Source organism: Canis lupus, chromosome 4 (genome assembly GCF_011100685.1).
Source record: "Canis lupus familiaris isolate Mischka breed German Shepherd chromosome 4, alternate assembly UU_Cfam_GSD_1.0, whole genome shotgun sequence".
NCBI classification, from domain to species: domain Eukaryota; kingdom Metazoa; phylum Chordata; class Mammalia; order Carnivora; family Canidae; genus Canis; species Canis lupus.
In genome coordinates this window covers 60,714,896-60,845,273 of record NC_049225.1, presented here as the reverse complement: position 1 = coordinate 60,845,273, position 130,378 = coordinate 60,714,896, and the positions used below count along the sequence as shown (strand labels likewise).

The window sequence follows — 130,378 nt, the reverse complement described above, 5'->3', positions numbered from 1 at the left end:
GCTGGGATGATGCTACTCAGGGGAGGCATCCGCTCCACACACATACCTAGAGGGGGGCCAGCAGCATCTCCACCTTCCTTGTGTGGCCAGCACCTCATTCTGTATCTGTTGCAAAGGAGGCCTGTGTCATCACTGACTGAATGCATGGACACCAGTCAGCTCTCACCTGTTCCCTGCTTTATCCTGTCCTGTGGTATCCCAGACTTATGCAATCCCATAAGACTCCTGGCGGCCCACCTGGGCCCTGCCCACCTCCCTGAGCCTTCTTCCTTCTCCCCAACTCATTTCCAAGACACCAGCCTTTTCCTGGTTCTCAAACACACCAAGTTTTTTCTTGCCTCAGGGTTTTGGCACCTGCTCTCCCCTTTACCCGGAATGCCCTTCTTCCAGCTCCTTCCACAGCTGCCTGCTTCTCATCACTCATACCTCACCTCAAATCTCACCTCCTCAGCAAGGCCATCCCTGACTGACCTGTCTAACCCAGTGTACACACACACCCCACCCCAAAACTATCATATTTTTTTTTCCTTAGCCCTTATCAACCTAAAAATATTTTCTTTTTTTTATTTGCTTCTTTTTTTTCTGATTCTCTTATCAAAAAGGAAACTTTATGAAAGTGGGAACAATGTCGACAACCCCCAGCCCATAGTAGGTACTCAATAAATAGCTATGGGATGAATAGATAGATGACCTAACACCCCCCCCCCCAAAGAACCCATAAATTGCCCCCATAGCCACAACAGGCAAAGGAGAGACTGAACACTGTGTGAGGCCGGGAGAGGAACAATCACTTCCTCCTGGATGAGGAAGTACATGTAGTAATCAGGGCAGGCTCCCTGAAGGAGGTGGTGTTTCAACTTCACCTCGAAGCACAGGAAGAGCTTTTTTGGCTGATGAAAAGTGGCGTGGCCACCTGCCCGCAGAAAGAACAGCTTGGGCAGAGACTGAGGTGGGAGGGCTCAGGGAACACAACATACAGCTGCCGGGTGGAGACTCAGTACCTGCCCTGTCTCTGCCCAGCCCAGGGCTTCAGGCACAGGCAGCCCTTGCTGTAGGTGGGACAGAGTCTGGCCAGGCTCCCGCAGCTGAATAGCTGAGGTCACTGCCTTCCCCCAGAGCAGGCCTCGCCACACCCTTAGCCAAGATGACACAGCCCAGCTCTCTGAAGCAAGACAAGGCATTAGTGGGGGACAGGTGGGTCTGAGGGCCTCCCCTCCTTTCCTCACCCCATGGGCAGCTCTGAGGCCTGCCTGGCTCCTCTCTGCTGGTCTGTAAAGAGTCAATTGTGATTATTGCACAAACCTCCATGGTAAGCTGTTTCAGGTCCAAGTTCCGGTCTATTCGTAAGTGCTGTTTTAGAAGGAGCCACAGCTCTGTTGGCCAGCCTCATCCACAGTTCTATTCCCAGAGCTAAGGGCAGGGAGCTCTTCAACAAGATGCGTTCTTCATTCACCACGAATGATCAAGCACCTGCAAGGTGCCAAGTATGGCACTCTACACTGAGGCTTCAGAAGTGACACATGGCAGCAAAGGTCTCTACCCTACTAAAGGTAGGATTCTATTTGAGAGTAACATAATCTACAAACTGGATTCAGCAGTCTCACTGTGTGACCACAGCAAGCCCCTTATTTTCTGGGCTGCCTGCAAAGTAGAAAGGAATAGACTAGATCACCTAGTTCAGAGTTTTGAACTAAAATTTGAATGTTCTAGGGGTCTGTGGTGCCTCCTGGCTCAGCAAACAATGATATGTTTCTCTTAAGGAAGATTTAATTAGTCTAAGTAGGTCTGGGTGTTTGTTTGTTTCCTTTTTTTATTTTTTTTTATTTTTTTATTTTTTTACTGTTTTCTGTTTGGGATTCCATTTAAAAGTTTGTGTGTGAAAGAAAATTGTGAAAACACTGACCTTGGCCAAGGTATGGGCCCGAGTGGAAGAAGGTAGAAACTAGACATGCCTCTGTGTTGGGGACATAGCTGTAGGTGGTGGAAGGCCACTCTGGGAAAGAGAAGCGATGACTGAGGAAAGGCAGCAATGGGGTGCTAGCCAGAGACAGAGGGCAGCCTGTTCGAGATCCAGCAAGGTGAGTTAGAGACAGGCACTCCCCATGTCCTGGGCACAGAGAACCTTATGCCTGAGAGCTGGCAGTGGCCAGAGAACTTTCCAGCAGTTCTGAGAGACAAGATTTATGCCAGAACTGAAGTCCAAGGTGGAGACCCAGTTGGTTTCTGAAGAGAACCATGACCCACACAAAAGTCGGAGTCATGACTGCAGCAAGCTGGCTTAATCAGGCTCCGTGTCCAGGAGTTTGCATCCCCGCTGAGGTTTGTCCGCAGTCACCTGGGCCGCAAAGGTGGCTTCAGAAAACACGGTTCCTTTGACCAGATCCTCTGAGCAGTGCTGTTTGGAGGACCTGATCTGTGCAAGGCAAACTGAACTAGATTTCAAATCCAGATGGATTTTCTAAACCTGCAATCGACAATGAGTTGTTTCTTGAGTGCTTGGTGAAAGGGAAGAGGTAACTTTTTCTTAACTGACTTCTCCCTCATGATCTCAGGAATTAGCGCCAGCCCATCTGGGAGGACTGGAATGGCTTTTTCGGTCTCTAGCTCAGCACCCCTGGAGCCGTCTTCATGACAATGTGAATGTTCTGTTGACAGAACACCAAAGCAACAGATCAGTCCAGGCCAAAACTAATAAAAAATTACAACTGTGAGAGCACTTTGCTCACTTTACACACAGATTTTTTTTTTTGTTCCTAATGATATCGAGGAGAACCACCTGCCCCAACCTCCGCTCCCTCTATCACATCACCCAGTGCTATTCTTTAGGACACTTTACTTTCTGCTGAATGATAGTCTAGTTGTTCATCCATTTTGTAATGTCTTTGCTACTAGAGTATAAGCTCCACAAGACAGGGAATGGGTGTCTTATTTGGGACTTTATCTCCACGGCCTAAAACCTGATACACGCTCAGGAAATAGCTATCATATGATTGAATGAGGCAGATCTCTATGTTCTGGGTGATGACAATGATGTATTTTGAGTGACAAAAAGTTGTGAGTACACCTGAGAGCACTATCATCAGAATGATAATAGAAATTTATCCTGGGAATGGGCTTCAGAAGAAATGAGGAAGGGGCATTCAGTTATTGTTTCTATTGCTATAGTTTGAATTGAAAAGCAGTGAGATAACATCTCGCTATGGTCAAATATACAAAGATATAAAATTTGGTAACAAGCTGTTATCTGAAGAAAGAGGCCCCCTCAAATGTTAGAGGAGCCCCTGTTGACAGGACTATCGTGGAGGGCAAGTTCAACAACATCTGCGCAAACAAACAAATGCATGTACCCTAAGGATTTCACTACTTCGTTTCAGGAGAAATTATCTTACATGTATAATCACAGACATGCGAAATAATATATTTATAAAGTTATTTGTAGCAGCATTTTTGAGAACAGCAAAATGTTGAAAGTTGTCCAAATTGCCACCATTAGAGGACCAGTGACATAAACTATGACCCCATCTCACAATGGAGAACTTTGCAGCTGTAAAATGGAATGAAGATCTTTATATAAGCATATGGAAAGTTTTCCAAGATAAGCACTTGAATGAGAAAAGTAAAATACAAAGCAGAGAATATAGTGTGTTATAATGTATTTTTTAATGGGGAGTAAGTATATCATTGGATGGTTTGTACATGCACAAAATATTCCTAGAAAAATATATAAGAAAGTAATAAAATGTGTTGTCTGTGGATAAGGGAAATGGAGGCAGAGAGGGAGAGATGATTTATATGCCTACCATTCCCTATTTAATTTTTGATTTGGGAACCATGAGAATGCATTTTCTGTTCATATATGTCGCTAAAAGAACATTTTTTGAATAAAAATGAGTTCTTTAAACACGTGTGGACCCTATCGAAAATCATTTCAGGAGGTTGGAGCAGCAGAAGCATTGTCTCTGAAAACAGAATAGTACCAGGAAAAGATGTTGGTCCCAGGTCAACTCTAACATTGACATTGACGCTGACATCAAAGCTGATGTTAACTTTGGAGAAGTCATTCCCTTTCCAGGGCTTCAGTGCCCCCTTTTGTTGGAAAATGAGGGTGAACTAGGAGACCTTATTAAGGTCCCTTACTGTTCCGAAATTCTGGGATCTAATCTATGACATTTTACTTAATTTGATTTAAACCGCATGTTCTATAAAATATGTCCTGTTAAGGCATTGTGAGCTCGGTGTGTTGTTTTACTCTGCTTCATTTGTTTACTTTTTAAAAAATTGCCACTTAATCTTTTTAGTAAGAGTTTCTTTTGAGAAACACTCACCTTGTCTCTGCTGAGTGTCACCTGGGCCATGAAGGTGACTATGGCCCAGGCTGTGGTGGAAAAGACAGGCCAGATCCTGAGTGCAAGATGGCCTAAAAAGAGACAGAGAGCAAGGAGCACCAAGAAACAAGTTCACTAGGATGGGAGCAGCCTCTTAGATGCGTGCTAAACACCTGGGCTCAGTTTACCCAGCTGGATGTTCCAAGACCCCAAATGCAGCTCCCTTCTTCACACTTCCACATGCCTGAGAACTGAATTGCTCTGAGTAATCAGATTTGAGATGAGGTCAGACACATGGGTTTCATTTTTCCAAAGTGGACTTTTCTAATTCCAGTAACAACATTCTAGTTTTCTGCTGGGCCAGTGTCCTGCCCACCCCCACTATCCCCAGACCATGTGTTCCATCCTTAGATCCAGGTATCCAGGTATCCAGGTTGGCTGGCCCAACACTGGAATCCTCCCTCCCTGCCACAGTGATCATCAGACCCAGGGCTTTTGTGCAAAGCACCGAGCATGAGATGCTCTCTTTGCTGTGGGAACCAAACCTGGGGAGGGGACATGCAATGTGGAGCTGCCGGTCACCACACTCAGACTGCATGAAGCTAGGGAATGGAGGGGAGCAGATGGTGACATCTTAGAGGGACTGTTAACTCATTCTGGAACTGGCTTGGTTTTTGAGTCACGTGAACCCGTACCTCCCTCTCTTCCTTCCTCCCTTCCTTCCTTTGTAATTACTCAAGTTTCACCTTCCATTTCTTGCCGTCAGAAGGCAAGACCTGCACCCAAATGCCAACTCCAGCAGTCTGAGAGTGGCTGCGTGAACAATATTGAGAAGAACCTAGAGGCTCTATTGAGGCTCATGACTCATGAGCAATGTATGCCCGAGACAGAAAAGGAGATGTTTAAGATGGTGCGCCCCTTCGACTAGGGTGAAAGAACCCCTGACTCAGTCCTCTGCCTCACTCTGGACAGGGTAGTGTTTCATATTTTTCCAAGGTGTGGTGTTTCAGGTGGGAATACGGGAAGGAATGTGTCAATGTGTGCCCCAGAGCGATATACATCTGCATTTGCTTCAAGCTGTAGCAGGTGTTCTTGCCCTCAAAGAACGGTGCTTGGTGCCGCAAGTAAATTAGTGTGTAGAAGCTGTCCTCAAAGAATTTACACCGTGAAGGGAAAATCTGCTTCTGCCACATGCTTTGGGCTCCACTCACCTGACCTCAAACAGTTTGCCAATTTGTATATGGTTGGAATGAGTGAGGATGCTCAAAACACAAGGGATTATGGAAGTTGCATTTTACAAATTTACAAAACAGAGGCTGGATGTCAGTCCTAGGGACCAAAGTAATGAAGGATTCCTCATTGATTAGTTCTAAACAGTTTGCATGGCTCCCCCGACTTGGGTAACCTGATCTGGTTAACTGAGATTCTTCCTGACAGAACTTTTATTAATCTGACCCCATCGTGCAGCCCCGGTGGCCCAGCGGTTTAGCGCCGCCTTCGGCCTGGAGAGTGATCCTGGAGATCCAGGATCGAGTCTCACGTCGGGCTCCCCGCACAGAGCCTGCTTCTCCCTCTGCCTGTGCCTCTGCCTCTCTCTCTCTCTGTTTGTCATGAATAAATAAATAAAATCTTTAAAATAATAATAATAATTCTGGCCCCATTTGACATCCTCGGGAAACAAACATGGCATAAAAATGGGATGCTTTTCTGACATTAACTATGGACTATTAACTCAAAACATTTTAAAAATCAAAACACATACAAACATATTACTACTTTTTTGAGGCCGTCAAGTTGTGAAGATGTCATTTATATATACTAAAATGTCTTTTGTAGTTACCTAGTTTCTTGAGTTTGGACAAATGTATTCAATTGTGTTACCACTAACCCCATCAAGATATGGAACAGTTCCCCTGCCAAAAAAAAATAACAACAATTAAAATTTAACAGGGTGCCTAGGTAGCTCAGTTGGTTAAGGATCTGACTCATGATTTCAGCTCAGGCCATGATCTCAGGGTCTGGAGATCAAACCCCATCCACATCAGGCTCTGTGCCTGCTTGGGATTTGCAATCTCTCCCTCTGTCCCTCCCTCCAATTCCCCATCCCCACTTGTGCACACACATAGGTCCGCATGCTCTCTCTCTTTTCTCTCTCTCTCTAAAAAGAGAAAAAAATCAAAATTGACAAAAGAATAATCCCATCACTTCAAACGATTCCCTGTGTCCCCTGATAACCACTCCCCCAATCCCAATGCCTGGCAGTCACAAATCTATTTTTTGAACTTACAGTTGTTCAACCTGTCACAGCTATGGATTTACACAGTATGTAGCCTTTTGCGTCTGACCCCCTTCAATTAGCATAATGCACTGCCGATTCACCGAGGTTAGCAATCCATCCCTCTTTATTACTGCACAGTATCCCACAGCCATGGGTACACCACACTTTTGTTTATCCATTTACCAGTTGAAGGACATCAGGTGCTCCTGTTTGGGGCAACTATGAATAAAGTCACTATCAACATTTGCGGACAGGTTTTTGTGTACACAGGTTTTCCTTTCTTCTATAAATCCCTAGGAGTGGAACTGCTGGGTCATTTGACAAGTGTATATTTGTTTATAAGAAACTGGCAAAGCATTTTCCAAAACGGCTGTTCTGTTTTACATTTCCCCAGCAATGTGCCCGCCTTCATTTTCTAGTGGATGACTGTCCTTTTTTTGTTTTGCTACATTGTCATGTCTCCGCAAGGCTTAAAGAACTTCCTGTCTGTGGCAGGGGCAAAGTAGCCTATAGATATCACTCAATCATACCTGTGGCGGGATCCCTGGGTGGCGCAGCGGTTTAGCGCCTGCCTTTGGCCCAGGGCACGATCCTGGAGACCCGGGATCAAATCCCACATCGGGCTCCCAGTGCATGGAGCCTGCTTCTCCCTCTGCCTCTCTCTCTCTCTCTCTCTCTCTCTCTGTGACTATCATAAATAAACAAAAATTTAAAAAAAATCATACCTGTGGCATCCTAGCTCCAGAGTGGTTTTTAAAAAATTAAAAAAAAATACATAAATGTAGAACCTAAATGTTGAAAGGATATCAAAGGTTACTGGTTCAACATCTCTGAATAGGGTTTAGAGATTTTTTTGGTTGGAGGCAGGGTTTTTTTTTCCCCTGCTTTATTGAGATATAGTTGACAAATTAAAATTGTATAAATTTAAGGTGTACACGGTGATGTTTTGGCATATGTATGCATTGTGAAATGTTTGTCACAATCAAGCTACTTAACACATCATCACTTCACATAATTACCTCTTTTTTCTCTTTGTAAGAACAATTATAATCCACTCTCTTAGTGAATTTCAAGTATACAATACAGGACTGCCAACTATAGTCACCAAGCTGTACATTAGATCTCCTGAATTCACTCATCCTGAAAATCTGGAACTCTGTACCCTTTGACCAACATTTGCCCATTCCCCACACCTTCAGCCCTGCTAACCACCATTCTCTCTGCTTCTCCAAGTTCAGCTCACTCCACATATCAGTGGCATCGTGTAGTATTTGCTTTTTTGTGTTTGACTTATTTCACTTGGCATAATGTCCTTCAGGTTCATCCACATTGTTACAAATGGCAGGTTTTCTTTGTGTTCGCTGCAGCATCATTCACATCTGCTAAGATATGGAAATAGCCTGAGTGTCTGCCAACACATGAGTGAATAAAGCAAATGTGATATATATATATATATGGAGAGGTAATTGCATACACATACATATTTGGCCTTAAAAAAGAAGGAAATATTGAGATTTGAGTAGGGCTGTTTTGATCTGATCATAATCAACTGTCACTCAGTAAGACCCTGCTCACAGACCTAGTTACTGCCCGTGTGAAACTGGGTATGTTACTTAACTGCTTTAAACCTCAGGTTCCTCATCCCCACAATGTTTTTGTGAGGATCAAGAGGAAAATGTATGGGGAAGAGGTCTGGAATCAGAAAGCAATTAAGCATTGAGTATTACAAAAACAGGTCTTGCTAGTGAGTCTAGCTCTTCATGGGCAACCTTACCAAAGCCCAAATGTTCTTAAAACTTGAAGTACAAATCATGTGATTTTTAAATGCAAAAATTAAAAGAACCTTCAAGATCTTCCACCAGGTCATAGCTTTTAATGACAGTCTTAGTGAGGAAGCAGAGGCCCTGAAAGGCCAAAGTCACACAAAGTTCTTATTGCAAAGCTAGCTAGAGAATTTAATACTTCTGATCCTATGCCCACTGTTCTTATTATTCTGCACAACCTTCTAAGGGATGGTTTGAACAGTAATCAGACACAATCAGTTTTTAGGCCAGTCCCCACCACGATGGAATTAACACCCAAATTAAATTAACCCCCAACCACTCCCTATCACATATCCCTGTCCAACTGCATAGCACCGATTCCCACCTTCATTCATTTGTTTTACTGTCTCTTTGCCCATTGGATTGGAAGTTAAACTCTGCCAGGTTAGGCACCTCTATCCACTATATTGCCTGGTACATGCTAGGCCTTCAATAAATGTTTCTTGAGTGATGATTTGGAATATCGACTTTAATCAAATTATTCATTTGATTAAATAAGTTTGGCTAAATAACACAGATCTTCTTTGACAAATTTTTAAGCCACTTGTTTGGGTGCCTTGTGAGTGTCACAGGGCAAATCAAAGCATCAGAACCACTCAGGCAACCAGATGCAAGGGGCCCAAATCCCATTCCCATGCTGTAATCACCCAGTCCTGCTCCGTCTTGCTCCTTTGAGGGACACGTTGTCTAAACAGCATCAAGTGTTAACTTGTTAAATCAGTTACACCCAAAAGGATTGAGATTATTTAACAATGCAATAAGATGAGGTCATATCAAGAATTCTGAAGAGAGGCAGAGTTTTCAAAGACTCCTGTTCCATGCCAGGGAGCTATTGTTTAGGAAATGATTTTTGGAAAACGAAGAATTAACTCAGTCAACTAATCTCTTTCATGGGAATTCATTGTTCTTAATTCTCTAACTTGAAATTCTTTAGACCCATTCCATAATCATTTTATTAGTCTCACATTTTTTTTTTTAAAGCAGTCTCCACACCCAGCTTGGAGCCTAATGCAGGGCTTAAATTCATGAACCTGAGATCAAGATCTGAGCTGAGATCAAGAGTCGGACACTTAACTGACTAAGCCAGCTAGGTATTCCAGTCTCACTTTTTAGAAAAAAAAAATATATGCTAAGCAAATGCCTCTAAATTTAATTTAACCTTTAGCCACTGTAACCCATCTGTGTGGAGAAGAAACCCAAAATTGCCAACCATCTTTGTTTTCAATAAAGATTGGTGCCATTTGCCATCACTGAATCTATACTATACTCCAGGAGGTCAGGGATCTGATAGACTTTGTTCACGGGTCTATTTCCAGAGCCTGGGGCAGTGCTCAGCTCATAGAAGTGTATAAAGTTGGAATAATTTTCTCAGTTTGAAACCCTCTCATGGCTTCTTCAGGGAGAGATCAGCTCCCAAATCTGTCCCAGAAGAGACCTGTGTGGCTTTTACGTCAATGATCTCAGGCATGTTCCATGTGAACTCTGTGTGTTTAGCTGGGCTTTCCACTCCAGCTAATTTATGGTCCTTTTCTGAGAGCCTGACTACATCCAAGCACTGAAATAACTACGTGCCAGGAACCACTACAGAAACAAAGGGAAACCTTACAAGGAGGGAGGTAGGGTGACTCGGTGAGGATCATCAGATTAAGACTCATACATTAAGACTCAGGATGCAACACAGTTCTGGTCACTCCCACACCACTTAACTGGCATGTGAGCTTGCCAAATCATGTCCTCACTTGAGACCTCATTCAAAAACTGGGCAGAGGGAGGGGGTGTTTTTTAGAGCTTAGGTTTTCTCATCCCAAAAATCTCCACTCTGTGGCCTAAAGTTTATTTACCCTAAACCCAAAGTTGAGCCTATCTACACTTCTGTTACTCCTCCAGATGTCCATAAGAAAGTTCTGAGAATGCTGTTGCACCTGCCTTTGCCTGGGGAGACAGTCATGCCTGCCCACTTAAGAACAGAGAAGGTGACTGGCTTAATATACTTCCTGCAGCTCTTAGGGACAAGGCTGGTTTCTTTTGGCCTCACTAGATAATAAAAACTTGTGCATGCATGCTAGGAGCTGCATGATGGAAGGTTCGAGATAACCAGCTGAGTTTTATGAAAAACAGGCAGATACCCAGCTTTACTCTTTTTCCATGGAAACACAAATAATTTTCAAAAATATTACCTAGATAACAGTGCTATCTGATCTCATAAAGCCTTTTGATATCTAGTCTTCAAAGATGACCCCAAGGAACCATGCCTCCCAGTTTTCATGCCCTCCCACATCAAATTGAGGCCATACCTGTATAACCAATAGAATAGAATGCAGGGGGAGTGACACTGTATGACTTCTGAACCTTGATCATAAGAAGTCTTGCAGGTCCCATTTTAGTCTCTTAGAATGTCAGTTCTTGGAATGCTCACCCTTGGATCCCAGTCACATGCTGCAAAAAGCTCAAGCTAAGTGGAGAGACCATGACTCGGCATTCCAGTTGACCATGGCCCCAGTTGAGCTCCCAGGTAACAGCCAGCATTGACCACCAGCCCTACAAGGGAGCCATCTTGGAGGTCTGGCCCCTTCAAGTCTTTGGATTACTCAGCCCCAGCCACCATTTATCTGATTGTAACCAAATAAGAGAGACCCAGGTAAAAGCTGCCCAGATGACTCCTGCTAACCCACCAGACCAAATGAGACAATTGTTCTAGGTCACCGCATTTTGGAGTGGCTTGTTATGCAACAATAGATAACTAGAACACCATCTCAAATTCCTTTATAAGTTTCTGAACCTCAGCTGCTCTCACAAGTCACTTATACTCACTACGCAAGACTTTGCCCTTTCTTAGCAGAGGTTCATAAACAGCTGGTTTTGTTTTAAGCACCTCAAATCAAATTTTGACGTGAGGGTCTTTTTCCTATTAAATTTGGAAAGGTTTGCACCTAGATATGAAACAATGAAGTTACATTTTTTAAAATATACCAAAGAACTAACTTTATAAACTTGCCTACAAATATGTGTCTGTGACTATGGGTCTATAGCTCTTATAATTATATTTTTCAAAATTATCATGATTTCAAATCATCTTTCCCATAACCCACAGGAATTTTTTGGAAGTTATGATCCTGCATCCAATCTGCATCTTGCAAGCTGCCTCTCACACTAAAGAATTGTACAGAAACCCTAGGTCAGGTCAAGTATTCCCTTTTGTAATTCAAAGAACATAATCCCTATAATTCCAATTTTCCATGGTTGTCACTTTGCTTTCTTCTTTGGATTTGAGATACTGATTTATCTGGTCTAGCTGGGCCCTACTGAGCTTAAAAAGGAGAGAAAAAAACCAACCCCTAACCACACACTCAAATGAACACACACAACTTGCATAAGGTCTTCTCATAGAAGATCTTGGATCAAGGATGTTTTGTCACTTATTTTGCTTCTCTGGGTTTGTTTATTTATTTATTTATTTATTTATTTATTTATTTATTTATTTATTCATGAGACCCAGAGAAGCTGAGACATAGGCAGAGGGAGAAGCAAGCTCCCTGCAGGGAACCCAATGCAGGACTCAATCCCAGAACCCCGGGATTACGACCTGAGCCAAAGGCAGATGCTCAACCACTAAGCCACCATCTCTGGGTTCTTTTGGGAATTGTTGGATTCCCTTTATGAGTCTTTTTCCCCCCAGATAAATATATAGGCTTCAGCATAGCCATAAAGTAATATCTTCTATATTCCAGGCACCGTGCTAAGTGCCTTAGATACAATTATTATCCCACTTTATAGCTGGAAGAATCATGGCTAGGGATAATGACATAATCTGTTAACACCTCACAGATACTAGATAACCTGTGCTGGGATCTGAACTTGGGCCTCCCTCTCAAACAGAATGAAACATAGCTGAAATCCCACACATTCAGAAATCACACCTGAGTTATGGCATCACCGGGCAGGAACCACAGCTTGGCTGACAGAACTGTGTATCCTTGGGGATCACCCTGAGGGAAGCATTTAAATCTGAGCTTGGGAAATTAAAAAGGGTTATCATTTTCTGACTGCTTACTTGTTTTAGAACCATTGCTGGCACAATGCTTTAGTGTCCTGGGGGTTTCTCTACCCGATTAGAGTTTATGCTATATTTCAAGTGCACAGATGTTGGGGATTACCCATAGAGAGGGCTTTGGACAGTCACAGAGACCCACAAGATTCAACACTGGGACTCAGAAGCAGCTGAAATGGGCTACAGCAGAAAAGTTAAGTAGCAACCAGAATATTTGGGAACTATCACTAGGAATTGATCCATGACCACTGGGGAAGGAACAGGCTGCAAAGCAGAATAGAATGGGTTCTTGGAATGGGTGTGTATTACGCATGTGTGCATATGTGTGTGTCAGATGGGGTGGGGACTGCTTTTTTCCATGAGTTATCGAGCTGTCTCCCCCTTAAGCCAACTTGCTCTGCATTCTCTCATAGACAAACAGTCCTGGGGAAACTGAGAAAGCCTGATGCCTTGAAATGAGAGTTTATACTGGAATTCAGGGGTGAGGTGAGGTGCTTTTTGTTCCTTTTTTCTGACCTATTCCTGTCTCTGGTCGCATCTGCAGTCCTTCTTTCCCTCTGGGACATTGGCCACTTAATATACTCACATTAAGATAATCTATAGTTCTTCTTGGGAAATGCAAGCATGTGACTCTCTAAGCCTCAGTTTCCTTGTCTGCAATGCTCATACATCCCTTCACACATGGGGTGGCCTTTGTCAACATACACATACACAAGCCATTCTATTGATTCTATAATCCAGTTTCCTCAAAAGCAAAGTTAACCCCAGCTTTATGGGATCATCCGGTATGTTCCAGTTCCTGGTAGAATTCAGAAATTTCTCGAACAGGCTTCTACGTTGGTTTTTGCCTTGAGTCAGGCAACAAGGTGATTGTGTCAGAAGGGTTTCCCCCAGAGCCTCCAGTGCATGCTTCAGGGGTGGTGATGTTGAGCAGCCCCCAGACATCGCAGCTGGGTGGTTGAGATGCCTACTCTGGGAGGGGTGGCCAGTCATAGAAGCCAGGGTCATAGAAGCTTTGTAATTAGAATTAGTGTGACTAATTTCCAGTGGAATCAGAGACTCTTGCAAATTGCTTTTGTAGAAATCATACCCACTGGTGTTCAACCGCCCTGAATCATTCTGTGCTCACCCGCAGAAATAGCTGGTGTCGGAAAACTCTACAAATACAACAAATAATCACACTGAACATAGTCTGAGGGCATGGGCCTCCTCTTGCATTGAAAAACGGTATGCCGATGACGTCATGTTAGTTGTCAAATTTTTCCAGTGTCTAAGGGGAGTGTCCTGAATTGACATGAATGAGTAGGGTGATCTCAGGTGAGGTTCCTCCCTTTTCTGATGCTTCCTAAAATGAACTCGATGGTCTCCAAAGCCCACTGGCTATCACAGTTACCACTTGTATGACATAAAATTCTAGAAGCATTTGTTCATATAAGAGGTGATAGGAGGTGACTTAATCAAATATCTAGCTGTTTCATGTAAAAGCCCTTTGAAGTTGATACTATAATATTCCTATTTTACAGATGCAGAAAGTAAGGTCCAGAATGAGTTAGTGTCTTGCCCAAGATCATGCACAGAATGAGGATTTTAACCCCAACAGTATAACCCCAAGGTCTAAGCTCTTAACCATTTATAGCATTAATGAAAACGTACTAATGAACCAGCCATGCATGTAAAAGATTCCAGATCCTTCTTTTCTGGATTTTTCCATTTTTATCTGTAAACAGTGTATGTGTCAGCTCTCAGGAATCACCTGGCAGATGTACATATATCACCCACATCAGTCCTGGCATGTCAATCCTGGACAGGTCCCGGCAGATCACCTATGCTGGGTGTTTTTAACTCTCATCATCCTGGGGCATGCGTTGAAAAATCCAGGGACTCTCTGAAAATGTGTACAAAATGTGAGTGTGTGTGCAGATTTCCTTAGATTTTCTAATGGGCTTATGAACTTTTAGGACCAATCCATCCTTTGACAGTTGGCAGACCTAGAGAGGAAAATGGACTTGCCTGAATACCACAGTAAGGAGTAACAGAGCTGCGTTCAGAGCCCAGAGCACCTAACCTGGAGCTCAGAGCTGTCAGCTGCATCACACTGATCTTACTGTTCCCTCTGAACACTGACACCCGGCCAGAGTCAAGCTGCCTTAGTGGGGAGCCCATGCGCAGCTCACAGGCTTTGGGTATGGTTTAGAAAATCATTGTGCTTCATGTCTATCTTTGAATTTAGCCTTTGGCTTCTGCATCTCACTGTTGCTCTTAAGTTTGTTTGTTTTTTTAAGATTTTATTTATTGATTCATGAGAGGTACAGAGAGAGAGAGAGAGGCAGAGACACAGGCAGAGGGAGAAGCAGGCTCCATGCAGGGAGCCTGACGTGGGACTCCAACCCAGGTGTCCAGGATCACGCCCTGAGCCGAAGGTGGTGCTAAACCGCTGAGCCAACCAGGCTGCCCTTGCTCTTAAGTTTTTATTATTATTTACTCGCTGATCCACCTGTATGCTCTGGAAGAAAATTTAGGTGATAGCACTTCATTCGGACCTGATCAGTCTGCTTGTAGCTGGCGCCACTTCTCCATAGATGCTGGAGGTGGTAGGGTCTCTGTGTCTCAGTGTTTGAAATAATCAGTCCAAAATAAAACTGGCAACAGCTAAACTACAGAAAGCAAAATGTGTTAAAGACTAAACATTGTCAAAAGAATCAAACTGTCCTGACAAAGTACAGAACTGGGGAAACTGGACTTATTAGAAATAAACCCACAATACAAAATTCACTTGAGCAGAAGCTAAAATTTGATCCAATCAAATTTGACACAGATAAATCACACACGGTAAGTTAAGACATTCTTACAAAAGTTCACATACAATAGCATTAATCTCTCTGAAATGATTTTGATAAAATAAAAAGGGAAATGACAAAAAGTAGAAAGAGTTTCACTGTACAAACTTGAAATTAAAACTATTGAATGAGAGTTAATGAAAATTTCTTGACAAAAATTCAACCCTCTTGGTCCCTTAAATGTTTGTGGTTATAACCATGGAATCAAAGCATCCTCAGTGCCAAATCACAGAGGCCAAAATGTCTGCCATGTTAGGGGCATCTGGGTGTCAGAATCTGGATTTTGGCTCAAGTCTTGATCTCAGCTGCAAGATGGAGCCCCGTGTTAGGCTCTATCCTGGGTGTGGAGCCTGCTTCAGATTCTCTCTCTTTTCCTCTCCCTCTACCCCTCACCTCCTGCTGTCTCTCTCTCGTTCTCTAAAAAAGAAAAAAAAATTAAAATTCCTGCCACATTAAACAAAAGGGTCAAATGGAAGTTCCAACTTAAGGAGGAAGAAACTTCCCGTAGCTGTGTTCGGTAAGTAGGGAGGCAATCATTTGCAGGCGCTGCTCTGATGAGGCAGGCAAACTAAACTAAACACTGCCTTTGCAAAACTCGCTTGAAGAGCCAAGCATCTAGCATGGACTACATTCTTCTTACACATGCTTTAACCCTAGAAGGTCAACGACAAAGCGAGACACCAAAGAGTATATGTGATGAGTGGGTGAGAAAAGAATTTTTCCAAGCCTGCTGGAGGGTTCCTCAAGATCTTCTTTTACTTCCTGGACAAGAGGAGTCTCTTCCTTCTTTGCCTTCCATTTCTTGTGGTGCCATCAGTTTATTTGCGCCAGGTCATCTCCAGTACTAGGCACTGGCTCATCCACCAGATCTCTCGCCCACTCAACTCTCATGACCTCATCTTTTTTGATGGAGCCGGGGTCAGTGGTGTGCTAGAGCTGGCTTAAACCTATTCCTGAGAGCCAGTTGTTAAATTTCAGGAATTTTGTAAGCTGGTTGTTAAACATAGCCACTATTAGTCAAATTATACAAAGAATATAAATTTATGATTTAATATATCACCTTAAAAAGAGGTCATAAATAACTCGATATTCATCACTTCCTAATTGGCTTTAGTAGTTTTTGCTATTATGTGAATTCTGGAGTTTGTTCATACCCATAATCTGTGTGGTATAAATACTACATGGCTGTGTGCACATCTTCAGCCTCATACTCAGTGACATTACATTAGTAGCTTGAAATCAGACAAGGTAGGAGGATTTTTACCACAGAAATTCACAAATGCTATAAATCAGAACATAATTGATGTCTTTGTTGATTGTCTAGATTTAAGAAAGTGATGCTAATAATGCAGATTATACTTAAGATTGTCAAGTCCGTAGTCATTCTATTGTGGTGAGCACAAAAAAATTGAGGCAATATTCTTTCAAATTCAGCAAAAAAGTCACTCACATTATTGATAAACAAGTGATTTCAAACTTCCTTTATCTGACTTGTAAAGGAAATATCAACCAACATTCATATCAAAACTGTGCTTGCTATCCAATTGCAACCATAGTTGGCACTAGATACAAGAGTTCCACATAAATCAATGAATGCATTGTCTGAGAATCAATTGGCTATATGAAAATTTACAATGAAAATATTCATACTTATTATTTGTAAATTGTTATTGTATGTCCTTTACAATAGAAAATTTTATGATAAACTTGAGTATGCATACACACACACACACACACACATTTTCTTTTTTAGAAAGCCGATGTTAGGCACTTACCTCTGACTTCCCTCAGGAACCCCTCCAGCTCTTCCCACAAGACCACCAGAATCTGCTGCATCCACCAGACCTTTAGGCCAAGTGAGGTCATGGTGGGCCCAGGGAAGTACCTGGAAGCTTTAGGCCAAAGAAAAGGAAGGCCAGTGTTTACAGTGAGGCCTGGCTTCAGAATGGCCTTTGTCTGCCCAGGGACTTTATTTATTTTCCAACCAGCCTAACGCCTTTGACCCCAGCTTGAAGTCAAAGGACAGGAAGAAAGGTCCTTTTCTTTCATGGGGATTGGCCACATGGGTTGGCTGGGAGAGAACTTCGGGATGCTGTGAAGGCCTGGCCCAAGACCTTCCAGAGCCCTGGAATGACAGCTCATGTTAGAAAGGGAAAGAGAATGACCTTGCTTCTTCCTGGAGGCCCCACATCCTACAGAGTCTCTGCAAGAAGCCCATACTTACTCACTCAGTACCTCTCTATTTCAGGTCTGCTGATATCCTACTGAGGGCATATTCCTTTATTTCATCATGTTATCTAGGTTTAATTTATACCCTAAATAATGTTTACAGTCCATTCATTTATTCGTTCATTCATTTATCTAATAAATCAATATTGAGCACCCTCTGTGAGTCAGGCACTATTCTCATACTGTGGGTGCATCAGTGACCCAGGTGACCTCTGACCTCAGGCAAATGAGGTCAAGTGGACAATATGGGCATTAAGCTCTTTTCACATCCAGTTGGATACACACTATAAGTTCCACATGTTCCAAGTTGAATTCATGATCTTCACTCAAACCAGTACTCTTCTGAAATGTCTGTCAGGAGAACAACCACCATCATACCCATCACTTACACCATACATGCCCAGAACTAGTCTAAGCACTTCACATGTATTAACTCATTTAACCCTCACAAGTACCCCATGGGATAAGTACTATTATGACCCTCACTTTACCAATGATGAAAGTGAAGCACTGAGAGCTAAAAACTTGTCAGAGGCCACACATTTGAAAACCAGTGAAGTTGTTCATTGGTACCACATCACTCATCCTGGGCAGAATGCATAGGTGAACAAGATCAATCTAGCTGAAGTCCCATGAAATTTAGCAAAAGTCTAGTTTCAGTTTATGCGATAGGAATATGGACAAGTCTTTTTTTCCTTTGCTGACTTTACCACTTCCTACCTACAGGATTATCTAACCTTCCTGAACTTGTTTCCTTATATATATGTACTGTATGAACAATTATCACATGCAATTACTTCCTGGATAGAGAGAAACTGTTAGGAGGAGTCAATAATATAATGGGAGCACACATTTAGCACAGTTTCTGGAGTGTGAGTGTTCAAATCTCAGCTATGAAGGCAAGAATGTTGGAGAAGTTCCTAAAAGGACCCTGGTCACCGAGGAGCCCATAGGTTACATGGAGTCATGGACTGTGATTACCTTGCTCACTGGAGATAAGCCTAGTACATGAGAGGTGTTGAACATTGATTGGTTGGTTGGTTGGTTGGTTGGCTGGTTGGTTGGCTGGTTGGAGGGAGGGTGGAAGGGAGTAAAGCATGACTTGCGGCCTCCTCTGTCCCACAGGAGCTATCCCATGATTTTCCCTCCTAAAGCTTTTCATATATGTATTCAGCTCCTCCAAGCAGACCAACAGATATTCAAAATCAGGGACTGGGGCTTTTGTCATGCATCTCACCAAATCTCTTGACTTCCCAGGGAAGGACTCTGGGGTTTCTGAAATAAAACTGCTCACTTAGGCCAGAAAACATCATAAAGGTATCACATCACACCTGGTGCTCTTTATTCCATAGACCTTCAGTACTGAAGAGGTCACCTGTGACATTTGATGGAGCAATGCATATATGAACCAAGGGTCCTTCTTCCAGGTTTTCTGGTCACTACTCCTCCCAAAGACCAAGGGAAACCAGCATATGCTCATAAGAGAAATACTTCTCTTGAAGGTCCTAAGTTTTAAACAAGAAAATGTGAAACCAAAATTACATAGTTATTAAAAGTACTGCTTTTCAGCTCAGAAAAAAAAAAAACAGGTTTTGAATGTTTGCAAGTATCTTAATGACTTTGAGACTTGATTTCTTAGTCTGGAAAGTGGACAAAATTACACCTCTGAGGAGCCATTTAGGGGATGAGGTCATATACTGCAGGTGAATTACTTAGCACAATGCCTACTATAAGGAAGGTTCTCAGGTAACAGGCTATGATTATCCCTGGTCAAAACTGCTACTTCTTTGAAAATTAGGAAGACACCAGCAAATCTATCACTACTTATCTTAAACAAATAAAAATTATGCTTATTATGCTCAATAAACTCGAACTAAACATCTGCAATGAATGTAAGCAGCCCTATCAACCAAGTCCCCAGTCACTCATGAACAATAAGCAGGTAGGTTATGATTTTAATAATTTCTCCCTCTCTTAAGTGATAAGAAGGGGTCACAGTCAGAATCCAAAGTTTCATTCATTCATTTTTTTATTAATCCATTCACCAAATCTTTATTGAGATTCTACTGTGTATCCACTGGGCATAACTCTGAAAATACAGAGCTAAGTGACCCAGACAAGGTTCCTGCTCTCATGGAGCTTCCAATCTAGGTGGGATTATTTCTGCAAAAGCCACACAGACAGTATAATAATAAACTGTGATTATTTCCCGAAGGAGAAGTATAGGGATCCTTGAGTGCATGAAAAAGAAAGAACTTAATATAAGAATACTAGAAGAAAGAAAGAGACACAGACTTTACATAACTGGAAAGAAGAGAAAGGAATGCCACGGAAGTGCCCGAGTATCAGTCTATATAATCCCTTAGGATTTTAAAACAACCAAAAGTGCAAATCCTCCAGGTCATCTGTCTGTTTGGCTATCCTTCCCTCCACCCACCAGAGTCCCAAAGGTACATGTTCTAGGACAGACAAAAGTCCATTTTGTTTGTTTCATGAATAAGTAGCTGTTTGGTCACCAGGATTACCACGCAGCTGTTACTTAGCCTGTCCCGTGGCAGATCCCCAGCAAGGAAAGCAGATATAGTGAGTGTCACCACTGTCTGTACAATGTGTAGAGAAGTTAGGGGCATTCTTGTGAGCATCTCTATGAAGCAAATGTCTGATCCATCTCTAGATGAACAAACTGCAAAAGTCCTCAATTTACAAGAAGTTTCCAAAACAAAGATTTGGCCTTCACACACAATAGTTGGCCCATGCAGGAAAGGTAAAATATTTGAAAGTCATACACATCATGTTTAATTTTATACTCCAGATCTGGAAGGTTAGAATCAAAGGCAGAAGAGATCACCTATTTTAAAAATTCTTTCCATAGGTAAATAATTCATAATCAGTGAAATTTTATAATCCCAAATAAAATAGAAGGTTAAGAGAATACATAAGCATTTCTTAATACTGTGAATCTGTGAAAAACTGTTTCTAGCTCTTTTTATCCATAAGAATTAAAGCGTCTCCACATGAGCATGGCTACCTCCAGGCTATTCGTTTCACAAAATGTGTCTGGAGGTTGATAGTATTCCCACCAGCTCTTTCATGATATCAAAAGTAGGTGATTCTTGATGGAACTGAGGAATTTTGCTAAGCAAAATAAGGCAGTCAGAGAAAGACAATTACCATTTGATTTCACTCATCTGTGGAATTTAAGAAACAAAACATATGAACATAGGAGAAATAAAAGAAAAATAAAATAAGAAGAAAACAGAGAGGGAGACAAACCATAACTGACTCTTAACTTCAGGAAACAAACCAAGGGTTGCTGGAGGGGAGGTGGGTGGAGGAATGGGGTAACTGGATGATGGGCATTAAGATGGGCACTGTATGTAATGAGCACTGGATGTTACATGCAATTGATGAATCACCAAGTTCTCCCCCTGAAACTGGTAATACACTATATATTAACTAAATTGAATCTAAATAAAAAATTTTTTTAAAAAAATCACATGTCTGTGATCTCATTTCTTACATTCAAGCCACTGGTACCATGATGAGTGAGACCCTTGAGGCTCCCCCTGGTTGCCTCCATTGCTCAGGTATCTGTATGCTTCCATTGTCAGCTCTGAATTACCCTGCAAATTCCCTTCACTCACCCCACTCCTCACCAGGAATCTTGAAAATCTAATTTATAATTTGTTTTGACCTATCACCTCAATGCCATTGTAAACTTTCTGTTCCTCCTTTCATTGTCCTTTTGGGAGTCATGGTTTATCCTCTCTTCCAGGATGCTACTTGACTGCTCAATGATAACCTCCATATTTTTCCTAAGACTTCTTAGAAAATTTCTCCAACCCTGTTCGGCAGTAATTTCTTTTTTTGAGCCATCAGAATCATGAAGTCGATTTCAGCCCAATATGCCAGGCTGACAAAACAAGTCTTAATCTTGTTCCTATTGGTGATCACATTAGTGGTGGTGTCTATCCCAGAGACGTGTCACCTGACATGGACCCATAATATAGTGTAATATAGTGTAATAAGTTAATGCTCTTATTTCAGTATCAGGGAGACATGAGTTCAAATCTCACCTCCACCACTTACTAACTATAGACTTAAGCCACTTCCATTCTTTAAATCTCAGGGGAGATTAAAAGCAATTGTATCTTCCTCCAGACGTTGTTGAATAACATGAGAGTTTTGGAGAGGCCCTAGTGCATAATATTTATTCAAAAATATCCACCATTATTTTTATTTTGATATGTGTGTATTGCCCAGTCTCAATAAAGTTGTCCACCAAATGATATATAAGGAAGAACAAAGGCCAAAGCTCTCTTGCACTCTCTGTGATTTCTCCCAGGTCAGTGCTTTTCAAACTCAAGTTAGTGAGTCTGTTAGAAACCAATTTAGCAGGTCATAAGCTGGACATTTTTTAATTAGAAGAAAATAGTTTTAAAGTAGCTAGAATATGCCAGTGCATTTCATGTCACAAGGACTAAATGCTGTTTTGTCAACCGTGTATTATACGTATGTTTGTGCATATGCATACTGAAATACAAAGTAAAGTGCATTTCTCACTGTATGTCACAGTACAAAAAAAAAAAAAAAAAGAAAAGAGTCTGAAAGCCACTGCACTAGGCTGGTCCAGAGTTATTATATACATTCTTTGGTAATGCTATACTATTTAAGAGGATATCACTGCCCCCTACTGGAACTCTTGATTTCTCACAAAGAGGCACAAGCATAGATGAGCAAAAGCCTTGCTTCTCTTTGTCCATGTGACTTCGTCCTCCTCCCAGTACCAGGCCTGGAAGCTCATCCAGAGGAAACTCTTCCCTGGACCTATACTGATGCCCTGGGCAATGAATTAAAGGCAGTGGGATCTGGAGTTCTCACCTCTAAAATAATTTGGAAAGCACAGTGTCCTTCCCTCCCACTTACCTTCCACAGTCTCTCTTGGAAAACTAAGCAGAGCAGCCCCATGACTGAGTCTCACCTCTACCCCTCACACATCACGGCTGCGAGGAGCCTCCCCAGCCCCTGAGCCAACACCTGTCTCTGCTTCTCCGAGGAGACTTCAAGGCTTACATCAAGAAACACCTGATTGAATTGTAAAGTGGCAAAAAAGACACAGTAGGAAAGAAAGCTTAAATCTTGACTTTAAAATAAATTAATGAATGGGGTCAGGCATTTTTTTTATAACATCAACCATTTATATTAACTCCCTTTAAAAATAACCTCATTTGGGGGCACTGGGTGGCTCAGTAGGTTAAGCATCTGCCTCCAGCTCAGGTCATGATCCTGGAGTCCTGGGATCGAGCCCCACATCGGGCTCCCTGCTCAGTGGGGAATCTGCTTCTCCCTCTGCCCCTCACCCTGCTCCAGCTCTCAGTATCTCACTCTATCTCTCTCTATCTCTCTCTCTCTCAAAGAAATAAATATCTTTTTTTTTTTTAATTGCGTCACTTGTTTTGAATCTTGAATCAAACTTCTTTCTTCCTTGGGTAAAGTCCTACCCCAGAGAGAGATGTGCTTCAGCCATTTCCTTGTCTAAAAAATAAAGAAGGTAAACAAATCTGTGAGATCATCTAACATTTAAACCATGTGCCAGGCAGTGTGCTCAGCACTTTTATGTGTGTCATCTGATCTAACTCGGACAGCACCGGGCTCAGAGATCTGAATGAATTTGCCAAAAGTCGCACAGCTGGTAAGAGCCAGATTCTTCTGACTCAGTGTGCCAGGCTTCCTGGGATTTCTCCTTCCTCTCCTCCCCTTGTCTACACACCTCAATGGGAGCAGTTATCAAAAAGGAAGGAGGTCACAATGGCCAACCAAGGTCATGAAAATAAGGAAAGACTGAGAAACTTTCCAAGACCAGAGACAACTAGGGGAACATGAGAGAGAAATGCAGCATGGTACCCTGGGTTTCTGGATCACAGAAAGGACTTCAGTGGGGAAACCGAAGAAATCCAAGTAAAGGTTGGAGGCTAGTGTCATCATAGCAAGGTCCTAGTGGCTTCCCAGCTGCCTTCCCAGGGCCCTGTCATCCATTCTCATTCCAGAATCATCTTTGTAGCAGACAAATTTGATCATGTCTCTTCCTCCTGCTTAGAACCTTTCCATGGCTCCTTCTCACCCTCAGCTTCCTCTCTAGCATCTTCTCTCACTTTTCCTTCTCTACTTCCCTGACTCTGCTCCAGCTTTACTAAATTCACTGCTGTTTTCAGAAAATACAAGGTCCCCTCTACCTTCTGGAATTTGCTTGACAAAGGCCCTGTCAACGCCATACCCCCCAGCAACTGGAATTAAATAGATCTCTCTCTCTGACTCAGTTTAGACGTCATTTCTTCCAGGAAGTCTTCCCTGATGCCCAGGGTCCCATGCTGGATTAAGTGCCTTCCCCTGAGTTCCCATAACACTCTGTAATAACTCCCATCACAGAGCTTCCCACCCTGGATCATATACATATTTTCCCCTTCAATCTTACAAAACTGAGTCCCCATTTCCCTGAATGGGGAAGAATATGCCAGGCATGACATTGAATAGCACTGGCTGTCATTGTGAGGATTTCAGTCCTTGATGTTGCTTTCTCCATTTCTTTGATTACTCAAAGAGAACCATGTCAGTCTGTCTGCAACACTCCCTGCCACTTGTTCATCTTTTTATTGTCAAATAATGCCAGATCAAGCCAAGGCCAGTCACTGACTGTGGACAACAGGACCTAGCTTGAGTGTCGTGCATTGTTTGTTTTCACTATTTGTTTTGATTTATGAAGTTCTATTTAAGGAAGCAAAACATGTGTTTTCCTTCAACATAGATCAGCCATTCTTTATAAAATTAATTTATATGAGTAAAGAAAAAGTTTATACAAGTTAGAAAAAGTTTGATAAATGGTTGTTCAGATGGCATATACAGTGGAAAATGCATAAGTGCAAACACACATGCACACACATACATCCCTGCATGAAGGTCACCCTGAGTAAGAGAAGCACTGTCATTAGTGTCACTAAGTCCTTGGGTCATGAGATCCAGTCACTGCAGTCTTTGCCATTAGTAACTGTAACTGGGAAAAAATTACTTTTCTGTTTCTCAGTTTATTCCTGTAAAAAGAAGAGAATAGAATGGGGTTATACAAATATATGATTCCATCTCCCAGATACAAATCTCTTTTCCTGCTCATATGGTATGGAAACAACATTGCTGAGAAGGAACCTAGAGGTGATTATCCTTTTTATATCACAGCTCAAAGATCTAACAGGTATAGAGGCTCAATGACTTGCCCAGGGTCACAGTGCAATTTAATGTCAAATTCAGGACCAAAAAATACGTCTCCCCTAACCTAATGATGCTTCTCACCCTAATTCTGACACTTTCCACTCCTATATACTCCCTTCCCCAGGTAAACTTCTGTCAAAAGAGTTATGTGTTACTTACAAAGCACAAGCAAGCACGCACACGCACGCACACAGGAAGAGATGTAATATGCAGACGTCTTAAAATAACCAAGAAGCAAGCAAGAAAAGGATCAAAGCAATATTGGATTTCAGAGTGTTAACACCTTTGGGTAGGAAACAAATGCACCTGAAAGCTAAGAAAATACATTATGGGGTTTGCCACAATGTTGTAATTCCCTTCTTGTTCTTTATTCAGGTTAGGTACAAGCAGCCAGGAGCCAGACGGGTCTCACAAGTTTTAGGGAAAGATTAGGATAAAGAGGGTAACTGATTCATTCACCTTTGGCTACTATAAGTGCACAATAGAACCTGCTTAAATACAGACTAGATCCAATCATGACCCCATGCTCTGTGGATAGTTGCAGGGGAGGGGGGAGCGGGACAGAGGGAAGCATCAATATGATTCCAAGGGGAATAGCTAACCATATTTTTTAAGTGGGATTCTTAAACACTTTCAAAGACTATTTTAGCAGAGCAATTTCATATATGTTGTAGTCATTGCACTGATACAGTGCAATGTTTTTCTCCTTTAAAAAAATAATCCTACCCTCATCTTTGGAAATATGTTGAACATTTTTATAACTTATCTGGATATAGGCAAATTTACCAGGTTTACAGATGAACCAAAGTGCATAGAATCAGAAAATTCTAGCCAAAATTCCAATGAAATATAAAATATGTAGATATATTTTAAAAATAAAATAAAATATGTAGTTATAATGCCCTTCTCTTAAAAATAAATAAATATAGGATACACACACACACACGCACACATACACATTTATTTTACATATATAGATCTGTTGCAATTAAGATCTAGAGAAACAGAAGCTCACATGGGAGATTTCAACTGATCATAAGCTGAATGTGAGCCAGAGGTAAGATGTGATTGCTGGAGAGAAGGAACATCTTAAGGCAATGTTAAAATACAAACTAAATTACATTAAGTACAGTAACATCTTCTGTATTCTCCATAAGCCAGTCCCAAAGCCAGGAGTATTATGGGAAGCACACTTTCAGGGGAGCTGAAATTGGCATCTGGCCAGAGGAGAGCAATAGGTCAGTGGGAAAAAGGAGAGGGGCTGTAACCTGAGACAAATGGGGAATGGTTCATGGCATGGGCTCCAGGGCCAAGCAAGCTCCCTTCAAAATAAGATGCATGACTGTTCTGGAACGCATGTGCCCCTGTCTGTCTCCCAGGAATGTTGTTGAAAGGACTCTGCCTGGGAGGTTAGACCCATCCACAACATCCCTCCCTGCTCAGGGATTTCATGGTTTGTGGTGGGAACAAAATCACATCTATTTTGCATGGTAGTGGATTAGATCACTTCATTTCCTCCTCTGAGAAGAATATTCTAGAACAGAGAGTTTTTTGACCACCAACCAAGCTCCTAAAAGAAAATAAGATGTACTGATGTGTAGACAACCTTGATGACTAGAAGATGCCACGTTGACTCAACTCACCACCCCAATCCCAACCCACCACACCACCAACCACCTCGTTGGCCCAAGAAGTAGAATTAAGGGTAGAGGGTCTGACACAATATCTAAGCTGCTGGGCATCAGGTGGAGAGCCTTACAACTAGATCTTCTTGTATGGTCTCACATTTCAGAATAAGGGTGAATCCCCTGCATCAGGATCACTTGAGTTGCTCATTTAAAAACGCATATACCTGTGGTATCTCTCAGACGTACTGAATCAGAATTACTGGAGTAGGAACCAGAAAGTTCATTTTCACCAAGTTCCCCAGGTGATTCTTTTGCATATTATCTGAGAACTGTGCCTCCATAGCAGTGTTCCTAATGCTTTCCTGTGCATTAGAATCATTCAGAGAGCAAGAGCTCTCTGACTCCAGAGGACTCCAGAGATATGATTCAGAGGCCTTAAGTGGGCCCCAGAATTTGCATTTCAAATCATCTCACAGGTGAGGCTGATGCAGCTGGTCCAGTCCGTGGACCATACTTGGAGTTCACTGCCTTAGGGACTTCCTGATGCCATCATCAAGGAACTCATACGGTGATAGGCAGCTTCTGAAGGGCCCCCAATGGTTCACTGTCTCCTGGTATTCACACCCTGGGTATATCCCTCCCTTTTTTTGTGTGGACTGGAGCTAGCGAAACACTTATAATTATTAGAACAGGCAAAAAAACTAATTGGATGTCACTTCTGAGATGAGGTTACGATAAGACTCTGTCCTTTCACTTGGCTCTCTCACTCACTTGCTCTCTGACGAAGCCGGCTGCCATGTTGCAAGCTGCCCTGTGGAGACGCCCACATGATGATGGGGGCCTGGGGGCAGCCTCTTGCAACAGCAAACAAGGAACTGACCCTTGCCAACAGCCGTGGGAGTGAGTTTGGAAGTGGAGCCTTCCCCTAAGCTTGAGAAGACAGCAGCTGACGCCTTGATTGTAGCCTTGTGAGCCACCCCGAGCCAGAGGACCAGCCAAACCACACTTGAGTTCCTGTCTTCCTGCACAGACTGTGGGGTGATGGGTGTTTCAAGGCACCCCACGTGTTATGCAGTAACAGATAACTGATAGAGATGCTTTGTCGAGGAGCTTCCCTGAAATCTCTTGGTATTTAACCCATCCCTCAAGCCTCCCATCTCATCTCTCCCTATTAGAAAGGAGACATGTGCATAAATGTAGATGAGCAGTATTTAATCATATACACTATTTACATATAATTTATGTCATAGTTTTCTTAGTGTTCAGTGTTTCAGCCTTGGCCCTCGGGGAGCCTCCTGGAGTTTCCGAGAGGTTAAGGCAGGAGCAGAGCCTCAGGCAGGATGGAGATGAATCGGCATCAGACCCCAGGCCCTGTGCCATTCTGAGGCCATCTTTTGAGCTAAGAGCATGGTGAATTCCCACCTACCGATCCCCAAGAGCAGGAGGTGTGGCACCTCCTTTGGCTGAGGAAAGGGAAGACAGAAACTACCAGTTCCTCTGCCGGCAAGGGGAGGGGGCTTTCCCTGAGAAAAGTCAGCGAGGGGAGCAAAGGCCTAAGGGCTTGCCTTCTCTCCAGGGCAGTGCCGGGTTTCCTCACTGTGGGCAGGAGAGAAGCTCCCCCTAGGGGCAAGGTCTCTCAATTTCTTTAGGAGAACTGCACGTTGAGAAAGTGCATTTCAGAGGCTGTACGGGTGCATGGGCCACAGTCTACTGGGAAGGCTCTAGTCACAGAGCCAGGACTTCCAATCCCTGCCCTGTCATCCCCTCCTTGTGGGGCCGACCTGGAATGAGCCCCTCTCCCTCTGGGTTGTGCTCATCCCGTTGTAAGACCAGGACCTGGGCCAGGGGATGACATGGACCCTCCTGTGTAGGAGCCCAGGGCAGGGAGGCAGCTCTGGTCACCAGCCAAGGCCACTGGTCAGATGTGGCACAGCTCCCCTCAGAGGGCCAGCCCCCCACCACTCAGCCACCGCGCCCTCTCCGAGGAGCGCCCGAAGGGGCTGCTGTGCCACAGGGAGCTCCGACAGATGTTGTCCAGCCTGCTCCTAATGGTGTCCTGCAGCTCCTTGTCATCCAGCAGGACCGCTGCCGCCAGGGCCAGCCAGAAGTACTCGGTGGCATCGTGGGCATCCTAACCCCATTGCAGGGGGGCAGAGAAGAGACAGCAATAAGCAAATATTTCCAGGAGAAGCCAAGAGGCAGTGCCAGAACTCAGAATTCAAGCTTTTGTCTGTCCCATGCACTTTCCCATCCCCTTCTCCTAGTTTCTCCTTTTTTTTAAGGATTTATTTATTTATTCGAGACAGAGAGAGAGAGAGAGAGAGAGAGAGAGAGAGAGAGAGACAGGTAGAGGCAGAAGGAGAAGCAGACTCCATGCAGGGAGCCTGACATGGGACTTGATCCCTGGTCTCCAGGATCACCCCCTGGGCTAAAGGCGGTGCTAAGCCACTAAGCCACCCAGGGATCCCCCACTTCTCCTAGTTTCTGGGGGTGCTCCTTCCCCGCCCTGCTGTGGACCAGCTGCTCTCTCCACTGGCCCTACACCTCAGGCACAGGGGTGGCACCTCACCCAGGAGCAGCCAATCATGAGGCACCATCGTCCCAGGCCTGGTGCCTCAGGGATTCCTAAATGACTCCAGCTGACTGGGCTCAGTCACTCCCTGGGACCTCTCAGGGTGATCTAACAGAGTAAATGTTCCCTCACCCTTTCAGCTGTGGGCTTGAGCCTGCCAATAGCTGAACACACAGGACATTAAGAGACAGAGAGAGATAGAAACATACAGAGCAAAAAGAAACAGGAAAAGGCAAGGAAATGTGTACATTTGAGTACCAGCATCCAGAACTACCTAAAACTCCTAAATTTATACTTGAACTTCCCAGTCACTTGAGCCAATAAATCACCTTTTTTGCTAAAGCTAATTTGAGTTGAAGTCTTCCGCCTTGCAATCCCTAGATTCCCTTGGTTGGGTGGATCTGATCACAAGCACTTTGTCCCTAAACCACTTCTGGGGAGCTATGGGACAGAGGCAAGATGGCCAAGGAGTCCTTCACTACTCCGTCATCCTTCCCCACATGGTGGGAATGAGGAACAGATGCTTCTTTGGGTGAGATTCAAAAAGGGATGTCTGGTTCCCATTAACCCTCGTAAGTCAATAATTAATTCAGGCCAGAAACCACGTCTGTCAAATAAGAAAAGGACAGCAGAGTTGCCCTGAGGTTCCCCTGGGGGCCAAACACAGGCGTGACTCAGAAGAATATTAAGAGATTTAGGGCTGCGCTGGTGCAGACAGGGACCTCTGGTAAAGGGAAGCCAGTGCCAGGGACAAAATTCGAGGGCCAGAATTGTAACAGAGACTTTCGGACCACCAACACAGCTCTAGAAGTGGTTGGGAAAATAAGAGCTCTGGGTTCAATTCCCGCCAAGCAAACAGGAGAGTCAGGGCTATGGCCTCATTAGGACACAGGCATGCCTGCATTTGTAGATACCACCCTCACTATCTCAAACATGTTAGCATGTACCCAGGTTTCTCCTAGAGTTTTATACCACTTTATAAGAAGTATGTTGTGGGGCAGCTGGGTGGCTCAGCGGTTTAGCGCCGCCTTCAGTCCAGGGCCTGATCCTGGAGTCCCGGGATCCAGTCCCACGTCAGGCTCCCTGCATGAATCCTGCTTCTCTCTAGGCCTGTGTCTCTGCCTCTCTCTGTGTGTGTGTGTGTGTGTGTGTGTGTGTGTGTTTCTCATGAATAAATAAATAAAATCTTTAAAAAAAAAAAAAAGAAGTATGTTGTGACTGACTAGTTAATCTAAAATATTTGGAAAAATAAAATAAAATATTTGGAAGATGCACAGTTAAGTATTAATTTTGATTTTAATGTTGGAGTTTACAGTTCTTTTGTTTTGCATCTTGTATATTTCTCTCTTTTAAAGATTTTATTTATTCATGAGAGACACAGAATGAGAGAGAGGCAGAGACACAGGCAGAGAGAGAAGCAGGCTCAATGCAGGGAGCCTGATGCGGGCCTTGATCCCAGGACCCCAGGATTACACCCTGAGCCAAAGGCAGATGTTCAACCATTGAGCCACCCATGCGTCCCTCATCTCATATATTTCTATAGGCCCCTGAGGAACTCATAAGCACTGGGCAATGTCCCCATAGGACCTGACAGATAAAGTGGCTATGGAAACACAGCAGGGCAAGGAGAAAGAAGAGCTATGATCCTTCTCCTCAGTAGACAGGAGCATCTTTGAGGTCTCCCATGGGGCTACGTGAAAAGAGCCATCGTGTCCCTGGAGGAGTCACTCCCCACCCTATGAGATGTGACTCCTCATTTTGGCCCACTCAACTTCACCTTAAAGGATGAGGGTCAGGGGAGGATAGGGTTGGAATGCAGCCTGGCACAACTTCGTAAGCCTGGCTCTTACCTTCAACTGGTAGAAGGTGAGTCGGCCCAGGCGATAATATACCTTGGCGTAGTATAGGGCCTCCTTGGGACTCTGTAGCCACGGTGGACAGAGGGACAGAGTCTTCAGGTAGCAGTCCTCAGCCATCTCATACATGCGCAGGGAATAGTACACTGTAGCCAGACGGTGAAAGGCCACCAGCTCCTGCTTCTGATCTCCTAGGAATTGGAAGACTGAGGGAGAGATCTTGTAGCCAACGCTTCATTGCACCCTACCAGTCACCCATTCTGCACTGTTTTTTGAAGGTCTTCTAGGGATCAGGAACTGTGCTTGGGATATACAGAACAAAGCAGAGGAGGTCTCTGCCCTTGGGTGAGGTTTATCATCTCATAGGACACAGATGTTCCTTAAATAATCTCACACACAAAGGCAAAATTACACCTGTGGTAAGTGACGCAAAAGAAAACACCAGGGTCTGGGAGTGACTGCTTAGAGCATGTGTGCTGGTCAAGATTTTATAGGATGATTTCCTGAAAAAAGAAAAAAAAAAAAAAAGCTTTCTCTTTATTATAGATGTCTCTATAACTCAAGATTCTGGGAAATAATTATTTCCATATCCCTGTAATGAGACATGGTGACAAGACTAGTTTGATGGGGAACTAAAGATTCTTTGTAATGAATAACTCTTTAGTACAAACGTCTTCTCCACATGAAAGTCTCCCTCTTCCCTGGGACTGCCACCAGTAGCAGTTACCCTCTGGCTCCTTCACAAGCTCAAGGTCTCAGATGACTACAAAGACCCCCACCCCTCACTTTTAACCCATGCTTTAGAACCTTGGTTTCTAATGGGTCTATGATTTGTTGTTTTGGTTTTTGGTGGGTCTGTTGTTTTAATAACCAACTCCTTTAACACAAAGTGGCCCTTTAAAGAGAACAAAGGCTTCCCATTGTGTTTTTGGAATATTTGCAAGGTGGCTGTTTGATGCAGTCTAAAAAACATCACTTTTAAGCTTCAAAGAGACAAAAGCCAGAAATGAAAGAAAAAAATCCACGGGAGAGAAAACTCTCTGATATGGAAAAATCCAGTCTCAGGGAAGTGCATAAAAGAGTGGATATGGCCTCCTTTCAGCTTCTGTCCAGGGAAGGATAAAGAGTGCTCAGAAAGGGAGCTGCCTGGGGCTCCCATGGCCTTTCCTGAGATAGCAGACTGTCACTCAGATAAGATTTTCTGCAGTAAAGAAAAAGGTAGGAAAAAGAGAGAGAGAAATCTGAAGTGCAATTAGACACAATAAAGTCCAGTGCCATCCACATCTCTGGCCCTTGAGAATGCCCAGAAGCCCCTTCTGGAATCATCTCAGAAGACTCCATTTGCCCCTACATTGAATCAAGCCTTCTCTAATCAAACCTGCTTTTCCTTAAGACCAGCATTCAAGGGGAGGGTGGTTTTTTTTTTTAATCTTTTTTTTTTTTTAATTCTGCCTTTTTCCTGTTTTAATGGTGCACATTGTTTCACACTAGCTTCTTTGGAAATTGCAAGCTTTTTCAGCTACACAGTGACTTCAGTTCATGAGAATCTGATCTTCATTTACTTTGCAATTCTGCATGGAAAATGTGCTTTGGACTAACAATCAACCGATTAAAAATTTAGGGCAGAGACCTTGGGTAACAGGGGCACTGGCTGTGCATAGGATAAAGTACTATCTACCCCACAGTGGGGAATAATAGCAACGGTGGTATGATAATCAGTGTGGCACAGGTCGCACTCAGCAAGGACTTATGTACCCAGAACTGTGCTGTGGGTTTTACGTGGATCATCACTGGTCTTCATAACCACCACATGAGGTGGGTGCTATTTTTAATCCTGATTTGCCAATGACACACTTGTGGCTTATAGACATTAAGCAGCTTGTTTACAGTTAAGATGCCTCGAACAATTGGACTCAAGATTTGAACCCACACAGTCCAATTCCAGAGCCTCTGCTGTTACTGCTTTGCTGTCCCCCACGGTTGGATAAGTGGTTGGCCCTCCCATTCAATACGGCAGACCACCAGGACCACCTACCTATGACTGTGCTGAGTCTGGCCGCCAGGGTGGCAAACTCCAAAGCCTTCTCATAGCCTTCCAGACTGATCTGCAGCTCCGTCAGCTTGTTGAAAACCCGCAGCTCTGTTCTCATGGCTTTCATCCTTCTTGCTAGAGGAACAGCCCCAGCCTGAGAACAGAAGTACATGGACGCTTAGTCCAGCTAAGAATCCTTGGTACAGACCATACTCCAGGGGGGCTTACATTCTGCCAGTAGGGGTTGGGGGAAGTGGCCATGCTTCCATGCATGGCTTGTCACAGCTCATTCTCCTGGTCCTTGCTCAGGTTGCTCTGCCCAGATTTTAGAGGTAGGAGAATTAAAGATCACCAGGCCTCCTAAGACTAGAAAAATGGAGATCAGGAAAAAGGAAGATGATGTTTCTCGAAGCCACATGGGAACTTCTTCACCTCCCAGCCACATGCTCCATTAGCACCCACAGCACAATCTGTGGAGTATGCACATGGTATCTGAGAGTGCCCAATAAATAGTCACTTCTATTATTTTTATTATGATAGAATTTTAAGCAGGTCACTTTATCTCTCTAGACTTAATTTTCTCATCTATAAAGTGCATATGACAATGAGTAGCTCAATAGGCAGGAACGTGCTCAGTGCCTGGCACATACTGGGTGTTTGATAAATGTTTGATGACTAAACAAAGAGCTGAACAAACAAATGAATGAATAAATAAAATTCTAAGGTCAAGCAAGATGATGAGCTTTCCAACCTTCAGTCAGTGATGATCAATTATAGTTTTGACATACTTGCTTAAAATCTGCACAATTATTTAACTGCCATTATTTTTTAAATCAACTCTCTCTTATTATTTTGCCTCATCTTTGCAATAACATCTGTGAAATCACGGTTTTGATGAGCTGGGTGTTACACATTTTTAATTTTTTAAATATATTTTAATGCACACTTAATAAAAACAAAGTAAAACAAAAACAAGTAAAACGAAAGTGTTCATACGTGGACCCAACATCTCCCACCATGCCACAGGTGGTAGACGGAACATTCTGGTAAACACAGAAGTGTGCAAGAAGCTGTAAAATACCATGCACCCAAGAGATGTAGTTATTTTGATGTGTTTTCTCAGAAAGGATCATTTATCAAGCCTAGGAATGACAGGTGACCAACCCCTTCTTTGAGAATCTGTTGGCTGAAAAAAAGGGAGAACACGTGGGTACTGGATGAGGAAGAAAAGAAAAAGGAATACCAGTGAGAGAAGGGAAAGGGACCCCAGGCCATGTGTCCCTGCCCACACTTGTGCCCAGGCCCGGCTTCACGCACTGTGCAGCCCAGGACTTACTCGGTAATACTCCACCGCACGGTGCCTGTGGCGGGTCCCATTGAAGAACACGTCACCTGCTTCTTCATAGAGTTTGAGAGCCAGAGAGGGCTCCTCAGACTTCAGGGCTTTCTGGATGGCTGCCTGGATTGGACAGAGACAGGTGTCAAAGGTAGAGAGGACTTCCAAATGTCCACACGAGCTGTAGAAGCGAGATCCTGACCACCTGGTTTAAGCCTCTGCTCACATCCTCCGAACACTGAATTGTCCTCCATGCTCATAGGGCCCACAAGAAGCCTTTGTAATTCCTTGGTCTGGCACTTCCCCATCGTGGTATGAGAGATTACTTTGGTACCCTAGAGATGACTTTTAGAGACCAAACAAACATTTAATGTTTGAAAGTTAAGTATTGGGCAGCCCCGGTGGCTTAGCAGTTTAGTGCCACCTTCAGCCCACGGCCTGATCCTGGAGATCCGGGATCGAGTCCCAGATCAGGCTCCCATGCAGGGAGCCTGCTTCTCCCTCTGCCTGTGTCTCTGCCTCTCTCTCTCTGTCTCTCTCTCTCTCTCTCTTTCTGTGTGCGTGTGTGTGTATCTTGTGAATAAATAAGTAAAATCTTTTTTTAAAAAGTATTTATTTTCATGTGTTTTAAAGAAAAAGATTGGTAATGCATCCACACCTGTGATTTCAGATAGTGTTATTTAGTGTAGAAAGCTAAGTTGATTTAAAGTTGAGCCAAAGGAAACAATGGTACAGAAAATACATGAAGGTGATAAAACCATGAACTTCATCCATACATGGCTGCAGTCTGGAAAACAGTGATCTCATCTAACACCTACAATTTGCAGATGGAGAAACGCAGGGTGTGTTTGATGAGTAGATCTGCCCTTTGGGACAATTAGTTGGACAGCCACATGGGGGATGGATGAGAGCTGAGGAAGGGACAGACTTCGAGGTTACACACAAATCCAGAACCTCAATGCCCTGAACCAAAACATTAGCAGATCTAGGACAAGAGGGTGTGGATGCAGGATGCACCTTGAAGCTAGTCTCCGGGCTTCTCTCTCAGCACCCCATCTCAATTTTAACTCACCAATTAATTCCTTGTGTCATCTTATGTCCACTGTCTTTCTCCCCAGCTAACTGGATGCTGTGAGAGCAAATGTGACTCCCTTTTCCCTGCCACAGCCCCGGGGTCAAGAACAGTGCTTGGCAGAGTAGATGCTCAAAGAATACTGGTAGTGTGAGTGAGTGAGTGAGTGAGTGAGTGAGTGAGTGAGTGAGTGAATAAAGAAGTCACTGACTCTAGAGTTTTCAGCTGAGGCAACTGGAAAAAAGCACGCTAGAAGAAAAGATGGTTGGGTGAGGGAAGCAAGAGTGAGATTGATCTTTGGACAGATTGAATCTGAGATTATCCACATGACAATATCCAGCAGAGAGTTAAATGTGCAAGTGGGGGGAAGGGTATCTGAATAAAGAAGGGCATAAATCAATAGGGTTGGGTGTGATTCCCAAGGGAGGCAGTGGGGGAAGGAGAGACAGCAGGAGGGGGAAGAGGGAGAGAGATTGTTTTGGGGGAACATCTACATTTTAACAGAAAGAAGTCAGCAAAGGAGAGAAGACCTGTCTGAGAAGCAAGCCCGAGACCACAGGAGTGCTCTGTCATAGAAAGAATCCAGGAGATTCCAGAAGAGGGCTGAAAAACAGAGGCTCCGAAAGGAGGAGGAAACTCTAAGTTTACATTATAGTAGCAAAAAAATGTTAGTGTCTCCCAGCCCTGTACCCTTTTCCTAGCGCCTGGGGACCTCTTTATCTCTCGAAAGCGCTTCCCTATTTCATCTCAACAGAAGGCAGGGAGGAAGCCAAAGGAGAGGATGTATCCCCCACAGCATCTGCAGCACAGCTATGGGACTGCAAAGAGCCTGAGGTTGAGACTGACCCTGTGGAACAGCAGGTAGCAGTCCTAGCAGTCCGGGCTGCATGGGCCTGGGACCAGGCCTGGCCAGTGAGTCTCTGGGACAAGACCCCGCTGTACTTATTACTGCCTAGCTGCACAGAGAAGCAGAGAGGGAAATGGAATCCTGGCATCAGGAGGCTCTGCTGCCCAGCACTGCACAACCCAAGTGGCACCCTCTGGGCCTCGCCTCTCACCAAGCCAAAGGCGAGACCTAATTATCTGCTTTCCAAAAAACGCTTCCAGCTCTAACATCCCACAGTAGAATAGTATAGAGGCTGGGAGTGGAGGCTTTATGTCACCCTGTCTGTGTGCAGTTTTCACCACTTATTAGCTGTATCACCTGGGGCAGTTACTCAGGCTCATTAAGCCACATCCATAAAATGGAAGTTGGAGTAAAACTCCTGCTGCATTTGGAGTGAGGGTGTAATTTCAGCAGGTATGCAATCAATGTGCTTGCAAAGTCTCCTGAGCATAGTAAGCCCGCACTCAATGTCACACAGCCAGAATTAAGCCTTGGTGGAAGTGGGTTTGTGTGAGTTTAAGTAATAAGGGGAATAAAAAGGGAGAAAATAAAAAATGGGAAGGAAGAAAAGATAATTGGTGTATTTTCAATGGAACAAATCATACAAAATGTCAGCATCGTGCAAACAATAGAAATGATGATTAAAAAGAAAAATCCAAGGGATTTTTTAATAATAATAATAGATTTTTAATAATAATAAAATACCATTCATTAAGAATTTACTAAAAAAAAAAAAACTAAAAAAAAAAAAAAAGAATTTACTAAGTCCCATGCACTTAGGAAATGATTGCTTTGCATATGCATTTACTATGCAAGTGACACACCTAACCCTGACTCTAAGAGATAGGGTTTATCCATGAGACACTGAGGCCCTGTGATGTATTGGAAGTAGCTGATGTAACAAGCCCAAGGTCACACAGCCCGTGATCGATGGCCCTGTGATTGGATTCCAGGCCTGTCTCTCTCCAAAGCCCAGGCCTTTCATCACTACACTCACCATACCTCAGGTATTAAAGGGACACAAACAAAAAGACTAGAAGAGGACGATAATGTTAATGCCCTGTACACATCAACCTTGCCTCACATTGCAGCAAAACCCCAAAGTCAAGGTGTGTGTTGAGCTTAGCAAAAAATTATCTACTTGACATGGCAAATGAGCAAGTCTCCTACTACATTCTTTGAGAGCTCACACATGTATCTGGGACTTGGGGACTGATGGTCAGCCAACCACCCTGGATTCTATCTTGTGCCTGGGAAACATCCCAGGGTCGACCTTCCCTCTAAGGCTCAGCATGGACACCACCTCTCTCTAGCTACAGCTGGTCACTTTGGAGGATACAGCTGTCTCCCCCAGAGGCCCAAGTGGGAAGATGAGCTCTGCAGGAGGCCTACCTGCAGGTACAGCTCCACCAGTTCATCTTCCTGCATGAGGTAGTAGAGTCGCCCAGCTCCAAGCCAGGCCTCAGCAGCCTTGTCTTTCTCCCCAAGGTCAATGAAGATACGCAGGCTCTCCTTGATGCAGATGAGAGACTTCCTGAGAGACCTGGCAGGGGTGGGGGCAGACACAGACCCATTAGGTGTGAGTCCAGGGACCCCTTCCAGGGGCCTCGGAGTCACTCAGCACTGGAGGAAACTGAGGTTCTGGGAGGGAGCAACATTGACTCTGATCACACGGAGAGGTTGGGGCCTGATTTGAATCCTGACTCTGCTTCAAACATCTGTGCAAACTTGACATATAAAACTTTTCTGTGCCTTAGTTTCCCCATCTGTAAAATGGGAGTATCTTTGTACCTGCCTTCAGAGGATTGTTGTAAGGATTAAATGAGAGATGAGGTTGGAGTGCCCAGAACAGTGCCCCCCACAGAGTAACAGTGATGAGTGCTCACAGTAGTTGTCACTTTTATTATGGCCCATGGCCCATCCACCTTTTAGCTATACTATGACATTTTTTTCCCATGAGCACCTAATACACAGGATATCCCAAATGCATTGTTATTGAATAAATGCACAAACCAATGATCATAGTGGTGACCTAAAATCATCAAAAAGATGTTGATGTTTTGTTTAAGAAGAAAAATCAAAGAAGGGCAAAAGTTTTAAAAGGTTGATGCTTAATGGAGGATTCTAATTATCTGGAAAATTGTCTTATGTAGAAAACTCTTCCCCCATGAGAGGGATTAATGAAGAAATGAGGCATAGGTAATGTAGTGTGGCACAGATTCAGAATTCTAGAACAAGAAGGAACATTGGGCACCATCTAGCAGTTCTCCATTCCAGCAACTAGAATCACCCAGAAGCTTTTTAAACATCCGTACACAGGAAAAAAAAAAATCCGTACACAGGGATCCCTGGGTAGCTCAGCGGTTGAGCATCTGCTTTCGGCCCAGGGTGTGATCCGGGATCAAGTCCCACATCAGGCTCCCTGAATGGAGCCTGTTTCTCCATCTGCCTGTGTCTCTGCCCCTCTTTGTGTGTGTGTGTGTGTGTCTGTGTGTGTGTGTCATGAATAAATAAATACAATCTAAATAAATAAATAAATATTAAAAAAAAAAAACATCCATACCAGGCAAAGTGGCCCCAACATGTTGACATGCCATGCTAGCCTGAGACACCCTGGAAGCATTTTATCAAAGCTCAGTAGCAACTTCCCTGGGAACATGGGTTGAGACTTGCAGATCCAACCCCATCCCTTATGTTATAGAGGAAACAAGTGCAGGTGCAGGGGTGGGAAGTAATTTGCACAAGGTTTCACAACACGTCTGGGGAAGATCTGAGGCCAGAACTCCCTTCTCCCGAGTCCCAGCCTAGAACTCATCCCACAGTGCCCACATTCCTCTGAGACTTGTGGCGCTCCTGCAGCAGCATTTTCTGGGAGTTTATTAAAAACACGGACTCCTAGAGCTATCTCAGACTCACTAGGTGCAAATCATTACAGGTGCAAGCCCTGAATCTGGATTTCTAATTCACCCAGGTTATTGTTTATGCACACCAAAGTCTGAGAACCACTGCTCCAAACCATGTAGATCCTTTTAGAAACACTTATCATCATCAACCAAGTGTATGAACAGTTAGGAGGGCCTCATCGAACCTCATTATGAGCAATTCAGCCTCAGACCCTATGGTACACAGTGATGGAAACAAACATCACCTTTGACTAGTGAGGCCCTGATTCATCTTGGCCATGAGACAGCTATTGGTCTTCTAGAGGAAATGCCAGGCATTTGGCCCTTGCAAGTCTTGAGAAGAAAGAACTCAGGTTTTCCCCTCTGCCCAGCTCTTGCTATGACACCCAGGAAGGGCACAGGCCACCTTCTTTCAAGTATTAGAATGTCAGACTTGCTGCTGAGACCATGCCATGAGCTGAGAAGCTGCACGCAGTGCTGAGCTGGTCGCCAGCCTCCCTGGTTGAGTTAGGATAAATGCAGGCCTCTTTTACTATTGAAGGCCTGACTTCTCCTGCCTGCTCCCTCCCCTACTCCTCCCCAACCCCCAGACCTCAAGCAGAGTTTCCAAGCCCTGCTCTCCCGACTCCCACTGGAACAGTTGATAAAGACAGGACTCATACATCTCATCCTCCTATTTCCTGCTCTGCTTTTCTTTATTACCATTTGCTGTCCTGGGAGACCCTTAGGCTATGGTTGTTTTCTTCAGACCCCTGGGGAACAAGATTTAGGTTTATTACGAAGAAGTCAATTATAGAGGAAGAATGGAACTTTGCTTCTTAGACCTTTTCTCTCTGAGCTTACTATGACTGTGGATGAGAGATCAGTATTTCTCTCCAAGAAACACCCCATAGGGATAGGCAAGACTTACAGAAACCTAGCTATTCACACGGCACCATCAAGACCCCTTGTGCATGCAAGATTTTCCAGAGACATGTACAACATGTACACCTGATCCGTGATGTCCAGTAAAAACACATGCGTTGAGGTCTGAACATGGGAGGTGGTTTCCAGTCTCCTCGGTCTTATTATGTCAGCCATCACCACCCCAACGTTTGCACATGCCAGTGGTAGTGCTGTGCCACCAGCTGGGCCTGCAATGGTCCAGTGTCCCCAGTTTTTTCAGCCACACCTGCAGGCAGGTTCTAGTTGTGCTTTAGCTCCCAGATCAAAAAGAAATAAAGAGCCTGGCTGGTGGGACAGTCTTCATCACAAGTGTCATGTACTCCTGCGCCACCTATATCCTGACCCTGCTGGGGTATCTCTCCTCTTCTCCAACCCCGAGTCCTCTGGTTCCCACTTTTCCTGCCCCTGAGGTTCAGTCTCTATAGCTGAGTCCTTATTTTTTCCTTCCCACCTGGCTCCCAGCCATGAACTTGGGACCAAGGGACTCTGATGCACCTGCATTCCCAGATTTCCTCTTTCCCTCCCCTACTGGGACTTTCCAGATCCCTGTCATGCCTGAATGAGTGATACTAACTGGTTCTGCCCCGTGTCCATAATAAGAACTACTACTTACAAAGTGCTGAATCCATGCCAGGTATTGGGATATGAATTCTCAGCATATCTTCTCTCATTTAAACTTTAGAAACTAAGTCATGAAAGGGATCGTAGCCCACTATGCAAATAAAGAAACCCAACAGGGACTTTTTTACCTTGTTCAAGTTTATATGATTCATTTCTAAAGCTTTATGTTGAACCGTCTGCTGTTTTGTCTTGTAATACGTGACAGTATTGTTCCCTGGCATTTATTGAGCACTTGGCATGCATCATCCCATAATAATCATCACAACAGCACTAAGCGAGCATAACATTATTATATCCATTTTATGAATAGGAAAAATAAGGCTCAGAATAAGGTGAGTGACAGGGACCAGATAATAAATGCTATGTAAACCAGAGTCTAACCCTGAGAATTTGACTCCAGAACCCCACACACACCCTCAAGCACTTGAATTGAACTTGAATACCTCAAGTTCAATATCAGGCTCAGAAGTAAGCATATGGGAAGGTTTCTTCTTTTACCAATCTAACAACATAGAAGTTTTGAAGAACATAAGCTACTTCAAACCTTGAACAAAGTTTTCTCATCTGCAGAAGTGGGATGGTGAAGTATATCCTATAGCCTAGTGATCAAAGGACATGTCAGTGAAAGCAGTTCTTTCCTTGTTTGAGAAATGTTAGAGATTGGTCATATTAATTACATTGAAAACCAAATGTTGAGGCATTTCTTTTTTTATTCCACAGGAATAAGAAGCCTAAGAATGAGAATAAAAGCCAGGAGTAATAACTTCTAGGCTACTATTATATTCACATGCAAACAATTGTTATTTTGTGAGGACCTATTGCATCCAATGCATTGCTTCTTTCTAAAGGTAATATGCACATCCCTCGTGGCACTTAACACAATTTATGTGATACTTTTGGAGAATATGTATATAAATATTGTCAATTTCTTGAGCTAGGATATAAGCATTGTGAGCTCAGGGACTATATCTCTCTGTTAGGTTTTAGAATATAGTAAAAACTCTCAGTAAAAATTTGTTGCATAGATTCAATAAAACCTCAAAATTCCCATGGATCCCACCTGGTTCAGCTCTAGAACAAGGCACAGTTTGCATTGTGTCACCCAAAGACAGGAAACAAGATCCCCAAGGACCCTGCGCATTGAGATATTGAAAATACCAGACCCTGGGGATACCTGGGTGGCTCAGTCAGTTAAGTTTCTGCCTTTGGCTCGGGTCATGATCCCAGGATGCTAGGATCGAGCCCTGAATCAGGCTGTCTGCTCAGAGCCTGCTTCTCCCTCTCCCTCTGCCTGTCACTTTGCCTACTTGGTCTCTCTCTCCCTCTCAATTAATTAATTAATTAATTAATATCTTTTGAAAACACCAGATCCTATAGCTGTCACCCTGGAGGCAGAGAGAGCAAGACTGAAGGTACTGGACAATGGGACAGCCAAGTATTCCAAAGCAAAAACCCATCACAGCTTTCATTATTTGCTTGCCCTCCCCTACCTCCTCCACCTCTAAATCCTAGAGAAAAATCTTTGAAAGAGGAGGCATGAATAGAAAAGTAGCAGGGAGTAGTGAAGCCTTCTTAAGTTGAGGAGGCAGGGATCTGGGCTGCTACCAGGGCCACCAAGTGGGTCATCAATCTGAACTCTCTGGAATAGGCAGGGGTCAGACCAGATGAAAAATGAAGCCCTTCTCATCCATACAACTCCCAGAGGCTTCACACTCTAGCCATCCACATTTATGCTTTATTTAGGGTGAAAACTGTTGGCTGAATAGGCAGGATTCCTACAGAGTAGTTAAGAATACGGACTCTAGGGCAGCCCGGGTGGCTCAGTGGTTTAGCGCTGCCTTCAGCCCAGGGCCTGATCCTGGAGACCCGGGATCAAGTCCCACGTGGGGCTCCCTGCATGGAGCCTGCTTCTCCCTCTGCCTGTGTCTCTCTCTCTCTCTCTCTCTCTTTCTCTCTCTCTCTCTCTCTCTCTCTGTCTCTCATGAATAAATAAATAAAATCTTTTTAAAAAGTGAATACAGACTCTAGACCAGGGGTTGGCAAACTATGGCCTGTGAACCCACACAGCCTTCCTCCTGCTCTTGTAAGCAGCGTCTCAGCGGCACACGGCCGCACCCATCCGTTCACGTACAGTTTACGGCTGTTTGCACAACGCACCTGCAGTAGAGTTGTGACTAGACCACATGGCCACAAAGCCTAAAGCATTTACTATCTGGCCTTTTGCCAAAAAGTTGGCTGACCCCTGGGCTAGACTCAGCCTGGCTATTGATCCGCACTATGCAGTTCACGCAAATTACTTGGCTTCTTCTGTTCTGCTTCTACAGCTCTCTGTGCCACATGTAGTTATCCTGAGAATACACATTGCTTGGGAAATGCTGTGTGCTCACTGAATGCCATCAGTTACTACTGCCACCACCATCTTCACTATGGCTGCTCGCTGTGCCAGTCTGGAGGCCCACTGCTCCCCACCCCAGCCCACCCCCTCACCCCCTCCTAGGGCACAGGAGGGAGGCCTCTCTCTCCTTTACTCCCTCCATCCACTTGAACACCAACCTTCATCAAACCTACAGAATACCTCCAAATGTCAAATGTGTCCCCATCTTTCCATGGCTACTGCCATTCCCTCTGCTGGGAATGCTTATCCTCTTACCCTCTTCTACTTTCCAAAAGCTTACCCTCCCTCTAGGCCCTCCTCAGATGCTACCGCCTTCACGAAGCCTTCTATGTCAGATCCTCAACCCTCAGCTGAACGTGTCCTCTTCTTCCCCTCCAGACCCACTTCTGCAGATGCCTGCCATCTCACACAGGAGTGGTTTCTGCCTTTTTTTTAAAAAAAAAAAAAAAAAGGTTTTATTTATTTACTTATTTGACAGAGAGATAGAGCACAAGCAGGGGGAGCATCAGGCAGAGGGAGAAGGAAAGGAAGAAGCAAGCTCCTCGTTAAGCATGGAACCCAATGTGGGACTTGATCCCAGGACCCTGGGATAATGATCTGAGCTGAAGGCAGATGCTTAACCAACTGAGCCAGTCAGGCACCCCCATTTCTTACCTTTGAGTTTTGTGAGGATGGAAATCTCATGGGGAGAGTGTAATTGAATAAATCTGTCCATATATCAAGACCCAATTAATAAATACCTCCTAGAAGTCACTGTCAGAAAAACATTTGCTCCAACAGATACATTTGTTTATGGTAGTTTTGTTTTGTTTTGTTTTGTTTTGTTATCAGACAGTGAGAACCTCATGTGGCTTTCCCCTTTTTACCTCAGCTACCAGGAAGCTTAGAACAAAATTACTGTAACCACTTCTAGGAACATGCAAATACCTGTTTACCTGTGTCTGCTGGGCACTCTGTAGGAGGAGGTGATTTATACATGCTAAATAAATGTAGCATTATAGCACATTCTCCATGATGGCCTGAGCATTCTGCAAAAGGATAATGACCTTATGTCTGCAGGGTTTCCTCTGAAATCTGAGGCACTTCTCCATCTACTTCTTTGTTTCACTCCCATTGGTGGTAAAGCAGGAGAAGGGGAGGTTTATTTCTTTCCAGTTATACAAGTCAGGATCTCAAAGATTAGAATTATAGAATATTAGGGTTAAAAGACCCTCATCTGGATCAACTTCCAGAATGATGGACTAAGAATCACCAAAAGCCCACTCCCCCAATAAAAGGACGTTTGTAGGGTCTCCTGGAATGGAATCAGTGTCACTCTGGGGTCACAGCTCCTGTCCCCTCACATCCTGCAAGGATCCCTTCCTGGAACTGAAGGCAGAGATAGTGGGAGGTTGGGAGGACACTTGATTCTTGCAAGAGAGGGAAAGGGTGAGGGAGAGGAGACAGAGTGAGGGGGACATAGAGAAAGAGAATTTGTTATCTGATTATTAGCGATCTGGTTGTCTGGGCGCCCAACGTTGCCACGTTGCCTGGAAAAACAAAACTTGTCATTCAGTGAGCTTCTCCTCAACCACCTTTCTCTGCTCAACACTAGCAATGATCCCGGGTCTACTTTAGATGCCAGTCATAATTATGTACATGATGCTGCTAATCTGTTGCAAAATGAAATCAGATATCTCGCAAACCATGCAGAATGTAATGGAATCAGTTAAAAGTCTGTAGGAAAGCAGAACTGCAGGCGACACCGCTGGAGAGCAATGGGTGAGCAGATGCCACCCGGTGAGGACACAAGAGAAGAGAAAGTCAGCAGGAGACAGACAGCAAGATACTTCACACGGGAATAGTTTCAAGATCCAGGGATTAAAAGAAGCATTGGGGTAAAACAGTTCACTTTTGGTGTGTTTTTGCAAAAAGGAGCCTTTTCAAGAGAGGGCTGAGAAGTCGATCACCAAGCAAAGCATATTTCGTGGTGCTGTTATACAATTCTGTCGACACGATTAAGCTAAACGTCAACACTTCTTTTGCAATTGATCCCATGACTTACTGCACGGCTGCAATTCTAACCTAAGTGTCTTCACGAAGCCGTGAGAATAAAGCACAGTTCCATCACTTCCAGTTTCATTGTAAAGGTAGGGTTCCAAATCAAACTTCTTTACTGTGAGATTTTACCCTCCCCTGCCGGTAGATGAATTAACTCTGTGCTGTTTCTCTAATACCCACTGTCCTCAGGTAACCTCAGCCTCCTGGCGGCTCCAGTTCCCGTATAATAACTGCCCACTCCCTGACCTAGGCACCCTCAGCCACGGTCACAGGACGGTTCTTACGGAAACACGGAGGTAACTGTCACCTAGCCAACATCACCAAGCCCCTCCTATGGATCAGGCCCTGTTCCAAGGGTTCCATGTGCATCAACACATTTATTCCCCATATGAATACTGTACTGTAGACGCCCCCATTATTGCCTCCAAGGAGGAAGCTGAGGTACAGTGAATTTCGGTAATTTGCTCAAAGCCACACGGCTAATAAGCGATAGAAGACACTGTGCGGTGGCTGCAGGGCCCACGCTCTTTTCTGTAATGTCATAAACGCACCGCATGCATGTGAACATCACTTCCTGAGGAAAAGAGTGCTGTCTGCCTTGAAGGAACATAAGCAGTTTCTAGAACTGCCCCCAAGCCCAGACTTACCTGGGTGTGTTCAGGTTTCGATAGAGCTGCCCGAGGGACTCCAGCAGCCGCCCTTCCATCTCTCGGTCCCTGAGTTGATGAGCCAGGGCCAGCCAGTGCTCATGGTAGGTGATGCATGCCTTGGGGTTTGGGGATACAGAGCTGTAGAAATGGCAGAGGGATTTGGTGATCTGAAGCTGACCTGAACACAAAGCGGGAACACGAATGAGATCGCTTAAGGATAGGGCGAGGGCAAAGCGCGCTCTAACACTTTTCTCTAAAGCTTCGAGTAGCACAGGACATACTCACTCTTTAGGTGTCCATGCCTTAAGCCAAACAGCAATGCCATTTCATAACAGAGGCGACCACTGGCCAGTTGGCGTCCATGCACCAGGACTTGGGCCAACCAGAGAAGCACCTGTACTAATTCCATGTCCGTCTCCATGCTGGTCTGGAGTTCAGAATAGAGTCGGACAGCCTGCAGGAGATAGTCCTTGGCTGGCTGCTGAGCCCAGGACTTAAGGGTCAGGTGGCCAAGATTGGCCAAAGTCACTGCCTGGTTGCGTACATTCCCCGTTTCCTTTGCTCTGTTCAAGGCCCGGAGATAATTCTTGGCTGCCCTGTTCACCCACCCTTCACCTTGAAGTGCAAGTCCCAGGAGGTTCTGGACCACCCCCTTTTGGGATGTCTCCTTCTGGGAGTATAGGAGCGGTTCGAGGATGTCCAAAGCCTTCTTTGCCTGGCTGGCTAAGAGATAAGCCCATGCCAGGCAGAGGGAAGACTCAAAGGCTTCCTGCTCACCCAGCAGCTGCCCTACCACCAAAGCCTGGCTCAGATAATGGATGGCACCATCAGGAGACCTGTGTTGGAGGTACACTTTGGACAGGATGAGACACAGGGCCCTCTGGGTGCTCCAATTGCTCTGCTCCTCGCAGACAGCCAGCGCCTGCCTGAGTGCTGGGCAGGCCAGGGCAGAAACTTCACCCCAGTTTGAAAAGGGAACTCCAAGGAGCTTGGTGGTGTTCTGAAGAACCAGGTAGACCTGCCAAATTGGAAGGGACATCCCTTGGTCACCCTGGGTACCACGTTGCTGGACAGAGGCCACTGTAAGGTGTGGAAGATATTTTTTATCATACAGAAAACTTAAGATGGTGGCTGTAGCATCCAAGTCAGGAGGGTGTCCAGACAGGAGCTGCAGGCGCTCAGCAAAGGGCAGGACCTCCTCATGCCGGCCTAGGCTTAGGAGCAATCGGATGGCCAGAAAACAGGCCCTGGCCTCCAAAGGACAGCTGCCTGCCACAATGCCCTGGCGTAGTACATAGGCCACCACGTCGAGCTCATTCTTGGTACTAGACTCACGGTCAGGCAGGCAAGTCAACAGAGCACCTGCTTTCTCCAGCAGAGTGGAGCCTTTATGCCTCAGCCTCTGCCTCAGGTAGATGGCAGCCAGATTGATATACAGAGCAGCCACCAAGGATAGGTCTTCAAATGCCCCATCAAGAATATACACAGCCTCCTCAAAGTACACCCTGGCCTGAGAGAGTTTGACCTTTCTGACACTCAGTCGGCCCAGGAGGAAGCAGAGCCGGGCATGGGCCCAGGTCCTGTGGCTCCGCTTGGCCCACTTCCTTGAGGCCTCCAGGTAGGCCACAAGTTCATCCTCCTCAGAGAAGCTGTAAAAGGAAGATGTGAGGAAAGAGAAAGAGAAATCATAGAGGCTCTTAAAGTGGTCAGCGTAACCCTTGTGATCCAAAAAAGCCAATATGGAGGCGAAGTTCTCAGCCTCCTCCTCTTCCTGACCAGTGTTTAGGTCCATGAGCAGTTCTGGGTCATCTAGGTCATCAGGCTCCGGCAAGTGGTAGCTGTCCGAGGCGGCTGAGAGGAGCTCCTCCTCCAGGCTGGAGTCCTCAGAGCTGCTGGACTGTCTGGAGCCCACGGCCTGCTGCTCTTCCCAGCCTCTACCAGGCCTGGCCTCCTTAACGCCTTCAGGCTGGGACGCTGTAAGGGATAAGCAGAGTTGAGCAACCGTGAGCACCTGCCACTGTGGCGGCCAGATCCTGGCAAGAGGACAGGATGCTTCTCTGAAGGACCGTAAGTCAGGTTCAGCATGATCTCTACTCACCACTTAGATCGTTTGGAAGATTCTGGATGGATTCAAACCCACCTGGGTAGAGATGAAGGACAGACCTGGTGTTAGGTCAGAATAGGCTACCATGCCTATGCTGCAGTTGCACCCCAGACACTTTGTGTTTAAATCTCTCTAAAAAACTGGGCAGGGGCAGCCCGGGTGGCTCAGTGGTTTAGCGCCACCTTCAGCCCGGGGCCTGATCCTGGAGATCCAGGATCGAGTCCCATGTCGGGCTCCCTGCATGGAGCCTGCTTCTCCCTCTGCCTGTGTCTCTGCCTCTCTGTCTCTCGTGAATAAATAAATAAAATCTTTAAAAAAAAAAAAAACTGGGCAGGATTTTCTCCTCCATCACCAGTGTAAAAGCTGCGGGGACCTGCAGAGCATCTTGTTTGAACTGCTCACCTTACAGGTGGGAACTGAGGGAGAAGTAAGACCCAGAGCCCAAAAAGAAAATCAGAAAAGCTAGAAACACAGCTCTTTTCCAGGAGTTGTGGGATAGGGGGTGGAGGACGAAATCTGAAGGCCCAAATCTCCCAGCTAGCTGACAGCAGAGCCATGAACAAAATTCCAAGTGTGGCACATTTTGTGGCAAACAGCATCCCCTCCCATTTCTGTGCATACAGCTTTCCTTCTCCCTCACTCACCATCATCCTCTCAACTGTCGTGGACTCAACTGCACAATGTGACACATGACTAGGTGACCAAAGGTGACTAATGAAGGAAAGAGGAGCATCTGTGGGTCCTAGCCTTGTTCCCTGAAGTGACTTTGTGGGGAATAAGGTAGAAGAAGGGGCTGTCTGGAGCACAGCTTTGGACATTCTGAGTCTGAGGTATTCCCAGGAGCTCTAGGTTGAGGAGGAAGTAGATCTATAGCCAAAGAAAAAAGTTGAGACTTGCAAAGACAGATTTAGAACACACCGCAGGTCGCAAGGAATGTGTTCAAGTCCTAGAAGAAGCCTTGGGACAAGAAAGCAAAGCAGCTGGGGTAGAGAAGCTTGTGAAGGAGCCAGAGAAGCATCTCCCAGCAGGTGGGAGGCAGCGAAGGAGCCTAGAAAGGCACCATCTGAGAGGAGAGGAGACACAGAGATCAAGGTGCCTCTGGGACAGCCACTTGACGTCACAAAAGTGGAAGAAGTCTAGATGAGAACTGAGAAGACACCTTGGATTTGGCAGCAAAGAACCGAACCCTCTTGGCAAAAGTGGCCACAGTGTAACTGTGGAGGCGAAGGCCAGATTCATGCCCCCCAGGACACGGGCTGCTGGAAATGAGATGTTACCTCTTCCCGGCAGAGAAGCAACAGCCTCCTGAGCCCTCATTCCGGGCTCTCCAGTAAACCTTGAGGACAGCGGAGCCCACACCGGGCCAAGCCTCTGCCTACTACTCTCCATGACAGTCATTGTAGCTACTTGTGATCTGTAACCTCCATAGGTAGAAGGCCTCACAGCCAAACGTGGGAGAGCTGGAGAGCTGGGCTATGGAGAGCTGTCCTTGTGCCCCAGCCCTTGCTGACACTGAGGACACATGCCAGGCCCTGGGGGAGCTGGAATTTACCAATAGGATGCCCCTGTGCTGACTGCCTTGGTGCCAGGAAAATCCTGCATCCAGCAGAGCTGCACTCCTGGTCTATCGATGGGAGGCAATGGATTGCCTGGGACGTGCTCCTAGATCTCTCCCTACCATTGGATCAATGGTTGGTGGATCCCTTAGATCCAAGTCTGTGGCCTGCCCCTGCTCAAGGCACACCTGCAGTCATCCTGGATTTTCAGACCTCAACTCCCCCTACCAGGCAGTGCCCATGGCATCAGCCTCCTGGCTCAGCCTGATGGGTCATGTGATCTGTTTGTGGCTAGAAAGTTCTGGCAGGGCTGTGCAGATGCCTAGGCTAGGTGCTCCTCACAAATGCTCCTTGTGCATGGGGAAAGACCCTGCTGCCTGCCCTCTGCCCCAGGGAGGGCTCCTGTAGAATCTTTGATCTGCCCCATCTAATGGGCAGTGCCCCATCTAATCTGTCCAAAGTGGGGTGAATACAATACTACCCTCACTGAAGAGATGGGGGGAAACAAGAATCTTTCCTCAGATGACTGTCAAAAGGTGAAGGTACTTCCTGACACAGAGCAGTGAGCCCTTCCAAAGTAAGGGAAAAGAGGGGCATTCATTTGTTCAAACAATCATTCGGACACTAAGGCTCTCCCCCACCCAAAGCCAACACACCCCAACAGTCCAGTGTCAGTTTGTGTTGGGGGAAGCATGGTAGAGTAGGGATTGTCCTGAGTAGAAAATGGGGAAGGCTTTAATTCACCAGGGCCTCAGTTTCCCAATTGGTCAAATGAGAGGAGAAATCACCTCTTACAAGCTATAACATTCTATGGTCCTGCTTTTATCATTGGGGACCTAGACCTCCTTCAGCCCTAGAAGTGACCTCAGCCACAATTCAGGAGGTTTTCTTCCCCAAGGTTAGAATGGAAGGCTCAGTAGGGCTGGCCTCTCATGCTATCACTGGCCTGAGCTTTCAAAGGGGTCCGAGGAGCAAACACTCACTAAGCCGGTAGACAGACGCGATGTCAGTATGAGCAAGTGTGTGGAGGAAGCTGGCACACTCAGCTTTCCTATCACTTCCCAGGACCCACAGAGAGCATCTTTCCTCGTCACTGAAAAAGGCAGAACTCTTGTTCCTGCATTGAGACAAAAGACAGGTACACAGATCAGTGCAAGGCTCCAGACACAACCATTCTCCCTCCAGCCCAGGATACAGTGAAGGACATAGAGAATCCATCGACTGACTTGTCATAGCTGCAACCAGACTCCTCATCTCACTGCCATATACTGTATTTATCTATGCTGCCCAGGAAGAAGAGCTCTGAGCACTTCATTCATGAAGAAATGAGCTACATGGCTGCCGAACAGGTCAAAGTGGGAATGAAAACACCCCTTCTGTTAAAACTATCTCCAAGAGAAACAAAGTCCCTTTCCTTGACCCCTTCCCTTTCTTTGAGACCACTGGGTGCCCATTCTTAATGGAGAAATAGGAACTGACTGCCTCAAAAGTAAGAGTTGAAAAGGAACCATTAAAACATGTTTTGTTTTTGTTTTTTTTAATCAGGTTATTTTAAGAAAACATTAGGGATGGGTGACACAATCTAGAGAAGCAATGAAAAAAGTTTGACTATGGTCAGAAGAACCCTTCACAATTGTTGACATCCTAATTCCATGGCACAGAACAAGAACATTATGTGGCATTCAGAGAAGAGACAGGAAGTGGGTAGAAGGAAGGTCAGGGGCTGGAAGAAATGACTGCAAATAATAGAAATCCTTATATTCACTGTACTGTGTAAACTCATTGTTAAAATTAATTTGCTTAGAAGTTTGTCATAGAATCAAAGAATGTGAAAATTAGAAGTGCCTTAGAAAAAATTCAATCCAGAAATCTACATGAACAAATTTTAAGGTCTCTTTCAGGTCTAAATAAAGTTGTAGCAGGAGGTTTAACCTCAGAATCCATTTTTTAAACAAAAATAACTTGGAAGCCCAAGGGGTTATAACAGCTAATACTTGGGGGTGAGGGGATCCTATTATGAATCAGACACTCTTATCTCATTTAATCTACATAATTGCCCAATGAGGTAGCTACTATTCTTATCCCTTTTTACAGAGGATGAAACTGAGGCACAGAAAAATAAAGTTGGTAGTTAAGAAGTGTTTAAAAAAAAAATCTTCTCCAGTTCAAGCAGAATTAAGGGAGGAGTGGGGATGGGAGTGCCACAGTCTGCTGCCTACATTTGTCCTCGGTACTCAGGTAAAGCCAGGGATGAGAAAACCAGGAGCTAATATGAACTGCTCAAGGTCGCACCACTAATTAGTGACAGAACCAGCACTAAAGATATGGCCTGATGTCTGGCCCAGGACTCTTTCCATGACACATATTGAGCCCACACCTCTCTGGACCGACTTCCAGATTCTCTCAGCACCATGAAAGCAGCCATCCTCAAAAGAGCATCTAGTTTAAATCTACAACTAAGTTATCTGAGATAAAAAGAACTATATGATTTTAAATTTCTATAGAACGTTTAAATTTTGCCAAGCATTCCTGAATTTACTATTTCATTTAGTGCCATGCTCAGAATGACACAGCTGGCAAGTGGTAAAGCTGAGACAGAAACTGTGATCTTCTGTCTCTGTAGCCCATTGCCTCACAGCTGATATGCTATGTCCTGAGTCCTTGGAATGTTCTTGGAAAGAGTCCAAGAAGCTTGAAAAATTACATTAGGGTTTTCCTAGCATGGAAATGAGGCTAGAATGGTAAGATTTCTAGGATATATGGCAGGCTGAAGTGTTCCACAGGGGGCTACTCTCACCCACAAACACAGACAAATCATAGATAAAATGTGACAAGGATAAATATTTTACTACATTCTTAGACTTGAAAAAAGGAAAGAGAAATGCCTGAAAGCCAGAAACAAAAGGAGATACCAAAGCCCAGTTGGTAAACAACAGCAGATAGCCCAGAGATCCCAGGAGTTTTCAGCCGGGATACTGGCCCTCAGGACTGGGGCTCACTTTGTGATGCCACCTAGGGACAGAATATGTGACTTTGGGTCTGTCTGAAGCTGTGAAGCTGACTTGAGCTCCCTACATAGCTTTGAGCTCCCTACAGCCTGAAGTCAGGAAGAACTACAGCTTCTGGGAAGAGGAGGTGGGAAAACTTGCCTGGCAATGACACACTTTCCATCTGACTGCATCCCTGCGGAAAGAAAAAATCAAACACCTGGACTTACACCATTAGAAGGTGTATATTCTGAATTACACCATACAGTGTAAGTACCACAATTGAAGAACATAACATTTAAAAACCAGCCCTGGACCACTGAGTTCCTTAATTTGCTGGGAGGGCAAATGCCAAAATTGTTCTACTGGTATATTTTCTTCAATCCAGGCTTCATGCAAAGACTGTCTTTTAAAATGTTGAATATTCAGGGCACCTGGGTGGCTCAGTTGGTTAAGCATCTGACTGGTGATTTAGGGTCAGATCAGGTCACATCTCACAAGTCATAGGATAGAGCTCCACATAGGGCTCACCCTCAACCGGGAGTCGGCTTGAGTTTCCCCCCCACCTACCGCCCCCCCAACATGTGCACATACTCACACATGCTCTCTCAAATAAATAAATAATTCTTTAAAAATAAAATAAAACATTGAAAATTGGTTCACATAGCCAAAAATACAAACACAAGAAAAGTAACTACTGACAATGAATGCCAGCAGGTTCACAAATAGGTAAATTAACACTAGAAAAACTAAAAATAATAACAATCAAAAGATTAATTTATAATAAGCATGGTTAAAATGATGAAATAAAAGACTGATTAGAAGCTACAATGAAAATGTGGAACGTAGTGAGCAGAAGTAAGTATATGCGGAAAATAGCAAAATACAAATTCTAGAAATGAAAAGAAAGGCATGAACACTTACAACTACAGGAGTGAGTTAAACAGCAGGTTTAGTCATAACAGAGGAGAGAATTAGTGAAACTCAAGACGGCTTGGAGGACATCACCCAGAATGCACCTAGAGGGACACAAAGATGAAAAAATATAAAAGAACTGATTAAGCATTAGGGCTAGAATGGCAAGTCCAACATACCTCTGTTAGGAATTCCAGAAGATAGACTAAAAAGAATGAGAGAGAGGCAATATTCAAAGGGAGAAGGACTGAGAATTTTCCAGAATTGAAGAAAGACATGAGTCTTCAAGCTGAGGAAGTGCACCACGTCCTAAGCAAAATAAATGAAAATAATATCATTTTCAACATGACTTCCATTTCTATAGGGCTATTCATCCTCCTGATCCATCTTTCTGGGTTCCATTAGCTATCGCTTGGCAAATCAACCTACAAGATGAAAGCATTAAACAGAGAGGATAAAGGCATAAAGCAATGAAATAAAAACAAAGTAGAAGAAATAATAAAGGTAAATGTGAAACTAGTGAAATAGAAAACAAAGAAACAAGAAAGATGGCCAACACAAGAAAACTTGTTTCTCCATCCAAGGATTAATGAAATGGACCCTGGCAAAACAGATTTGAAATTTTATGCTAGTAGTTATTGTTCCTTCCACTTTGAAGGTTATTCTACACCTAGCTAAATTATCATTCACAAGTATATTTTAAGTTTATTTGACACAAACAAGGACTAAAGGCTGAGAGTAGTTACAACTCACAGATCTCCACTAAAATAACTCCTAAAAGATAACACAGATGACATCTAACGATAAATATGTAACAGAATAGGTCACATCTAGATATATCATAGTACAAAACATCAGTAAGAAAAACCTAAAAGAGAGAGAGAGAGAGAGAGAGAAAGCTGCCTACCTGCAAAGAAATGGCTATGAGACTAACGGCAAACTTGTCATCAGCAAAAATAGATGCCACAAGAAACGAAATTATAAAGAAGACAGAGATAAACAATGTGAAGAATAAAAGAGAGGATATAAAAAATAGAATTTTTCAAACTTCTAATACTATGAGATATTGGCTTATCCCCCATGTTTTTTTTTTCTGGTATTGAGTGCATTAATTTTTCAATCTTGCTTATTTTTTAGTTTACACATTCAAGTATCTAAATTTCCTTTAAGAAACACTTTATTAAAACAAACTAAATCTACAACGCGAATAAGTCCTAAATTTACTGTATCAATGGAAAAGAAGGGGCCAGTTACAGAAGAAACATGTATATACATTTTTTAAAACACAGAACTCTAGTATTTTTTTTTACAAATATCTGTTTCTAAAATGTATCAGAATGATGACAGGGAAGATACGTATCAGCTTCAGCTAGAGCCCCCTCACCCCCACCCCGGGGTAAGAATCAGGATCACAGGGTGAAAGTAGGAAGGAGTAACAAGTCTTCAGTTATATCTAAATTCATTTTTCCCTCAACACACACACACATATACATATACACACATATACACACATATCAAATACTTTTTGAAAGCATAAAACCGAAGAATAGCAAGGTGTGGCATTTGTCACCATCAGCAATTCTTAAATCTCTAAAGGCATGCTGGCCAAGACAAATACCATGTCTATTCAGATGGAATACCTGCCCCAAGCTTTAAGAACTGGTTTTCCAGCTGCTGTTGCTGTGAAACCAGGTCGCTGGTGTTGAAATATGGGCTGTAAATAAAAGGAAACTCACAACTTTGCTCCCGTGGAAATACAGGATCCCTTTCCTATGTGTCAGAGGCACAGACTAAATCTGACTCACAAGACAGCTTCTGAGAAATTTTACTCTCAATATATTGCCGATTTGGTTAAATAAATACAAATGGATGGATGGATGGATGGATGGATGAGTGAATGAATGAATGAATGAATGAATGAATGAATGAATATACTTTAAGAAGTAATATACTAGCACAGGGAGGGAGCCTGTGGGAAGAGGAAGGAGACAGCAAATGCTGGACCGTCTTCAGAAACCTCATACCAAAAAAACAGACTAAGAGTGACACCCAGTGGCCAGACCACCTGCATAGCACACAGGATGATTCCCAGGAACTCCACCCAGTGGCTGCTGCTTGTATCAGGGTGTTTGTGAGCTTTTCCTCTCATTGCTGTGTTTTGGAGAGGTTTGTCATCTAGGAAGTGCTTGGTTGTGGGGTGGAGGACTACAATGAGTCAGTTCCCCTCTCCCCTCTTTCTTCCACCTCTCCCTCTTTCCTGGCTCACTTTCCCCTTCCCTACCCAATGTGCAGTCTCTGGTGATGGTCCCACAGGTGACCAGGTGGAGAGGCCAACAAAAGACACTATAGAAATAACCAGAAGTTCTCAAGCCACCGCTGCGATACAGGAGGTGATGTTCTTTATGGCACGAGTATGTCCCCTACAACTAAGCCAGTTAAAATGTGATAATCAAATTAATTTAGTGGCATAAGTTATTGAGATTTGGGGCAAGGTATGAGGTTCAGAAGTCCAAAAATAGTTTATGAAATCTAACACCTGCCCCCGATATCCTATTAAAACTACCTCTCAAAGATTACCACCATGGCAGGAACAGCAATAGTAAGAATTAATGCATATTGATTTTTTTTTTCTTTTTAACGAGAGACACAGAGAGAGAGAGGCAGAGACACAGGCAGAGGGAGAAGCAGGCTCCATGCAGGGAGCCCAACGTGGGACTCGATCCTGGGTCTCCAGGATCACACCCTGGGCTGAAGGTGGCGCTAAACCGCTGAGCCACCCGGGCCGCCCAATGCATATTGATCTTAAACACACACTGTGCCGGGCACCATTCTAAGTGCTTTACATGTATTAGCTCATGGCAACTCCTGACAATCCTATGGACAAATACTAATATCATATGCATTTACAGATGAGAAACCTGAGGCACAGAGAGACCAATTAACATGTCCAAAATTGCAAAGCTGTAAGCTAATGGAGACACCCAATATGCTTGCGTGGCCAAGCATAAATGCCTTTCAGGCAGTCTGGCTCTCAAACTCTGATTACTAAGCTACTCGGCCTCCTGATGGCCAGGTACCTCCCAATGGCCACTGACGTCTCGATGACCAGTACCTCCCAGTGGCCAATCCCAAAGGCCTTTCAGCAGGCAGCCCTGCTTTAACCTCTCTGCAGTCTGCAGCAGTGTTTACTGTCCCCCCTCCCAAACCCCTTCCTTCCTTTCACAGGACTCCTTTGTTCCTTTGTCTCCTTTGCTACATTCTTTCTTCCTCTGCTGGGTACATTGTTCTTCCCCACCAAATCTCTGTCCTATTTATTCTTTCTCCCTCTTACTAGGACCTCAGCTGCAAAACTGTACGGTCGAAAAAGAACCCTAGAGGCACCTGGGTGGCTCAGTATTTGAGCATCTGCCTTTGGCTCAGGTCATGATCCAGGGTCCTGGGATTGAATCCCGCATCAGGCTCCCCACAGAGAGCCTGCTTCTCCCTCTGCCTATGTCTCTGCCTCTCTCTCAGGGTCTCTCATGAATAAATTTTTTTAAAAAAAGAACCCTAGATTTAATGTCAGGATTCTAGAATTCCAGACCCCAAGGTTTAGCCCTTTCACTCCTGAGGTCCTCACTTGCCTCTGGGGTAAATGAGGGGGTTGTCCGAGCAGTGGTTCCACCTTAGCTGTCCATTAGCACCACCCTCCAGAGGAGCCAGGGCCCAGCCACACGGATGAGATAGGACCTCTGGAGGCAGAACACGGGCATCCATATTTATGAAGCTTCTGGAATCTTAGATTCCTGATGATTGGTCCTAAGCTGTGCCCTCTCCTCCCTGTTTCCCTGCCCCTTCCCAGGTGCCAGCCTTGGTCTTTGAGCTCATCTCCTGCCTCCAGGTTCTCCCCTACCCTTGCACACCTTGCTCAAAACCAGGGTTCCAGTCTCATCATTTGTCACTCTTGCTCAGAGACCCTCAGTGGCTCCCCATTCCCTGTCAGGTAAAGGACACAAGCATTCTCTGTCTGCCACATCACAGACCCACTGAGCCTTTGCTACACCAATGACCTCCTGGCAACCTGCCTCTCAACCAACACCAATCATTCCTCAGGATACCACCACACACACACTTTCCTACCTGTGATTGTTCTTCCCCATGGTCACTTGTTGAAATATCTTGCATTGTGCAAATACGGCCTATTTCTCCTGACACCGTCTTCCTCCTTATAAACTCCCATTTACCCCATAATCCTCCAGGGACTCAGTGAACGCTCTTCCTCATTGAGAGTCCCTTGAGTTCCCACATTTCTGTGTAGAGAACATGACCTTCTGTCTCCTCCCCCTACAAAGGGCAGGGCTTAGAGGGAGCATCTGCCCTTGGTCCATCTCCTTGGAGGCTCTTTTGTACAAGGGAAGACATTCTAGTCTGAGTGCGCAGGGCCTTGGACAATCCTTGAGCCACATTTTCCCAGGATCTCAGTGTGAGCAGCCAACTCTGTGACCCCTCTGGTACTTTCTGGGGGCAGGCTTCCTACTGTTTCCTATCCCCATGCAGGAAGCCCACCCCAGAGACTGATCAGTATTCTTGAGCCCTACTCCTCCATGACAGGGTAGGTGACACAAGCTGGCCATCTGCCACTGATTGGTCTCAGGGGTGGCTCTGCTTCTCAGAACCAGCCCTTCTGGTCGAAAAGGAGAAAAGCGTAAAAGAAGCATTCTAGCATCTAGGCCAACACTGTCGCTATATATTAAGTTTTCATCAAACCTCCATGGGAGGGTGCCTCCTTTCACTAAGCTGTAGTCTGTAGGTCTCTGTGTGTGCCCTCCCCTTACTGGGGCTCCTTGATTAGACGAGGTAGTGGTAGAGTACAAGTACCAATACCACGTCTGCAGTGGTAACAGCAGGCCCTTTGTCTTGGGGTTGTGCCTCTCTCCTTGCACATAGGAAGGCCTCGATGACCACCTACTGATCAGAACTGAATGGACTCATTCCTTGATCACTCGTCCTCTACTTCCCATCACCCCTTGTGACATCCTTGGTTGTCAGAAAGTGCTCCTTTGACTCTATCTTGCCAGGCAACCCTGAAGTTCATCTGCAACCCTGCTCAACATGGGGTAGGGCCACGGAAGAAGGTGGCCCACTCCAAGATATCCTAGAGGGCCTCTCTGCCATACTCACATTGGGGAATAAGACTCAGGATCTATGTTCCTGGTGGGAACAAAGCCCACTTCTCCTGAGCGCGTCGACTTCCCAATGAACCACTGAAGCCCAGGTATGACAAAGCCGATGATCTCGATGCTTTCTCCCTGGTGAAAAGTCAGCTCATCCTTTTCTTCCCTCTCATAGTCCTTCCAGGCCTTACATTTTCCTCTGCCTGTGGAGAAATAACATCCAGGTCAGCCAAATAAGGCAAAACCTGCTCCCAGTGTAATATGAAATGAAGCATCCTCAGAATTTAGAATTTTAAGGACCAGTAAAATCCTACCCCCTTACCAAAAAAAAAAAAAAAAAAAAAATGGCGGGAATGAGACAGGGTAATAACTGGCTTTTAATGTTGCCAAACTAGAACATTCAAAGAAAGACACCATCCACTTTCATCATCACTTTACAAAATAAAGGGTGTTATAACAAATGTAGGAAAGATCATCTCAGAATACTGGATATACCCTAAAGCTGAATAAAGTTCACTCATGGAAAACTGGGAAGCTTACTATATTGTCTTACTGTGTCTGATTTGCCATTATCATGTAAATATTTCATCATGATTAGCACAAATCCACAAACCAGGGTGAGAAACATTGTGGGATCTCTGTTTCCTCCCAGTTCCTTTGGCCACTATGACCCTCAGTCTCCCTCCCCAACTGTAAAATGGGAATAGTAAGAATATTTGTCTCATAAGTATTAGGAAAAGTCAAAACGATGAACAATGTCTGGTACCTAATCAAACTTCAAAACATGTTAGCTTCCTATCACTGGTAAACAGAAAACTGCTCAGGATCCAGAGGGATTTGGAAGACTCCCTTTCTGACTATGGTCATTGCTCAGCTTGAGACTTACCCAGCTAAGATCTAGTAATGACATATTTATGAGCTCTGTGCTGTCTGATTTACAAAATACATTTAAGCTCATTTTCTCAGATCTTTCCAAGAGTCCTAGAGAGTATGTAGAGTAACCATCAGAATCCCCTTTTTCTAGAAGGTTAAAAGGTGCAAGTACAGTTGTCGGAGGAGCCGGGTGTAGAAATCAGTCTCTCAACTGCTGGTTAACCCTTCTTTCTACTAATCCTGCTTTGCTTGAGATGCTTGAGATAATGGCTTTTATGTGTCTTGGTTTCCAAGTTTGCTTTAGCTTCTCTGCTATAGCGACTGGCTTTCCCCACCCCCCCACCCCCGACATTTTTTATAAAGTTTCTATTGATTGGGTCTTCAAGACCAGAAATTCCCACCATTTTGTGGGCTAATAGGATCTATAGTGTATTAAACACTTGCAGTGTGGAAAAACTGTACTAAATGGTTTTCAGATGTCATTTAATTGATTTTTCATGGCATTCAAAATCAGCTTTACGGTAACATTTTACTCATGAGGAACTTGCAGCACAGTGAGAGCTTGCGAATTGGCCAAGGTCGTGCTGATTTTAAGCTGTGGAGTAAGAATCTGAACTGAGAACAAACTTCACAGCCCCATATTCATAATTCCAAGGAATGCTTATACTGTCTTGGATAGCCAAAAATCTTGTTTATGGTCAGTTAATTGATTAGATCTAAGGTCTAAGTTCCATAATTACCTCTATTTCTTTTTTTTTTTAAGATTTATTTATTTTAGAAAAAAAAAAAGATTTATTTATTTTAGAGAGATAGACAGCATGTGAGTAGGGGGAGGGACAAAGGGAGAAGGAGGATCTAAGCAGACTCCCCGCTGAGTGTGGAACCCAACACAGGGCTCGACCTCATGACCCTGAGATCATGACCTGAATCAAAATCAAGAGTTGGATGCTCAAAAGACTGAGCCACCCAGGTGCCCCTCCTTCTATTTCTTTTTTAAAAAGTGTGATTTGGGCTCACATCTTACAAAATTGCACTTCAGCTAGGCTAATTGGGGGTAGGAGGGGCTTTAAAGATGAAGATGAAAGGAATAGATACTCCAGATACCTAGAAAACATTAAAGTTCATTTCCAGTAGATACATATGTACTTATAGATGCATGTGTATATGTGTGCAAATGTACACACATACATACACATTCTTACAGAGATCATCTAAAATATATGCATGTTTATATAATACATACTATTATATACATATATATATATATTTCATTTATTTATTCTACAAATATCTACTGAGTATATCCATCATGTGCCAGGCCTTCTTACTCTTCCAAAATTCAAGACCAATTTCACAAAAGTTTAAGGGAAATTGAAAATGTTTTGACCCGAGATTGAAAACAGGCAGCCTGCAGGCCACATTTGGCCCCCACTGGGCTTTTGATTCACCCAATGTATCATTAAATCCCCATGGTCCCGCCATTCCCTAACATCTTCCACCCAGGTCCACATGCATCTGTACATTCTGTCTGCCACTGTGAGCATTTGTACCAACAGCCCTGGATTGAGACCTCTCATCCCACAGGAAAGGAAACCCATGTTACAGAGAGCAACTGGCTTCTCCACATCCAGCCAGCAGCAGAGGCCAGTCAGGAATTCACATCAACTGACTCCAAACTTGCAGATAAAATTAGGAGGCAGGACAGTATTAGCTCCCTGACAATACTGTCTTCAACCCAGCCATACCGATCTGATAGGAGCCTGTCCAATTCCTCTTCCTGGAAAGGCCACAGCTTCCTGGGTAATTCTTTAGGAACCATCTGCCAATGGAAACACGGGGTTTGCAAAACCGGATTTCAAAAACATGACACCAGTGAGCAGAAGAGTTCATTAAAATAACAATGGCGATTATCATAAGTATCATGGTTATTACTCCAGTTATAACAATGACAAATATTTATTGAGAACTTACTTTGTATCAGGTGCTTTATGAAAAGCAGAGGAATTCAGCAGGCCTAGGATGTTCTCTGGCTCTGCAATTAGTTCACCAGTTAAATAACTAACAAAGGATCTCTTTCCATTCTGTCAGATTCTAACCTCTAGATATCAGAGTTTACAAAACCTTCTGACCTGGATTCTCAAATGTAAGTATGAAATACATCCCCTTATGTTCAAGGGGAGCTTATATAAGATACAAATTCCTAAATCGAAAACAGTCTGAGGATGGCCAGGTGGGCTGAACTTAGAGTAAATCCCCAGGTGATTCTGATACAAATGGTCACCAGTCCCCATATTAAGAAACACTGTGTTTGAAGACTGGCAGTAGATTTCCTCTTAGATACAATGTCCATTTGAAATTTTGAGTTGTCTCTAATTTCACCAGATTGTGCAAATTTTGACTGTTAAAAATAAATAAATAGATAGATAGATAGATAAACAAAAAAAGACCAAAAAAAAAAAAACACCCAAATTTTGTTCCCTCCCTGGCACCGCAGATGCCCATATCTGCGAGCTTGTCTACTCTGTTGTGCAGACCTCAGTCTGCTCTGGGACCCACTCCTGGCTACTCACTGGTGGAAAGGGAGCGGCAGAGCTTCCAGAGCTGACAGGGGCACCAGGCCCCGCTGACCCGTCACCAAGGACACGCCCTCCCACTCAGATTCGCCTTCAACTATCTTCACGGAGATTAACTCCTTCTTGCAAAGCGTCAAATACTCCCCTTCCTTCTCAGCTGGCTGAGCCACGGAGCACATGGCTCTGCAGAAGAAGTGACCTGTAGATAATGAGAAAAGCCCCTCCAAGGAGTAGCAGTAATGGAAAAGGGATTACCACACAATGTAATGTTTCTAAACAGAAGCCCAACTACTTTGTTCCTGGGACAGGAACAGGCCAGGGGAGAGGTACCACAGAAAGCCTTTGTGATCCCAGAAAAACTGTAGCAGGGGAAAAAAAAGCCACTGAGAGGGAATGCACTCGAAGAAGATATCATAAGCTTGGAGTAATTTGTGAGAATAAGGCTCAACTGGGACTTCCCCTTGGTAAAAATAATAAAACAAAAATTTACTTAACAGAACTTCAGTTACAATTGCAACCCTCTGCTTAATCTTAGGATCAAAACAAAGAATAAATTGATTTGGTTGAATATAATTTATCCAAATATGGTAGCACTATACAAAATTCTTTCCTTCAACTGTGATTTGTGCAACACAATCATAAACAGAATCCCTTTGCAAAATATTCTATGCAAATCTGGGTTCTTTCAATGTGCCTGTGATGTCATCAGTGGTTAGCGTTGGTTGTCGCCCGGATCAGATCCCTCCTTGCAAACAGATTGGCTTGTTCTCCAAGAGGTTCCCCAGCACCATTTTCCTCCATCTCAGGAAATCTTGTAGGTTTTGCAAGATTTGCAATTTTATTTCACAATCAAATTGTATCATATATTTTAAAAGGTGATTCTTTCTTACTCTTGGATGCATGTTAGAATTGCCTGGGCAACTTTCAAAAAATACCAAAGCCTGGCCCCTACCTCTGGAGATTTAATTGGCCCCAGTGGAGCCCTAGCATGGGCACTTTCTAAAAACTCCCCAAGGGGTTGTAACATCAGACAATCAGTGTGAGACTGAAAAACATAGCTGTTCATGTGATGTCAATGTCAAACTGAGAGTGACGTTTGGAATAATATTGGTAACAGGTGGGTTCATTTATGATTATTCTCACCTTTGAAATGTTCTTTGCCTCCCGTTGTGTCCTAATTATTTCAGAGACTGATCATAAAAATCCAGATAAAAGCCCATCCCACCCTACTCCATCCTCACCTTCCTGTATCAGGAGTGCCAGGTATATTGTTTCCAGATGTTTCTCATCCACTGACACTTGGATCTCTGTATCTTCCACCAATCTGCAGTTGAGCCAGTACTTATGGTCAAAAAGGAGATGTTCCAGACATGCAGATACATAACCTAAGAGGTCAAGCCAACATGATTTCTGAACAACATGATTTCTGCCATAGCTGAAAACAGAAAAGTGTGAGAAAGCTCCTTTCTGAAGTTCCCTCCCAGACCTTTGTCCCTTAATGAGAACAAGAAGAGCATAGAGAGGTAGCTAGAAAATTTCTAGGGTGAGTTGATTCTTCTCGGCATCTGTTGGGAAATACAAATCATTTTTAAATAATATTTATGATTTTCAATACATTATGGATCTCCATAAAAGCACAATGAGATGACCAAACCTAACTACCTCTTTCTAATACATCTATAGAGGAATTTCAAAGATTATAATTTGGATTCTGGGGGTCCTAGTCCCCCCCTTACAGTTTTCCTGACTTGAGGTTCAAATTCCTGGACCCCTAAAGATGCAGTGACTGGGGGGTTGTCCATGACCTCTAAAGGAGTCAGGATTTACTCTACCACCCCCTCTGATCTTCTCCATCACTCATGCCCAGCATGCTCTCCTTTGTTAAAACCAGACTAGCTGCTCTGTAGTTGCAATTATGGATGGTATTTCAAACATGCCTACAAATGTGAATTATTGATGCTAAAATTTTGCTTCTTTTGAGACTTCGTCTTTCTTAAGATGCAAAAGCCTGTTTGTTTCCATTCTGATTCTGTTGTACCTACTTAGGCCCAGTGTGTTTTCTATCATTGTACTTCTTGTACTTTAACATGCACACCAATCACCTGGGGATCTTATTAAAATAGAGATGCTGTCAGTAGGCCTGAGATTCTACTTTTCTGACAAGCTCCACACGATGCTGATGCTGCTGGTCCATCGAGCACACTTTGAATTGAAGATGGGTCTCTAAATGATCGTGGAAAGAGATGCACAGTGTGGAAAGCAGAAAATCACCATGACTACGAGAGAAGTTATACCTTCTAGCCAAGGGCCATCTTGACCCTCGACCTCTACACAAGGTCACTTCCTAGAAAACCCTGCCATCTGAGTCCCCTTTCACACATAGCTCCCCCATCTCTTTTGACTCTTTTCCAAAAACATAGGCTGAAGTATCCACAACTTTACTATTTTGAGCAGCTACTTGATCTTATTCAACTGGTCCCCGTTTTTTTTTAACCCTCAGTCTGCATCTCTCTCAGTCCTTTGAATTTAGTGATCACCAAGAACTGTTCACCAATTCATTATCTAAGAAAGTAGTCTCCCCCTGAAAACAAAGTAATGCTCCACATCCCATTAGAGAGTAACAGTTAATATTTGCCTTAGATTTAGTTCCAGGCAGTTTGTGATATTTCAAAAGTTAACCATCCATGTGAAGGCTCTACCTCTTTAATTGTCAGAGCCAGACCAATTCCCTGATGTCAAACCCTACAAATTGGCTGAGCTATAACACAGTTTCTCCTCCACCTGTCTGCTCCACATCATACCTAAGTTCAAGTAGGTAGAAAATTTCCAGATTTCCTCCATGGTCTTGAAGGTGATGAGGAATTGAGCCTTCTGGGACTGGATACCCACCAACCTGGCTGAGAGGTCCTGGGGAAAGAGAAGAGTGAGTCAGCCTGGGATGACAGTGTCCTGTTCATAATCTCAGAGGAGTGCAAAATGCTCTGTGTGATTTCTTGACTGTGGCATTGATTTTTTTACATCACACACACACACACACACACACACACACACAGGAAACAACCTAAATGTCCATCACTAGGAGATCAGTTAAAATGAATTGTGATTCATCCATGCAGTGGAATATATGATATTATGCAGCCATAAAAAAGAATAAAGAAATCCTTTGTGCACTGATGCAGCCTCCAGATATATACTACCAGATGGATCAGTAGCAGCAACAGAAAGGAACCAGGATGTAGAACTGTGTGCAATGAATGCTCCCTTTTGGGGAGCACCTTGGTGGTTCAGTCAATTAAACATTTGCCTTCAGCTCAAGTCATGACCTCAGGGTCCTGGGATCAAGCCCCCCATCAGGCTCCCTGTTCATTGGAGAGCCTGCTTCTCCCTCTCCCTCTGCCCCTCTCCCCTGCTCATGCTCTCTCTCTCTCTCTCAAATAAAAAAAAAAAAAAAATCCTTTAGAAAAATGCTACCTTTTGTGTTTTAAAAAAAAATGTGTACGGGGAAGCTGAAGGATGAATAAGAGAAGGCACGTTGGAAGCAAGTTTGATTGTCGATCTATGTCTAATGATTATTTTTATAAAGCTGATAAATAGAAAAACCAAATTACACAAAACCAAAAATCACAATCCTTCCTCCTAGAGATAGATCATCAGTTAACACTTTTATGTATTAACTCAGAATCCTTTTTCCTGTGCACGAGCTTCCAGGTAACTATTTTTTTATAAATAGAATCACATTACATAAATTGTTTTCTAATCTTCTGTAATTAAACAATATTTTGTGAGCCATCCCCTACTTCAGTAAACAATCTATATTATTTTTAATGCTTACATATGCCATCACTACATTAACATAGTTCTTAGCATTTCCTTGTGTTTAGACATTTGCGTTGCTTTCATTTTTTTACCATCCTAACCAGTACTGTGATAGACATCCTATAGCTAAATCTTTGTTCACATCTCTGATTGTTTTGACATAAGTAATTCTCACTGAGAAGTGCAGTTGGGAATGCAGATATTCACATTTTCGATCCTAAAATGCAAGAGAGAGCCAAACTGCCCTTACAAAAGGCTGTGCTGTGCCAATTTGCATGCTTCCCCACTCCCTTTTTTAATACTTGGGAAAACAGGTCTAAACTACTGTACCGACTTGGTTTTCCCCTAAAATCTTTCTCTTGTTTGTCCAAGCTTCTAGAGTTGACTCTAATGAGTGAAGGTCAGAGCATCCTTCCTCCCTCAGGCCAAGTTGTGCCATCAAAAATAATTCCCTAGAATGCTGTTCTGGGAGAACCCTGTGGAAAGAAGAGATTAGAGAGGAAGGAAGAGAGGAGTTCCTAGGTCAGCAAAGCCAGAACTCTGGGGTTCTCCCATACAGGCCCCAGGAGTCCCCAGATCTTGTTGCTCAGGGAAGGGGTCCTAGATAAAAACTGACTCCAGGGGCACTTGAGTAGCTCAGTGGTTGCCTTTGGCTCAGGGAGTGGTCCTGGGGTCCTGGGATCAAGTCCCACATCGGGCTCCCCGCAGGGAACCTGCTTCTCCCTCTGCCTGTGTCTCTGCCTCTTTCTGTGTATCTCTTGTAAATAAATGAATAAAATCTTTAAAACAACAACAGCAACTGATTCCAGGAGATTCATTGTCAGGCAATTCACCTATTCACAAACAATGCCCCATTTAACTCACAATAACCCTATTCAAAGAGTACAATGACACTACTTAATCCATTCTAAGATACACTTTTACCACATTTAATCATGTCTGAGATAAAAGATAAGGAAGCATGTGGCTCATACTTAATTGGGAGCATTTATTTCCCTTTCTTCCAGGTATATAAAATATTGCTGCATTTGATAATCAAATGGCATTTCAGCCTTAATAGAAAATGGCATGATGCATGTGTTATAGTCTAGGAGGCCCAGGCACACACAGTTTAAGCAATTTACCCCGGGTCACCTGTGTGTTTGTTGTGGCCCCCTGACTGGAGCCTAGATCTAGCTGACTCCAGGCCTCAACCCCGGTGCACCAGCTGGACCGATTCTACCCTCAGCCCAGCAGATCCCCTGGCTCAATCAAATGCAGCTCTTGCCCACACCAAAAGTGACTCAAATTTTTAAAAACTATGGTGCCAGTTAACAGCTCGTGCCTCCAAGTTTCTGAATTCTGGAAATTAAAAAAAAAAAAAAAACCTACTATTTATAATTGATCTGCTATTTAGGGAGCACATACTGCCACCCAAGCAAAGTGCCAAGCTCTCTACAGATACTGACTCACTGACTCCTCCCAACAAACCAGTCTTTTTTTTTTTTTTTTTACGTGACAGATTAATAGAACACATTTCCCTTTTTAATGTGTATCAAATTAATTCAGAGACTATAAAAATAACTAGAACATATTAGTTTATTACATGAAGTAATATTCTTTTTCTCCCACCTCTAGTTGCAACAATTTTTAATCATTTCTGACTTTGGTTCTTTTAGTAAGTCCCTCCCAGGGGACACCTGGGTGGCTTACTCGGGCATCTGCCTTCAGCTCAGGTCATGATCCTTGGGTCCTGGGATTGAGGCCCTCTGGTTCCTTGCTCAGCGGGGAGCCTGCTTCCCTCTCTCCCTTTGCCTGCCACTCCTCCTGCTTGTGTTCTCTCTCTCTCTCTCTCTCTCTCTCTCTGTCAAATAAATAGATAGGGTCTTAAAAAAAAAATCTCTCCTAAACTATAAATAATTTGGTTATATCCTTCTTCCTTGGTTTAACAACTGAACATACAAGCTACCCACTATGAAAGAGAAGGAACTGGTTTATTTACTTTGTTGCCTTTTTCTCCTCTCATTCTAAAATTTATCGTTATTAATTTTTTGATTAGCAATTTTGGTACTTAAAAGAATATATACTTAGTGGTCACCAGTGGTGAGGGAAGGGGATGGGGGGGGTTATTGTTTAATAGATACAGAGTTTCAGTTTGGGATGATGACAAAGTTCTGGAACAGACAGTGGTGATGGCTTAACAACGTGACTGCATTGATGCCACTGAATTGTACACTGAGAATAATTAAAGTTGAAAATTTACGTTGTGTATATTTGATTACAAGAAAAAATAATCCCAATGTACCACATTTTATTAAAAAAAATATATATGCTTTATAAGGTAGATATCATAACAATTCCATCCTACACAGGTGAAGTCACTTGTAGATGGTCAGACAGCTATGAGTGGCAGGTTTGAAACCATTTTCTCTGACTGTGCAACACCAGAGGTTGCCACCTTCTGAGTTCCGTGTATCCTTGCTGAGCAGCAAGTATGTATATTTTCATTCATTCTTTGTTCCTTCAGCGGTTCTCTGAAGGGCCTACTTTGTTCCCGGCGCTGTCCTAGGTGCTGGCAAGCCTTGCAGCGGCCGGACACCAGGCAGGTTCAGCATTGCAGTGGGCCACCCAAGCTCACCTTAAACAGGGCACACACCTCCTGGTGCTCATTCTCCAGCGCCCAGAGCCGCCTCCTGGCCGCTTCCTGCAGGGGGCCGTTTACACACCTCCTGGAGCGGCTCTTCACACTGAAGGAGAGCGTCAGATCTTAAAGAGAAAGGGGGGAGAAATGCAATCAGATCAGGCTGGAAATGCAATAAAAGGGAAGAAAGAATTAGATTAAATGGACATCAATTAAATTGATGTCCTCTTTAATGAGAGGTTACAAGTAATCTTAATGATATCCGGAGCACCTCCTTTAAAATGTCCCCCAAGGAAAGAAAAAAAAGAAAGGAAGGAAGGAAGGAAGGAAGGAAGGAAGGAAGGAAGGAAGGAAGGAAGGAAGGAAGGAGAGGCTGAAGCCTGGGAATGTTCTGGAATCCCAGGAGCTGCTGTTGGTTATTTCTGCTTTGAACAAGGTATATTCCTAGGCTGCCTGGCACCAAGGTAACAGTGCCAACACAGAACAGCTACACATATATTTCTTCCTGTGGATGATTTGTAGCAAATACTTAATCTATCCATATATATGGAAATACACATCAAATTTATTATGTGTAATAGATATTCTATGCTTTATGCATTATGGATACGCCATACATTTTCTCTAAACTATTTCTAATAAAATGAGTTTACTAATGTTTGCCAGGGCAGGTCCTTAATGTATTAAAGCCTAACTTCAATTTCTTACAAATGCACATTCGTTCAGCCAATACTGTAAGCAGAAGCTGTTTCAGGTGTTGGAATACAGCAGGAAACAAAATAGATGTGCTCCCTGTTCTCATGGAGCTTGTAATCTCTGCAAGTAACCAATTCTATGAACATAATAACTTCAGATGGAGAAAAGTGCTAGGAAAGCAATGTAATTGGATTAACAGACAGAGTGATGGAGCAGTTTGGGGGGCAGGGGTATGCCTTTGGATAGTGTTGTTGGAAAAGGTCACCCTGAAGAGGCTCATCTTATAACTGCACTTTGCCACATGTCTCCTTTAGATAATAAGTAGCAATCTCGTTAATAATTATCAAACACAATGAACCAAAAAGGCATTGGACTGGATAATTATAGAGGTCTCTCTTCTAGCCCTAACTTGCCAGGGACTTTGCAAATCCCTGAGCACATTAAAGACAGCCCCTCTCTTGCTGGCCTGGGTAACACAAGTCAGCCTGGACTCCTATGTTTAAAGGGCCCATTTTTAACCTGGAAGTCCTGAAAATGCCTTGGCTACCAAGCAGCTCCAATAGGACATCCCCAACTGACCTGACACTGGTGTGAACTGCGGGTGGATGTTTGTTCCACTCCATTCCTCCCTGGCCTGTGTTCTAATCTCATCCAAGCCCTCCATCCTCAGCCGTCCGATTCAGTGCTCTGTCCAGTAGCCTCACGGATCAGCACACTGACCGCTATGAGGAGGCGAAGCCGGGGGAGGCGGAGTCACACAGACCTGGGCTCAAGGCTTGGCTCTGCCCTCGCTTGCTGTGCCATGCTGAACAGTTAATTACATCTTTACACTTGACTTTTCTCATTAGCAAAATGACTTGTCGAGTACCTATTTCACAGAGCTTTTAAGAGGCTTACAAATGAGATTATTCATACAAAGCTTTTTGTTCAGTGCCTCCTACATAGTAAATATTCAATTAACACATTAAGCATCAGCTGTCGACTCTCAAACTCCCCACCCTATCACTGCCCCAATTACTGCTCCCTCTGACCTCATCTTGTCACATCTGTAATCAACCTTGACTCTGACCAACTCTGTGACTCCTTTTCACCAAATCCATTTCTCCTGTCCTTTCAAAGTGTGATCCAAACTCCCTTCTAGAATCTCTCACAATAGCTCCCGCAAATGGCAGCCCCTTCAGTGTGGATCTCCTAGTCCTGCACCTGAATCCATGGATTTGTCACTCAAAAGACCTGGACTTAAATAAGCAAACTGCCTTTGAGATCTCAACAGGCCAGAGCTGCCACTGAGAGCCTCCTGCATGGGCCACTGTGGGATCCTGCAGTGCCTTCAGCATGACCAAAACAAGGGAATAAATCAAGTTCACTCCAGTGTCAGTGTGAAGCATACTTTGTCATTTTTTAAAAATCCTTCTGAAAACCGGTTGTTTAATCATGCTAATGTATCTGATTGATTTTGTCTGTGACTCTTCCGCGTCAAGGAGAGATTGGAGGCTGGAGCGGAATGCCCCCTTCTTGCTCAGTGACTTTCCTGGAAACAGCACCACAGTGGTAAAGGCTATAAGACAGACAAGTTCAGCCCTCCATGTACCCTTTGTTCATTGGCCTTCATGGCACTATTAAGGCAAAATGCTGACTACACTGTATTCAGGAAACAACAGGTGGCGAGTCACCATTTCTCAAGGACAAGCTAACAGACAAGCAGATTGATAGAACAAGAAAGGGCAAGGTCGTTCTCATTGTCAGCCTGGCTGTTTGACAGAATTTGAAACTGGGAAAAGAAAGAACCTGATATGACATATGAACACTATCCATTTACCTGGTTTATGTTCTTTGAAACATTCTTAATGTAAATCTTTTCCACAAATCTATCATTTGTATGCCAGGGAGGAACAAAGATGCACCTCCATCGTGGCCATGAACAAGATGAGGGTCTGAATGCCTTTCTCCTCACTAGCTGTGTGGCAGTGGGGAAGATGCCTTTCTCTCTGAGACTTGGCCACCTTTGGAATGGGGAGTTTGGTGGCACCTCCCAGAGGTGAGCATATGAGAATGAGAGGAATCATTTAGCACATGCTTGGCACATGATTAGCCCCCCCCAAATGATCCCTGTTACTGTACAATAAACACTGAGTCTTCTGCAGGTTGATCCTCAGAGTTTCTGGTACAAGGTTCAGCCCAGGTATACTACCCTCTGATGCCAACTCCCTGCCAGCTTCACTGAGGTCTCTTAGTCGGAGACTTGTGAAAGATGTGTCTTGAGAATAAGGTTTCTTTTGCACTAATTTCAGAATCTTTTTCTGATTCTGAAAGATTCATACAGGTGCTCTTCTGCTCCACCAATCTCACTCCACATATTCAACCCTTTATTTGCTTATTCGTTTATTTAACAAATATTTATTGAGAATGTGCTATGTGTATAAGGTACTGTATATAGAATATAAACATGACCTCCGCATATTTATTCAACAATTTGTGTATTTATTTACCAAATATTTTCTAAGCACCAACTATGTACAAATAACTCTTTTAGATGCCATGCACAATAAATACCTAAGTCTTCAAAAAAATTATCCCTGCCCTCCGGCACCTTAAAATTTAATTGCTAATGTATTTTCTTTAGTAGAGCAAATACGTATGGAGCTCCTAATATGTGCCAGATTGTGAAGAGGTTTGAGAGTCAGCCTGAGAAGCTTTAACTTAATCTTGCAGGCAATGGAGAGTATTGGAAGATTTGTGAGCAAGTGAATGCCATAGTCGAGGTCATGCCTACAAAGATGCATTTGATGGTGGTGCCTGGAAAGGATAAAAGAAAGGGAGCCTACAGATGGGAGAGATAAAGAGGTTACTGTGGAATTCGACATGGAAAATACTTTAAAAAAAAATAGGGCTTCTATTTGGGTTTTAGATACCTGGAGTCATATTCTGTGGCACAAAACATTTTTCCTTCTCTTCAGATAAGGCTATACACTCAGTTGATACGGTTGGATTCTTGGAAGGAGTTTCTTTACCTGGAAGAGATCAAATGAAAGATCATTTGTGTGAGTGTAAGCAAGTGATAAGCATGGACTACAAGTCTTTGTCAAGTGACAATTTTTTCTCCTAGGCTGGTGGCATGAAGGAGTTCTCTCTGCTATCACCATTGCCTTACAATTATTTAGTACTCAACTGTTATCAAAGACCTGTTATACCTGCTATGTCAATACTGCAGTAGCCTGTGTATCCCCATTTTATTTAAAACGAGTTAATAAGGGAGGCCTGGGTGGCTCAGTTAGTTAAGCGTCTGCCTTCAGCTCAGGTCATGATCTTGGGGTCCTGGGGTCAAGCCCTGTATCAGGCTCCCTGCTCCCCAGTGACCAGGGAGCCTGCTTCCTCCTCTCCCTTTGCCTACCACTCCTTCTGCTCATGCTCTCTCTCTGTCCCCCTCTGTGTCAAATAAATAAAAATTTAAAATAAAATAAAACAGATTCCCACCCACAGGTCAGACTGAGTCCCATGGCTGAGGACACTGAAAATGCTCCATATATGTTGAACCTACAAGGTCATTATAGATCTGACTGCGATGAGGTTTAAGATCAATGGGTGGATAACAGAAGTGTCACCATAGAAGGAGAGAGGGTAGCATCATTAGGGAGACGCCTGGGGCATGCTTGTAATGTATTGATGGTCCCCAGACTGTCTGACCACTAGAGTCCTGTATGGGATTTCTCCTCAGATCTCCAAAATGTTCCTGTCTTTGCCACTGTAGAATTGAAGTGAAAAAGGAAAAGAAAGAAGATCACGGCACAGCTGGGGTTAGGGAGAAGGCTATTTTGATGGCAGAGCGTTGAAAAGAGAAGAGAGTACAGCTAAAAAGCACGAGGCAGTGGATATAAAAGAATAGAAGGAAATTTCACAAGTATCACTATGAAATGTGGGCCTCCCTCATGATATTCCCAAAATACAACAAGAGAATTCAAGTCCTTAACACATTACTTTGGGTTACTCTGTTCCTTTGACCATGAAATTGCTCAAAGACTATACCATGGGGTCAGAATATTATAAGCTGCCTGGTTCTAGAAAGAGGGATTAGGAGTCTTGGCTCAACCATTGTTTGCAAGTCCCTCACCTAATTCTCCCAGTTTCTTTGATTATAAAACTGTGCTAGGTCAGAGTCAAGCAGATCAACCCATTTTGCATTCTGGACCTGTTCATCTACTGATGCAGCCCAAGAGTGATACGGACCAGCCATCACACTCCATCCACTCACAGCTGATTAATGCTAACCCCAAATCTTCACATTGCTACCAGGAGTCTGTGCCTCTACTCTGTGCTCCTTGCCTATGCAGAGAGATTTTGAGACACCAGTGGAGGACCAGATTCTATTTCTTCATAGCAGGAGCAGTTAACACTTTTGGGGGTGATAGAGGGAGGGAGAATGAAATGGATTTGGGTTTGATAGGCAGAAGGAGGGGCCCGTCAGCTCATAGCTCCTCATCCAGTCAATCTTGTTAGGGGTTCAGTGTTAAAAGCAGCTTAGCTGGAAAGCAGGCAGTAATGAGCTACAGTTGAACTGGATCATTTTGTAGTTCTGCCCCCAGGAACCAAAGGTAACTGTAGCAAAAAGGCACTGGCTTGGGTATCATGAGATAAGAGGTTGAGCACAAATCAGATTCTCCCATACATTAGTTAATAACCTTGGGCAAGACGTTTCATCCATCCGTTTTCTGAGGTTTCACTTTTCCCACTCATAAATGAGAGATGGATCTAAGTTAGTGGTTCTCGACTCTGACTGCCTATTTGAATCACTCAGATTGCTTTTTAAAAATAGCAGTGCCTAGGCCACGTCTCCAGAAATGCTGATTTACGTGGTTTGTAGTGCAGCCCAGCCATAAAAATTCTTTTAAGTTCCCCAACTGATTCTAATTTGAGCCAGTGTTGGGAATCACACATCTAGACTGATGCTTCTCAAATTTTCATATGTGTATGAATTGCCTGAGGATATTGATAAAATTTAGACTCTACCTCAGTAGGTTGAAAGCCTAAGGTTCTGTGTGTCTAATGTGCTGCCAGGTGATACATCTGCTGGTTCCAGCATCACACTTGGAGTGGTAGCCTGCTTCCTCACTCTGGGACAGTTTGAAAACTGATAGCCTCAGGGTCAGAGGCCATCAGGAACCCACAAATATCATTTTTCTTTCTTCTTTCTTCCTTCCTTCTTTCCTTCCTTCCTTCCTTCCTTCCTTCCTTCCTTCCTTCCTTCCTTTTTTGGTTCTCTTTTGTTATTCTTTTTTTATTTTCCCACATGGTAAATTTTTATTTTTATTTTTTTATTTTTAGATTTTATTTTTTTATTTGTCAGAGAGAGAGAGAGAGCACAAGCAAGGGGAACAGCCGACAGAGCGAGAACCAGGCTTCCCACTGAGCAGGAGCCCAATGCATGATCCCAGGATCCTGGGATCATGACCTGAGCTGAAGACAGATGCTTAACTAACTGAGACACCCAGGCATTCCCCCATACACTGAATTTTTAAAGTTCAAATGTGAATTGCTTGACATCACTCAGAACTTGGGATATTTTGCATAACCCAGATTCTTGGCTTTGCTTTGAAAATGGGAAGATCTATAGTTCAGAGCCCTCATTCTCATGTAGCAATAATTGTCTGGGGTCAAGCATTTGCTGCCCCTCTGTGGGCATTCATTCTTCTCTGGCTACCACAGTCTGCATGCCATCAAATTTACCCATTCACATATGGGCCCCACAAGCTGTGAGAGTGTGTACCTACTGCAAGACTGCGTGGAAAGAAAAGATAGCCTAAAGATGGTGAATGTCCACCATATAAGTCCACCTTGAAGAAGGAAGTTCATGGTCATCCTGCTTTGAGCAAGAAAGCTCTGAAAAGATGTGTGAGGTTTAGAGCAGAAAATTGCAGTGTTTCATAGGACATAATTTGTAGACTGTTTGCATCAGAGCTACCTAAGTGCTGGTTTTTAAAAAGGTATCTGCCCGGGCAGGCCCGTGGCTCAGTGGTTTAGCGCCGCCTTCGGCCCAGGGTGTAATCCTGGAGACCTGGGATCGAGTCCCACATCGGGCTCCCTGCATGGAGCCTGCTTCTCCCTCTGCCTCGCTTTCTGTGTCTCTCATGAATAAGTAAATAAAGTCTTTAAAAAATAAGTAAATAAATAAAATAAAAAATAGAAAGTTATCTGCCCAAACTAACTAAGAAAATTAGAGAAGGGGGATCCCTGGGTGGCTCAGTGGTTTAGCACCTGCCTTTGGCCCAGAGCACAATCCTGGAGTCCTGGGATCGAGTCCCGCGTCAGGCTCCCGGCATGAAGCCTGCTTCTCCTCCCTCCTGTGTCTCTGCCCCCCCCCATGTCTATCATGAATAAATAAGTAAAATCTTTAAAAAAAAAAAAGAAAGAAAAAGAAAATTAGAGAAGAATATCTGCATGACTGAAGTAACCAGTTATTTCCTGAACAGGATGGGAAAGCACTACGCACTATGCACAAAAAAATAATGGATAAAATTAGGAACTTTTTTTAATCAAAAGATGCAATTAAGAGAATGCTAGGTAAGTGACAGAGTAGAAGAAAATATAAAGAATGTGTATAGAATGTAAAGAATTCAAATCCAGAATATATAAAGAATGCTATGCATCTTTCAGAAAGAGGTAGGCAACTAGAAAAATGGACAAAAGGGTGAAGAAGCCCTTATCCAAGGCAGTATCCAAGTGGCCAATAAATTTATGAAAATTTTCTCAAGCTCATCAGGAGAATGAAAACTAAAACCATAATGGAACACCACTACACAGATTGACCAAAATAAAAAAGACAGATAAAGCCAAGTGTTCAAAGGATACAGAGCAATTGGAACTCCCATCCCATGTACTGCAAGTATGAGAATAAGGTTTGAAAATTTTTACTTTGGAAAAACTGTTTGACATATCAGTTCAAGCTGAACATATACATGCAATAAGATTTAGCAGTTCCATTCCTAGGCATATACTCAGAAGAATACATATATGTGTTCACCAAAATACATCTACAAAAATATTCACAGCTCCAGTATGTGTAACACCCAAAACAGCCTGGCAACAACCCAAATGTCCATCTACACAGAATGAATAAGTAAGTGTAGTATATACAATTAAGTACAATATAGCAATGAGAATAAATGAATGACAACCCCAGGAAGTAGTATAGGTGGACATTTTCACTTTTTGAAAATTCACCAAACTGTACACATATAATTTTGTACATAGCTCTGCATGAGTGGTAAATTTGGTAGACTACAAATAGAGAAATATTCCTTGAGCTCTTCTCTACCTACTTCACCTCCGAATATCTAGAGGTAGAGTCTGGAGATGTGCATTTTCAATTAGCCTCTTGAGGATTTCTCGTGTGCTCTAAAGTGTGAGAATCTGTGGAATAGAGAGCCAATTTGCTAGGTGCTTGGGGACCCATGAGCCAGAGAGCAGCCACTTGAGACACAATAAAGAATCTGGAAAATCTGGGTGAGCTGCATAATAGGAAGAAGAGTTAATACTTGCATGGGGATTCATAATTTACAGAACTCTTTTGTACAGGGATTATATTTCAACATGAAGGAATATGGAGACTTAGCTGGGCATTAAAAAAGGACCAGAGACAAATCAAGGCAACAAAAAGCTATCATACAGAATGAAGTGTGTTAAAAAGAAAAAGATATGATTTTTTTAATGACTGCAAGGGAATAGACCAGTAGGTCCATAGTGGCTAGTGCCGAGTCATTTTTAATCATCTTTTTGTCTACTTTTGTCTACTTTCCAAATATTCTGTAAGAGACATACACTTTGTTTTCTAGAACTGAAGGCAGGTAGAGAAGTAGGTGGGAACAAAGACTGCAATTAGACAGTCCCAGACTCAATCCTGTGCTTCTCATTAGCCAGATGAGCCCCGTAAACCATGTGGTTCAGGTGGGGCTGACTCCATCCCTAGCTCCAGAAGTGGGCACTTCACTCAAGCATCAACCAATCATGTTATGTTATGCCATGGCCACATAACCAAGGTTAAGCTAATGAGAATTAGTCTCAGGACCCTCAACAGCACTCTGCAGGAAGAGATTTCTTTCCATTGCACTTGGAGCTGTGAATATGACAGCCTGGGTGGCTCAGTCCGTTAAACATCTGCCTTCAGCTCAGGTCATGATCTCAGGGTCCTGGGATTGAGTCCTGCATTGGGCTCCTGCTGAGCAAGGAGTCTGCTTCTCCTTCTGCCTCTCCTCCACCTTTCGTGCTCTCTCTCTCGCACCCTCAAAAATAAATAACTAAAATCTTTAAAAAATATATATATGACAGCCTAGAACTGGGAGGCCTACCACAGGTGAAGGCCTGCCTAAAGTTGAGGCTAATCCAGTAAAAGTTTAGGAGTTTAGGAAAGATAACTTTCTGATAACATCAATTGAATATCTTGATCCAGCCATACCTAAAGCAAACAACACCTGGACTTTTCATTCATTAATCAATAAATTACTTTTGGTATAAGCTCATTTCATTTTTATTATTACTTTGGGTCGGAAAAAGTTACTAATTAAAAATACATTGAGATTTGTTTAAAAACTGCCAAACTACTTTCCAAAGCAGCTATACCATTTTGCCTTCCCATCAGCAACGCAAGAGAGTTCCGGTTGCACAATATCATCACAAACATCTGATATTATCAGGCTTTTTAATTCTAGCCATTGTATAGTTGTCTTATCTCACTGTTTCAATTTACATTTCCTTAGTAACTAGTGATGTTGAGCATTTTTCTCATGTGCTTATTTGCCATACATATATTTTCTGAATGAAAGTGTCTTTACAAACATTTTGCTCCATTTAATTGGGCTATTAACCTTCTCATTACTGAGTTATAAGGGTGGTTTTTTGGTGGGTTTTTTTTTTTTTTTTTTATGTTCTGGATACAAGTATTAGATATGTGGTTTTCATGTAATATCCCTGAATCTGTGGCTTCTTTTTCACTTTCCTGGTAGATTTATATGGGAGGTGGGGGGAGTAAAATTACTGGCAAAGAGATCAGCAAGATAAGGGGGAATGAACTTTGTATGCACATGAGACAGCAGAAACCAGCCTGTACATACTAGCAAGGTCAATGATCATGTAGTTAAAATTGTTAAATATGGTAGAGTCAGGATAGGGACAGCATTTCAAGGCAAGCAGAGGAACTTAGAATAGATATAGTAAGCAATAGGGAGCCATGAAGCATTCTTGAACATAGGAATGGCATTGTAGCAATGGAAACTCTACCTGATGTGGCACAAGAAGGACAAGGGAGAAGAAAAGACAAGAGGCAGGGAGGCCAGCTAAAAAAGTTGTATGGCAATCCAGGAGTATAAGTGTGAGACTGTGCACTATGATTTTGGCAAGTGAGAAGTGAGGGGATTTAGTGAATGGTGTGGTTCTTTTTTTCTTTTTTTTTAAGATTCTATTCATTTATTCATGAGACACACGGAGAGAGACAGAGACATAGGCAGAGGGAGAAGCAGGCTCCCTTTGGGGAGCCCGATGCAGGATCACGACCTGAGCCACAGGCAGATGGTCAACCACTGAGCCACTGAGGCGTCCCTGGTGTGGTACCTTAAAGTTAGAAAAGGGAAAGTATCTTGACAAATTGAATATGAGGGATAAAAATAAAGAAGAGGCAATAATTATAGAAAATGAATAGATAGAAGGGATTTAAGAGATCATTTAGTTCAACTCCTCACTTCACTGTGGAGAAACTAAGGCCTAGAGAGGAGTAGTGATTTTACCAAGGTCACATAACAAGTTCACAAGAATCAGAAGCATGCAGATCACTGGGAGCCAACTTTATGCCACCATGACGTTAATCTAATCTCAGAACTCTGAGGTCTGAAGTCTCTAATCTGGAAACATCTCACTCTTAGAAACTTGCTAGAAAAAAAAAACAGAAAGAAACTTGCTAGACGTGAGCATTTGACCCATTTGAGCAATAGATGCATTTCTCCTCTCTCAGTCTCTCCCAACTTCCACCCCAACTTTAAAAAAACATTAAGAAGTGTTTCCCTGCATGCTTTTTTCTCCACCTACATATTTTTTCCTTCTTTGACTTGACATTCATATCCACCAGTAGAGTTTATGATGTAAACCTACACTGTCCTCGTTAGGATAAATGTCAAATTACAGCTATAGGTATATCTACCTACATGGATGTATCTCTGATCATAATGTAGAGGGAGGGGAAAAAGCAAGCTGCACAATGATATCATTTTGTTTAAGTATCAATCTTCAGAAAAAATTCTTTGCAATGATTATGAGTACACAAACATGTAATAAAAGCACAAAACCGCTGAATTCATGAAAGTGATTAACTCTGGGGAGGAAACGAGGGAGGGAAATGAGACTGGGAGAGAACTACCAGGGGACCAGGGGACCAGGGGACTCTACTTGCATCTACAATGTTTTGTTTTTTTTTAAGAGAATGAAATTAAGGTATTCTGAAGCAAACATGGTATAATGTAGAAATGTACTAGAGCTAGATGGTAGTTTTATTGTTCTGAAATTCTCTGTTATCAGTAAGTTCAAAATGCCTCACAAGCTTTTTAAAGTTCAAATATGAGGCATCATTCAGTACTGCCAGCATTCTTCCTCAATTTCCTATTATTATACTCATGATTCACATTTACCAAAATTGTTGAAAGTTAAAAACACCAGCAATCAATATAGGCAAATGTTCCCTCTCACATCCCCTGTTTAAGAGTGTAAGTCTGCCAAACTTCTCCAAGCAAGTGTTAAAGATAAGGGGACAGTGCTAGAAGCTTTTAGGTCAATAAACTTTGACATGACTTACTCTGTGATCCTCAGTGAGGAACTATAATTTATTAAACAGCGACAAGAATCTCCAAGGGTCCAGGAAGTCAGACATGACAGCAGTTGACCAAAACCAGCACCTCTCACCATGTGCAATGGGGAGATTTATGTGAGCAAATGAGAAACATTACAGGGAACAGATGCTGCAGGCAGAGCCCATATGTGAGAATGCAGGTCACTTGAGTGGCCAGAGCCAACATTCATCATTGTGTGACACGGTGGCAAACCAGCCAGGCATCTGTCCAGAGCTCGGTGCTACCAAGAGCCTTCTCCTTTCCTGCTTCCCTTACCCCTGAGGACTGCTGGTCTTCATTGTTTACTCCACTTTAAACAGATGTAATGGCAGAAGCAGCTAGAAACAGGAGCACAGTGGAGCCAGGAATTAGGGAGAAGGGTTGTAGGAATAGTCTTTACTAGTGAACAGTAAAACAGTCCACAATTACTGAGGGGTTATCAGAAGCCAGACCCTGTGCTAAATCCATGAGATGAATTATCTGATATAATCCTTACCCAAAACTCTGTGTGTGACCAATAGTACCATTGGATCCAGGTTACAGACAGGAAAACTAAGGTTTGAAGAATATACGAGTTTTTCCCTAAGTCACGGAACTATGGAGTCACTCCAGAATATGTCTCATACTTTGTTCTATTTCCCTAGGAAAAACAGGGGAGTCTAAAAAGGGATTTTATATCAATGGTCCTCATACCTACAACACCCATATCACCCTCTCTGGGGAAAAGCCCTGATAAGCACAGAAAAAATTTTAGGGAAATGGTATGAAAAGCCTTGATAAAGGAAATGGCAAGTTGACTCAGAGAAATAGTGGATTCGGGATCCCAGCCACTTAGAGATACCCCCAATCAGGTGAAACAATAAAATCATTGGACAGTAATATCATAAGAACTCTGAGGATGCTTTCTTCAGTGTTGATTGGTTGGCTGGTTGGTTTTGAGCCACAGAACTCTTGTTCATGAAATCTTGGGCTGAGGACAGGATGTCACACAGAAGCAGAGCTGCTCCAGCTGAAGCTGGGGGTCAGAGAGCAGGAGCAGAGCTCCCTAAGGCACCTCTGCAGGCCAAGCCTACATTCCCTCATCTTATAGATGAGCAAAGGCCTAGAGGGAGAGCTTGATAGGCTAGAGTCACAGAAATGTAATTAATATGGCTGACATTTCCTGTGTTAAATCACTGTTTGCCAGGTTGTTTTGAGTGTTTCACACGTAGACTTAATCGCCCCCACACACAACTCTATGAAGAATGTATAAAAATATATCAATAAATCTATAGACAAGGGGACTAAAACAGAGAGGTTAAGTAAATTGCTCAAGGTCAAGTCAAAGAACCACGATCAAACCAGACATTTTGGCCTCCAAGACCAGGTTATTAACCATGGTGATGGTTAACTGCCCAAGTGATGGTAGACCTAGAACCCAGGACCCTGGCTTGCAGACCAGTGATCCTTCATGTTCCCCCACACTCCATTTAATGTCTGCTCCTGCAGGGTACAATGGCAACAGGATTTAAGGAAAGGGTCTGACAAGCTTATAAATCTTAGAAATCTGGAGATGCAACATGTTTTCATAGCTAATGGTTGTGCCTTTTGTGCCATCTGCAGATCTGTTTGTCTTGCCTAGCAGTTCTTCTGGGCTCCCTTTCCAAGGAACCACATGGTGCTCCAGGAAGACATGGAATCCTGACAAGGGTTAGGAATGATTCCTCGGCATGGTGCTCTCCTATCTCCCAAGTTCTCCCCGACTCTGCCACTTTCCCCCAAGGCTGCCACATATCCTGATAATTGCCATACTTGAGATGGCAGGACCCCACCTTGGTCCTGCTCTGAAAAAAAAGTGAGGAGTCTGCACTAGGGTGACAAACCACCCTAGTTGCCTGGGACTCTTCTGGTTTTAGCACCGATTGCATCCTGAGAAAGCCCTCGGACCCGGGCAAAACTAGGATGTTGGGTCACCTGATATCAAGTCTCAGATGACTTGACAATTTCTTAGGGCAACGACTCCATGGCTTCAAGCTGACGTACCAAAAAGAAAAAAGGAAAAGAAAGAAAATCACTCTGTAATAGGTAGGAGGCAAGAAATTGCCTGTTTTTGTCTAGTGACAGCAACCCTGATGAAAATAGGGTTGAGTGACTGAGGCCAAATTTATGGCCACTCATGCGCCCCAGGGGCACTCACTGCCTGAGGTTCTTTCCTGACCTAGGGAATCCTGGGAAGAAAAGACGGAAGGGGTTAGTCACACCCTGCCAGTGGCAGCCAAAAGCAGCACTGGCTCCTTACAGAGCTCAAAGTCTCTCTCATCAGGAAAAGTAGAAGTTTCCCAGGGTCCACTCCCTTTTCACAAAGCCAGAATGACAAGCACTGGACGAGGGAAGGAGAGGGGGCCAGAAAGCAAAGCCATCTCGCCGCTACGATCTTTGGAAAAGCAGCTTCCCCAACCCAACAGATCCCTGAGTCTTCACTGGACCAATCACCTCAGGGAAGCCACAGGCCAACCCCCTCCCCCAGGTCAGGAAACTCACCTGGGCCCCAGGATAGACTCGGCTCCCCGGGAATGCAGAAGCAGCCACCCATGTGTGCATCATTCTCCCCAGGCCAAGGCCCCTGGGAACAGCAGCCAGAAGAGCACTGGGAGGGACAGCCTCCCAACGGTGTCCCTCCTCCCGCCTCCTCCCTGGCACACTAGGGACCAAAACCCAGCTCAATGCACAATGCAGCCTTTGACATCAGGCTGCAGCAGGAGGCCCAGGCAGGAGGGGAGGGGCAGCCCAGCCCTCAGGACCCATAGTCCCTACACTGTCAGGCCTCTGACTGGGGAGCAGCACTCCTCCCTGCCTCTCTGCAGATTGCTTCAGGCCTATCAGGCTGTGGCACATTCCTCACATTCTAGGACTGAGATACACAGTTGGGTTCCTGTGGGGGAGGCCAGGGTGGAGGAGAAGGGCAGAGAGCATCCCAGGAATCAAGGCTGCTGTTCTTGTTTCCCCCTGGCTGACTTGGCCCGCACTGACTTGCCTGCCCATGAGAGAGCCATCCCCACCCAGCCTCTCTGTCTGTGAACACCTCCCCTGGGCGCAGCAGCTCACCGGGGCGCCAGCAGCATTGGTGAGCCAGCTCCTCACTGGTGAACGGGCACAGCCCCAGCCCCTGTTCCTAAAGCCTTGGTCAGAAGGAACCCAGGCAATCGCCTGCTGGAGCCCAGCACCTTACTGATGAGAGGATGCAGGACCAAGTCCGGTAAGGTTACAAATTTGCCCAGAAACCTGGTGACACCAGACCAGCCTCTTTTTCACTTTGGACAAGTTGCAGAGCCGGAGAATGCAGTGGACGCAGTACAGAAAACCTCCTGCAACATCTTCCAAAGGAGGCAGGGAAAATATGGTTGAATGTCCACAAGACTGGATGGAGGCCTGACTGATCTAACAGCCAAGTTCAAGGATCACTAATTACTTATTATTTTGTTAGTGCCTAGAGCAAAGTTCAGTGGGGAGTGAACCAAGGAGGGAGGAGGCACAACTGACAGGACACAGGAGTCCTATCCACTGCTCTGCAGGCTACATGCAGGCTGGACTGGAGGTCACTCGCACAGCATTTTAAGGAGGGAGGTGAGTTGGCCATGTTTATATTCTGGGAGGAGCACCCGGGTGACAATATAAAGGATAGCCCAGGGGCCAGTCCCATGGGGGCTGTCACGAGTGTCCACTGCACACACCAGCTCAGACTCAGGTGACAGAGTCTGGCTTCAGTTTCAATGCTGACTCATTTTGACACCCAGTCACTTAAACGTTTGCCATGGGCCAGGCACTCACTATACATTACTTCATTTCAATCCCGTAACAGCCCCATAACATAGGTCCTTCCAGCTCTATTCTCTAAGTGAGGAAACTCACAAAGAGGGGCATATAACACATCCGAAGCCCCACTATGTATGAATGTCAGATTCAGGACTGGAGTCAGGTCTAATTGATTCCACAGTTGGGGAGCTTCATTTTTCTGATATATAAGCTCTTTCCATGACCACAGTGAAAAAACAATTAGATGATCTGATAGTGAACCCTCAGAGCTTGCTGACCACTATGGAAGGCCCAGGAGAGGAGGGCTAGGGTGGGGCAGGGAGGGCAGCGGCGGTGGGGCGGGGGGTGGGGGGGACAGGGTCTCTCCAGTCACATGGGGGATTACATGCAGGATGTTTTCTCTGTGCACTTCTGTCTAAAATATCCACTTTCATAATGTCCCATGCCTTTTCCTTCACCGAAGCAGTGTTTTAGGATGTTTTCTTGGGCTTAAGATAAAAGAGCAAGAGTTTCTTTAGAAGATAGTCACTCAAAATTTTGGGAGGATATAAGAATCAGATGGTGAAAAGAAACCATGGTTTTGGGACGCCTGGGTGGCTCAGCGGCTAAACATTAGCCTTCAGCCCAGGGCACGATCCTGAGACCTGGGATCGAGTCCCACGTCGGGCTTCCTGCATGGAGCCTGCTTCTCCCTCTTCCTCTGCCTATGTCTCTGCCTCTCTATGTGTCTTTCATGAATAAATAAATAAAATCTTTAAAAAAAAAAAAAAAGAAAGAAAGAAAGAAGCCATAGTTTAAATTGCACATGATGACAAATGCTCAGACTTATCATTTCTCCTTGACTAACCTGTCCACCATTCTTACGCAGGTACAGCAATAGAGATCAGAAATTGTAAATGACCAGGACCAACCAAAGGAAGTCTGTCTGTCCCAGGTGACACTCTGAGGCAGTTGGCTGAGACACACATTTTGGCAAGTCCACTCTGGATAAAGTCATTGTTTTTCTTGAGATGCAAGAAACTAGTGCTATTCTGCATATGGGCTAAAGCGTATGAATATGCCTTAGATGAATTAGCCTGAACAAAGGCTTTCCAGACAGAGAGAGCAGCAGGTGCAAAGGCCCTGAGGCTGGACCATGGCTGGCAAGTGGAAAGAAAAGCATGTGTGGTTGAAGTCCATGAGACAGAGCAGGTATAAAGATGAGGTGAGAGAAAGCAGCTAGAGGCTAGATTGCAGAGGACATTGAAGGCCATCTAAGGATTTCAGCTTCTACTATGAGTGAGATGGGAGACAATATAGGATGCCAAATAGAGGAGTCTCATGATAGACTTATAGTTTTAAAGGGTCACCCTAACTGCTCCTTGAAAAATAGGCTGGAGGCACCTAGGTGGCTCAGTTGGTTAAGCATCCAACTCTTAATTTCGGTTCAGGAGATGATCTTGGGGTCCTGGGATTGAGCCCCCTGTCAGGCTCCACTCTCAGCAGGGACTCTGTTTGAGGATTCTCCCTCTGTCCCTCCACCAGCTCATGTGTGCTCTCTCTCTAAAATAAATAAATCTTAAAAAAAAAAAAAAAAAGGAAAAAGAAAAATAGACTATAGCTGGGATTCCATGTATGCAGCAAATGTAACATCCAGGAGAAAGATAATGATGGTCTGTACCAGAGTGACAGCAATGGAGGTAATAAAAGGGGTTTAGGTATTAGATATATTTCTGAATGACGAGTATCTTAATCAAGGCTCTGCAAAGAAGAAGAATCAGTAGGATACAAATATATCTGTGATACAAGGTGGGCACTGTCCCACCTAAGAAGCTCCCACTAGGCTTCAGGAAATGAGAAGTATGATGCCATGTTCTTCTGGGAAGTAGCCAGACGTCCTGATTTGTCATAGAAACCAGACATCAAGATTTTCACATGAAGTTCCCAAATTTTTTAATGGCCACAAACTAGGCTCACTCCAGTAGCATATACACTAAAATTGGAATGACACAGAGATTAACACAGCCCCTGTGCAAGGGAAACATGCAGATTCATGAAGTATCCCATGGTTTTGAGTATTGTATAGAACTGCTGAATCATGGGGCATCTGGGTGGTACAGTCAGTTAAGAATCCAAATCCAACTCTTTCAGCCCAGGTCATGATGTCAGGGTGTGATGAGACTGAGCCCGACTCAGGCTCTGCACTATCAGAGAGTCTGCTTAAAATTTCCTCTCCCTCTCCCCCTCCCATGGGGGTGCTCTCTCTCTCTCTCTCTCTCTCTCTCTCTCTCTCCCCCCCATATATAAATAAATAAATAAATAAATAAATAAATAAATAAATAAATCCATCTTTAACAACAACAACAAAAGAATTGTTGAATCTTATGTTGCTCAGTGGAAACTAATATAATGCTGTGTGTTACTTATACTTTGATAAGAAAAACAAGAATTAAAAAATTAATGCTCAAAGACTAATTCAGAAAATCTTCTAAAGCACTGTGTAGGCCAATACTTCAGACCAGACAAACTTACCTTTTTCCATTTTATATTTATTATACAATAGGTTGTGTTGTTAAAATATAAAATGTGACCTGCCTTCTCTGCCATATGCAAACTCTTGAAACTAAACTAAATTTTTAAATTTCCTTCTAGAGGTATTGGTTTGAATTAAGATTTGCTTTTGAAATGCTATAAAAGTATGTATTAAAAATACAGTGATTCGTCCAGATTTTTATTTCTGATGAGGAAACTTGAATTTTTTGTACATTAGCTGTTTATAAAAAGCATCTTAAGAAAACTAGTACATTCTAATAGAGAAAAAATTAGAAATAAAATTTACTTGTATTTCAATTCAGGCCAAATCCAGCCCACAAGCAGCCAGTTGGACCCTTCTGATGTAAAATTGAAAAATTTTTTCCTTGGGAAATTCACAGTCTAGTTGGGATAATATATGCACTGAGGAACTATAATTCAAGGGGAAAACTGTAAGACTATGTCATGGGTGGAATCCTCTCCCCTTCAAATATAATATATGGAACACTGAACCCTCAGTACCTCAGACTGTGATTTTATTTGAAAATAGGATTGTTGTAGATATAATTATTTAGGTTGGGTTCATACTGGAATACAGAGGGTCCCTAATCCAATATGACTAGTGTTCTTATAAAACAAACACCCTGTGAAGACACAGACCCACAAGCAGAAGCCCTGGCAACAATGAGGGCGTTGAGTTACACATCCACAAGCCAAGGAATGAAGGGGATCGCCAGCAAACCACCAGAAGTCAGGAAGAGTCAAGGGATGATCCTCCCTGAAGGTTTCCAAGGGAGCTTAGCCATGCAGACACCTTGATTTGGAACTTCTGGTCACCAGAGCTATGAGACAATATATTTCTATTATTTTAAGTAACCCAGTTTGGGCAGTTCGTTAGGATAACCCCAGGAAACTCCATCTGGATATGTTTTTACCTCTCAAAGGTCAGTTTGGGCATTAGATTTGTGGTCAGAAGACCAAAGTTCAAATCCTGGCTCTGTCATTTCCAAGTTGTATGCTGTTTGGCATAGTCTGTCCTTTGCAAATAACAATGATAATAATAGTCACATAGAGATCACAAAAAATCTCTATCTCATAAAATGATTGTGAGGATTTAAAAAGTGTTTCCAGGTGTTGATTTTTTACTTGCACAAATCTTGCACTTGTGTGTGTGTGAGAGAGAGAGATCACTGTTATACCAGTCTTTGGCATATTGTCCATGAGTCCAGACTCTGAGGAAGAAGGGACATCCTTGTTGAAAAGAATGTACCTATCAGCCATGACAGAGACAAAAATCTCAGTTCCAATCAGAAAGCTTAGGAGGAAATGCACCTCAGTAAAACTAGGACTGCCTGTCCTCAGATAATCAAGAAGATTCCTTTCATTACTTCAGGCAAAGGCATCTAGCCTAGCCACCCTAGCTGCATTTCTCTCTTCTTGACTGGCCAACATTTTCAACAGACACACGTTTTGCAAGCAGTTTACTTAAGAAAGAAAAATAAATACTCATGCTCAACTATTTTCATCACTATTTGGCTTTTGTGATCTAGTAAATTGGTTTCAAGCAAAAAGAAAGGGGTATTTTGGGTGTTTTCGCTGATAAATTTCATTGGGTGACCTTGGGAAAGTCAACCATTTCCCCTTAGGTACTTTCCTTATGTAGTCACTCTGTGTCCTCACCCATTCAAGTCTTGTTCCCATGATGACTTTGTTCAAGTTCCTCTGAAAGTGGGATCCCCAGATCTCCATTCAACCATCCAGCAGAGCTGTGTATTCTGTACACAGCACGGAGGCACTGTCCCCTCCTTTGTTTTATGTATTGTACTTTTGCTAATGGATTCCAAGTTTACATCAGCCTACAGGAGTCAGGAGATAGTTCACATTCTACCTACTTGGAGACATTTATCAAAATCCAGATGCCTAGATCTTACCCAGCTCCAATGAAACAGAATCTCTGATTAGAGTCACTCCTAGTGATTCCAATGTGCCTCCAGATTTCAGCAAATAATGCCCCAGGGATTTCTTTTACAGAGATGAGGGACAGGGACAGGTGTACATTTCAGGGGTCTAAAGGTCCATAGAGCTCTCCTTTTCTTAATCTTCTGATCTATACTAAAGTTAATTAAAAGCCTTAACCACAAGGGGAGACCACATGCAGGGAATCTGGCTCTCTCAATGAAAAGAATGTGAGGGGACACCTGGGTGGCACAGTTGTTTGGGCCACAGACTCTTGGTTTCAGCTCAGGTTGTGATCTCAGTGTCATAAGATCGAGCCCCCAATTGGGCTCCATGCTCAGCATGGAGTCTGCTTGACATTATCTCTCTCCCTCTCCCTTTGACCTCCTCTCTGTGTTCTCTCTCTCTCTCTCTCTCTCATGAATAAGTAGAAAGAAGAAGAAGAAGAAGAAGAAAAATAAGGAAAAGAAAGAAGAAAGAAAGAAAGAGAGAGAGAGAGAGAAAGAAAGAAAGAAGAAAGAAAGAAAGAAAGAAAGAAAGAAAGAAAGAAAGAAAGAAAGAAAGAAAGAAAGAAAGAAAGAAATGAGAGGGCCCCTCTCATCCTCAAGTTTCAGCATCCACAAATAACAAAAAAAATGATTTATAATTATTCAAGACTTCCATATTGATGAAATCCTCTATCTTACTATATCCTCACACCTATATCCATAACATAGGAGCTGGACCCACCATTTTGTAAGCGATGAAAGGGCTGTGTGAGAGAAGTCAGGTGACTTCTCCAGGGTCTTACTGCTAGTAAATGACAGCAATAGCTTTTCCCAAACATTCCAGCCAGCACCTGCATATACAGTAAGCTTCACCACTTAAGACAGCCAGGAGAATAGAAACAGACACATATATACAGCATCCCAACCCCCAACCCCTCCCTCAAGCAACATCTGACTACTAATAAAGATCAGATTATCTTAACCTCCATAGAACCATGTTTGTACAGAGGTCAAGCAAATGAGTAAAACAGTTTACCATACATACACTAATTTTAAAGGTTTCAAAAAAAATAAAATGTTTCAACAAACATGAACATCCAGGGAAAGTAGGAAAGAAGGACAATAGACCAGTCCTTCTCAAACTTTAATATGGATATTAATTATCTGGCATGATAGGAAGAATAATGCCCCCCAAAGATATCCACATCTCCAGAGCCTGTGAATATGTTTATGTTTTCTTACCTGGCTAAAAGGACTTTCTTGATAGGATTAAGTGAAGGAATTTGAGAAAGGGATATCAGATGGTCCAGATGTAACCGCAAGGGAGGTGGGAAGGTCAGAGTCAGAAGATATGACAAGCAAACTAGAAGCCAGAGGTCAGAATCAGAGAAAATGATTTGAAGATGCTGCTACAGTGCTGGTTTTAGATGGAAGATGGGACCATAGGCAAGAAATGTGGGAAGCCTCAAAAGCTGGCCAAGGCACAGAAAGGATTCTCTAGAACTTCCAAGAGGAACACAGCCCTACCAACACCTTGATTTTAGCCCAGTGAGATCCACTTCGGAAATCTGACATCCAGAACTACAAGATAATAAAGTTGTGTTGTTTGAAGTCACTAAGTTTGTCATTTGCTACAGCAGCCATAGGAAACCAATAGACCTGGGAATGAGGAAAATGCAGATCCTAATCCCCGGTCTCTGAGGGGGTGAGACGCTCTAGTGGGAGCTTGCAGGTGGTGCCCATATGCTGGCTGTTGGACCACGCTTTGAGAATCGAGGCCATCAGAACTCCCCTGCAGCTGTTCTTTCAGTGTCTGGAGCCTTCAGTTAGTAGGGGATGGGAGCATGATCCCACAGAACCCTCAGTTCCTCACCTCTGACTGCCCCAGTGTCTGTGCCACTGCAGAGTGTGGACCTGTAGTCAGTCTTATATTCAGTATCACCTACTCTGAGACGTACCTCCTTTTATTCCTATTTCTGCCCCCGCTTATTCACTTTAGTGATTATAGTCCTAAGTCTGTGTTTATTTACCATCTCCCCCTCACATTTCTGCTGTCCTGTTCCCACCATGAAACACAGTGCCTGATGGAATAGGCACTCTTAGATGAAGGAAGGAAGGAAGGAAGGAAGGAAGGAAGGAAGGAAGGAAGGAAGGAAGGAAGGAAGGAAGGAAGGAAGGAACTAAAAATTTAAGGAAGCTCTTAGTTCTTGTTTAACTAGATACCTGACCAAATCTCTCACAACTTATATTTGTACAACTGATTTTGTTTTAAGCTACCTAATCCAAAAGTTTCCACTGATCTAAGTTTTCTCAGACTGTCTCTATGTTCCAAGCAGATGAAATCAATCTGAATATTGATCTTTCCCATCCCTGTCCAAGATTTCTCCCCAACTCTGAAAAGCCTGCTGCAGCAGGTCAGTTCCCAAGATGCAGACCCCGAGAGGAAGACTTGTAGGCAGCAAGCTTATGGGGTTGTGTTCACAGGATCCCTATGGGGGGGAGGGGACAGAACCAGGCAGAGGACAGAGTGGCCTGCAAAGCACTCTAAACAGAGTCCTCAGCTGGTTCCCACAGGGAGCTCAGGGGTAGGTGGGCCATGCAGAGTCATCCTGGGCCAAGGGCATCTGATAACAACCAGCCACTGGACTGGCTACATCCTCATAAGGGCCAGTCATTGAGGGCAGGGTGCCCCAGAAGGGGACACAAACTGGACGTGGCACTCTTCTGTTCTAGGCAAGCCCCAGAGAGGGACTCAGATGAAAGCATCGACCTTGAAAGCTTCCAGCAACTGGAGGAAGGGGTGGGCCAGTCGTGATAGGTGGGGATCCAGGCAGACTCCAGAACATCCACCACACATCCCTTCTGTTTCCTCAGGCACTGGGGGAAAAGAAACTATTAAATCAAACTAAGACCAGAATAGAGCTCTGTGTCACACCTATATGAACTAGAGAGGAATAGACAGATGCAGAGAGAAGAACACTGATGTAGAAGCGTCCAGAAGGAGGAGAACTGTGTACACAGAGCCTGTCTTAGAGACAGAGTTCCTCTGAGGTAGGATGTATGAAGGCGTTGAGAGTACAGAAGGTGTGCATTTGGAGTAGCTCATGGGTGAAGGCCACAATAAAACCAAGGAGGGGGAGACAAAAGGAGTCCATGGGGGTAGCATAATAAGAAGCTGATTAGAAGGAAATTGGAGGGTTGCTGGTCCCAGTGAGGGATAGACAGGACTGGCTGTTAAAAGTTTGCAGGGGTCCAGTCATGGGGGTTATGTCTTTCTTCCAGGAGCCTCAAAATGGAGCAGGAACAGCACACAACAGTCCAGAGCTGACAAGGCAGGAGGGTCAAGGGGCACTAGGGTGTGAGAATCCAGGGGGCTGGTGAGACAGTTACTGAAATGGGCCACCTCAGAGTCAGGCTAGATTAGGAGACCGGGGATAGAGATATGAGATCAGATACCATGTCACAAGGTCATAAAGAGACTGTCCAGCAACTTCTGGAGATTTCAAGGAGTGGGAGAGCCAAAAGACAGAGGGAGGCTGCAGAGGGGAATTTCAGAGATCATGTTTATAGTGGAGAGTAAAGGAGAGCCCCTGTAGAGCATGGTGAGGAAAGTACTGTCCTGTCGGAAGGCCAGGTATTCTGTTTGAAATGGTGTCAACACAGCCACAGTCATATATGTGTGGAAAAGTTCAGACTGAGGATTGAATAAAAATGTGAGGCCACTTTCAAACCGCTTCACTCCTAACCAAAGCCCAGTCCCCTCCCTAAAGGCAACCACAGGCAATTTGTAGCATCTTTCTGAACTCTGGCTCTGCATCCTAGACACATGTATATGTGATCCCATTTCTGTATGGAAAATTATATATACATATATTATATATACATTATATATATATATATATATATTCCCATATAGGATCATATTATGTAAATTATCATATATCTTAATTGGCTCACTGCTTCACTCTTGGCCCGGGACTCAGCCCGCAGTGCGTGAATGACAGTGCTGATTTGGCCTGTTTCACTTGACTTGTGGCTGGAGCTTCAAGTTAAAAAGATGGGAACTCTTGTAGAAAAGAGAAGCTTCATGAGGGCAGCCCAGGCAAGAGCCATGGGTAAAGCTGACCCAGAAAGGGTTCCTCTTTCTCCTTGACAAAATCAAAACAAACAAATGAGTCCCAATGGTTTAGCCATGTGGATTGCTAACATTTTCCTGTTTCTAGATGAGAGTTGTTAGTCTCACTTCCTGAAATCTAAACAAAGTTCAAAACAAACTTATAAACAAAGGGATCCTCTGCTTCCCCAGATCTCAATTCCACTCTCCGAGAGGAATGAGCCAAGATACTACTCCTCTGATGACTTTCCCAGCAGAGCCCCATGGCTTCCTCCTTCCTGGTGGCCACCAATTGTTGTGAACATCCTCATGGGTGTAGATTTTTATTTCTGTTAACCCCTTTCTTCACACCCTTATAATTATGTAGGGAGTAGATTGTTTTTCCAATGGAAATTATTTGGGGCTTTTAGATGGTCCAAGGTTCAATGATCTCTCCTAAAAGCCTAATCCATCAGCATCCAGCTGAGCAAGGTGAAAAAGATTCTAGGCGGAGATGAAGGGGCTCCACATTCAAGCCTGATGCTGTGTTGGCCTCAGCATGAGGCCAAGAGGCTGAGCAGCTGGTTCAAGGGTGGGGTTCCTCAGCTACCAAATGACTTAAGGGCTTTACAAAGCAGCTGTGAAGAGAAAATTAGAAAGATCCCTGAAAGCATTTTTATTAATTGGGAAGCACAGGGAAGCACTGTGTGTGTCTTTAAACTGAGTCTACACAACTGGGGGAAATATTTGGTCAAAGAGAGAGAAATTAATCTCAGCCTGGGATAAAAAGAAAGAATTCAAGACCATGTCACCTTCATGTATGAAGTTATGCTGCTTTGAAAGCCCTTTCATTCAGATTCATTTACAAGCCTGTAAAATGAAGAGGCAGGGTGAAATTCTTATTGCATTTGCAAGAGAAGGGATGGAGATAGAGAAAAGAAGTACTAGAAGCCTGCTCTCTCTCACCAGGGCCCTACCTGAGTACTTCTCTGCAAGGAGATGGAAACCTGGATGCAGGCCAGCCTCATTTAGCATCAATGCAATTGGCCCAGAGGAAGGACCATGCCCCGCAATCCCCATGGCAACAGAGTTCCCCGCACATTCCCAGGCAGGGAAATGCTGACAAGAACAAATAGTGGAAAGGTCCAGCAAGCCTGCATGAGAAGAAAGAGAGATGAGGGGCTTGTCACATGGGTAGGCGTAAGTGAATAATGATAATACTCGTTAACACACACAGACAGCTTCATATGGATGCGTTACACTAGTATTTTCGTGGATTTTCTCACTTGATGCACATAACCACCCACAGGAGCAGGTCCTGTCATTATCTCTATCTAAAGGTGAAGGAGGGATGCCTGGGTGGCTCAGCATTTAAGCATCTGCCTTCGGCTCAGCACATGATCCTGGAGCCCCAGGATCAAGTCCCATAATGGGCTCCCTTCATGGGGCCTGTTTCTCCTTCTGCCTATGTCTCTGCCTCTCCCTCTGTGTCTCTTATGAATAAATAAATAAAACCTTTAAAATAAAAAATAAAGGTGAAGGATTTGAGGGGCTGGGAAGCTGAGTAAATTTCCATAGGTCACACAGCTGGCAAGTGGTAGTATCAGGATTCAGAAGCCAGTGGACTGAATCCCAAGCTAGGCTTTTTGACTGGGGCACCACTGAAACTCCCTAATTTTTGCATTTGGTAAAGAATAATGCAATCAACATTTATAGAACACCAGAGTATGCGGAGTGGAAGAAATCCTGAAAATGACCAGAGGATTTCATTCAAAAGATTGATTAAGCACCAACTATGTGCTCTAATCTAGGTTGGGATGGGGAGAGTGACACAGTGGTAAGGTCAATAGATAGGGATATTCTTTCATGGAGCTAACATTCCATTGGAGGAGAAAGATAACAAATAAGCAATGAATTAATTAGCAATGGAAGTGGAAGGGGGATAGATAAAGAGACAGAAAATGCCAAGACATAAGATAATAGACTGGAGAAATCCCTAATATCTCCATCGACTTGTCCAGCCACCACCTTTTACATTGAAGAAGACAGAAACAGTGCTCAAGACTAGACCACATCAAGACCAATAAACCCATCACTGGAAGCAATGTTGGGTTTATTTTCTTATCATTGTCTAGCCCATAGACCTCAGCACTCAGGGAAGGGAAACCAGCACTCAAGCATCCCCTGTTGGCTCCAAGACACAAAGGACAGACCCTTCCATCCCTGTATCACATCCCAAGACTCAGGAACAAGCCCAAGCAGAGCAGAGTCAGTACGTGTCCAGCAGATTGGCAGCAGTAGGCTGCCAGGCCCCCAGACGCCCCCACTCACCCCTCCTAACCACCCCGTGAGCCCATATCATGGATGTCAATCTCTCTTATTTCATTTTGCTCCTCTTGGAATTCAAGACTGTAGATGAAGATGAGGATACATGAACCAGTCGCAGGAGCCCAGGCAGGGGCTTCTGGCTCCTAATTCTGGCCACAAGGTGAATCCTGGGGTATATCACTGCTCTCTGAGCTTGGCCTGGCCTGGTCTGGCCTGGACAGACAACCCTATGGAGACCAGTGCCCCACCTCTCTGCGGTCCACACTGTCTTCAGGCTCCCGAGCTGAGCCATGGACATAATCAGAGGTGCACACACAAGCAGGCCCTACAAGCCCTGCTTCTACCCTGCATTTGGGATGTCGTTGTCCCGTCCTCCTCCCCATTACCTCTTTCTCCTCCCTGCTCTCACTGTGCCTGTTAGTCCACTCACCTTCAAGGTCAGTGTTCACAGCCCAGACTGAAAGGGGACAGCAGAGGCAGAGAGAGCACCTGAGGATACAGAACTGGCAGGGACTGCTTTCTCACTGCCCAGGTGATGAAGGAGGTTGGAAGATCTGAAGATTTAAAGGCAATTGGGGCAACAACAACAACAACAAAAGTGAAAAGAAAAGCATTCAAGTTGGAAAGGAAGAATTAAAACTATCTCTACTCTCAGGTGATATGATCTTATATGTAGAAAATCATAAGGAATCCAATTTTTAAAAACCATTAGGACTAATAGAGGAGTTTATAGCAAGGTTGCAAGATAGAAGAACAGTATACAAAAATCAATTTTTGGAAGGGTGCCTAGGTGGCTCAGTCAACTATGTGTCTGACTCTTGAACTTAGCTCAGGTCTTTATCTCACAGCTATGAGCACTCTGGTGAGTACAGTCATGAGTGTGAGCCCTCGTTGGGCAGGGAGCCTGCTATTAAAAAAATCAATTTTTTTCTCTGCATTAGCAATGAACAATCCAAAAATTAATTTAAGAAAACAATTCCAGGGCAGCCTGGGTGGCTCAGCAGTTTAGCGCCGCCTTCAGCCCAGGGCATGATCCTGGGGTCACCGGATCGAGTCCCACATCAGGCTCCCCGCACGGAGCCTGCTTCTTCCTCTACTTGTGTCTCTGCCTCTCTCTCTCTCTCTCTCTCTCTCTCTCTCTCTCTGTCTCATTAATAAATAAAAACAAAATCTTTAAAAAAAAAAAAGAAAGAAAAAGAAAATTCCATTTACAATAGTATCAAAAATAATAAAGTACTTAGAAATATATTTAACAAAAGAAGTCAAAACATACTCTGGGAGCTACAAAACATCATTGAAAGAAATTAAAGATCTCAATGAAGGAAAAACAGCTCACGTTCATGAATTTGGAAGACTTAATATTGTTAAGGTGGTGAGACTGCCCAAATTAATCTACAGATTCAAAGTAATCTCTACAAATCCTAGTAGTTTCTTTTCTAGAAATTGACAAGCAGACACTAAAATTCATATGAAGACTTAGAAACCCAGAATAGCCAGAACAGTCTTGAAAACAAAGGATAAAGTTCTCAATTTTACACTTCTTGATTTCAAAAGTTACTGTAAAACAATGGTACTCAAGACAGTTGGTACTGATATAAGGATAGATCATTGTAATAGAATCGAGAGTCCAGAAATAATCCCATGTCAATTAATTTTCCACAAAGCTACTGAATCAATGGAGGGAAAAATAGTCTTTCAACCAATGGTGCTAGGAGAATTGCATGGCCACATGCAAAAGAATGAAGCTGGAGCCTTCCCTCGCACTGTATATATATATATATATATATATATATATATATATATATATATATATATATAGAGAGAGAGAGAGAGAGAGAGAGAGAGAGAGAGAGAGAGAGAGAGAGAGAAATATAGCATTACCTTTAACTAATGAGACTGATTCATTTTGGTAATGAGGCAACTGTTGGTCTTCAGAAGAGAGTGTCAAATTTTGGTCCTCAAAAGGACTGGGAAAAAAGCCCACACTTTCCCTGCTACCCCATCTTATGCATGATATATATAACATCCCACAACTGGCTCTGACCACCCCCTCTCAGGTATTAGAATGTCAACCTTGCTACTGAGACTGTGCTGTGAGCTCCAGGGTAACCTAAGGGGGTCACTAACCTGCCTGGCTGAGCCAAAGTAATCACAGCCTTCTTTTACTAAGGGACTCCTCAACCACATGGTATCCACAAACCTCAGTAGAGGTAAAAGGTTGGGGAAGCCTGGCTTACTATTCTGAATGCTGCTTCCACTAAGTATAAGACAATCTGGTCTATGTAACCCTGGATTTTTTATACCAATTATACCAATCAACTATTATCCACATCATCAACTCAATTATGACTATAGCTACAACTTCATGGATAGGATTGGAACAACTCCTTTTACAGTTAAAAAGATCCTATTGCTCTGGAGGAACTTGGGCCTTCAGAAGATACTAGAACATACAATCAACTGGTGGCAGATATTATATCAATATGAACAACCTATAGGCAACCAGGCCCACTCCAATCTCCTGTCACTTTCCTAAGCCTAAAAAGAACATCTCACCTCATCACTGAAGATAGTAATATTCCTGCACCTGAATTAAGGTCCAAGGAGGGTAATGAGAAGAGGGGAGTCAGGACAAGGCCTCAGACCTATGATTTTTTCCACTTCACATTGAGAAGTGAAAGAAGACCATCAATACTCATTCTTCATGGCTGAATCCTACCCATCATCTCACTGATTCATAATATAATCATGCTCGTAAGTAAGTAGTGCTGTCACCAGCTCATCACTGTGGACCTGGACTGAACAGTTTCCAAGCAGGCTGAAGTAAGAATGAAAATGCCCCTTCCAATAGCACTTTCTCTTAGAAGACAGCAAAGCCCTTTCTTAACCCTATCTTTTTTGAGACTACATGGTCCCCACTTTCATAGGAAATGTAGAAGAGGTTACCATAAATGTAAAGGTTAGAGAAGAACCATTAGATAAAATTTCTTTAGAGTTAGGCAATTTCAGCAAAAAGTCTAGGGACAGGTAACACAACGTTGACAAACCATGAAACAAGGTTGAGTCAAGTCAGAAGGCAGCTTATACAACAGTTACAACAAGTTCATTGTGAATCATTACGAAAAGAAAAGAATTGCTATGGAATGGAAAGTGGGGTTGAAGGAATGTCAGGGGGCTGGAAGAAAATTATCATAAACAATAGAGATCTTTATGCCTGTTCTGCTAGGCACAAGCCAAACTTGGCTAAAACTAACCTTGCTAGCTAAGCTTGGCTCAAATTAACTTTCTTGCTGATAGAATTAGCATAGAAGTAAAGAATTTTCAAACTAAAAGTTCTTTAAGAGAAGACCCAGTTTAGATTGTATCTATGTATCTTTTAAGACCTTTTCTACATCTGAAAAGACTTTTTTTTAGTTCAGAATCATTTTTTAGAAGAAATATAATGACAATAATTAACAACAGTAAATAACAACAAAGATCATGCTTATGTTGAACCAGGCACTGCCTGAGTGCTTTGTCATTTGTCATTTGTATATGTCATTTGTCCTCACAATAGTCCAGTGAGGCAGCACTATTATTGTTCTCTTTTTACAAATGAAGAAACTGAGGTACACAAGGATGAAGTACTTGCCAGCTAGGCTGCTGTAGAGAAAGACACAAGAGGAGCTTCCCTGTTTATTTTTTTATTTTTTTGAAGATTTTATTTATTTATTCACGAGAGACACAGAGAGAGAGAGAGAGGCAGAGACACAGACAGAGGGAGAAACAGGCTCCATGCAGGGAGCCCGATGTGGGACTCGATCCCAGGACTCCAGGATCACGCCCTGAGCTGGAGGCAGACGCTCAACCACTGAGCCACCCGGGCATCCCGCTTCCCTGTTTTAAGCGGGATAAAGGACAGGGTTCAGAATGGGGAAGGTATTGGTCTCTGCAACTTCTCCTTCTCCCCCTACAGCTCACATGACCTTGTTTGAAGACCTTTGATAAGAAAACCAGGAGATGGAGGTAAAAAATGGCAGTGGCAGCTGGGTCCAGGGCACAGTTGGGGCTACCTGTGTTGCATGGCACCCATGACAGGAGAGATCAGCTCACAGATAGAAGGCCCTCACCTACTCTGCAGCACTCCCCAGCATGGGAATAAACATGCTGAATGTCTTCCTAAAGTCGCATCACGGAGAGCAGGAGAAACCTCTGTGTGTCACCTACCCCATCTCCACATTGGGACCAAGCCCTTTCCCTGGGGAGATGGTAATCACACTCCATTCCTTAACTCTTACGTCAATCTACTTCTGACCGGCTATGAGGAGATAAATAAAGAGAACCCAGACCACTACCCAGTGGGGACCACAGCACTGGTTTGGACCATCAGTGCGCACACGGATCAGAAAAGTATATGGGACCTTATGCTTACCTTCCTTACTTGTATCAAATGATAACTAGTACACTGATCTTCCATTCCTTTGCTATGGCAGGAGATGGCTTAAATAAGTAACCTAGATTGTTCCACTGGGGGAAAAAAGCAGGAAAGAAAATCAGAAGATAAACTGAATCACTAAAGGTCAAAGTAGGATAAAGATGTGACAAAGATAAATATTTTTTTAAAGATTTTATTTATTCATGAGAGACACAGGGAAAGAGGCAGAGACATAGGCAGAGGGAGAAGCAGGCTCCCCGCAGGGAGTCCGATGTGGGACTCGATCCCAGGACCCCAGGATCACGCCCTGAGCCAAAGGCAGATCCTCAACCACCAAGCCACCCAGGCATCCCAAAGATAAATATTTTAATACATACTAACTTTTAAGGAAAGAAAGGGAAATCCTTAGGATCCAGAAACAAACACAGAAATCAAAACCCTATGAATAAATGGGAACAGATGCCATGAGGACCCTGGAGGATCTTAGCCAGGACATGAGTCCGAGCAGCTGGGTTGGCCTCTAATTCCCCCTCCTCCTTACTAGAGATAACTTTGGGCCTACATCAAGCAGGGAAGCTAAAAGGTTGCTCCCTGCATAAAGTTTGAAGTCTGGAAGTGTCGCTATTCCATCAAAAAGGAATTAGAAAACTCCTTTCCATCTTCCAAGGACACCTGGAGAAGCTATGTGTCTGTCTGAGGACTTGTGTGGAAAAATCAAACACCCAGTTGTGCTCCTTGAGAAGGGATAGGATCTGAATTTACCCTAAAGTCTGTAGGTATCCCAGTCAAGGGACAAAAACTAGCCCTGAATGTTCATTCTCTAGGGAGACAACAGAAATTATCACAAAAACTACTCTTCCACAGTGTAGGGTTCATGAGAAACCTAATTTTTTTTAATGCTAAAGAGTAGCTCAGATTATGGTTGATCCTTGAGCAATATGGTTTGAACTGCACAGGTCCACTTTTTGATAAATACAATACAGTGTTGTCATTGTATTTTCCTTATGATCTTCTCTTTTTTTTTAACTCAATACATTTAATTGGTTGATTTCCACAAACTATACACTAAGTTTTTAACCTTCACAAGCCAGAGAAGTGCAAAATGTTCCTTTACAGGCAGTGGGAAGAGAAGGCAGGACTAGTGGTGGCACCTTCCAATCCTGGTTGGTCCAGGGGTAGGAGTGGGGAGAAGGTTTCTTTTTAAAGCAAACCTCTCATTTCAATGTGCAAAGGAATTACTCTGGTTGCTGTTAAATTATATTGAAAATAAAGTGGACTAAAAAGCAAATATTACTCTATGTTGGGGTGGAAATGAGAGGAAAGAATGAATCCTTCAAAGCTGAGGAGGGGAGAGAGTTGTGGGAAGGCTCTGTGGTTCATGCTACTCCATTTTTACTTTTGATGGTCTCAGGAATGTCCAGTTATTCTTCTCTATCTGCACCCTTTGGATATGCCTAAAGGTGCACCAGCTGTCCACATGACCATCTCAACTTTCCTCAAAGGTTTTCCACCACTCTCTTTCTCATTTGTCTTTTTTTTCCAGCTTCTATCTCTTCTTCCCTTTGTTGTTTCCTTTCATGCATCTCTTTGGCTTCTCTCTCTTTCCTTTTAATTTCCAGATCAGCAAAGAGTTTTGTGGTCTGTTTGTATATACTGCTTGTTTAAACAGCTTAGGATCATCCTCCCCGACATTAGTAGGATTTTCCTTCCCCCTTAATTGCTTTTCTCACACTCTCACAGTGTGTCCTGTGTAATATTTTCCTGCGTGAATGATATCCTGCCCTCTCTTTTGCTCCTGATCCAGTAGCAACTTATAAGCTTTGTTCACAGCCTCCAAAGCCTTTTGTGTTGTCAGCATCATCTTGATTTTTGTCAGGATACACCAATATGGGTAACTATCAAAACTTCTTTTTTATTCCTTCATCTGTCGCTTCAGGATCTATCTGAAGATCCTCAAATGGGTTCAAAGTGAAGTAGGAGGAGCCAAGACAGGTCAGCCTTTTGATCTGATTTTTGGATGTTAGAACTGAATCTCTCTTCTCTATTTGTTTCACTTCATTGTAGAAGGTCATACATGCTTCCTTCACGCTCCCTTGGCCAGACAGAGCACCACTCTTTCCTGAAATCACCATTTCTCCCTCCTGATGATTTTCTTAATTACATTTTAATTTATCTAGCTTACTTTATAATAAGAATACAGTATATAGAACATACAAAATATGTGTTAATCGACTGTTTATGTTATCAGTAAGGGTTCTGTTAACAGTAGTTAAGTTTGGGGGAAGTCAAAAATTACACACAGATTTTCAACTGCGAAAGGTTTTAGCATTCCTAATCCCTACATTGTTCAAGGGTCAACCATAGATCATAAAGAGATTACAAATCACACAAGGAAATTAACTACTGAGAGAGGAAACCATCAGATGCAGTCAGCCCAAAAATCAGCATTGAAAGAATGGGAAATAAGAGAGCTGGAAATGAAAGAATAAGCAGAAAAAGCAATTTAAAAGAGTTTTAAACTGGAGTGGCTCAGTCAGTTAAACATCTGACTCTTGATCTTAGCTCAGCTCTCAAATGCAGGGTTGTGAGTTCAAGCCCATATGGAGCCTACCTAAAAAAAAAAAGAGAGAGAGACAGAGAGGGGGAGAGATTTTCAAACTTAGGAACCATAATGAAAGAACAGAGTATTATGGGAAAAGGAACAGACAGTTCTGATAAATAACAAAATTCAACTCCTGGAAACAAAAAAACAAAGACACTGCAATTAAGGACTCACTGGATAAGTTAAACGAAAGATTTAGCACAGCAGAGGAAAAGATTAATGAACCCGAGCACAGATCTGCAGAAATCACCCAGAATGCAGCATGGAGAAATAAGAAAACAGAAGAATTAACCAAACAAGATTGAAGATAAGATGAGATGACCAGGATAATCTAATAGAACTTCCACAGGAGAGACTGGAGAGACTCGCAGAGTCAGTATTCACAAGGAAAATGATGGAGAATATTCCAGAATTGAAGACATGAATCTTCAGATTGAAAATGCACACCAAGTTCTAAAGAGGGTAAGTAAAAATAATAGATTTGTTAAATAAGACTTCTATTTCTTTAAAGGTTTCATATGTTCAGGTCTTTCTTCCCAATCCTTCTTTCTGGATTAATTTCCACTTCATCTAACTGTTAAATTTTATAGAATGAAAACAGTAAATAAAAATATAAGAATATATTGGGACACCTGGGTGACTCAGTGGTTGAGAGTCTGCCTTTGGCTCAGGGCATGATCCTGGGGTGCTGGAATCGAGTCTTGCATCAGGGTCCCTGCAGGGAGCCTGCTTCTTCCTCTGCCTGTGTCTCTGCCTCTCTCTGTGTGTCTCTTATGAATAAATAAATAAAATCTTTAAAATATATAGAGAGATTAATAAAATAAAAAGCAAATAATATATAAAGGGGGAAATAATAGTAATAAATGATAAAATTAATGAAACATTTCTGTTTCAAAAGCTCATTTTTGGGATGCCTAGGTGGCTCAGTGGTTGAGCGTCTGCCTTCGGCTCAGGGTGTGGTCCTGGAGTCCCGGGATCAAGTCTCGCATTGGGCTCCCTGCGTGGAACCTCCGCCTATGTCTCTGCCTCTCTCTCTCCCTCTCTCTCTGTCTCTCATGAATAAATAAATAAAATCTTTAACAACAACAACAAAAAAGCTAATTTTCTAGATGCTGTTGCTGTAGAACTAGTTACTGCTTGCTATTGTGACAAACACGTTACTTTCCCATGTGCAGATCAAAAATCTGCATCTGGGGTGATTTCACTCTCCGTGTACTGTCTATGCAGTCAGCAAAGCCTTCCAAGGTAGATAGATCAGCACAGGGAGGGAGCCTGTGGGAAGAGGAAGACCAGCAAAAGCCAGAAACCTGACACCAAATCAAAGGAAAACAGACTAAGAGTGACACCCAGTGGCCAGACCACCTGCATAGCGCACAGGATGATTACCAGGACCTCCATCCTCTCTCTGGCTGCTGATTGTAGCCAGGCTGTTTGTGGGTTTTTTTCTCTCATTGCTGTGTTTTGGGGAGGTCTATGATCTAGAGCATGCTTTGGGGGAAGGTGCGAGAGTTCCCCTCTCATTTCTTTCTTCCACCTCTCCCTCTCTCCTGGCTCACTTTCCCCTTCTCTACCCAATGTGCAGTCTCTGGTGATGGGGTCCCACAGGTGACCAGGTGGAGAGGCCAACTGAAGACACTGTGGAAATAAAGAGAAGTTCTCATGCTACCAATATGTCCCCTACAACTAAGCCATCCAAAATGTGACAAATTAATATAGTGGTACTGACTTATTGACATTCAGGGAGGAGATAAAAGATATTGGAGTGCTACTGAAGATAATCCATTTCATCACAAAAAAGGCCCTGATGAAATTAGACTTGGTTAGATCCACCTCATTTCTGCAAACAGAGCTGTGGGCATGTTTCTATACTCTCTAGCAACAGCCAACTTGGAGATTATGCTAAGGATATGCTGGCTGAGATGCAGAAGCCCATAAGAAAATTATAAAATCTGACACCTGTCCCACCATCCAGTTAAAATGGTCTCTCAAAACTCACCACCAATAATAGCCACAAAATAAGAACTAGCACATACTGATCATACACACAATGTGTCAGGCATCCTCCTAAGTGCCTTATCTGCATTAGCTCATTTAGATTCATGACAATCTTGGGACACTTCGGTGGCTCAGGGGTTGAATGTCTGTCTTTGGCTCAGGGTATGATCCTGGGTCTGGGGATTGAGTATCACAGGGATTGAGTCCTGCACTGGGCTCCTCGCAAGGAGCCTGCTTCTCCCTCTGCCTGTGTCCCTGCCTCTCTCTCTCTTTCTCTCTCTCGAATAAATAAATAAAAATCTTTAAAAAAATAAAATAAATTCATGACAATCTTATTAGGCAACTACTAATATTATACACATTTGACAGATGAGAAGATTGAGGCATAGGAAGAGAAATTAACATATCCTAAGTCATGCAGCTGGTGAACTGATGGAAGCACAGGGTGTCCTCACATGGCCCCCAAATACCTTCCAGGCATTTTGGACCTTAAAGGATATAGATGATTCTAGGCAAAATTGTGAGGGAGGGTATAAAAAGTAGTGGGAAAGAAATGGATGAAGACTTGGCAGTCAAATGTGCAATGTATGTTTGGCAGATAATACAGAGTCCATATAAACTATGGCCAAAAAAAAAATTATGTGGAATGGAGCATTATGAGTCATGATGATAGAGGGTGGAACATGGCAGGCAGATTGTGCTGCATTTTGTATGTCAGCCTGAAGAGATTTAAATTAACCTTGTAGGCAGTGGTGAGTGATGGAAGATTTATAAACAAGTAAATGTCATAGCCAAAATTAATGTCCTTACAAAGATGTATTTGGTCGTGGTGTCTAGACCATATGCAGATGAAGTATGAGTTTAAGCATGGGTCATATTCTTCCAGAAATTTGGTCTGTCTCAGTAAATGCACCATGTACATGAAAAAAACTATCTATTCTATGGTGATCGGATATAGTGTTCTCTAAATATTGATTATGTCAAGATGGTTATTTTTTCAGATGACCTTTGCTTTTACTGACTTTTTGTGTTCTTTCAATTGTGTGTGCTTTTTTGTTGTTGTTGTTCTTTTAATTACTGAGGGTCTAAAACCCCCAACTGTGACTGTCCAATTTATATTTCTCCCTTTAATTCTTTCAGTTGCTTCTTTGTATACTTGAAGGAAGGACCTATCATTGAGCCCATACAGGAATGATTGTATATCTTTTCATATACAACAGTCACTCCAGCCTTCTTGTGTTTACAGTTAACATAGTATCTTTTCCAGTCCATTTGCTTTTAATCTATCTTTATGTTTAAAGTGTATTATCTCATGAATAGCATTCATTCATTAGGTCTTACCTTTTTTTAGTCAGGTATAACAATCACTCCCTATTAATCATAGAGTGTTGTTTTACAATCTTCTGGCCCCATGGTATGTGATGAGAAATCAGATCTCTTTGGAATTGATATTTTATAAAGAAAAAGTATTGGGGACACTAGTTAAAGCTGATAAGAAAGAGTCTATTCAAGAAGGGACTATTACAATAGGGTTTTGCAGTAGGGGAGAGAGATCAGGCCCAACTCCAAATACAACAAAGAAAGTGAAAATTTAGCCAAATAGTAGGGCAGGTAAATGGAAAATTACTAAGACAAAGCATCAGGGATAGGAGGATTCTTGTTAGGCTTGCTCAACAGAATTCTTACTGAAGGCAAGCCAGAATGATAAGATATTGAGGGTAGATGAGGAATTTGATCAGACATCAAGGGTGATGAGATACTCAGTATGGATTTTTTGCTAAATTGACTCAGCAGGATTCTCCATAACCCATTAGGTGGACCAAGGACAGAGCCTAAGGTTGGAACCTAGTCAGAAAGAAGACTCAGAGGAACTTGATTCAAGTCTGGTCAAAGTAGAGAGTGTCATATTCTACTGTATGTCATGTATCTTTTCCCCTAGTTCTTTCAATATTTTCTCTTTACCTTTGGTTTTCAACACTTTCACTATGATGTGACTAGGTATAGTTTTCTTCTCATGTATCTTATGGAGCTTCTTGAATTTATACCTCTGAGAAGATGTCTGCCCCATTCTATCTCCCCTCTTATTGGAGGAGTCCAATTATGTGGGGAGTCTTTAATGTTAGACCTTTTGATATTGTCTTCCATCTCTCTGAGGCTCTGTTGATTTTTTAAAACTTTTTTCAAATAGTTTTAGGTTTACAGCAAAATTGAGAAGATGATACAGAGATTTCCTACATACCCACTACCCACTCCCATATGCACAGCCTCCTCCATTAATATGACTCACCAGAATGGTACATAATTCACCAAGGATGAACCCACATTGACACAGCATAATCACTCTAAGTCTATAGTTTTAGGATTCATTCTTGTCATTGGATATGTTATGGCTTTGGACAATGTATAATGACATAGAGCCATCATTATAATATCATACAGAATATTTTCATTGTTTTAAAAATCCTCTGTGCTCTGCTTATTCGATCACAACCCCTCCCCCATAACCACAGATCTTTTCACTGTCTCTATCTGCTTGCCTTTTCCAGAGTGTCATAGAGTTAGAAACATACAGTATATAGCCTTTTCAGAGTGGTTTCCTTCACTTAGAAATACACATTTAAAGTTCCTCCACATCTTTCTATGGCTTGATAAGTTGTTTCTTTTTAGCATTGAATAATCATCTGTTGTCTGGATGAGCCACAGTTTACTTATCCTTTTACCTACTGAAGGATGTCTTGGTTGCTTCCAACTTTTGACAATTATGAATAAACCTGTTATGAACATCCATGTGCAATTTTTTGTGTGAACATAAATTTTCAACTACTTAAACACCAAGAAGTACAATCACTGGATCTTATAAAGGTATATTTAGTTTTTAAGAAACTACCAAACTGTATTCCAAAGTGTCTGTATCATTTGAATTTCTACTAATAATGAATGAGAATTCCTGTTGCTGCACATCCTCACCAGCATTTGGTGGTGTTAATGTTCTAGATTTTCATCATTCTAATAGGTATGTAGAGGTATTAATTTGCATCTCCCTGATAACAAATGATGAGGAACATCTTTTCATTTGTTTATTTCCTTCTGTATATCTTCTTTGGTGAGGTGTCCATTAAGGTCTTTGGCCTATTTTTTAATTGGGTTGTTTTCTTATTGTTAAGTTTTAATAGTTCTTTGCAAATATTGGACACCAGTCCTTTATCAGATATATTCTTTGCAAATGTTTTCTCCCAGTCTATGGCTTATCTTCTCATTCTCTTGACATTGTCTTTCCCAGAAGCAGTTGTCTTGTTTTGTTTGGTTTTAATCTTAATGAAATCCAGTTTAATCAAGTATTTCTTTCATAGATCACATCTTTGGTGTTGTTTCTAAAAAGGCATGACTATACCCAAAGTCATTAGATTTTCTCCTGTTATCTCCTGAGAGTTTTATAGTTTCATATTTTACATTTAGGTCTGTGACCCATTTTGATTTAATTTTTGGGAAGGGCATAAGATCTATATCTAGACCAGACACAGGTCTAGTTGTCCAATTATTCCAGCACCATTTGTTGAGAAGACTATCTTTGCTCCATTCTTTTGCCTTTGTCCCTTTGTCAAAGATCAGGGGAGTCTATTTTCTGGACTTTCTATTCTGTTCCATTAATCTATTTGTCTATCCTTTGCCAATACCACACTGTCTTATTACTGCCGCTTTATAGTAAGTCTTGAAGTCAGATAGCATCAGTCCTCCGATTTTCTTCTTCTCTTTCAATATCATGTTAGCTATTCTCAGTCACTTGCCTCTCCATATAAATTTCAGAATCAGTTTGTCAATATCCATAAAATAACTTGCTGAGATTTTGGTTGAGATTGCATTGAACCTATAGATCAAGCTATAGACAGCTTAGCAATATTGAGTCTTTCTATTCATGAACAAGGACTATCTCTCCATTTATAGAGTTCTTCTATGATTTCATTAATCAGAGTTTTATAGATTTCCTCATATAGAGCTTGTACATATTTTGAACCCACTTGGTCACAGTATATAAGTCTTTTTATACTCTTTTGGATTCAACTTGTTAATATTTTGTTGAAGATTTTTGAATCTATGCTCATGAAAGATTTTGGCCTGTAGTTTTCTATTATTGTAATGTTTCTGTCTGGTTTGGGTGTTAAAGTAATACTGGCCTCATTGAATGAATTAGGAAGTATTCCCTCTGCTTCTATCCTCTAAAAGAGATTTTAGAGCTTTGGTATAATTTCTAACATGAAAATCTAGTAGAATTCACCCATGAACCCATCTGGGTCTGATTCTTTGTTTTAGAAATTTCTTAATTATTAATTCAGTTTTTTTAATAGATACGGGCCTATTCAGATCATCTATTTCTTCTTGTGTGACTTTGGACAGATTGTTCATGTCAAGAAATTAGTCCATTTTGTCTACACTATCAGATTTGTGGACATAGAGTTGTTCAAAGTATTCCTTTATTCTCTTAATTTCTATAGGATCTGTAATAATGACCCCTCTTTCATTTCTGATGTTAGTGATTTGTTCCTTTCCTCTTTTTTTCATCTATTTTATTTTTTTCTCTATTTTATTGATCTTTTCAAAGACCAGTTGTTTGTTCCATTGATTTTTCTCTATTGATTTCCTGTTTTCAATTTCATTGGTCTTGCTCTAATTATTATTTCTTTTCTTCCATTTACTTTGGATTTCATTTGCTCTTCTTTTTCTAGTTTCCTAAGGTGCCAACTTAGATTATCAATTTTAGATCTTTCTCTGTTTTTCATACATTCAATGCTATAAATTTCCCTCTAAGCACTGTTTTCACTGCATTCCACAAACTTTGATAAATTATTTCAATTTCATGAATTCAAAATATTTTTAAAATTTTTATTGAGATTTCTTCTAGGATCCATGTGTTATTTAAAAGTGTGTTGTTTAATCTCCACATATTTTGGGATATTCCAGTTATCTTTCTATTATTACTTTCTAGCTTGATTCCACAGTAGTGTGATAGCAGAAATTGTATGATTCTGTTCTTTTAAATTTGTTAAGGTGTTTTTTAAAATTAAAAAAGAACTATACCTAATATTAAATATAATCATTAAAAAAAATCAAACCAAAAGAAGGCAGGAAAGAGGAAAAAGGAACAAGGTACAAATGAGACCAAAAAAGTAATAGTAATTGGGGTGTCTGGGTAGCTCAGTCAATTAAGCATCCAACTCCTGATTTCAGCTCAGGTCATGATCTCAGTATCATGAGACTGAGCCCCACATTGGCCCCATGCTGAGCATCTGGACTACTTTTTTAAAAAGTATATACACAGTGGTACCTAGCTGGCTCAGTCAGTGGGGATTGTGACTCTTGATCTCTGAGTTGTGAGTTTGAGCCCCATGTTGGCGCAGAGATTATTTAAAATCTTTTTGGGACACCTTGAGTGACTCAGTGGTTGAGCATCTGCCTTCAGCTCAGGAGGTGATCCCTGGATCCTGGGATCAAGTCCCACACCGGGCTTCCCTGGGGAGCCTGCTTCTCCCTCTGCCTATGTCTCTGCCTTCTTCTCTGTATCTCTCATGAATAAATAAATAAGATCTTTTAAAAATAATAATAATAAAATAAATCCTTTTTTAAGTGTATGTACCTAGCAACATAGCTTAAAATGCATGAAACAATAAGTAATAAAACTGAAAGAACTAATAAAATCTATTTTAGATTTTTCAACACTTCTCTCTCAGTAATTAATAGAACATGTAGACAAAAAAACACCCAACCATCACCACCAACAAAAATCAGTAAGGATACAGAAGATTTGAACAACACTTTTAATCAACTTGACCTAACTGACATTTATACAACACTGTACCAAAAAACATCAGAATAGACAGTCTTTCCAAGCACATATGGAACATTCACCAAGAACATATTCTGGGACAAAAAAACAAATGTCAAGAAATTCAAAAAATTGAAATCATCCAAGAATGTTCTCTGAATACAAAGGAATTGAATTAGAAATCAATAAAAGAGAAATATCTGGAAAATCCCCAGATATGTGCAAATTAAACAAAACACTCCTAAAGAACTCAAGGGATGAGGGAGAAATCACAAGGGAAATTAAAAAATAGTTTGAATGCAATGAAATCAACCTTTCAAAATGTGAGGATACAGCAGAAGCGGTGCTTGAAGGGAACGTTAGCACATTATATGCTTGTATGAAAGAGAAGACAGTCTCAAATCAGTTGTCTAAGCAGAGCAAACTAAACAAGCAAGCTGAAGGAGGAAAGAAAATACTAAAGATAAGCAAGAGCAGGAATCAAATAGAAACTGAACAAAGACATAGACATTTAAATTAAATGTATTGTGATAACCATTTCATGGTAAGTCAAACCACTATGTTATATGCCTTAATCTTCTACAGTGCTGTATGTCAATTAGATCTCAATAAAACTGGGGGGAAAATAGAGACTATCAATGAAACCAAACAGCTGTTTCTTTCAAAAACTAGTAAAAGTCCTCTGGGCCAACAGACAAAGGACACACTGCTTCCTGAGACACAGAAACAATCACCTGTGTCTGTACCATCCTTCCAGGGCTGACAGACCAAGGGACATGAGCCTCAACAGGGCTGGTTGGAGGCATCTCCTAACAGTGCCTTTTCTCCAGCTACCTAGCAGATACAGGAGGGAAGGAAACCCGGCTCAATGCACAATGCAGCCTTTGACATCAGGCTGCAGCAGGAGGCCCAGGCAGGAGGGGAGGGGCAGCCCAGCCCTCAGGACCCATAGTCCCTACACTGTCAGGCCTCTGACTGGGGAGCAGCACTCCTCCCTGCCTCTCTGCAGATTGCTTCAGGCCTATCAGGCTGTGGCACATTCCTCACATTCTAGGACTGAGATACACAGTTGGGTTCCTGTGGGGGAGGCCAGGGTGGAGGAGAAGGGCAGAGAGCATCCCAGGAATCAAGGCTGCTGTTGTTGTTTCCCCCTGGCTGACTTGGCCCGCACTGACTTGCCTGTCCATGAGAGAGCCATCCCCACCCAGCCTCTCTGTCTGTGAACACCTCCCCTGGGCGCAGCAGCTCACTGGGGCGCCAGCAGCATTGGTGAGCCAGCTCCTCACTGGTGAACGGGCACAGCCCCAGCCCCTGCTCCTAAAGCCTTGGTCAGAAGGAACCCAGGCAATCGCCTGCTGGAGCCCAGCACCTTACTGATGAGAGGATGCAGGACCAAGTCTGGTAAGGCTCCGAGTACATGCAAAATCTAGTGACAAAAAGCAAACCTCATCTGCTTCTTGGGTAAGTCAGCAGAGCAGAGGAATGCGGTTGACATAGTGAGCTGAACTTCAAAAGCCTCCCGTGAGATCTCACAAATGGAGTGGAAAAACTATGGGCTGAATCCAAATAAGACTAGACAGATTGATGACTAATTTAAAGACCACTAACAAATTACTTAAGGCTTCTTTGGATGCTGTTTTCTTTGTTTTATGGACGTATGGTTGACATACAATGTTATGTTCACTTCAGGTATACAACATAAGTGATTCAACAATTTTATACATTATGCAATGCTCACCAGGATAAGTGTAGTTGCCATCTGTCACTATACAAAGCTATTACAATATTATTGACTATATTTCCTATGCTGTACTTTTCGTCCCTGTGACTTCTTTATTTTATAACTGGAAGTTTATACCTCTGAATCCCCTTCATCTATTTTGCCCATCCCCCACCCTCTCTTCTCTGGCAATCACCACCAGTTTGTTCTCTATATTTATGAGATTGTTTCTATTGTGCATGTGTACATGTGTGTGTTCATTTTCTTTTTTAGATTCCACATAGCAATGAAATCATATGGTATTTGTCTTTCTCTGTCTGACGTATTTCACTTAGCATGATACTAAGTTCATCCACATTGTCAGGAATGACAAGATTTTATTCTTTTTATGGCCGAGGAATATTCCATTATATATGTGCACATATATATAATATACCACTTTATTGTTATATATATAATATATATATATAAAATATACCACTTCTTTATCCATTTATTTATCAATGGACAAGGGACGGTTTCCATATCTTGGCTATTGTAAATAATGCTGCAATAAACATAGGGGTGCTTATTTTTTTCAAATTAGTGTTTTGTTTTCATATTCTTGGGGTAAATACCCAGCAGTGGAATTTCTAGACCATATAGTATCTCTATTTTTAATATTTTGAGGAACCGCCACAGCTTCCCACAGTGGCTATGCCAATTTACATTCCCACCAACCATACACAAGGATTCCCTTTTCTCCACATCTTGGGTGCTATTTTCTGAACAGGTTCTTAGTCCAGTTCTTATTCTATTCCAGGTCAAAATTTGACAAAGTTTTGAATGAAGGCACATATTCACTCTTTCAAATAATACTGAATGAGCACCTACTCTGTGAGCACCCACTCATGTGGGCGCTAGTGACACTGTTGAGTAAAAACAGAGCCCCTGCCTTCACAGAATCCATAATCCATTGGAGACTTAGAGGTCAATTGAAGTGTCACATAAGTAATTATACAACAAGAGCTATAAGGAGGAGGAAGGAAAGCATGCGTGGTAAGAGCATATAAAAGAGGAGGAATCTAGGCAGGGAAATCAAAGATTTCCCTACAGAAGTGACTTTGCAGCTTAGTCTGCAGACTTAGCTGAAAACTAAGAGTTACTTAGTCTGAAAACTAAGTAAGAGTTACATAGACGAAGATAGGAGGGAAAAGAATTCCAGAGGGACCAGCATGTCCCTCAGGTCCTGTGCCCAGAGGGAATACGACTAGCCTAAGGCAATGAAAGGCCACTGAGCAGAGTGTGCAGAGAGCCAGGAGGAGCTGTATTTACTTGCTGGAATGTAAGCTCCATGAAGGCAGAGAATTTGTATTATTTTGCTCACAGCTGTGTGAGCAACTACAACTGTGTGCCTGCTACTGTGCCTTCTTCCATGCAGAAACTGAGAGATAGTGAATGAATGAGTGAAAGCTGACAGAGTATTAGACTTATGGGGTACAGGGACTATAGCAATGGTATAGGATTTTAGGCAAAGGGACATTGTGAACAGATTTCTCAGTTTTGCAGCTTCTCATTTCCTTAGAGATTTTATTATGAATGGATGTTGGATTTTAGTAAAATGCCTTATCTGCATCATTGAAATAATTATTTTTCTTTTCTTATCTGATAATAGGGTAAATTACATTGATTGATTTTCAGATGTTGAACTAACCTTACATCCTCCACTTGTTCATTATGTGTTATCCTCTTAATATATTGCTGGATTTGATTTGCTAACATGTTGTGAGGACTTTTGCATCTCTGCCCATGAGGTATATTTGGGCTTTAGATTTCTTTTCATGTAATGTCTTTGTCTGATTTTGGTATCGAATTAATATTGGCCTCATAAAATAAATTGGAAAATATTCTACCCTTTTCCATTTTTTGGAAAAGTTTCACTAGAACTGGTATTATTTCTTCCTTAAGTGTTTGGCAAAATCCACCACCAAACTTATATGAGCTAGGAGTTTTCACTTTTGGAAAGTTTGCAGCTATAAATTCAATTTTTTTTTCAATACACAGCATTACTCAGATTATATACCTTCCTTTTTAAAAAGATTTATTTATTTGTTTGTTTGTTTATTTTAGAGAGAAAAAGAGTGCATATGTGCACATGAGTTGAGGAGGGGCAGAGGGAGAGAGAATCCTCAAGCAGACTCCCTGCTGAGTGCAGAGCCCATTAAGGGCTTGATCCCAGGACCCTGAGACCATGACCTGAGCTGAAATCAAGAGTCAGGCACTTAACTGACTAGGCCATGCATATTCCCTATTATTTCTCTTGAGTGAGCTTTGGAAATTTTGTTCTTTCAGGCAATTTTTCCATTTCATGTAAGTTCCCAAATTTATTAACATAAAGTTGTTCATAATAATCCATCACTAACCTTTTAATTTCTGTAAGATCTGTAATAAAGCCTTTCTTTCATTTCTGATACTGATAACTGGTAGCTTCTCTCTTCTTTTTCCTTGATAAGACTGACTAGAAATTTATAAATTATGGTTCCATTGACTTTTCTCTATTGTTTTTCTGTTTTCTACTTTATTGATTTCTGTTCTCAATTTCCTTCCTTCAGCTTCCTTTGTGTTTAACCTGCTTTCCTTTTATAGTTTCTTAAGATAATAACTAAGATCATTATTGTGAGACTTTCCTTCTTTATAAGTAATTATTTCTATATATTTTCCTTTGAGCATTTCTTTAGCCACATGTTTTTATATGTTGTGTTTCCACTTGTTTTACTTAAAATACATTAGAACTTTTTTCATGATTCCCTCTTTGATCCACAGGTTATTTAGAAGTGTATTTTTAAATTTCTAATTATTTAGAATTTTTTGCTCTTTCTTTTATTCACTTCTAGTTTAATCCTATTATCATCAAAGAACATGTTTTATATTATTTACATTCTTATAAATTTGCAAAGATTAGTTTTGTGACCCAAAATAGGAATTACCTTGGTGAATGTTCCTTGTATATTCAAAAAGAATGCTTATTTTGCTATTTTTTTATCTTGCTATCGGGTTCTATACATATTAGTTAAGTCAGGCTAGTAGGTAGTGTCTTTCAGGTCATCAACCACAAGTTGGTTGATTGTGTTCTTAGTGTCCTTCAGTTCTTCTGGTATCTTTTAGGTCTTCTTCAGGAGTCAGTCCACAATCACAAATATGTATGCACTTAATAAAAGAATTAGAGAATATATAAAGCAAAATGATGTAATAAAAAAGAAAAAGACATATCCATAATTATATTTGGAGGCATCAATATTAATTAATAAAACAAGTAAATGAAGATAAATGGCCAGAGAAAAGAGTAGAAGAATTAGAAATTTGACTCATATTTCTGCATCATCATTAGCACATCATCATTATCAAACATTTATTGCCTCCTGGCATATTATATTTGACCATTAGAGGTTGCAGACTTCTTTGTTTACAAGAGCCAAGCAGGTGAGTGAATAAGTGAAGTTGGCTGGCTGACACCTAGCTTTAGAGGGGATCAGGGAAACGACAGGAAGAAATACAGTCCTGATGCACAGGAGAGGACATATCCAGTCTAGGGTGAAAAGGCCCTGCTCAGCTGTTAAAGAATGAGAAACATGCTGTAAAATATGACCAAAACTTCTGTTTTGGCATAGAAACCAGAAATCCACATCTTCAAGTGAAATATCCCCCATTTCTTAACGTTGTAAAGGTAAATCAAAATAGTATTTGAAACATCGTGTGGGCCAATACTTTAATAAACTTGCCTGTAGGCTAAGTCCAGCCTAAGAGCTTCTGCCTTGCAACATTAGGTATAAATGCTAACTATTCCTCTTGGACAACTCCCTATTTAGTTGGAATCATGAGATATGCATTGGGTTATATATTTCATGGTGGATCCGTCGAGAACAAAGTGGGATATATTCAAACAGTTACGCATTCAACAGACATTCTTACCACCTGCCATATGTCAGGTGTTACTCTAATAGTGGAGTTTTATCAATGAAAACAGACGAAATCCTTGCCCTCAAGAATCTTATAATCTAGTGAGAGGATAAAGGTAGTGAAAATCACAAATAAATAAATAACATAATGATTATATGATAAACACTATTTTTTAAAAAGACTAATTGCCAGGGTAGAAGTGCTGCAATTTTATTAGGACAAAGAAACAGGACTGAGAAGGTTAACGACTGAGCAAATATTTAAAGACATGAGGGAGGGATCCATGGACATCCAAGAGAAGAGTATACCAAGAAAAGGGAAGAGCCAATGCAAAGGCCCTGGGGCAGAAGTGTGCACAGCATGCTAGAGAAAGACCAGGATGGATAGCTAAATTCGTTGTGGTACCAACTCTAATGTAGGGGGAGGCATACTTCCCACACTCCAATGAGCAATTCTCAGCCACGAGGGTGTCCAAGAATTCAACTCAATTCAGACACTGTATACTCAGAGACAGCATCAGATTCTATAGGTTAAAGGTTTGGTCCTGCAAGACCGTGCCCCACATGCACCAACTTCAGATGTCAGATGCAAACCCAGGTTATTACCTGTGCTCTGACCAACTGGCTATAAATCAGAGGTTCCCAAAACTTCCTCCTTGGGTTTGACTAATGTACCAGAATGACTCAGAGAACTCAGAGAAACCTTTTACGTATTAGACTGCTAGTTTATTATAAAAGATATAACTAACCTAGGAACAGCCAGATAGAAGAGATGCATAGGACAAGGTATGGGGAAAGCATAGAGCTTCCATGACTTCTCCAGGTACACCATTCCCCGCAAATCTCCAGGCGTTCACCAAACCAGAAGCTCTCTGAACCCTGTTCTCATGCATTACATAGTGGTGATTGATTAAATCATTGGCCATCGGCAATTGATTCAACCTCCAGACCCTCTCCTCTCCCCAGAGGTCAAAGGTGGGATTTAAAGTTCTATTTGTCTAATCACATAGTTGGTTCTCCTGGCAACTCATCCTTAGGTTACGTCCAAAAGTCACATCATTAACATAAAATAGACACCTTTATCACTTTCAACATTTCAGAAAATCCAAGGGTTTGGAGAGTTGTGAACCCCTCTCATATATATATGAGAAATATATTTTGATCATCCAAATAACAAACATATATTTTTCTTATAAATCACAATATCACAAAACTGTTGCTAGAACACCTCAAGCCCAGCTCAGGGATCGATCAAGATTAGGCAGGAAGCAGAGAGCGCCTTAAAAGGAGTAATTGAAGAGTGTTAAGTATAAAGACTCTTTAGGAAGCCTTGGACAGAAATAAGGTAAACCCGGAAGGTGAGGCCCTGGAGACATTTATCAATAGCACTCCTAGGCCAGCAGAGAGCAGGATTCCTGGAGCCTGAACAAGGAAGGCTGTAGGAGAGGGCGACAGAGGTAGTCTTTGGTAAAGGAACTGAGTCATGGCTAAGATCAGGCTTAGCGGGGAAGGAAACAGAGAGATAAATACCCCAACCTCTCTCAGCTCCCATCTGCCCATCCCAAACCAACACCTACCATCGACTGATTCAACCAGAAGCCAAACACTGTGGAGAAAGTTTGAAGATTCCTGGGATCAGTCTCCTGAAGAAGAGAGCAGGATGGAAAAGGCTGGAAAATGAATCTGGGGGGACAAGAAGAGAGTGTCCAGGACAGAGAGAGAACAGTAGGAGATAAGGTCAGAGAGGTGTGGTTTTGTAAAGCCTGATAGTCTGTTTCAAGAATGTTGGCTTTTGCTCTAAGTGAAACATGGAGCCACTGTGGGATTTTTAGCAGAATACTGATGGTTTGACCTCTATTTTGTAAAGAATCACTCTGGCTGCTAATAGAAATGGATTGTGTGTGATGGAAGGGCAGGGGTGGAGTCCACTGGCCCTGACTTGGACCACAGTGCTAACAGTGGAAGTGGTGAGAAGTGTTCTAATTCTAGATTTCCCAAGAAAATCTAAAAAGATTTCCAGATGGACTAAGAGTAGGATGTAAGAGAAAGGCAAGCATCAGGATGACTAATGTTTTGGCCTGAGCACCTACAAAGATCCAGTTGCCTTTAACTGAGATGGGAGGGCCTATAAGTGAAGCTAACTTAGCTGCATGGGTGGGTGGTGGACATATTAAATTTGAGTCTATTAGACATCCAAACGAAGATACTGAATAGACTCTTGAATATACTAGTTTGGAGCTCATAAGAAAGATTTGGACTGAAAATATGAATTTGGGAATCATCAATATCGAAATATATTGGAAATATGAGAAGGAAGAAGCACTACCACATGGAGAATCAAAGAAAGCTTCACAGAGGAGGTGGCATGTCATTTGCATCTTGAAGGATGGAATTTTGACAGCAGAAATAAGTGAGAAGAACATTCCAGATAAAGGAAAAACCACTTAGAAAAATGCTGGGATAAGAAATTGGAGGCAGATTTGGGGAAGGCTAGTAGAGTCAGGAAGTGCTGTAAGTTTGGTATTAAAGGAAGTCAAAGGCAGAAATGGAGCTAGAACATAGTCCCTCACTTTCAGCTCATTCATGCATTTGTCGTATACTCACCAAATATTTCTGGACCACCTACTTGGTCTAGGTGCTATACTGTGTTCTGAATATAATAAAAACACATATCAAGCAGTCATTATGCATTCGAAGGTGCAAAAGTCACCATCAATAAAATGAAAAGACAACCAATGGAATGGGAGAAATATTTGCAAATCAAATATCTGATAAGGAGTTATTATCCAAAATATATTTTTTTAAACCTCATACAACTCAATAGCAAAAAACAAACACTCTGATTAAAAAATCAGCAAAGGAACTAAATAGACATTTTTCCAAAGACAGACATATGATCACGAGGTACACAAAATGATGCTTGACATCACTAATCATCAGATTAATGTAAGTCAAAACCACAATGAGTTAACACTTCACACCTGTTAGAATAGTTGTTAGCAAAAAGGCAAGAGATAACAAGTGTTAGCAAGGATGTATAGGCAGGGAAGCTCTTGTGCCCTGTTCGTGGGAATGTAAATTGGTACAGCCACTATGGAAAACAGCATGACAGTTTCTCAACAAATTAAAAATACAATTACCTGCAATATGATCCAGCAATTCTGCTTCTGGATATTTACCCAAAGTAAATGAAATCACTCCTTAAAGAGATACCTGTACCCCATGTTCATTGCAGCATTATTTACTAGAGCAAAGACATGGATGGATAAAGAAAATGTGGGACATAAATATATAAAGAAAATGTGAGATATAAATATGAATGTGAGATCTATATAACTATAAATATTAGCAAATGTAAATATTTAAATATCTATTTTTCATGGAATAATATTCAGCCATTAAAAAAAGAAATCCTGCCATTTGCAACAATATGGATGGACCTTGAGAGCATTATGGTAAGTGAAATAAGTCACTCAAGAAAGACAAATACTGTATGATGTCACCTATATGTGGAATCTAAAAACCAAACTAATGGAAACGGAGAACAGATTGGTGGTTGCCAGAGGCAGGAGGTAGGGTGTAGGTGAAGCGAGTGAAGGTGGTCAAAAAGCAAAAACTTCCAGTTACAAGATAAATAAGTACCAGGGATGTGACATACAGCAGGGTGACTATAATTAACAATATACTGTATTGTGGGCACCTGAGTGGCTCAGTCGGTTAAGCGTCTGCCTTTGGCTCCGCTCATGATCTCAAGGTCCTGGGATGGATCCCCCACATCAGGCTCTCTGCTCAGCAGGGAGTCTGCTTCTCCCTCTCCCTCTGCCCCTCCCTCCTGTTCATTTTCTCCCTGACAAATTAATAAATTAAATCTTAAAAAAAAATACTGTATTGTACATTCAAAAGTTGCCAAGAGAGTAGATCTTAAAATTTCTCATCACAAGAAAAAAAAAAAAACTTTTAACTACCTGAGGTGATGGATGTTAACTAAACTTATGGTTGCAACATATACATATAACAAATCATGATGTATTCAGATATAATTGACATGTAATATGTCATATGCCAATTGTATTTCAATAAATCTGGAAACAAAAGTAATAAAAGATAGAAGAATATAATTTTTAAAAAAACAAATATATTTATAGAACACCTATTTTCTGCTAGACACTCTTGAAGGCTCCAGGAGATAGAGCAATGGATGAAATAGACGGAGATCCACTCTCCTGAGGAATTTTCAGAATGAAGTTTGTACAACTTTAGCAAAGACCCGCCTGGCAAATAGGTCCCTCCTGGAGACTCACCTACAGCCCTCGTCCAAGAGCCTCTCACTTCTCACCCACTTTCTACTCCACCTTCTACATCGAGTCTCCCAGAGGCCAGCTCTTTGCTTTTTATAGCTAATACTTTATTTCAAATTTGTCTTTTCATGATGAGAAGTCTTTTTATATTCTATGGATCCCTGGAATAAATTTTCCGTCAACAAAGTAAAAAGCAAAGGGAGAGGGATCCCTGGGTGGCTCTGCGGTTTAGCGCCATCTTCGGCCTAGGTTGTGATCCTGGAGACCTGGGATCGAGTCCCACATCAGGCTCCCTGCGTGGAGCCTGCTTCTCTCTCTGCCTCTCTCTCTTTCTGTGTCTCTCGTGAATAAGTAAATAAAATCCTTAAAAAAAAAAAAAAAAGGCAAAGGGAGAGAAAAAGGGAAAAAGAACTTCATTGAATCCTCACAACACACCATCAAAGCTCTATTAACATCAGCCCTAGTTTAAGAAAGACAAGGGGCCAGGAGTCTGAGTCACTCGCCCCAGCTGAGTCAGCTAATAGGGCACAGCAGGGTCAGGGTTCGAGGCCGGGCAATGGGACTCCAGGGCTCCGTCCTTACTGCTCTGGTTAGTGCCTGTCACTCTGGCGGGAAGAGCCAAGCAGCATCTGTGGCCGGGTAGCCCTCAGAAGGTGCCAGATTGCCAAGCCGCAGGCGGGGGGTGGGGAGGTGTTCTCCAGGCTTTCCTCTGCGCAGATGTGAATGGTGCCCTTGCCAAGGGTCGGGGGAGGAACTGGGAGCAGCAGCTGGGGACGCGATGGGGCTGCTGACCCGCGGACCAGGCCGAGGTCATCGGTGGCCGGCTCTGACCTCACCCAGGAGAGCTGATGTTCTTTCAACATGTCAGTTTCCTATTCTTTGGCTCCCGCAGCCCGCCTGGGGTCAAGGGCAGGCAACCGAAGCCTCACCCTGGAGGGCTGGCCTGCAAGTGTCCACTCCTACTCGTTCCCCTCCCGACCTACTTTAAAGAGAAAGAAACTGAGGCCCAGAAAGACTGAATCATTTCTTCAACACTTTTAGGCAGTTTTGTGCAAAGCCTCTATTAGAACTCAAACCTCAGGACTCTCCGGCCAGCGTGCTTCCACAGAACACGCTAGCACTCATCAGCTCAGGTTTTAAAATTAGGTTCTGTAGTGACCAGGCTGGGATAGGATGGTGTGTGTGCTCATGTGCGTGCATGTGAGGGTGTGGGCCAAGCGCAGGACACGAGCCCAGGACTGACACTCCCACCACTCCCAGGGAAAGGAATTTTTCTTCATTCCAGCTTATCTTTCAGGGAGATTCAGGTTTTCAGTCATCAGATCCAATGAAGGGCATGGGAAGGAGGAGCCCCAGCACCCAGTGAGTCCATGTCAGGTGTGTCTCCAGGGGACACCAGCATCTGGGCAACAAGAGGTCTGTGCATGGCTGGAAATAGTGAGAAATAGGGGGAACCTCAACACCATCCCCATGGGAGCCGTCAAATAACAAGGGTGTATTTAGTTGGTGGTGATAAAGAATGAAGTAGGTCTACATATCAGTCAAGGAAATATCCTCAAGATATATTATGAAGCGGGACACCTGGGTGGCTCAGCGATTTAGCACCTGCCTTCTGCCCAGGGTGTGATCCTGGAGTCCCAGGATCGAGTCCCACATCAGGCTCCCTGCATGAAGCCTGCTTCTCCCTCTGCCTATGTCTCTGCCTCTCTCTGTGTGTCTTTCATAAATAAATAAATAAATAAATAAATAAATAAATAAATAAATAAATAAATAAATAAAATCTTCAAAAAAGATATATTATGAGGCAAAAAGTAATGTGCATACAATGTGAACCCATTTATGTACAAAAGTAGATGCTAAATGACTTTGTGTAGAAAAAGGACCACATCGACCTGATGACTGCAGTCCATTTACTCCACAGATGCTTATGAGTCCCCTCTCTGGGCAGCGGGCACTGTGCTGGGCAAGGGCGTCAGCAGGAGGCAGAGTGGACACCATCCCACCCTCCTGTAGCCCAGGAATGAGGGGATGGGGGATGGAAAGCGCATTCTGTATTTTTTTAGTTACTCCGTTATCTGAAGTTTTTAACAACAATAATTTATTTGTGACTGTGTGGTTATAAATGCGTAAATTCATAAATAAAAAAGGAGGTGTAAGGAGAAGAGAAATTCATGGCTAAGTGCATGTGTCTAGATGCCTTAACCAGCAGGGGGCAGCACAGACAGCATCTGAGCTACAGAGAGACTCTGGTGACCTGTTTTATTCCTTGCAGACACAGTGATCACAAATAACAACCTGTGATTGTACAGGAGGTCTCTGTTTATAAAACTCATCCAAAGTCATCGACTCCTTCCATCCTTGCACCGTGCCTGTGAAGCAGCAGGCCTCTGTGTACGTGAGGAACACGTCAGCTGACTTCTCTGAGGTCTTATTTCTAATAGTTGGCAGAGATGAGTTTTCTCACATATGGGGGTGGGGGCGTGTGTGACAGGGAATACACATACATAGCTTCATCACTTAAAACTTAGAAGGCAACATAAACCAGAAACACAAACATGCACACACACACACACACGCACACACACACACCACAGAATAAAGTCTAGATGCTTCTAACCTACACAGAGTCGCTTTCCTATAGCAGTTAAGCAAACAAGCGGAACAAACTTATCATCCACACACTTTCATGCACAGTCGGCAAACATGAGAGAGAGAGAGATCCATTTAAATATAGAGGCTAGTTCTTCTGATTTCGTAAAGTCTATCTTAGTCCCAGAGACTATTATTTTTCAAACGTGAAAGTGCAAACAAGTCTCTTGGGAATTTTAATAAAATGTAGATTCTGATTTTGTAGGAGTGAAGGAGGGCCCAAGCATCCGTATTTTCTAGCAAGCTCCCAGGTGATCAATGGCTACTGGTCTACGGACCACCCTTTAAGGAGTAAGGCCATAGTCTCTGCCATTCCTTTCCCTGGATGGAGACCTCCACTTAGCATGAGATGGAAGCAACAGAGCTGCCAACCCCTCAGTTCCTTATCTTTCACTGTGTGAGCATCTCTCTCCACTGAGAGTAATTCCAGTGTTTTTTGTTTTGTTCTGTTTAATTCTAGTGTTTAAAGACTATGTTTTGTTCATACATGACTCTTAAACCAAGCCCATCAATTAACCTCAACTTCACCTGAAGAAACTATGATCATATCATAGCTCCAGGCTTCTGAGTCAATCCAAGGATTATGTTAGCTATTTTGAGATTTTGAGGTCCAATCCTCTGATTTGATGTGAGTCTCATGTATGCAACACTGTCACTGACTTAAAGCAAAGAAAGAATTTTTGTTTTATTGTCACTCAGTTCCCATGGTTCTCAACTAGGGGCAATTTGCCTCCTGGGAATATTTGATAATATCAGAAGACAATTTTGGCTGTAGCGACTGGCTACTACATTCCAGTGGGCAGAGGTCAGAGATGCTGCTAAAATTCCTACAGTCCACAGACCAGCCCCCACAACCAGGAATTATCCAGCCCAAAATGTCAATGGCACCAGGGTCAGGAAACGCCACCCTGTTCAGTCCATTCATACTGATCTATATCTTTGACAACTCATTGAATGGTTATTCATATACTGTCATAGACTCGGGCAAAGACAAAGATGACAGGCAGCCTTTCATATTGGACCTTAGAGGTCTTGCTTTCCATTACTCAGGGAAGTTGAGTGCCTGAGGGTCCAATGTTTTTTTGTTTTTTTTTTTTTAATTTATTTATGATAGTCACACAGAGAGAGAGAGAGGCAGAGATACAGGCAGAGGGAGAAGCAGGCTCCATGCACCGGGAGCCCAACGTGGGATTCGATCCCGGGTCTCCAGGATCGCGCCCTGGGCCAAAGGCAGGCACCAAACCGCTGCGCCACCCAGGGATCCCTGAGGGTCCAATGTTTGGCTTGAATTCCAACTCTGCCACAGACAAGCTGGATGGAGTGGACACGTTATGCAAAATCTCTCAGCTGTAACTCCCTCAGATGTCAAGTGACTAAAAGAGCCTTGAGGGCAGGGGTCTTTTTATAGCAGTTTCTATTTGGGACAGCAAAGTATATACATTCTCCTTGCATACTTGTGCGTTTGTTGAAGAAAAGAATACCTGGCTTGCTTATAATATAATCTTTTTTTTAGAACTCTGATGTTGACTGCTACTTTTTAAATCTTGATGAGAGGCTTGAATGTTAGGGATTATTATGATTGTCTGGCCCTTGTCCTAGCAGAGCCAGACTTGCGCCGCAGGATACGTACAGCATCCTATACTGTGTGCATATAGTACTGATAGTGGGAAAGACTGAAGGCTCTAGCATCAGATAGCCTGGGGGCAAATCATAGCTCCCCTACCTGAGCTTAGACATTTGATTCACTCTCCCTAAGCCTCAGTTTCTCCAGTTGAAAAATGGGGGTAATAACGGTTCCTATTTCACAGGGCACTTGGAAGAATTAAAGTTAAATGAACATAGTGCCTGGCGTACAGCAAGCTCTCAGTAAAAGAAGCCTTTATCATGCTTTTGGCCTGCAGCCTCCAAATCAAGGACACCTGCTCAGTTAGCTCTCCAAACAGAAGTAGAGACACAGTACTAAAATCAGAACCTGGCCCCAGAGACCAAGCTGACCCAGCTCCTTTCTGCTGCATGGAAAGTCAGGAGCTCACCCACCTTGTCTCCTGCTCCACGTGCCTGAATGAGTTGTTCTGGAACAAACACTCCTTACTCCTCTGCATGCCCACTTGGCCGTATTCAGAATATAATGCCGATGACTAGATCTACCCTATTTTCATTCTGCTAAAAGGCCAAAGGACACTAATAAAGGTGTCAAAGCTCAAAATTGTTTGGAGAGCAAAGAAACAAATGAGGAGAGAAAATGGCAGCCTTTGATTCAATAATGAATTTTGCATCAAGGGCTCGGGATTACAGTGCACCAGAGACCACACTGCCACACATGCTGCATTCCATTTTTTATGAGAAAGAGGAAAACAGGGGAAAAACACAAACTGATATTAAAGGCATATTAAAGAAAGTGTATTCAAGCATATATCTTGATTTGAGCATGTGAGCCCAAACCATTTATATTTTATAGCATCATAAAAGCTTGGAGCTGAAAAGAAGCATCTAGTCCAATCCCTTCGTCTTCTAGATGAGCAAATTAAAGCATCTGGGCATTAAGTAAAAGGCCTTACACTTTCAGCCTTGTAGCAGCTGACTTGGGAAGAGAAACCTGGGGTTTGTGCCTTTAGTCACTCCTGCCTCGCTTAAGGACCTGACTCCTGGCTGGAAGGGGACTGGAAGGAAACTTGGAATCCTTCTCCTAGTATATGGTTCTTACTGGGCTTGTGCCGGTCATGCATTCATTCAGACTCTTTACTGAGCACTTACTATGTGCCAACCACTGTTCTTGGTACCTGGGCTGCAGAGTTAGGGAAGATGCCGGATCCTAATACACTACCTTCCAGGGAGCCACGTAGTCCATAATAGCACACAAATCAGTTATACAACATAATCCTGGTGGTGTCTCATGCTCTGAGGGAATAAAATAGCATGTATTGGTGGAGAAGGACCACCAGGGAAGAGACAACTTGGAAGATCCCTCTGGGAGGCAGCCTCACTGGAGAGGAGGCCTGAACCCTGAGAAGTAGTCAGTCATGTGGAAGTCAGAGAGAAGAGAGTTCTGGTTAAGAGGAATAGCAATCACAAACACCTGAGGCAAGCGAGCAGACAGGAGGCCAGTGTGGCTGGACCAGAGTGAACAGGAGGAAGCGATAGGAGAGGCGATCAGAGCAGGCTGGGCTGCAAGCACTTGCCCAAGAAACCTAGGTGATGAAGGCTGGACTGAGAGCTGGACTGGAGGCTCTAGGCCCACAGTTTTTATGGTTCTGTGTCAACGATGCTATGCAGCCCCTTTTCTCATGTTGAGTCACCACCAGGTCGGTTATAAGAGGACCCTGCCACACTGGGAGGAGCCTGGCTACGTCGTGCTCACACGCAGGACCTGGCATGGGACCGGTCTCCAAAACCAAGAGAGTCCCAGCACCAGCCAGCATGGAGATGGAAAGCAGACCCACCCTTCTCCCCAGTGAGGCACCGTGACTCATACGGGGTTAGTCGGTCATGAACCAGCCCTGCCAGCCCAGAGAAAGGGCTCGAGAGAGCCCAAAGCTAATTTTTTAAAATCATTATCATTAATTTTTAATCACACAAGAATTCGTGAATACATTTCCTCTACTTAAAAAAAATGAAGTGAAACATGGTCCCTAAGGCAGACATCCTCTCAAGACACCTGTCCTACTCTCTTGGTCAGTGCCCCACCTCTCTCCCACCTGGAGCTAAATGCTATCATTATTTCAGACCATATGCCCTAAAATGCACTCCAAGGGAAGATAGTGTGCTTTCTATGTGGTCATTTTAATAATTTGTGGCATGCCATATATACGGGGCTGCAGCTTGTCCTCGCCCCCACCAGACACTGGGTCTTGAGCAGCATTCCAGGTTATGACATCAGCACCCACTTCATTCTGTTAATTGCTGTGTCCTCTTCCTTAGTGTTATGATATGCCACTGTTCATCTCCCCCAAAGTGTCATTTACACTGCTGCCAATTCTCTTTGTATCACAAATCCAATCACACTGCAATGAAATTTCCTCTCTGTCCACTTTGTGAGGATTCCTCTATGGCGCAAGGAGGACTCTACTCTTGGGCACAGTTCCCAAATGGAAGCAGAATGGGTCATGGGAATTTCTAAGCACCTAGTGATCATCTAGACCCCAGGGATCTTTCCGTATGGCCAGTGCATCCTCCAACGCCTCTGGGGCTCTGTAAAAGGAGGGACTTATATTTGACGAGCTCTAATACTAGCACAGCAGTGGCAACCTAAAACTCACCGATGCTGGGGAGCAAACTGTGGGATTCTCTCACAAATAGAGGCTTGTTGCCCTTTCAGAGGTTATGAGGTGCTTGCAGGAGGCCTGTGGATTGCAATGTCACGCCAAGCAGTGCAATGCACTTTAATGGTGTTCCTGGGGAAATGACTAGCACACACATACCGCAGCCTTCTGCTTGCCCTTTACCGTGGCCTTCCTGGATATCAGGGGATATGATGTTACCTTCTGCAAATTCTCTGTAAATAACTGAGCTCGTATAGCTAATTTGTAATGAGATGAGGGAAAACACTCATCACCTGCTTTGCATAGACTTTGGTTCACAAAGCACACAGTTTCTCCTTTCATTCCTGGAACAATCCTGAGATATACACAGGAAAGGGATAATTATAATATGTATTATAATAATGTTTAATGGCACCTGTTATTCACTACAGCTGAGTAGATTCAGACACCAAGAATTAATTGGTTGCCCAAGGTCACATAGCTAGGGTTTGCACAGAACCCTACTCAGGTCCCCTGATTGCCAATCCTTTTCTCTTGCACAGGGCAGCACTGTACTTTCTACCTGTGCCGCCATGAAGACCCACCTGTAATTCTTAATATCTAGGAGATAGGGCACCCTTGGCAGATTCTGGAGGATATACTGGAAGACCATATTCAGAGGTGGAAATTACATCTTAAAGAGCCAAGTGAATAAAGAGGGAGGGGAGCCAGTTCAGGATAGGAGGGCATGGGAGTTAATTTAACTGAACTCTGAGATGACTAAGTCCATGTTGTCTGAGAGGCTTTTACTCCACCCATTAATTAAAGATACTCTCAGGACACTTAAGCTAGCTGGTCATGCAAGGCCTCTCTAGGGAGGTAGCAATTAAGTGAAGACCTAGAGGAAGAGGAGCTTCCCAAAACAGGTGTAGGGAACAGCATATGCAAGGTGTCAAGATGGACAAACTCACTGCACGGCCAGGGACTCCTTCCATGCAAGGAACCAAAGGGAGCGGGGGCAAGAGGTAAGGTGGGTTCCTCCATGACTGGACTGGGCATTCGGTGCTAGGGGAGCTCAGAGGATGGCTTCCAGGAGATGACAAGACCTGAGGGCTTCTGGAGGAAATGACGGGCATTATTCAAGGGAGGCGTAGCAGGGGAGGGCACTCCCGGCAGAACCATAGGCATAAGAGAGATGATTGGTGAGTAATAAGTAAGGCTAAGTCTTTTAATCTGTAAAACGGAAGAGCAGGTTAGAAGGCTCGCTGGTATCGCTTTCAGACTCCAATAAGGAAACTGAGCACAGGGAAGCTTGACCAAAGGGAATGGCAGGGCTGAGCCTCCAGACCTACCAGATTCCCAACTGGAGCTGGCTCCACCCCAGCTCCTTGCTTCTGCTGGCAGGGTGACTCTCAGGAAGGAGGCTTGGGCTGTGGTCGGATGTGAGTATGAGGCCTCAGCAGAACCCTGTGGTGGGACCATCTGCCCAGAGCTCCCCCAGAGCCAGCACTGCAGCCCCCAACACTCTGATCTCAAAGCCAATTCCTTTGTTCCCCCCAGAAGCTTCCCCAAGACCTCGGGAACCCCTTTGATTTGTTTTTAAACATTTCTGCACAAAACAATGTAAGGAACAAGAAGAAAAGCACGGCTCCATCACCAAACCCTTTGGGCCAGAAAAACAGGCCTATGTCCTGCCAATTCCACCCCAGTCTGGGAGCTCCCCCAGGAAGGAAAAGGGTGCAGACATGGAGTCAGGGAGCACCACGCAAAGCACCATTTCCTGGTGGGAAGTCTGTTCTTTGCTCAGGGCCTGGGGCTCAGCACAAAGTAGTGGGGCCCCCGGTGGATCAAAGGTCTCTGCATCAGCCTGGAACATGGTCAGATCTTCTGCCAAACTCCAACCACAGAACATTCAGATGCTGAGGACTGAGAACACTAGGGTGTAAGATGCCTCAGGACTCATCTGGTCCAATCCTCCATTTATAGATGTGGCAACTCGGGCCCAGAGCGGCACCTTCAAGCCAGTCAGATTCTTCCAAGGCAAACAACAGCAGAGTACATGAGCAATACTAGATGCCTGGCACGGTGCTAAGATACTATACCTGTCACTGCCACCAACCCAAAGAGTGAGGTAGCTACTGCTATGACCCCGGCTTCACACGCAAAGAACCGACAGCCTAGACAGGTCAAGTCACTTGCCTGAGGTCACACCGCAATGACCAGTAGAGCCAGGACTAGCCCAGACCATTTTATCCCACTGCCCCCAGGCTTCTTCACATCCCACTACATCAGGGCGGGAAACAGGACCCCTGACTTCCCAGGCTAGGAGGGCATTCCCATCCCAGGTTCATTAATCCTGAATGTGGTCTTGACCATCTGCGCCCCACTCAGCTCTTCCACAAAGAAGCCTCTAGACTCATCACCTGCATCCGGTTCTGCCTCCCCTTGGACCTGTGATTTTCTCTTTCGTCACTTGGCTCTGTACCCCCACCTTCCCCACAACCCTACGCCGAATCAGGATGGCTGTTCCTTCTTCTTTGGCTCAGCTCATATGTCACCTGTTGAGAGAGACACCCGTCTTTTAGTGTCTACTACTGCCCTCTCTTCACTTGCTTTACACACTGTAATCAGAAGTCTGTGTTTATTTGCGAATTGTCTCCTCCCCTGTGTTTCTGGCAGGCACCGCTCCTGGCATGGATAGACACTCCATCAGAAGTTGTTGAACAAATGAACGAATGAGTGAATGAACTAGAAAACAAGAGAATACCTTAGTTCCTCTTCAGATAAATGTCTGCCAAGAAGCTTACACTTGCCCAAGTGATTCTGTTAAAACTACATAATCCAAAATTTTTGTTTGATCCAAGAGCCTGATAATTAGGGGTGTGCCTTCCCAGATCTTTTTTCTATGCATTATAAATATATGTATATGTGGTACCTATATGGGATCCCACTTGTGGAAAAGTGATTGAACTATTTTATATGACATGTATATTCTGTATGTTTTCTGTATTATATGATACATATGTCCACAAATATACATTCTCCCCCCAAGAAAAACTGAATATATTTTTCCACAATTTTCTTATTTAACACATACCGCGAAAGTCTTTCCCCACTACCACACGTAGATCTGTCTCATGTTGTCAACAACTACATATCATTTTTCAAAAATAAAAATAAAAGTACTCACTCTTGGTGGGATATTCAAATAGTCTAGGAATAGCAAGCAGAAACCATTGGATCACAAGCACCTCTTCCCACCATTGCCACACCTCACGTGCCGGAAAGATTTTGTGTCCAGGTGAGGGTGCGTGAGGGGGGATTCACTCACCCTCACAATGGGCAGGAGCACACAGGAGTGGGGTGGGGAGGGACCTGCTCATGGAGAGGTAAGAATGTGGGATGCAGCTGGATGGGAGTGAGAAAGAGGCAACTGGGAGGAAAAGTTGGGGAGCCTAGTGCTGGGTTAGTCAGGGAGAGCAGCGAGAGGGTCAGAAAATGGGAACAAGAGCTACAAACCACCCCAGTCAGGGACCGGAAGTCAGGACACAAGGGGCACTTTGAGCAGAAGAGAAGCATAATGGGGGCAGCCCATCCACCCCTTGAAGAAGGTGGAAAATCTGTCTCCCAATGGTTTTCCCACCTGGTTTTCCAACACCCAGGAGCATTTGCCTGTTTCCGAGTGAGACGTGTTTATCTCCATTCTGGAGTCTCAAAGTTCAAAACAAACTTCCAAACAAAGGGACCCTCCGCTCTGCGGTTTTCAGCTTCATTCTCTTGCAAAGACAGAGCCAAGGTTCTGCTTTCCTGATGACTTTCACAGCCAATTCCACCCAACATCCCACCCCCAGCTTCCTTCTGCGTCTTTCCTGGCTGCCTCCAATTGTTGTGGACATCCTCACGGGTAGAGTTGTTGCAGCTCCTTTTAACCCTTTTCTTCCTATCTTTAAAATTATGTAGGGAAAATAATTTCCCAACGGAAGCACTTTGGGGCATTTAGAGTGGACCAAAGTTCTCTCCAAAGAGCTGAATTCATCAGTATCCAGTTGCAGATATTATTAAAAAGAATCCTAGACCAGAAGAACCTCTCAGTAAGCTCCTGGCAGTTGCAGAATTCTGAGACATATTTTCATGGTCATCACTCTGTGGAA

The 130,378-nt window shown here is 43.1% G+C and overlaps 1 protein-coding gene, 1 non-coding gene and 1 pseudogene across 5 annotated transcripts; 1 reads left to right on the top strand and 2 right to left on the bottom strand.

The window, feature by feature from the left end:
* Nucleotides 1-25,747: 25,747 nt before the first annotated feature.
* Nucleotides 25,748-130,022, bottom strand: SH3TC2 (SH3 domain and tetratricopeptide repeats 2). Of its 4 annotated transcripts, none has more exons than XM_038535083.1 (17): nucleotides 129,871-130,022; nucleotides 71,942-72,040; nucleotides 68,331-68,458; nucleotides 64,699-64,804; nucleotides 63,139-63,282; nucleotides 61,895-62,096; nucleotides 61,070-61,143; nucleotides 58,459-58,654; nucleotides 50,380-50,513; nucleotides 47,835-47,876; nucleotides 46,022-47,710; nucleotides 45,734-45,914; nucleotides 37,575-37,725; nucleotides 34,225-34,347; nucleotides 32,892-33,042; nucleotides 30,851-31,062; nucleotides 25,748-28,559 (listed from the first exon to the last, which is right to left on the bottom strand). In XM_038535083.1, the coding sequence occupies exons 1-17, from the start codon at nucleotides 129,893-129,895 to the stop codon at nucleotides 28,368-28,370; spliced, it is 3,849 nt and encodes a 1,282-aa protein (XP_038391011.1). In that variant the 5' UTR covers nucleotides 129,896-130,022; the 3' UTR covers nucleotides 25,748-28,367. The 4 variants fall into 4 exon arrangements, 3 of the variants coding, with proteins under 3 accessions (XP_038391011.1, XP_038391009.1, XP_038391010.1); XM_038535081.1 differs by lacking the exon at nucleotides 129,871-130,022 and adding an exon at nucleotides 82,412-82,601; XM_038535082.1 differs by lacking the exon at nucleotides 129,871-130,022 and adding an exon at nucleotides 82,412-82,600 and having other exon boundaries at nucleotides 30,851-31,047.
* Nucleotides 85,632-85,735, top strand: LOC119871690. Its single transcript, XR_005358761.1, has one exon. It is a non-coding gene; the product is annotated as a U6 spliceosomal RNA (small nuclear RNA).
* Nucleotides 100,354-101,104, bottom strand: LOC100686243 (annotated as a pseudogene).
* Nucleotides 130,023-130,378: the final 356 nt, after the last annotated feature.

Coding starts and splice junctions, on each gene's coding strand:
- SH3TC2 (XM_038535081.1), bottom strand. CDS start 82,463: ATGGGTGGCTGCTTCTGCATTCCCGGGGAGCCGAGTCTATCCTGGGGC. Junction 58,655..61,069: donor GACAGGCTCCTATCAGATCG/GTATGGCTGGGT, acceptor ATTTCTCCACAG/GCAGAGGAAAATGTAAGGCC. Junction 45,915..46,021: donor AAGGCATGGACACCTAAAGA/GTGAGTATGTCC, acceptor CTTTGTGTTCAG/GTCAGCTTCAGATCACCAAA.